Here is a 134,131-nt window from a genome sequence, read left to right on the forward strand (position 1 = left end):
AAACGAGAATAACACCTGTTTTATATCTTATCCCCTTTCTACATCATTTTGAAATAACTTTTTTTCTTGGAACTGTCACAGTGCATTAGTTTGTACCATAAGCATGTACGGTAATTATAAGGAGAACAATCGGGAGGTTCTGGGTTCGATTCCAGACCGGGTCATAGTAAGGTGGGTTTGTCATCCAAGAGCAATCTACGGATTTCCTATCTGAAATGACTTTCTAAATTGAAATGATCCGAATTTGAGTGAGAATGTTGAATTGAATACGAAAGTTGTAATTCATAAGCCCTTGAGGGCTTCTCCCATATTCGCGATCTCTCAAGTGTCGTAAAAAATATGAATAATGATAATGACGAACATTACTAGGTTTGCTCCAAATAATTTACATTAATTGTAATTATTCTCCGCCGAGTATCACAAAAGTGCCGTGACCCTCTATAAATTATGACCAAAAAAAGTCGGAAACTGAATTTTATGAGTAACATGTCAGCGTCTTGAAAATGAATCTATGATAGTCTAAATAGAAGTTGATTACAGTACATGAGCAACTATTATGCAGTTTTATCCAACGAGTGCATACTTGTGTTTTCTAATTATCAACAACCTTTTCTCCGTAATATGTTAATATACCTTCCTTAATGGGTTATGGATAATTAATCTTCACGCCCTATAGGCTGTAATTGTCTTGATATATGACCGACTTCCATGGCGTCGGCTTGAATTTTCAGAGTTCATCAAGTTTGGATGAGTTAGTACGATGTATACTGACACATCAACATAATAATTTTGATATGTCACAGATAACTGATTTCCAGAGGGAAACTTTGGAGGAGGGGAAGGGGAGGGGAGGGGATGGGGGCGTGACATAAATCTAGTTGTCAAGATGGAGCGAAAACATAATTATAGAACTTTTCTTTTCTTTGGCTCCTATATATTCCGTAAAAAGGAATCTTCCTATGCTTAAACGGAGGGGGACATCACTCAACAGTCTCGTATCCAGGATCAAAGTGTCCCACCTGCAAGCACTTAATTTCCCTTAGAGAAACACCGTTAGAATAGTGAAATATTCATGTAGGCCTAATGGTCGGCATTTGTATAATTTATCAAATGTGATGCATTTCGGCATCCGTAAGATTTGGACACTCCGTGTGACAATTCAACATGAAGATATTTGCTGAAAATGTTCAGCAAAATCATCGATCTTTTAAATGATGAAAATGTGTCCGCCAGGGTTTACAAAAAGTCAAAAGAGGTTACTAAGAAGACAAAGTCCGACCCCAGATTAGTGGCCGATGGGACCTAGTCATATGCATATATTTCATTACGTTTAGGCCTACTACGTCAAGGCAACTTAGCTAAACTTTAGTTGATGTATTTTCCCCGGACTTCAGAAAAAGGAAAGACCGTAAAAGAAGTATTTGTCCAAATTTTCGCCACATTGGTGTGGTGTTGCTGTTATGAGAATATGAGTGTTAAATGGAAAAGAGAAGTTGATCCAACAAACTTAGATTGTTGAATTTATCCCATAAATGATGGTTTAGTTATAATGAAACACATTAAATTTAAATTAATACATATGTAATATATATAATATTAATGCATTACATATTTTAGTCATGGTATTCCACACAATAAAAACACACAGACATATAGCTATGGTTATATTATTACCACACATACTTTTAGGCATATCCTCATAACCTCATTTATGATATGGGGAGGTTGGTACTTTAAGAAGTGACAATAAGTCACAGAAAGTTTGATGTCGAAAACACTATTCGGGTGACTTCTGTGAAGCTTCCTTGATGCTTGCATTGTTTTTAAATTAAATTCAGCCTTGAGTATACAATAGACTATTGCAGGATTGTTGTGACCTTATGACATGAACACTTTCTGTTTCTTCACAGAGACTTATTCAAATACAAACAACTACAGTTTTGTTTTTAACTGACTGCAAATATAAAGATCTGCTTAAAAAGACTGTGGTAGTTTGAAGTTAAGAAAGTGACCATACTAAGTTATGTGTACTTGTATATCAGCATGCAAGATATGAAAATTTCATGAAGATACAGCCTGTTTACCAGTTTACATTCATAACGCATTGAATAAATGAAGACAAAATATACAGACATCATGAACAATGTTGTCCAAATGGCTTTGTGGTAGAACCTTCACATGTATCTTTGAAAATGTTCTTATTTATAATTTAAAAGAACATTCAACAAGCTTGATCTGTGCATGTGTTCTTACACTTTGCATGTTTACATGTATATAAGTGATGTCTGAATTTAATTTTTTAAAAGATTTAAAAGTAGTTGGTCCAACTCCTGTCTTCATATAGGCTAGCTTGCTCCCATGCTATGATAAAAAAAGAGATTGAAATTAATTCATTTATGTTGGAAAAGTATCTTGCACAATAAAATGGGATGTCTCACATGAACAGCATATTATAATGTCTTTGTGCAATAGGGACCTATCACATTTGTCATCAGTGTTTTGTGTTGATTAATTGGTTCTTCACCATAGCTGATCAGCATATAGCAATATGCTTTCGTACAATTGTTTACGTTCCAAGGTATTATAAGTAATCCAACTTCAAACGAAATTTAAACAAATGTTGACGTAGGCCCTGTATGACATAACACATATGATCGCACATTATGCAATTTCAGAATTTTGTGTCTCAATAATGGACGAAGATATGAACATAGAAGTTAGACCAATGTGTGTCAATTTACATGCTCTGTGTTATACACTTTTCAAATTAATGATTTATTTATATTAATAATTATGATGATGATATATATATATAATAATGATCATAATTCATAAAGTTAATGCTGCTTTGCATATTTAATTTGGCAGAGTGGCATATCTTAGAGAAGTTCTGGTCAGAGAGGGCCTGGTGCTCCTGACCAGAGATAATTGATTGCTCGGAAGAAGATGCTACAGGGAGCTGCTGAACGTCCAGTAAATAATTACGTTGCATTGATGACATGTACACACAGCAGCAGCAACAAATTATGTTCACATATAACTTCCCATGGAGTTAGTTATGATCATCATAATCTCTTCGGTCAAGACTGACATTTAGCACATGTCATGTGGGCCATGACGCTTCAGTTAGCTTCAATTGTGCGGCAAAGTCAAACTTGAATGAATTTGACATATTGGCAAATAACTGGCATACGACAACAATATGATTGGATATTAGTCATTAATATAGTCAATGGAGGGAGGCACTAGGTAGCATAATTATATGGGAATGAATGTACAATGTAGGGATGACTGGAATGAATATGAGAATGGTGGGCACTAGGTAGCATAATTATATGGGGATGAATGTACAATGTGTATTGGGATGACTGGAATGAATATGAGGATGGTGGGCACTAGGTAGCATAATTAAATGGGGATGAATGTACAATGTATGGATGACTGGCATGGATATTGGGATGATGCCGATGGGGCGTATGGGAGTGGTAGATATAGAAATGGTGGATATTACTAATTGTAGGGTTCCCAAAAGTCCTTAAGGGTGTAGGGCAAGAGGGAAATGAGGGATGGTTAAGAAGAGGGAAGGATGAGGGTGTAAAGAAAAGGTAAGAGGACAATTAGGGTATAGGTTGGAGAAATGGTGGGAGATGGGTGGTGCGACACGATCCATAAGGGTTGGGACATGATGGGGGAACGGACAGGGAAATGAGGAGTTTGGAAGAGTGGGATGGGAAGAGAAGGGAAATGGTGGGGAAATGATGGATGGGAGAGTTTAGGGGATGGTGGGTGAAGGGTGGACGAAGGGTGAGGAAGGATCGGAAATGGCAACTTTTACAATATCATACTTGCCATGTGGATGAACCATAATTTGTATAAAAAGCCTTTAATGTGTTGGTGGACATCAATGGTCAGCAGAGGTCATATGTAAAACCCTCAAACAAGTTATAACTCAAGCAGGGAAACTTGGACAGTTCTCACTCTTAGCATATGTATGTTCCAACATATAGTATAAGATGTATTATTTTTGGTGGTGGCCACTGAAGGCCAATGGAGTTAAGCATTCAAAAATCTTCTAAGCTAAAAGTACTCTGTAAGAAGGACATGTAGGAATCTCACAATTAGTATATAGGTACTCCTTATATAGAAACCAACATAGGTATAGATATATTCAAATGGTCTTCATTTTATGTCATCAAATTTAATTATATTAAATTAAACAAAATTGTGCCTGAAAGGAAAACATCAAATCCTTTTCAGCTGACAGCTCATATTCTGGTGAAAATGGGAAAAAGAAAGTTATTATTATTATTTTATATTTTTTTCTGTCTTTATTAGTCATCTTATGTTCAGTCATTCAATTTGCATTGCATTATGATTTACAAAGGATATGTTGCTAAACCTGCTGAATTTCTGAACTATAGTACATATTGCAGTAGTTTGTTCCCTATGTTGAAAACGACAAAAGGGTAATGGATGGGGGTGGGGGTGTACACTTTCATGTTAAAATTTTCATCCATTATTGTGAATACACAAATTGCCCGCCCTTGTAGAAATTGTCTGTATTGTGAATATAAGACCATTCAGAGCAGGTTGGCTTTCTACAAGGAACGTAGAAGCCAAACCGTTGACCCCAAGACACTTCCTCGTTTGACTAAGTATTGCAAACAGTGTACAGTGTAGCCCAACCTATTTCTTATTCCTATCAATGTAGCCTACCCTTTTAACGATTGTTCATCCTTTTTTTACTTGCCTTTTAAGAGGTAAACTGGTCCAAACTTAAGCTAAAATTTGATTAAAGTTTTCAAGTTCATTCCTAAACCGAGATTCTGACCTTTGCGCTATGTACTGACTGACATTAACATGTTCGCCAATAGCATTACTGTACATTCTAGCATATGTGGGGACAGCTATGGCCTTTTCTACAGCTGGACGTTAACATTTCTGAAATATAAATCAGTTTAATTACAACCCGATGGAGAGTAAAAAGTCAAAATGATATGATCGTTTCTTCAAGGAAGTTAATATTAAATATGTATAATAGAACAGAAATGTGCCGTAATATAGCAAAAATATTATAATTTCTAGTTTAAAATTCAAGATATGTATTAAAGGAAGATAAGTTTCTCTTCATTTAGGAAAAGAATTTACATGTTGGTCGTTTGGGTGTTTAACAAATATTTGTATTCCATTATGACGCAACACTGGATGGAATAATACTTAAATCATCCCTTGCCGAGGTTTATAACTGACAACTTCATGTTATTGCTAACATTCAACAAACTGAACTTACTTTTCATTCTATCCGGTGTTTTTCTTGTTGCTTTTCACTCAGATAAAAATTTTCTTTTTTCAACTGTCTATAAACTATGATTTGTCATTTTTCCGCATATATTTTTTTCTTACTTCAATAGGTTAACGGCGGTGTTCTAGTGTTTCAATTTCCCCTATACGACCAACTGTTTAACAAGGTATAATTAATCAGATTAAGACACTTTCAGATAGATTAGTTGGGATCAAATTACAATAAAATTCGTCATAATGAGAATATTTGATCCCCAGTATTTCATTACTATGAATATTTTTATGGTTTTATAGTATTAATCATCCGCTTAGTCGCTTAATTAGTTTAAAGAAAACTAAACTGCTAAAATGTAAGTAATTATTTGTAAGGTACACGCCATCATGGCTATCTCATGTTTATTTCGCTTGTTTCTTACTTTAATACACTTTTTTCGCTCCTTTTCGGTTATCTCGTTCTTATTTCTTTCCCTCTATTTTCACCTTTCTTTATTCGTTTGTATATATTAGTGTTGTTCGTATGTTTCATTTATTTGAATTTTTTTATTTATTTATTTTTTTGCTTCTTAATGGTCACCATCTTTGTTAACATTATTTCTGTTTTCTATATAGTGTCCTCCTTAATTTTAAATTTTAGTTTTGTATGTTATTTAATCTTTCTGTTCAACAACATAATATTAAATAAATACGAACTGAATGTATATATATACAAGTATAAGCAGGAAAGTTTGACTTTTACTCCATCATTTGAACTAAGTTTATTTATAAATCACAAGAGAAAGCAGATTTAAAAAGCCATTTAGGTATACGTATACCCTTAATGTATATCCACTTCTATTAGCAAGTCCCCAAAATAAGGGATAAAAATGTTATCACCAGTGATAAAATCAACGATACGAACTTTATTGCTACCTGGCATCTAAATTGAGTCATACCATGGGGTATACAAAACCATAAATTTAAGTTTGAGATAATACATTGATTCAAGTCAAACACTATCGCATTAACGAGTTGTACAGGTGTACTGGAGTGTGATATAATGATGCAGGCTGGTAAATATTGAAAGAGTTTGCAAGATCGTAAATAATTTAAATTACATTAGTTGGCTGCTTTTTGGTCATTGTTCTAATTATTCCGGTGGTATAAGAAAAATAAGAAAGTTATTTGAAAGACAAAACTAATCCACATTACTAAGTAGACCCGCCTTAATATACTTTTACTCATAGGCGTATAGGAGGCTGGAGGGGGCGGGGGGGGGGGCTTCTGTGATTGTATGTAATTGGCATGCGATGTAAAACGGTGCATGCCTATATGATATGTACATTAACATGTTGAACGCGCGCGGAGCTCGCCAAAAAGTTTGGTTATATTTTCGGGCAAGTCGTTACAGCCCCCCCCCCCCCCTCCCCAATCAAATTGGGCTCCTACGCCAATGCTTTTACTAGATGTGGTTGTGTGATGGTGAATTTTGGAAAATGGATATTTGAAGTGACCATTTACCATGGTGATGTCATTTACTCAATTGTTGCCAGATGGGCCTACATTAATAATTCATAACACTTAATAATTTTGTTTTAAAATGAGTCATATATTCACGGTTTAATGTGCTACAATAATGTGATTTCTTTACCTCCTACAATTCCAAAAAGTTAAAAGCACGCAGTTGGCGATCAACACATGAACATTTCAAATAAATTCCTAATTCTGTTACCATAGAGTTCATTTACATTTGTACTTCATCTAAGTTTCCCCCAACATTGATACATTTGTGTTTTTATCGCTCACAGCTTTCCGTGATTCGTGACAAATCCTTCGTATGTCTAATGTATTATTACTGACTTATATGTTAATGTTAATATAAAAGAGGCGTCCAAGCCCGGTAGATTTAATTAACAAAGAATAAACAAGATTTTCTCCCTGGGGATTTATTAAAGCAATTGTGTGATGTCTCTGCTCTCCAGCAACATATAAACATGATTTAAAACTAAAATGAAACTGCTTATTTATCCTTACAACTGGTATACCTTACAGCTAGAACCGATTTATCAAATCAAATCAACAATTATAGCATGTTCTTACAGCAAAGGATATGTATGGGTTATCAAAGGCCAAATAAATATATTGGTAAGAAGCAAACGGGCGAGAGAAAATCAAAATATCTAGAGCAATTATAGCTTTAACAATGTCACGGTGGGCCGAAAGGGTGTCCAAGATTACGGCCTTAACAGCCCGCAGTACCTGATTATTGCAATATTGTGGACTGGTATATGTTTGACTGGCCGGATTGAAATCTCCTCGCGCCCGGCTTTGGCCCACCTCTGGCATAGGCGATGTACGTAGCCCTACAATGTGCGTTTGCTCTTGAAACTATGGGCGAAGATTGTGAATTGTCGACAAAACTGATAAATCCACCTACGTACGCTTTCTTTGCCTCCTGTTACGAGGAGAACTCAGTCAACAGAGGTCGTTTGGAATTATAAGCTAAGATATTTAAATTGAACCGCTACTTTAAACGTCATTCATCAAGTCATACGCAACTGAACGACTGCTTTAATTTGAAAGTTAAATTCGAGATTATCACGGGCTTTTGTTCTCTCTGATCTCATTTTATTGACAAACGAATGCATGATCGTTAATCAACTTTCAGTGATTGATTACCCAAATCCAGGTTCTCATTTTTATTTCTATTCCGGAGGAGGCTGGAAGTTTTTTCTCTGTTCTGGATTTCTGGAACTCATTTCAATTTCAAATATTTATTTATATATATATATATATATATATATATATATATATATATATATATACCGTATATACTGTATATACCGTATATATATATATATATACCGTATATATATAAACACATATTAATTAAAAATGCAGTACAACGGAGACTTAATGAACTATTTACACCGGGACAGACCAAACAAGCTGCCTAGTAAGCCAGCTCTTCCAGTAGTACATTAGGTCACTTCTCCTTAATCTGAAGTAATTTTCGCTTTAGATACAACAGTAGATTACATTCATTTGATGCAGATTTAACCTTAACTAGTAACATCCGTTTACATCTAATAAATTATATGAACTATGTTCGGTATCTTAATGTTTGTTATTGCAAAGAAAAAAAACAACACTTGGTTCAAAGTTGTGGAATTGCCGTGATAATACCAAAGTATCTAGTAAAACGGTAAATATGTACCGTATTTATTGATATCCGTTGGATATGTAACAATGAGCTTCAACGGCTTTATGTACGCTGCATAATGATTGGAAAGTTAATCTAGAACAATATAGATTAATGCCAAGTGTGCGTATATTGCACCATATATTGGTTGTTGAAGAACTCGCATGTGACGGATTTGCGACGGACACAAAAAAAAGATTTATACATATGCACAAATAATACGAAGGGAAGCGATTGAATAGATACTGACAGTTATTTATTGATCAATGTTTTGTTTTGCTCTAATTCATTATCGTTAAATTATCTATAAATGCATTAGAGCATGGCATAAAACAAGCAAAATATACCTCATCCTGATTGAATAGTTTCTTGTTATTTCTTTTTTTCTCCAAAATAAGCAAGATTTGTATGATAGTTTGGCTACGATTTCACACCTTGCGATGGACAACACGAGCACAGCGTAAAATCAGTCATTTAAAGTAGCACACACGTCATTACTGTGAAAAGGATATTCCGGTCCAATAATTTGCTGAAGACAATTGTTGGAAAGTTTCTACATCTTTGAGTCAAGACTCAAACATAGACTCATCATAAACCTTTGTCTGACGAAGAAATGAACTTTTCAAAGTTTTGTGATATTTTGTAAATGCAACTACAGGTAGACTCGCAAGTTGATAAACAACGGAGTCAATGATACCATCATATCAATTGAACTAATTTTCCCCCATTCCCTTTTATAATATTTATATAATTCATCCTTAGAAGACAATGGCATATTTTTAAGAACAACTTGTAAATCTTGATGAAATTTCTAAATGCAGAGAACATTGACATCCATTCCAAATGAATCACATTCTCAAGGACAAGTTAACAAGAAAAGATGATAATAGGAAAGGAAAGCGTTTGAAAGCATCTGCTTTCGTAACATGATTCTAACATCAGAAACGACAAACCGTGATCTTACTTCTCGCAGAGTAAGGGAGGGCTAAGTCATTCAAAATAGATAACATGCAATCAATCTTAATTCTAATTGTAACATTGTCAAACAGCAGAATGTGACCTTCTCATGAAGCTGAAATTTTTGAACACTTTGAAGATGCCATAATGTATGTTACCTAAGCCGGTTACGCTCTGTTTGAATCAAATATGTAAAGCATGTTCAAATATGGGCGACATTAATTTCCTGACATTAATTGGATAGATGGTTCCAGTAGTAGGAAGGGTACTTACTTTGTAGATGTTGTGCAAGATTGCTTTTTACATCAACATGTTACTTTCCCTACTAGGGGAGGGGGGACAACATCCTAGATCTTGTTTTGAGTTCTGATCCAAGCAATGTTTTTGATTTGACGGGTCTAGGAAAAGTAGGAACTAGTGATCATGATAACTAGCTTTTGATGTTGTTTGCAAAGTCGTAAATTCTGTTAGCAAGGAAAAAGTCCCTGATTTTTCGAGATTAGATACAGAGGCAATTGATAGTTTACTAAGGGGTACAGATTGGATTAATTTGTTTAGAGATATGAGTGCTTCTTAGTCTTGGATTTGTTTAGCTGATAAATTAAAGGTCATTATGGAAAATCATATTCCGTGGAAGAATCGTCGTCGTAAAAGCAGTATGCCTCACTGGATGAATAAGAAAATTAGATGTGCAATTAGGCAAAAACGCAGAATGTGGAAGTTGTTTAGGAGGACTAAATCTGAATCTCTTTTGGCCAAGTTTAAAATTCATCAGCTGAAGGTAGATTGCTTAGTCTCTGATGCAAAATTGAATTTCGAGAATAACATTGCCTTAAAAATTAAGGATAACCCAAAGGCCTTCCTTTCTTTGTCAGGTCAAAGCAGAAAGTTAAAGATGAAATTGTGTCTCTTAGGGCACCACAGGCTGATAATATAGTTACTGATAGTCAGGATCTTGCAGATCTTTATAACAACTATTTTGTGTCGGTTTTTACAAGGTAAGATATGAGTAGTATTCTAGATTTTCAGGGGGGGGGGGGGGCAGTGACAGGCCTAAACTGGATACGGTCTTATTTTCGGATGAGGTTGTCTTAAAGAGGCTGCTTCGTCTAAATGTTTTTAAAGCTTCTGGACCGGATGCAATCCGTATTTGTTGAAGACATTTGCACACCATTTCTGCGTTCCACTCTCATTGGTTTTTAGTAAATTTATGAGTGAAGGTTATGTTCCTAAGGACTGGAGATGTGCTAATATTACCCCAATTTTCAAGAAGGATGATATGTCTAAGCCCTGTAATTATTGGCCCGTTAGTCTCGATAGTGTTTTTGTAAGGTCATGGAGTCTTTTGTTAAAAAGTCGATGGTCTGTCACTTCAGCAGTCAGTCTTTGATCAGAGAGTCTCAACATGGCTTTTGTCAAAAAAGGTCTTGACTCACTAATATACATGAGTTTATGGAAGATGTAACAAGCTCACTAAATAGGCAGAAGTCTGTAGATGTTGTGTTCCTGGATTTCCAGAAGGCCTCTGATAAAGTTCCCCACCAGTGTCTTTTACTTAGGCTGAAGAGTATGGGTGTCAATGGAAATTTACTGCCTTGGATAGAGAATTGGCTTGGTAATAGGAAACAGAGGGTGGTAATTAAAGGCTGTGCTTCTTCTTGGCAGGACGTTACTAGTGGGGTTCAACAAGGGTCTGTTTTGGGTCCCTTGTTGTTTGTTGCCTATATAAATGACATCGACGGAGATATTTTGTGTAGAGCTAAGAAGTTTGCTGATGAACCAAATTGTATTCTGAGGTCTCTTCCAAAAGTGATTCTGAGAACTTTCAAACGGATTTGGATAAGGTTCTATCCTGGTCTTAGGGGTGGCAAATGCTTTTTAATATTGATAAATGCAAGGTAATGCACATTGGTAGTAGTAACCAAAAGTTTACACACAATCTTAATGGTGTGGAGTTACAGGAGGACTCTGTTGAAAGAGACATAGGTATCTACATTGACTCATCTCTGCAACCTTCGAAACATTGTCTTGAAGCTGATAAAAGAGGTCATAGGGTTTTAGGTATGATCAAGAGGAACTTCAGTTTCTGAAAGAGGACATCGTAGTTAGGCTTAATAAGCAGTTGGTTAGGCCTCATCTGGAGTATGCTGTGCAGGCTTGGAACCCATAATTTGCTAAGGATAAAGAAGTACTTGAAAAGGTCCAGAGGAGGGCTACTAGGATGATTAGTTCCTTAAAGAGTGTTCCTTATTATAGGCGGTTACAACTGTTGTATCTCACCAACACTGGAGCTAAGGAGGTTACGTGGGTACTTGATTCAGGTTTTCAAGATTGTGTATGGTTTTGACAACTTATCCTTTAACGACGTTTTCATGTTTGCTAACAGTAGTTGTCATAAACTCCAAAAGCCACACAGTAGGATTAATATTCGGCATAACTTTTTTTTTCTAATAGGGTTGTGAATGAGTCGAACGGTTTGCCTGAGAATTTTTTACTTGCAAGTAGTGTCAATGGGTTTAAGAATGATTTGGACAAGCACTTTAAGCATTGTAATCGGGTCTGAGTGTTTGTGTCTTCAGTTTTTCCCTCTCTCTATAGGGTCCTTGGTGGGGACTTAAGTGTCCCTCCTGTTCCTTTTCCCTACTAAACTAATCTAAACCTGTACATTGCTCAATGTAAAGGTATAGGCTTTCGCATCCTACCAGCCTACCCTGTACATTACTCAATTATATGTATAGGCTTTAGCATTCTAACAGCCTACCCTGTACATTGCTCAATGTATCGGTATAGGCTTTAGTATTCTAATAGCCTACCCTGTACATTGATCAATATATAGGTATAGGCTTTCGCATCTAACCAGCCTACCTTGTACATTGCTTAATGTATAGGTAGGCTATATATAGTAAGAGTCTGATTCTCACTCTCTGTGCTAATCATGGGCGTCAATCCAGGGGGGGGGGACGGGGGGACACGTCCCCCCCCCCACATTTCGATGGATGGGGTAAACAATATCAAATGTCCCCCCCACACATTTGGAAAAAGAGTAGTGTCGTGGCTCTATTTGGTTACGGCTTACACATCTTAAGATTCGTATCATCGAATATCACTCAATGTTGGTGAATGGAGAATTCCACCCAGATCTCGTGAGTTGGTACCCTGAGCTCTCCAAAAATCTTAAGCTTAGTCTGCCTTTCTTTCGAGGCCAGTTCCATTCGTCGTCGGTTGAAGGGTATAGACAAATATTCATGTCGATGAATCCAGCGGTACGGGCTATGTTTGGTGAAATCGAAGCTAGATTGCGGTTGCTCCTCGTCTCCTCCGCCAGTTCGACTGAAGCCGAGAGATCTTTTGGTGCTCTGAGGCGTTTGAAGACAAGGCTACGGAGCACCATGACTCAACAGAGGCTGATACATGTGATCTGTTCCATACTCACCGCGCAGGGACGTCGTTAGAGGGGGTGTGGGGGTGTCTAACCCCCAAGCCATGGTAAAACTGACGCTAGTTGGAAAATTGGAGTGCGACAGTCGGAATTTCCGACTGTCGCACTCTAGTTTATCTAGGCCTATTCATTTATCCCGGTGATTGTGCATGACCTAAACAATTTTTAAAAATTTCTGTCAAAATTGACCTTTAACCTGTCATATTTACCACGTCACTCCTTGCCACTTTGGGAAATTGTATCTCGCGATTCTTATACTCCACCGTACAAAACTTCGTATGATTTTGAATACTACAAAATAATGCCTAATAGAACTACCGTCATAGGCGTAGGAGCCCAATTTTATTTGTGTGTGTGGGGGGGGGAGGGGGGTTGTAACGACTTGCCCGAAAATATAACCAAAATTTTTCGCGCGCTACGCGCGCATTCCACATAATAATGTGTATATCATATATGCATGCATCGGTTGTTACATCGCATGTAAATAGCATACAATAATTTTCCGTCATATTACCCTTCCGTATATTGGTGAGAATTGTTGGGTAATAATAATATCAGTTTAACCACTGAAAAACACATGCAAATTATCTTTCTTTCAGTAGGTGCCCAAAAGCTATCAGCATATTGCCCGAATTTCACAAAAATATTTGGTTGGGGTAGGGGGGGGGGGCAATAAGTTTGTGAAATGAGTGCCAGTGGGTACAAATGTATCGCAACAAGTTCGTAACATAAGTGCAGTCGCGAATGATTGGGTTTTCTGACTGACACTGACCGTATCGTTGACGAGTAGCGCGAGGGTGGGGGGTACAAAGCAGCAGTCGGAATTTTCCGGCTTCAAAACCGATTTTCAGCCACTACACCACCCCCCCCCTAATCATCAGGCCTTAGCTACGTCCCTGGGTACATGGTGGTTACATAGTACGCTCCGACCAGATTTCACCCGATAACCAGATGCAGATCCACCTAGCAACCGAGGTAACTTGCTTGAGGACTCCAACGAACAACCACTGATTTAGTTTCATGCCTTCATCACTTTAGTCACCACTCACATGGGACCTATTCTAAGTCTGACGATACATGCGCATGTGTGAGGTCCTGAAAACATAACAAGAGTGGTTTGTCTTGCTATCCTTGTTTTCAAATTTCATATAAATGTATTCTCGTAGACCTAGCAACCTGGTTTAACATGCTGGCGTTTGACGAGATTTGGCCAAATTTGCGCTAAGCTCGCTATACGAACTCGGATCTGGGCTGTGCCTTATTAGTTAGTTAATTAAATTATTAATAATGGCGTATGAGGAAATGCACCATTTTGTGGTATGACTCCCAGGACGGCAAGTCGAGAAACTCACATGCAGTCGCGGCGGATAGCTTCCTTCGCCTATATTTCCGGGGAAATTCTGGGACATCGTTCCTATAGACCAGGGGTGGCAACCTGCGGGCCACATGCGGCCCACCATTGACTTTTTTTGCCGCCCGTGTGATGTCTCAGGAAAAAAAATCAATCTATTTTGCATCATCACCAAAAACGAGCTAGCTGCGTAGAATTTATCTGCACTAATGATCATAGGCGTACGAGGCGGGGGGGGGGGGCAGGGGGGCAGACTGCCCCCCCAAATTTCCAGAGGACAAGAAATTCGGGCAAAAGTCCTGAAAAATTCGGGCACCCTAAGAGGAGAAAAAGATATATATATATATATATTTTTTTTTTTTTTCTTTTCTCCTCTTAGGCTGCCCGAATTTTCAGGACTTTTGCCCGAATTTCTTGTCCTCTGGAAATATATATATAAATATGCAGTAGCTTGCCCGAATCTTTTTCAAGTTTTTGCCCGACAATTCCATGATTTTCTTTATTTAGCATCATGATGCCCGAATATTTCTGTGTAACACCACCGTAAGCGCAGTTCATCTGGGCTACCACGCTTTTTGCACGATCAATTTTTTTTTATAACTATTTAATTGTATACCTGGGCCAAGGGCGGCGGAACCGGGGGGAGGGGGCACAGGAGGCACGTGCCCTCCCCCCACTTTTCCTCAGGTTAAAATTGTGCCTTTTTTCTACATAAAAATTGAGGTACCTCAAGTTAGCAAGAGGCCAGGAAACCAGAATGAACACTCGGGAAGGGCCGTTTCCGGCCATCTGAGGGGTTTGTAAAACCAAAAATTTTCTAGTGCGCTCCGCGCCAACCGATGGTGGCGCTCCGCTCAGATAGTCGTGCATACAACTTTGCAAATCTTGGCTAAGCCCGTGACTTTTAATGAATTTCTGTGGGTCAAACTCAAAGCTATTTCGAATGGAAAAAATTGTTAAGATATTAACAAGAAAAAAACTCTAATTCGGAAGATTCCTACATTAGCATGATTTCACCTCATTTTGTCTCAAAAGAAAACTTGTTCCTTGTTTCCCAATTTGCGTATTGGATATTGCAGTGCTAGTATGCATATTTTCCTTTAGGGGCGGAGGGGCGTTGATGGAGTGATGTGTATACACAAATAAGATAATACAATAAGAGTTATAAAGGGTACTAAATGTAAGGCTGCATCAGTCCAATTGAATTTCTGCAAAGTGCCCTTTGATGTCGGTGCCCCCCCCCCCAAATTAAGAGTGCTTCCGCCGCCCTTGACCTGGACATCCCCAACATGAGTGTATATAAGAAACATTTTCTTTTTCATGGATGGAGGGGGGAGTGCCTACAAGCCTAGAAGTACAGGTTTATCATATTCTTTGTTATATTTTACACTTTTTTGTGAGACAAATTGCAGTCTCACCCGACACAGCGACATTATCCCGCCTACGTGTCGTTGAACAATGTATGTTTTTCTGGAGGTAGCTGAGTACTGTGTTAAAATAATAAATACGGTAACTAAATAGGAGCTTAAAAAATATACTGTCCCATTTTTCCCCTTCAAAGTGATGTTACCATTTTTTCTTCTTCTAATTTACCAAATTTTTGGGGAAGTGTAAATTTCTAAAACGTGAGATTATAAAATAAAGAATGTTTAGATGCAACTTGCAAGGCCTCAGAAGTGCCGTTTCCGGCAATCTGAGAGGCATTGTGTGCCAAAAATTTTCTTGTACGCTACGCGCCAACCGATGGTGGCGCTCCGCTTAGATAGTGTCACGGGAACTTTCGGGCACAAAAAGTTCTGCCCCCCAAACTGAAATGGTCCCGTACGCCTATGCTAATGATGCTGTCAGGTTGGTCTGTTATCACCATTAATTATCAACTGGACTGTATTGACATTATGTTTTCGTCAATACAGATTAAGTACACACACCTATTGCTTTAACGTCCTCGTAAGCAACGGTTTGAAATCAACAGCAGGTCGTTGGTTAGGTGCGGCCCTGTCAATCTTTCACTAGGCCTATATATGAGGCCCTTGGGTCAGTGGCGTCGTGCCCAATGGGGCCCGGGTGGCACAGGCCCCCCCCCTCAAAAAAAAATGTCAAAAGTGTCAACCATTACCTTTGAATATGTTTGTCCTAAGCTCGCGTTTGATACAGTCTCAATTAACCTGGAAAATAATCACTTCGTTATCGCGCGTTTTACCTTAGGTTTCGCTACTTTCACTTTTTCTGCCCATGTTTTCAAACGGCATAGCTTTTTATTCACCAAGTCACCACTTCTCACGGGCATGGACGGTGATCATGGATCAGCCAACACAAAAATGTTTCGATGTCTTAAATTTTGAGCGCTTCTGTGAGACGAGGAATTGGTAAACTGAGGAATAAATGGCGATTACTTCCTTCGAGAATATTTCCCAAAATAAAAAATTGCCGGAAATTGTTATCAATTTTAGGGGTGTTGCTAACTGCCATAATGCACGGGAAGTGCCGTTTCCTGCAATCTGAGGGGTCTGCCAGAAGAAAAATTTTCTTGTACGCTGCGCGCCAACCGATGGTGGCGCTCCGCTTAGATAGTACTTACGGCCGGAATACTGGAATCGATTACGTCCCCCCCACGTTTCAAATCGGATTGACGCCCCTGGTGCTAATCAATGCTTCTCTTTGACTCTTGCGCATTGAATGTCTTGCTGTTGTTAACATCATTTTCACGACCGTGATAATTTGAAGCCGGGAAGTCGTCAATAGAGCCATATCCTGGCAACTGGTGCATGGTAAATGTTGGTCCATCGTATAACTACATGAGCCATATTCCTGTCAGCTGGTGCGTGGTTAATATGGGTCCATCGTGTGACTACTGACTACAACGCATTCATCTTTGCATGAATGCCAGTATTCCGCGACCACTCTTATGTTAATTGCCAGTCGTCTGCTAGGTTACCATGCTCCATTGTCATTTACCCATATACTTACACACTAAATCGTCAAACTAACGTGATCTCTATATCCTTACTTCTCACTAGCATATAGACCGATTGTTTTTCACTGGATAGCTGACACTAAGGCCATTCATATGACACTTTCCCTGTATTATAACCATAGCTATGAGAGCCGCGAGATTACTTTACTTAATTGTGAACAAATCCCTTCACTCGCCAGTAAACATTTGTTTACGTTGCTCTTTGAAGGCATATTGTCTAGAAGTTATAGTACCAAGAAGTATACCCAGATGTAATTTCGTTCATGACGTTCAACAAACAAGCCACAAAACAACACAAATCGTATATGAAAAGAAATATCTCACAAACGGAGAAAGAGTTTTCTTAGTTGATTGGGGAGTGTTCTTCTCAGAGATAGCTGTCATATATAAGTTCCTTATTTGGTATCGATAACGTTATTTGTGGTGTAATAAATATGTCACGAAAACGTTTTCAGGCTATTATTTAAAAACATTTTTTTCGTTAAAACATAAATATAACATTAATATCTCGTTAAAAACGTTATGCCGAAATTTTTATAACACCACATTTAATGTTATAAAAACACATTTTACAGGCTCTTTTTAAAATGTTATGATAACGTTTTGTGTTTGCTGGGTATACTAAAGACGATAATTGGTGTGTCCCCTTTAAAGATGAAACTTTTTCTCCTTTTTAATAAATTATCAAGTTTATCTATTATGAGGTCACGTCAAATCATTTTTTAGTTTTGGTTTACGTCTATATCTACGTTGCTAGGAGACGGTCTTGTCACTATATACTATCTTTACGGTTGAATGGGTATACAACTAAAATAGTTGGCGTCATCATATCCAATTTCTATCCTATTTTATTGGATCTGTTGGACAGTTTTAACCCCTCTTTTGATTGACTTTGAAATTGATAGAGTTTATGTACAGCAAAGTCTATCGATTATAACATTAAAATCTCAATTGACGGTTCTCTCTTTCTAAGTCATGAAAACAGGTAAGATAACAATTTTATAATATAAAGTAAATTTGTCATTTTTAAGCCAGATGATACATACTTGCAATATAAACTTCGATGAAAACCTGAACTTTTCACAAGTTGTTTACTACCCTGTATCTTGCATTTTACCAAATATGGTCATGAAATCTATATTGACGTTAATCTCTTTTGAAAGTGATGAAAGCAGGTCAGTTAACGATTGCGTAAAGTAAATTTGTCATTTTAAGGAACCAGATAGAATATACAATAAACAAAAGTGAAAACATGTCGCATCGACTCAAACCTGAACTTTTCACAAACTATTTACTATCATGTATCTTGCGATTTCTGCTTAAAGATGTATTCCAAACTTGGTCAACAATATTCTACACCAAGTCTGCCAAGATGAGATATTGTGTCTACACCAACAAAATTGTAATCACCCTGTCGATGAGCATCGGTTTGTGGCGGTTTACATGACAATACAAGCACGATGATACTTGTAAGCGTGTGATAATTAATATGTGGAATAATCAAATAACAACGAATATAGTAGTCTGAGTCGTTCAATGAAATTATGACCGTACTGGAATATGGATATCTGGTCATGAACCCCTCATGGGCAATAATCAGGTTACAATTCATCAAACCAACACACCCTTCTAGATTCGGTCACCATTTTAGGTCAAGATACAAATACCGTCGATAGATTCGGTTTCAGTTCAAATCCAACAATTGGTTCGTTTGGGCACTTTACATTGTAGGCATAATAGTAATTTACGTGAATATTTGGAATTTGTGTCATTTCTAACGGCTCTTCACTATTTTGAAATGAGACTTGAATGTGCAAGTTAATGTCGCACATTTTTACAAAGGCGTAGGAACTGGGGGGCTGGGGGGCGCCAGTGAAAAATGTGGAGGGGCGGAAGTATCATTCCGCCCCCCCCCCCCGCTTCGCAAGTCAGAAAACCCCTTTTTCATTTCCAAGTGAAAAAAACCTCATTTGGAGCACCATATTGCATCTAAGGCTAGGTGAAAATACAAAATTAAGTTTACAAAATGGAGTGGGTGTTGAAGTGTGCTATATTGCACCAAATCGCATCTGAGGCCACCTGGAAATGCAAAAAAAATCCAAAGGGGAGGGGGACACCTCCTCCCTTTAGACCCCTCCCCCAGGTCGGCCATCAGTCTTCAGTCCCCCCACTCAAAAGTACCTTCCTACGCCACTGCATTTTCATGTTATTGTATGTCGAGTAGCATCGTAATAAATTATCAAAAACAACACAGAAAGATGTTTTCATATAAAAACGTCCAATTTTGAGCGATTTATATATATATATGTTTTTACACACCTATATTACTAGCTATAGGGAAGTTTGGACCATTGACCTGGAAAAGTGCATAAAGTTGAAAATTGGGCACTTTAATTATTGAAGTGTCAAATTTGAAGTTCAATATCAAAGAATTCAAACTAAGAGACAATATCATACAGTAAAATATAGTAGACTTGTTCCATTATGATACTTTTAGCTCCTTTAAGTTTCTCGATGCAACTCTGAACATATTCAATCTTCACATCCCTGGGAGTTCTTTTAGCGGGATTCGTTTTTATCTCACTCCGCTGTAACGTTGTCATGTTTTATATCCAAACATTAAAAGTATAGTGAATATGACAGGACACAGGTAAAACTTTTCGAGAAGAATAAAGAATTAAATTTTAAAAAGTACTCTTGCAACTCATGGCGTTCGGAAACATGATTATAACACGATTGAGGTCGATCACTACTTCACCTTATATGGTTTCTGGATCCATGTAAATCGAATCTATTTGAGGCACTGACATAATACAGTCTATCATAAACTTTGAACAAAATGGAATCTTGGAAAACATAAAATGTTACGCCAAGTTGTAAGTACCATACACAGGTTTCTGTCTGTGTTTACAACAAGAATTTTATGAACCATTTTCCCGTCAGAGAGGAGCCAATGAATTTTTGTAGGGGTCTATATCTTCCTAAGCCCATAAACGGAAAGTTTTATTAAGACTTTTTGATAAAAGAATTAGTGTTTTTTATGTGTATAAATATATAATGTTATAGGCCACTTTCATTCTGTTTCTTAAGCAAAAAAGCAAGAGGCGATGATACCCAAAAGGTCAGTCACACGAAGATGATTAACATTTGCATAAATAGTTGCAACGATTGATGCTTTATTAGAGGTCATCTGATCTGTATACAAATATGCAATCAATTTAGAAATATTTTACTGCAACCCAACCGTACCATAGTTTGTTTTCCACTTTGAGACATTTCATTATCTACTTTCTCTCTCTTGAATGTCTGTGAGAAAGTAGAAGAATCAAAACATCCGAGGAAAATACTTTTGAAAACTAAAATTTGGGGTCAATAGGCCTACAATTATGACCTGTAACGTGTTACCTCTTTACAGCTTTAACGTTATAGAATTTCGTTACAGTCACTTCTAGACCATGCATTCAACACTGATGACTTTTAACGTGTTACCTCTATACAGCTTTAACGTTATGGAACTACGTTGCAGGCACTTCTAAACCATGCATTCAATACATCATCTGTAACGTACGTGTTACCTCTACAAATTACGTTGCATGCATTTCTAAACCATGCATCCAATATTGATGACCTGTAACGTGTTACCTCTATTTTCATTCACAACATGGCGATAACGATATTTGTTTTTAAGGTGCACACACGTCAAGTTTGAGCTTTCCTTTTCCTGGAGTTTTTTTATCTCTAGGTTTGCTGTGTTTTGCTTAAGTTGTCTCCAGTGTTGGTTGGTCTTAGTAGTTATTGTCTTGTGGTGTTTTTGTGGTTATTTGTTTCGTGGATTGTTGTGATTTTTGTGGATTTCGTTTGTCTTTTGGGTGTCTGGAGCTGGTGGCTCCTCTTTTGTTTAGGATAGGGTGTAGGCCTGACTTAGGTTCTTTTGTTGACACTGTTCATAGTGCTTGTATAGGGTAGTCTAGGTGTTGGGTGACCCTTCAGTTACTGTTAGGGTGGTGTGTAGGTCTTTGTTTGTGTTGTTGCATGGGTGTTGGTTGGCCCTTCCATGTACTGGTACTGTTAGGGTGGAGTGTAGGTCTTTGCTCTTGTTGTTGCTTGGGTGTCTTTCTATATAGGCTAGTCCCTGTATTTGCAATTGGTGTCTGACATTTACAGAACACATACATCATGCATTGCAGGATTGCACTGGGCCTACTGCTGTTTGGGATGGGTCTGCTGCTATATTTTACTGTTCATACTGTGGGAATCAGGGAGGCTGCTACTGGTAGAGATATGTCATCTTGTTATATTCCAAGCTCAAGGTCAGTCAGTATTTTTTCTTTTCTTATCTCAAACATAGGTAAAAAGGGTAGATATGTTACAGTCCACAGTAGTTTGTACACCGGACCCATTACCTCGCGTCGCAAACTGTTGTATTTATCCTTGTTAATTGTGCTGGCAGGGGACATTGAATTAAATCCTGGTGCAGGTTTTTATTGTGGTATTTGCTGTAAACTAGTCAAAAGGAATGACAAGGCTGTTCAGTGCGATGAGTGTGACAAGTGGGTTCACATTCGTTGCGGTAACATCACAAAAGAGGGTTATAGGGAGTTGCAATCGTCCGACTTTGTTTGGATTTGTCCAAACTGTAGCAACCCCAATTTGTCAGCCGCTTTAGGGGTTTCTGCTTCCCAAAATGAATTTAATCTAAGCAATAGCTTTAGTGCCCTGGATTCGCTTCCTAGTAATGATCCCCCCAGTGAGTTGCCCCATGGCCGGGGCCCCAAAACCAAAGTGCCTAGCAAAAGGCAAACTGTGAACAAGATCGTCCTTGCTTCAATTAATATCAATGGTGTCAGAAGTAAAAAACTAGAGCTCCAAGCCTTTCTGAATACTCATAGTCCCGATGTGGTAGCGCTCCAAGAAACCAAAATTGACAGTTCTGTTGGTTCACAAGAACTCCTGCCTGCTACTTTGGGGTACGTCACTTTTAGAAATGACCGTACCATGGGAGGTGGGGGTACAATGTTGCTGATTAAGAAGCAGTTGCAACCGGTAGCGGCTCCTTTCCTCACAAATGGCTCTGAATCTGTTTGGGCGAAGTTCACTGTAAATGGTAGTTGCCACTATGTTGCTTCCTGGTACAAGGATCCTGATGCTCATTCTGATCATATCAACTTACTCAGAGAGCAACTGAACATGATCACAGCAAAATACCAAGCTGGTAGACAACCATGTTTTCATGTCCTAGGAGACTTTAACTTCAGTAAAATTGACTGGTTTACTAGACTGAACAAGGAAAGTCAAAACTGTTTAACTCAAAGTTGTGGCAAACCATTGTTAGATATCATCGATGATTTTGCTGCGGACCAGCTAGTCAGTTTTCCCACTAGAGGTGAAAACACCTTGGACCTCGTTATCACTAACACGCCTAGTCAGTACGAGGAAGTTAAGTCTTCATCCCCTATGAGTGACCATGACACGGTCCTTTGTACACTGAAGTGTTTTCGGCCCTATGATAGGCAGCCACGTAGACGTATCTTACTTTACTCTAAAGGCAATTATGATGCCATGCGTCATGAAACCAGAGCTTTCACTCAAAATTACTTCAATGGGTTACAGAACAAACGGGATATTGAATCAAACTGGAAACTCATAAAGTCATTCTTAGACAGTACTGTCAAAAGAAACATACCTTCAAAGATGTCTTCAGGTAGGAAGTCATTACCATGGGTGTCCACCCACATTCAGAGACTCATCAGAAGGCGCGACAGACTGCATAGTCTGTACAAAAGAACTAGAAAGACCAATATCTATGACAAATGGGTGGAGATGCGCTCAAGAATAAAGAAAGAAATTAGAGCTTCACACACAAATTTTGTAAATGGCATCCTGGGGGATGTCAAAACTGACTGTAAGCCCTTTTGGAAATACATAAATGGTAAACGTAAGGATAAACATTGCATCCCTCCACTGCAGACTAAGGACAAAATAGTGTTCAGTGACATAGATAAAGCTGAAGCTTTCAATGAGCAGTTCTCCAGTGTGTTTACTAGGAATACCCCAGATGAAATCCCATTACAAAGTCCTTTGTGTGTGAGGATGGATGACATTCATGTCTCCACCTTTGGAGTGGAGAAGCTGCTGCGGGGTTTGAAAACTTCAAAGGCTGTGGGGCCAGATAACATTCATCCTTGGGTACTTAAGGAATTGGCTACTGATATTGCTCCAACTATCAGCCATATTTTCCAGCAATCAATCACTGATGGGAGCCTACCTAGGGATTGGAGAACTGCTAACATCTGCCCCATATATAAGAAGAATGATGTATCCTCGCCATGTAATTATCGCCCTGTTTCCCTTACTAGTATCTGCTGCAAGCTCTTGGAGCACATAATCAGTTCTAATATCATGGAGCATTTCCAGAATAATAACATCTTGTCTGCCAATCAGCATGCATTCAGGAAATACCATAGCTGCGAGACCCAGCTCGTTTCTGTCATCAATGAATGGGCCTCCTCCCTTGACCAAAGAAAGCAAGTGGATGTCTTCATCCTTGATTTTGAGAAGGCTTTTGACACTGTTCCTCACGATTTATTGAAATCTAAACTGTACACTATGGGTGTTTCACATCAGGTTCTCTGCTGGGTGGATGCTTTTCTGAGTGATAGAGAGCAGTCGGTTGTTGTCAATGGGTCTAGGTCTAATCCTTCTAAGGTTACTTCCGGTGTTCCGCAAGGGTCAGTTCTGGGACCCATTCTCTTCCTGGCCTACATAAATGATATTGGTAATGCTGTTTCTTCTGGTGTCCGACTGTTCGCTGATGACTGTGTCTGTTATCGGGTTATCGATGATGTCAGTGATGGTCATCAACTTCAGGAAGATATAAATATACTAGGGCAATGGGCTAAAGATTGGGGCATGAGTTTCCAGCCGGTGAAATGTAACATTATGACCATTACTAGAAAGAGGAAACCTGTAATTTTCAATTACATGCTCAATGGGGTTCACTTGGTTAAGGTTGATTGTGTTAAATATCTGGGTATTCATATCACTTCAGATCTCTGTTATACCCTGGATTAATGGAGGATTATCCTGATTCCTAGCGATATAACAAGAAGACAAATGCTAAGTGTTTACAGCACATGCGGCCATATTGAACTGTTTATTTTCATCAGGTCACATGCAGGTCACAACAACTTTACCAAAATAGATGGCGTGATACTGATATATAACACTCCTTCCTACCAGATGATGAAACAATCAAATATTTTTCTTCATTAAACAACTCAACTTTTATTAAATCAATCAATCTTTTATCAAATCAAACAAACAAATATAACAACTTGAGGGTATAATTAAATCTCTAACCTCTTGGGTGGTCTGACAACTCTGCCTGACCTGGTTACTGTAGCTGATGGTGCAGGTGACTCTGCTACCACAACTGGGGTTTGACCTGTGTGGACAGGACTACCAGATACTACTGGGGATGTGGTGGAAGATCCTGGCTGATCCAAGTTAGAGCTCTGCCCTAATTCCCTAGTTGTCTGAGGTACATTAACTGGAACTGGCACAACATCAGCATCCATAGGTGAGTTGATGTTTGGTTTTCCAGCCATAGCATTTGCACCAGTATCGTCAGGGATAAGATGATCTGAGTGTACAAACCTACGATTATTGCCAGGGATCCTAACAATATATGTACGAGGCCCCTTGACTTTCACTATGGTACCAGGAATCCATCGATCCTTCCCCCCTCTAATATTTCGCACCCTCACTGGTTGATAAAGGTCAAACTGCCGCACTGATGAACTGCGGTCCCTTTGCTGTTTTGCAGCATCCTGTCTCTTTTCCACCTTCCTCTGCAGGCTAGGTTTCACTAAAGAGAGCCTAGTCCTTGGGGATCTCTTAAGAAATAACTCTGATGGAGTTTTCCCGGTAGTTGTGTTCGGGGTATTTCTAAGAGTAAATAAAACATTAGCTACCTTGTGACCCAATGTCTCCCCACTTGACTTAGTAAAAGCATTCTTGAAAGTTTGAACATTGCGTTCTGCAAGCCCATTCGTAGCTGGATGGTATGGAGGAGTGAGAGTATGGTCCACACCATTGGACTTCAGAAAGTTCTGAAATTCCTCAGATCTAAACTGAGGACCATTATCACTTACTAGCTGAATGGGTAACCCATAACGTGCAAAAAGTGTTCTCAACACATTAATCGTGGCAGTACTTGTTGTGGTATTCATTGGTAATACCTCCAACCACTTTGAATGGCTATCCACCACTAGCAAGAAATTCTGACCTTTGACCTCTGCATAGTCTATGTGAACCCGCTGCCACGGCTGTGTGGCCCATGGCCATAACAGCAATGGTTCAGGGTTAGGCGCCTTCTGCACTTGTATACATTGCGTGCACAGCCTAACTTTATCCTCAATATCCTTGTCTAAACCTGGCCACCATACATAACACCTAGCAAGTGCCTTCATCCGACTCATGCCCGGATGACATTCATGAAGTTCACTCAGGATAAGCTCATGCAATTTGGATGGAATAATTACTCTACGCCCCCAAATAAGGCATCCATCCTCCAGGGATAGCTCATCTCTGCGTGTGAAGTATGGTTGTATGGCAGGGTCAACACAATGATTTGGCCAGCCAGATAGAGTAAACTCTAAAACTTTGGCTAAAACTGGGTCCTTGTCTGTATGTTTTGAAATTTCAGTCGCAGTAATAGGGGTTTCCATTAGGACTGTCTCAAAAACAAAATACTCCTCTGGGTCACCACTAGAGGCTTCCCCAACTGGGAGTCTGCTGAGCAAATCTGCATTTGCATTCTTTGCAGAAGAGCGGTACTCAATATTGTACTGATATGCGGACAATAACACTGCCCATCTCTGCATCCGAGCTGCCGCCAAAGCCGGGATACCATGTTTTGGTCCGAAGATCTTAGTCAACGGTTGGTGATCTGTGATAAGTGTGAAATTAGTGCCATACAAATACAAGTGGAATTTCTTGATCCCAAAAATAATGGCAAGAGCCTCTTTTTCGATTTGGGCATAATTCTTTTCGGTCTGACTCAATGTCCTAGAGGCATATGCTATGGGGCGATCTGAACCATCTGGATATCGATGGCCCAAAACAGCTCCAAGTCCACATGGACTAGCATCCACACTCAACACTAGAGGTTTATTTGGATCAAAATGGGTGAGCACCTGATTACTAGCTAAAGCATTCTTTGCATTAACAAAAGCTTGCTCACAGTCATCACTCCAGACCCAATTAATGTTGTGTTGCAGTAGGGCATACAATGGTTGCATCTGAGAAGAGAGATTCCTTACAAATTTGCCATAATAGTTCACCATGCCCAGAAAGGACTTCAATTCAGATACATTGGTTGGTCGAGGTGCCTTTTGTATGGCCTCGATTTTGTCCTGCAAAGGGCTCACACCTTCACTGGTGAGCTCATGACCAAGATACCTGATCTTTGATTTCATGAATTGACATTTTGTGCCATTCAGCCGAACATTGTGCATGTTTAACCTCGCAAACACTGCTTCGAGGGCCTTAAGGTGACTATTCTCATTCTCAGTTGCAATCAAGATATCATCTATGTAACAAAATACATTGTCTAATCCAGATAATATTTTGTCCATCGTTTCCTGGAAAATAGCTGGTGCAGTTTTCACCCCATAACACAAACGTTTTGGTGACAGTAACCCCTTATGTGTATTCATTACTAGGAGCCTAGCTGATTCGTCATCAAGAAACAGCTGATTGAAGGCACCAGATAAATCAAGCACTGAAAATACCTTAGGGTGTGTACTTCCCTGTGCCAGTTTTGCAAATAAATCATTAGTATTTGGTAATTTGTATCCCTCATCTTCAATACAATCATTCAAAGCTTTGTAGTCTCCACATACTCTTATTTCACCGTTTCCCTTCTGTACATGCACAACTGGTGAGGCCCATTCACTATAGTTGACTTGGGTAACTATATCATTCTTGATAAGTTTCTCATATTCATTTTCCACCTTTGACAACAATGAGTAAGGCACTGGCCTACTCTTTTGGTATTTGGGTCTACTTTTTGCTTTCACCCTCAACCTAGCAGAGAATCCCTTAATACCCATTTCACTTGATGAGAATATTTTCTGATTTTGACTCAACAAATTTTCCAAGGTTGGTGACACAGGATTCCCCAAATTTTGGATTCCAACCTTTGCTGGTTTTGGCTCAGATACCACAAAAATATTCTCCCAGTCCAGTTTGATTTTACTCAAGTGGTCTCTGCCGAAAAGGGATGGACGGCTTCCCTTGACAACCAATAAATCCATCCTACAACTAGTACCTCCATACTTTGCCGTGACTACAATACTCCCTATCACAGGCACCTTTTCACCTGAATAGCCACGTAGGGTTATATTGGTATCCTTTATGGGGTAATGGGCCAAACTGGACTTGTACACATGCTCCGAAATGGTGGAACGAGCCGCACCGGTGTCAATTTCCATGGTTATTGGAACATTAGTGTCCCCTACCACTAACGTAATCAAATACGGCTTATTGGTCTTTACACCTGATAATGTATGATATAAACCATAATGTAAATCACTTTCATCAGTATTAACACTATCTACATACTGTTCATTAGTGTCCTTATTACTAGAACTAACGTTAGGCTCACCATCCTCCATAGGCCTATAGCTAGTTGAGACGGAGTGGTTGCGGTGACCCCCTGTCCTCGTCTGATTCTGCGAACTTTTCTGGCTTTGAGGTCCCTTAGCCCCAGATCGGCAAGCTCTTTGAATATGACCCTTCTTCCCGCACGAATGACAGTTTACCTCGCGAAACCTGCAATCATCGGGCTTGTGGTTGCTTCCCCCGCAGCGATAGCATGATTGTGCACTGTTAGCTTGCCAGGGTTGCTGATTAGGCCTATTGTGCTTGTCGTTGTTTCTATTAGTCCCCTGACCCCTTCGTCCTTGACCTTGAGGGCTCCGCCAATTCAATCTGTTTGTACTCACAGAACTTCCTGCATCGATATGTTCCCTTGTTGCTATGCCAGCCATTTCGTCTGCAAGACACTTGGTTTTAGCTTTGTCAAACGTCAGATCAGCGGTTGAGAGTAGCTGCGTTTGAGTTTTCACAAATCTTGTGTGCAGCCCCGAGACCAGTCTGTCTCGCAGTGCCTCCAGTAGAAATGCGTTGAAATCGCAATGGGTTGCTAAGTTCTTCAAGCGAACAATAAAGTCTGCAACTGACTCGGTTTCAGACTGTGAAGCAGCCCAAAATTTAAAACGTTCAGCGATCACGATCGGTTTCGGTGAAAAATGTCCTTTCAGGATGGTTTTCAGATGCGCGTACGTCTGTGTACACGGCTTGTCTGGGCTACATACCGTTTTCAAGAGCTTGAAAGTCTCAGCGCCCACCATAGCGAGAAAAAAATTAGCCTGTCTCGCCTCGGCAATATCGTTTGCCACTATAAAGGCATCGCAGCGATCTGCGTAATCTTCGAAGCTTTCGACTGTGTTGTCAAACGGCCCGATATTCCCGTAAACTGCCATGTTTACAATACAGAAATATTCTGGGTTATATTATAGGTTCTTCCTTAGTTCGTCGCCAGTTTGTTATACCCTGGATTAATGGAGGATTATCCTGATTCCTAGCGATATAACAAGAAGACAAATGCTAAGTGTTTACAGCACATGCGGCCATATTGAACTGTTTATTTTCATCAGGTCACATGCAGGTCACAACAACTTTACCAAAATAGATGGCGTGATACTGATATATAACAATCTCAACTGGGGAAAGCATATTCAAAATGTGTGTAACAAAGGAAATAGGATATTGGGAGTTCTTCGTAGAAACTTATCCCCCTGTTCGAAGGATGCAAAATTGGCTGCCTATAAAGGTCTCCTCCTGCCAGTATTGGAATATGCCAGTTCTGTCTGGGATCCCCACCAAGCTTTCTTGCAGCACAACCTCGAAAACATTCAGAGGCGTGCAGCCCGTTTCATCGCTTCAGATTATTCAAGAGAGCCTGGCTCTGTCTCATCTCTGTTACGGGACCTAAACCTGGTGCCCTTGGCAGAGAGGCGCAGACAAAGTAGAATCATCTTATTTGCTAAGGGCATCTATGGTCAGGCTCAGATCCCTATTGACTGCCTAAGAAAGCCTCTGCGTAGGAGTCGGAACATGCATGATATGCATTTCTGCCAGCTGTATGCCAGTACAAATTGCTATAAGTATAGTTTTTTTCCAAATACAATTAGGGATTGGAATAGTCTGCCTTCAGACCTCATTAGTAGTTCCAGTGGTTCTGTGAATCCTGTCACTTATATCAGTACTCGGGTCAGATCTAATTAATTACTCTCTTGACGTGTGTGTGGTGAGATATTGTCCCTTTTTGCGGATGTGTCACCGTATCGAAGACGAAGACGAAGACGAAGAAACATATGTAGAATTGTTGCAAAATCTACCTACCTGCCCGTTTTACTTAATAACACGTCATTAGAAACAGAGATGTACACAAACATCTCCCACAGGCGACCACAAGACCTAGGCCTACTCTAATGTTAAGGTTGTGGCCTATCCTACTATAATGTAGGGTAGGCGTACACTAATATAATGTAGGGTATAGGCCTATCCTACTATAACGTAGGGTGTAGGCCTATATCCTACTATAATGTAGGGTATATGCCTATCCTACTGTATATGCGGTGTAATGTATAAGTGTGACAGTGTTTCCTACGACTTAAAAATCGTGTTACTCATGTGCCGACCTATAGGCCTACTCTTGATTATGTCATGTTTGTGCTCTACCAGAGGAGCACTTCTTTCTCCAAGGGCAGGAGACTTCTCCCCTTTATCACTTCCCCAGGTCGCACATTCCACCTTCAACATTTTGTCCCCGATTCCTGCTTACAAAATATGGTCACCTAGTATACACTGCATAGAGTCATCAGGGTATACCAATTCAACAGATTTGATATATCAATATATTATAATAACTGTAAGGTTTATGACGGTGAAATTATAATTGAGAAAAGTTTTAGGTGTGGAATGAGACTCAGTGCATATTCCAACTGCGTTAATCAGACTGGTTTACTGCCTACTGGATTATAAATATAAAATCATGGACCTTCTGACAATTGGAGGATTAACACATGCTGTGACACTAATTAATATACCAATAATAATAATAAGATATTTGTACTCGATTCTGCAGGTGATGGGAAATGCTACTCAGTCCAATTTCTAAAAAAAAAGAAAGAGAAAAGGGTGGTATCAGAAGTTTAAAGATTGATTTCTCATATTTTATTTTCAGTTTACCCTTGAATCGAGCTAAATCGTACATTTTCACAAGTACTAGAAAGAATTTTGTATTTCGTCAAATACGAAAGAACACGTAATTGCTTCAAAGTAATTAATAACCATCAATAAAGTTACTCATGACATATATTATCGGCAATTAATTAATATCCCTACCCAGTATGGAGTCATCCATTACATTAATCCACTGATTTGAATCTATCAAGACAGGATAATAAAACTTTTATCGCAGTTGTAATAAATTATGATTTATTGGGTATTCACAGGCAATGTCAATATTGTGTCTTATAACTAGCCAACTATAGGACTTAAAATAGCTGTCGCTATAATATTTCATTTCTTGACAGATCCATTCTTATGTTGTACAGTATGATCTGTTCGAAGTTCATAAAGATGTATCATTTGTTTAGTCTAAAAAGTCTAAACTCTCCTGGTGCTAGTTTTTTTTTTCTTCAATTGACTACAATATTATATGCAAAGAAGGATAGGCTTGGTTCTTCGCCTAACAAAGTATGGCAGGCTAGGTCTCTAGGCTATGTTGGTGTTTGGTTTCAAAAGCAACAGGTTTCTCATGATTTAAACATGTTAAAATAGTAATGCAACAGACTACAGCAAACCATACTCAACACGTGGCAAAGCATAGGCCTACCTTACAAATTTATTGATTTACCAAGTGTGCCTCATGCATGTGTTTGGAGCTGAGGATCTTCTGGAAAACAGTTCAAAACATTAACTTTTAGTTTTGTATACTTCAATTGGAATAAATTGAAGAGCACAAACCGATGGCATGGTGTTCGTAAGCTGTGCAGAATTATATGTTTGTCTTGTCTTTCCCCGTACCGTGTACTGTTTATTCTTAATCATCACAAATGGTGGTATCACTTCAGTGAACCATCTTAACTTGCAACTATAGGCAACCGATCAGCCAATCATGGTTAGTCTATATAGAGCTATAGTATTGTCTAAAGTAATGTTGGCTTCACTAATTTTCTAAAAAAACTCTAATCCTAATACTATATATATTTATTTCTCCAACTATAGCTGTACGGAAATATCTTCAATCATTCATAATTTGGAAAAAGGTTCAGCGGCTGGGACTGACGGTATAACTGTCAATATACTTCGTTCTTTCAGAAATCTTCTTGAACCGCTCACCTATATGTGCAACCCTTCTCTCTCTAGTGGTATTGTTCCTTGCAGTATGAAAGTTGCTAGAATAACGCCTGTTTTCAAAACTGGTGATCCCTCGGTACTTTCAAACTACCGACCAATCCCGTTTAGTTTAATAGATGTATATTCATGAGATATACTGTCTGTTTATTCTAGTATGTTACTGATAGGGCATTTTGATATATAACCCCATCGTATTCCCCATAAAGATTGGCAGCAATTTCCTAAAAAGTTTGTCCTTTTTTTTAATATGGAAGCAAATCACACACTACCGGTGAGTTGTCACCTATCAGTGTGAAGTGCATGAGTTAAGGATGGTTGTCTGTCTAAAGTAAACTCAACCAGTCTAGCCTTCGGCGGGGAAAAGACAATTAATGTAGCCTGGACGACAGTATCATGTATGCGATACCATAGGGGTGACTAATCTTTATAGAAATCGCAAGAGTTTATTGAAGTTCCAATGAAAGGGAAGTTTAGTCTCAAATGATCCAGAATTTATCTGAATCCGTCAAGATACTTTCCCGCAGACATTCATAATGTGTTATGTACATGGAGGACGTTCGGGTGGGGTAAGGTTGGGTGGGTTGGAATTGGGTGCAGGTTGAGGGGTAGACCTTTTTCAGAAACGGTTCGATCGAAGTACTACCACTAGCTGTGAAAACGTTTAGGCTACAATGATCATTAAAATATTCTCCAAGTATTATGTGTGTACCATGCCGAGGGGTGGGGGTGGGTGGGATGGGGGTAGGGAGCAGGTACAAACAGTCGGGGAAGGAGATCCATCGATCGTTGATGCACCTTGGGTCATCAGAAGAGAGATCAAGAACAAAACAATCTTGCTGTAAGGGTACTTTTACACTTTTGTGGCGATTTGCCGTGAAGGATTGTCTTTTTGTTTTGTTTACAGTTATGGTCAACTGAATTACTCACGTACTCTAATGTTAAATGATAGGACCAAAATATCAATTTTATATATATTGTTAGGACATATCGTGAAAATTATGATATTATCCTGATGGCTTTACCAAGGCTAGATTTGGATATCATAGAGGAAAATGGAAGAATTTGTAACAATGACAAGAGAATTCAAGATATGAAGAATATCATACTATGTATTTCATATGACCTTTGCCATTCTGTTCGGTCACATTCGTTTTATACATATGTAAACGAGTGTCCAACATAATTATTAAAGGTGATCAGTATGGCCTTAATTATTCTAGAAAAAGTCAAATTATGGTCGCTCAGTTTCAAGACTTCTTCAATATAGCTTTGTACTGACACAATGAAAGCATGTACCCTAACTGTGTCATCGACTTGTCTAGTGTATCCCTTCTCTGTGTACTTTGTGGAAAATCGGTAAAACTTTACCATTTTAAATTTGGAGGTACTAATGGAGGTCTTTTGACCGAGGCTTCTTGATTTTTATATCAGAATGTCGGAAGAATGATAAAATCTGCATTGTTTATTAAAGTAATATCAAGGTTATAAAACTTAGATTAATTTGTTTTGTTTGTAAAATTCATTCATTTTAATGAAAATTAAAAAGAGGGTAAATACTTAAAGTGGCTCTTGCTACAGTTTTGCAGTGAATTTGTAACTCTATCCAACTTATACATGATTGTTCGAACAACTTTGACATACTTGTTGACTGTCCAGTTGAGGATAAAACCTTATACAAGAGAAACCTCTTAACGATGATGTAATGGAGGCCGCCCATATGGGTAGGTGAAACATCCGCTTACTCTTTTATCTCGAAATCAAGTGAAGAAATGTCATTTGCGTAAGGAAACTTCCAAAGAGATAAAGCACCTTATTGCTGCCCCTTTGACACTCCTATTAACGATAATTGTGCGCAGCTTGCGTCAAGAGAGGAAGGGAAAGGATATCCAGTACGGTAAGCCTTTTCCGATCTAACTCATCAAATATTCACAACAACTCCGTTTCTTGCTAATTCCAGGTGAAATCACTTTGTTTTTTCAACAAGATCTGATACTCATTCAGGAAAATAAATCAATCCTAAACTTAAACAAATCCCCAAAACAGTAGAAATATTTGTCTATAAATTTTCAAAGCAATTTCAACAACTCGCAGAAGTAGCTCTCAGGGAAAGGATTGTGAACAAAGTTTCAACCAATTCTGCATATTTTCTCTTCCCCCTCCCCCCCCTCAAAAAAAAAAATTGCTAAAGTGGAGCAAAGCAATAACAATACACTGCTCACTTGTTCTGAATAGAATTATTTTCCACTTTGTGCAATTTTTGAACTTCAAAGACGGTTCTAAGATTATAACAGACAATCTCCAATTTCATGGCAAGTGTTTTCTTTTACATATAAATTCCCTTTGTGTCTTTGAGTCGACCGAAGTATTTCCCAAAAGAAGGTTTTCTCTTCCATCAAACCAAGACGTCATGGTTTTCCTATTCTTCAATTTTTTTCCTTCACCAAAATGAAGACTAATGAGCGAAATGACTAATTAATGATTTCGTGCAGATTGTCATAAATGTCAATGCCCAGACACTTCTTCATCTTAGCGCCATAATTGCGAATAATCTTAAACCAAATCAGAAAGATTTACCTCCTCTTCTTCATAGTTGGAAGTGAAAGTTCTCTAATTTGTGTCTGCACGGTTATTATGTACGGTGGCTCTGAAGGGACAAACTAGAGGCAGATTGACTGTGCCATGATAACATCGCATCTCAACAATTTTATCCTTTTTGTCATGATGTCATTTTTAGTGTTACTTTGACAAGACTAAACAATACCATGTTTAGATGTGTTGTAAAGTTTAGTATATAACAAAGCATCTTGACCACTAAACAATTATTGTTCAAATGTTAGTAGTTCTAGGTTAACAAGTCAACAGATATTTTAAATGTTTTGGCATATTATCAGTTTGACCATATCTTAATTCCCTGAGATAATGCAGCAACTTCATAATTGGGCAAAGTTAATCCAGATATGTAAATAAACAATGTGATATATAAATATATTATGTAAAGGTCAGCAACTTGAAATAAATATACAAACTTGTTGTTATACTTACACGGTAATTCTACTACCTGAATGTCCCTTCAGGACCACCGTAGTTATGAGATAAGGTGTTTATATAGCGCATGATATATCAAATTATTCAAACTCAACATATGAGCCAGCTCAAACTGAAACTACACAACTGCCTCTTCAAAACGACAATACAACAATATTTCCCTCTTAGTCTTGTTTTTTTCTTTTTGGCAAAAACTCAATAAAAGTTAGTAATTTGATATTGAGCTGTATAATCATGGAACAGGATGATTGGATATAAGGAAAGAACGATTCAATCCCGTCCTTTATACAGTTTCAAAAAAATAGTGAAAACTCATACTAATTATCAAGCTGCCAGCATGATCATAAATTTCAGTTTAATGTTTAACTCATCAAGTTAGATACTCAATACTAAGATATACTGCTGAAGTACCTAGAGGAAGCTAGAAACAGACCAAGGACTGGTTTTGGCAAAATGCAATCCAGTTACACTCAATTATTTTAAGAAAGCAATGACATTTTTTCAATAACTTTCAACAGTTGTCTCTCTATATTAATTAGCAATCTATGGTGCTGGAAGTTATATTAGACAACTGTACAGAAGTCCCCTCATCCCCCTCTTCCACCCCCCCCCCCCGTGTGCCCTTCACAAACTGGTTTGAAGGTGTTCTTAATCTACCAAAACGAAACAGCAACAGAGAATTCACTAATGGGCATCGAAATATCAAATGCAAGTTTGAACTGAACTTATTGTTACACAAACTTCAGTTTGACCACTGATAACCTTTCAACTCAAAAAACTAAAATAAAATAATAATTGGCAAATAAGAGCTCAACGAAAGGTATCTGTATTGGAAGGAGTCCAGGAGACTCACCAAAGCTAAGCATATTGAATTGGTTTGCTTTACAAGGTTTTCAGAATTTGATCATGACCTTTGGCCTCCACCAAATCATGAACCAACAAGAATTCATCAAAGATGTAGGTATCTATACATACCACATACTGTATAAGATTCTCTGAAATTGGACTCACTGACTGAATCAGTTATAAAGCTTTCATAGATCTTGCCTTCTGTTGAAGATTTCAAATGACCATTGACCTCCTACAAAACTTCCTACTTATTATTAAGGGGCACCTGAGGTATCACCGACTACTGTAAGACATTCATCAAAGCTACAGTTATTGAGTAAACTTTTCAATGAGTAAAGTCTTCACACGTTGGCCCCTGGTGACCCCAAAGTGAACTTCCCCAATATCAATGAGAAGAGATGAGAAAGTATTAAATTTAACTAGTTAGGAATAGAATAATGAAATAATCAAAATGCCGCAAAAGCTTATTCTTCAATTGTAGAAAAAATTACATCCTGATAATAATAGCATTCATTAATGCCAGGATATGAATTATCAAAATGAATAAATGATCTCATATTCTGCCCTCATTTCAATTATCATAAGCATTTCATCTCCGGGAGAAAATGAAATTGTTACAATATATTCGCCTCATGTTCTAACGTATGTGAGGGTTATATCTGGCAAAAATTATAACCAAACCGAAACTTCCATGCATCTTAAGAGACCTATGTTTTCATGTAGAAGTGTCAGAATATGTTCTTTTCCAATATATTTGTCACTTAAAGGACGACTTTCGGTATAAAAATTAAATTTGATATGTTGTGACCATTAATGCATACTGCTATCAGTCCAGGTTGGATTTCTATAACAATGTTAATTTTTGAAGGAATGCTGCTTTAAACAAGTGATGTTCATCAGTTAAAGTGACTGGACCATTTAGTCTATTCATAAACCTTAAGGTCACTTCCTCAGGGTTCAACACAACTCCTCGGGTAAACTAACGACTTTAATGGCCTCTTTTGTATCTATAGAATTCATTACAAATTATTCAAGGACAATTGGTACTTAATATCATTTAAGGATGCTGTGTTGTTTATATCAAGTTAAAAGGAACATGTATAGGTTGAGGTATCAAAATTTATTTTAAAAAAATGGATTAACATGAACATTTAGGTCTGCAACTGAGGTCATCAGCTCTGAAACCTTAAAGGAGCATTCCAGACTTAAAGGTGATTATATTGAAAACCTTGATAGCTATAGAAACATCAGGGCTCACTCAAAAGTTTTCTCTTTGCTTCGGCAATAACATATCAAGAATAAACTTCTGATTAACGTCAACTTTTAATTTGCAAGCAGGCAAATCAGATGCATTCCTCTTCATGTTTGCAACAAAGTAAGAGATCACAGAATGAGTGTCACCAAGATGAAACAAGTTGATTCTATAGCACAAGCATGGCTGCTCGTAGTTTGACAGCAATGCTATCGCAGACAGTACAGTAGATGAATGTATAAAACGATATTCAAACAATCCAACGAGCATGTTCTGAACAATACATCTGTAATTTTCTGAGAAATGCACAACGTTGGGATGATTCACAAAACAAAAAGATGCAGATGATAATATTATTTGTGAAAATGACACCTGTCCATTTTTCTGGGAAAGATTTCCCATAAACCTGCAATCCTTTTGTTGTAATTCTAAAGGCTTTTATTATGGTCCACATAGTACGATGTATCCTACTATAACAAGGGACTCAAGTTTCTCCACTGTAGAGGATCCAAATAGAGGACAGAACTTCTACTTTCCACTGTCAGAATTAAAAAATCGTTGGCTAGCTTGGCCAGGGTCAAGACGTCGGCATGGTTCCTTTTAAATACCAGTAGGGGGTCTTGTTGACACACATACTCTGCAAGAGAGAACCAAAAAAACAGTGATATTGATTAATTGTATGGTAAGTTTTTTGTGTCCCACAAATTTAAGGTACAATGATGTTTGTATATTTGGTCATTTGCAAACAATAGTGTTACACTTGCAGAAAATAGGAAATGTGAAGCTGTTACAACTCAAAGTGTTAACACTAGGCCTAACATTAGTATTAAACTTTGCTTCGAGGGAGGATTGTAATTGCTATTGTAGCAACCATGCCTGCTCCCATGACCACAACATGACAGCCTCTTCCCCCACCCCTCCCCCCCCCCCCTCAGACAGAGTACCTCAGCATCGACAACTTTTTAAATACAGATGGAGCTGAAGGCATTCAAGGTGACCATTGTAAAAACAGAACCAACCTCCCCCTCCCCTCCACCCTCCAGTTCCCGATTTGCAAAACCAGAAATTCCATATCTTCAGGACTCCGTTCAACTCATCTCCAAAGCAGCATTTTTTTATTCGACCAAGAAAATCTGGTTTCTGGTGACCAATGTTTTGAGTTGGGAAAATGTATGGTTTTGGTGTAGACAATCTATTAAACCACTGCATCATCTTTGGACTATGTAACTAGGTAAAATAGCCAGAGATCCTATTCATTGTAATGTGACCTGTACTACTGCTTTCAAGTATAACATGAAGGTCCTGTATGGAGTGTCTTAGAGTGGTTGTGGTGAGGACAATCTATTAAACCACTGCATGATCTTTGGACTATGTAACTAGGTAAAATAGCCAGAGATCCTATTCATTGTAATGTGACCTGTACTACTGCTTTCAAGTATAACATGAAGGTCCTGTATGGAGTGTCTTAGAGTGGTTGTGGTGAGGACAATCTATTAAACCACTGCATGATCTTTGGACTATGTAACTAGGTAAAATAGCCAGAGATCCTATTCATTGTAATGTGACCTGTACTACTGCTTTCAAGTATAACATGAAGGTCCTGTATGGAGTGTCTTAGAGTGGTTTTGGTGTAGACAATCTATTAAACCACTGCATCATCTTTGGACTATGTAACTAGGTAAAATAGCCAGAGATCCTATTCATTGTAATGTGACCTGTACTACTGCTTTCAAGTATAACATGAAGGTCCTGTATGGAGTGTCTTAGAGTGGTTGTGGTGAGGACAATCTATTAAACCACTGCATGATCTTTGGACTATGTAACTAGGTAAAATAGCCAGAGATCCTATTCATAGAGTAATGTGACCTGTACTTTATTGTCACTCTCCTCAGAAACCTCCTAATTGAGACAACATATTTATTGCCAATTGGCTCAGAGTTACTGCTTTCAAGTGCTACATGAGGGTACTGTATAGAATTTTACCAGCATTAGAATATTGCCCTTGCTGGCTGTTTAAATTGACCTTGTGATTTGTATGCTTATTTCAAGGTAATGCCAATATTTGCACATGAAAGATATCTATTAGATTATCAAATATTTCAAATTGAATGTGTACTTCATTGATTTGATTTTCATTTCTACCGATATTGTCATCTGTGCAAACAGTTGACTACAGATTAAACAAAAAAGCTTTCTTGCACCGACCAGCAGATGATCAATTGAAATATTAAATATTTGATTTGTGGAGGTTACAGCATAATTCACATAAATTAAGATGAAAAAAAAGGTAAAGTTGACAGTACTTTGTGGGTAAAGTACTTTTGGACAACTCTGCTATTTCTGCTTGAATTGATAATTTACCAAAATTATTTCGTCAATCTAGTCAGCCCAGATTCAGAAAGACTTATTTAACTAACTAAAGACAAGCTTTTAGCTCAACATGTACTACAGTTTGACTGAACTCAACTGAGCTAAATGAAAATACATTAATTTTCAATCAATAAATCAATCATCTTTTAAACGGTCCATGATAATAACATATCCAGGGCTGTAGTTTCAGTCTAGTAGATCTGCACGGTTTGAGTCTACTTCAGTCTCCAGCCAACCCGAGTCCTAGGCTAGTATGAGTCCAAAGTAGGCTGAGTCTGAGACAAGCCAAGTCCTGGTCACCAAGTCCGGGTCTGAGACAACCAGGGTCCGAGACAACCAAGGTGCAAGATCACCCAGAGTCAGAGAGCCGAGTCCTGGTCACCCAAAGTCTGAGGCAACCAGGGTCTGAGGCAACCCAGATGAGACAACCAGGCACCGAGACAAGCAGGGTCCAAAATCACCCAGAGTCCAAGACAACCTGGGGGTCTGAAACAACCAGAGTCCAAGAAAACCCGGGTCCGATAAACCCGGGTCGGAGGCAACCCAGGTCGGAGACAACCCAGGTCGGAGACAACCCGGGTCGGAGACAACTCTGGTCCAACACCACCCGGGTCCAACACCACCCGGGTCCAACACCACCCGGGTCCAACACCACCCGGGTCCAACACCACCCGGGTCCAACACCACCCGGGTCCAACACCACCCGGGTCCAACACCACCCGGGTCCAACACCACCCGGGTTGGATCCATGTATAAAAACACAGAAACAGGACTGGAGTACTACTGTCCTAGTCTATTGACTTCTAAAAGGTCAAATACGGTGAATATCTCCTTCAATCAGCCGCCCTTGTTATTTCAAGCCAGCAAATATCATACATCACCAGCAAAATGTCAATTTCCATCTTTCCTTCTGATTGCTAATATTTCATAATCTTCTTCAGTTATAAAGGGTTTTTATTGCGCCAAATTTTTAGTTTGTAGCCTCCTTTATCAAACGCTTTATTTTATTCTCTTTAAAATGAAGCATATATATCATTCATACAGTCAACTGATGCTAAATTGCAATTTTTTCAATATTATTTATCAATATTACTGAATATATAACCTTGAAAATACATTCTGATGCAGCAGAAGTATATTACGTTGAGCAGCAATTTATGAATTATGATATTAATGTAACTTGGCAACCTGCGATATTTCTGTGCTTTGCTATAAAATTCCATTTCTTTTTTAAAGCATTTGTCATAAATGATAACATCCTGTCTGCATATTTTTAATGTAATTATGAAAAGAATGAGAAATGTCAAGAATCAGTCAATGTTCTCTGACACTCAAAGAAAGTCATCCATTGCCAGAGAAGCCATTAACTTGTCAGCTCAAGAGTTCTTAAAACTTTCTTCAGGTTCTAATGACTTCATATAAATGAAAGACAATTTTTGTTTAGTAATAAAAGCTTTTTTATTCAAATATTAGTTTAAATTTTGGAAAAACAGTTCCAGAATATTTTTGTGATTGCAGAGATACTTATACTCAACAACTCAAAAAAGACTTTGAGAGAATTTGTTTTTGTCTCAGACCTCTAGATTGTGTTTGAAATGTTCATATGAGACTGAATGCTTGAAAAAGAGACCAATATTTAAGATGCTAATTTATGAAGGGAACGCATGTTCAATGTCGTACACCTGAAGAGAACAGTTTTACCCCCCTCAATTGTTGAATTTGGATTGTTTGTTCTGTCACTTTCTGGCCGATAGCTGGCTGAAATTATATTCAACCTAAACTGACAAACTACTGTAGATGACCCCAGAAATGATAGTTAAAACCCAGGAAATCTCACGGATGGAGTTTGGGTTTCCTGGGAAACATATATGTTAAGTAGCTGACTCCAAAAAGCAATTTTGAATGATTGAAATGGCAAACACAACTCTCTTTCAATAGCTTAGGACTGTCTTACTTTGACTATCTATATTCAAACTTTGTGATATGATTTCCGGTCAGAGGTCAAAGACGTGCTTAGATGACACTACAGTACCCAGTGCAGAATACATTTTTTTCCGTTCCGATGGTCCTTAGGGACCATAAGGGGGTGGAGGGGATTGGGGGAGGGTGCAGGCAACTGATACAAACAAAGTAAAAGCAACACTTGTAACACAAAAGAAAAGGTTTAACACAGCATTAATGGTTCACTGCAAAAACAAAAACAAAACGGAATATGATTGACTGAGGTTTGGACAAAAAAAGTTGTGATCATGAATATTAGAGATTTTAAATGCTCTTGAAACCTTGCTTGACACATTTTACCGGCCACTTGTTCATTCTGGACTCCCAGGACACCTGTCAATTTTGTCAAATGAAACATACCATCTATAGGGCCTATCTATTACAGGTACTGTACTGTATATTACTCTTCATATACTGTACCATGATACTTGAATAATAACTTGCTCCACACAACAGATGCCATGTCCTTTGTTAAGTATTCAGTGACTCTGGTAATAATAACCTTGATAATCTTTGTTCCTATGTCAAGCAAATGAGTTTCCTTTGTTTCATAATTAGTAAAAAGATCTCTTATCGTTTCCCTTGATGTATCGACGTCCATAGCTGACAGTATAAAAGGAAAGCAGGACAATATTGATACATTGTGGTCCACTGCCCTCTATATCTCTCAGTAGTAGCAAGTAACTGAGGCTAGCATATCAAATTACAATACTGCAATTACTATTTTGTAACTACCAAATCATATAACACTTTTTTTTTAAGTTTTAATATGTTTGTTGACGGAGCGCTCTGTATGCTTCTGTACAAATCAGCATCCAGTTTAAGATATGGCCGTACTTTATTTTAAGTTCCACTTAGTCACTGAGTCATACATACCCTGACTGTAGCAGTATACATAGTTGTCAGGGTTACGTACAGTTAGTACATACAGTACAATGATGAATATATATTCATCTTTTGGAATCCATGAAGTTATAATTTATGCGAGAGACAATTGATTTATTTTCTCTAACAAAGGTTACTATAACCATGGAAGGATTAACCAAATGAGCGGGTTATCCTTCCATGCTGCAATCCAAATCTAGTGATTATTATTGAAATATGTATCAACAAACACGATTCTTTTCTTTTTATAATATTTAATTTTGTTGTTTCCTTTCACCAATTTCTCTCCAGTATATGTTTATATTTATTATATTCAAAATGGGAAACATTCTATAAGCATTGCATTTCTTTTTTCTCCTTTTCTATGCATTTGTATAGCTTAAATATTGTATATAAATTATCATGATGAATGTTTTTTTTTTTCGTACCTGTACCTGTCTCTCTAGATTGTATTGTATATCAAAATATTCGTTTATACTTTGTTAAACATTCATGTACTGTACCATATTGCTGGAAATAAATTGTTGTCATTGTCATACTCTTTACTTTATGAAAACACACAGATGCATATCAACAAGTTGTGTATCATGTAAAAGAAAATCCATATAAGATGATTAGTGACATTAATAATTAATATTCATTATAAATTAATAATCTTGTAATATTAAGTTTATTATTATGGGACATACATATCATGTATGTAAACCTACATTAGTTACGAGAATTTGTTTTCTTTCTATTTTCAAGTTTCAATATTACAAACAGCTATAAAGTCAGCTGTATGAATGGATATTAACTTTCAATTCCACATGTAGCGATTAGAAACCACAAAAAAGACCTTGACAGCTCTAAAATATACCGCAGAAAATGTCAAGTTAACAACAAATGTTAATAGAAAGCAGTCTGACTAACCATAAATTGATTTCTAATCATCTTCATTATTATTGCTGGAAAACATTTCAATCTCTCTCCATCATAAATAACATCCAGGCAATGATGTACCAGCCAGTTAAATGACAATTTGTTGAAACCTCATCAACTAATTTGTCTTCTACTGAGCCTCCCACAGCTCCTGCAGTCATTATTGACACAGCTACTTGCATCTGGGTTTTATGAGGCAGTGATAGGTAGGTCTTTTACTTCGTCAAAAATGAAATATTGATCTTCTTTATGACACCAATCGAGTGTGTTTGCTCTATTCTCATCAGATGTACATGTTAAAGTCACTATATTCTTCCACAAACCTAGCAATACATTTTGTTTCCTTCCCTCTACTTTTCATGAACATTGCAAGTTTCAGGTAACTTATTTAGAATCCCAATCAATCTCAGAGGACTGCCATAAGACTTAATGCTTTGAATGCAATCAAATGCGTCAGAAATTGATGACAAAACCCAGAGAGACATTAAATCGATAGATGTAAAAGATTATCATCTTAGCCAGATGTTTGCACAAAACAAATCAGAAACAAGATAAGGGGGAAAAAACCCGAATGATGAACTTTTACTTACGCCAACAATCTCAGGCTTAACTTTATGCCATCATGTTTGCGTAATAAACAAGTTGGAAGAATCAATCAAAGTACATGTTATGGATGTCCAAACATGCTCTGCATTGGCGTGAAAGAAGAGAATAAACACATCCCTAATGCAACCTGAGACAGTCGCACATTCATCAAACGGTTTCCATTAGTTTGAAGTATTCTAGTTGCAAAACTGAGGTATGACACGGAAATTCTTGGTAGGGTATCAGTGCTTATGAAAGGAGGATCAATCAGTTTGTTTGTATCAATTTGCAGCCTATGAATTGATTTATTGGAAAGATAGGCACGGAGGGAAACTCTTTTTCAAACAGTAATGAAAGAGGTATCGTAATGCAAGCATCCTGGTGTAATTCCTGCTTAGTGTTTAAGAATAGAGATTAAACAAAATTAAGTGACTTTCAAGAAAACAGTTGTAATGTCATCACAGCAAGTTTATTTTATGGTATTTCTTTTAAATTTATGCCCAACGTTCTGCTTCAAAAGTTGGATGTTTTGTAATATGAGGAAACTACAGACATTGGTTTATTGTTAACGTCATATCTTTTTGGTTTTTGGTACAGTTGACAGCATAAATCCATTTCAAGGTAAAAACGGTAACTTAGTGAAAAAATAAAGCCCAAGAAAAAAGCAAAAAATTGTTATCAGAGTGCATTTATATATATATTTATATTTTATTTCAGTTTATTTTCTGGTGCAGTGCCTTCACACAAGGAAAGCAAATTACCCAAGACGCTGGTTCCGTGTTTATCAACCTTATCCTCAAAGCCAGTTTGCGGTCAATTAGCTTGCCATGTGAGTTCAGAACCCTCCAATTAAAATCTGTACCATTTTAATCCATGTCCTTGGATGCAAGTTATAAGTCTTCATCAGTGATGCACCAAGTTTAAGCTCGCTAAAAAAAACATTTCAAGCTTGCTAAAAAACATTTCAAGCTCGCTAGAAACTCAACAGAAAGTTTCCAACGTTTAATACCAGAGGCAGTGTTTACCCCCAAAAATGTTAAGTTTAGAAACTAATTGTCTCCCAAGGAAACTAATCGCTGGAATCGGGCTATAAGACAATAGCTCAGGTTGACTGCAACTGATTACTTTATTCTATAATTTAGAAGCAAACGACAAAGAGAACCATCAGCTTGGACTGTATCTAGCTTAACATCAGATTCATATATAATCCCAGCCGCAGCACGTTTTCCAGGAACATGAGAGCAAAACAGCACTCACCTTGACGATTTTATCTCGTTCATGTTTTGTGAGAGGCTCTTCTTCTAGGGTCTTTATCTGGTCTATCAGGAGTGTTCTCTTATGTCTGAAACCTTCTGTGAATAATCTTAACAACTCTGCACGGTACTGTAAATGAATAGACACATGGCAACGTCGTCGGCAAAATATTGATATAAATATAAATTAAAACCGACAAAATATTGAATTTGAGAAATGCAGGGATGCGTCAGATCTTAGTGTGAAAACCAAATCCATTTCATTTTCAGCCAAATTAATAAAAATCAAAATGGGGCTGGTGTCAAATACTGAGAGATGCACTTGAAAGATTGTTTTGAAAGTCAAATTTGTAACTGACGAGAAATGCAAGACATTAAACTGATGTACAATGAGCTCACATTACTGTGATAACTACTTGCAAAGGGAGTGTGAAACCTTTTCCTTTGCAATGATTCATGACTCCAGTTACTGAATATCCAAAGAAAGTAAATCAAATAATTTTGTTCTGTTTTAATTTTTCTCAATATAGATAATACAGTGAATTGAGTAAAGGACTGTATCAGTCATTCTACTGGGACTCTTAGTACAGGCATTGTACAAATTTATACTAAAAATACTCAAATGTTGAGCAGTTCATAAAATTCATTTCAAAATAAAAGTACAACATTAATGATGAAAGCTCAGTAATTATCTAGAACCTGATAAATAAGTTGATACTCCACTATATTTGTCAAATTTATATCACAGTCATTCAGGGATGTGCTCAGGAATATTTGAGTGCCGGGCAGATTGTGCGATCCACACCCTGGGAGAGGGATCTAATGGGTGGGGTACCCCCTCCCCACTGGACAAATTTTGCACATGAAGTATGCTTAGGTGGTGCTATTTTTCCTATTCTGTGCCATGTATTCTCCCAGATTTTGGTTATGGTAAAATTTGTTAAATTATCATCAAAAAAGTGCCGGGCAGAAATGTTTAAAATACTGTTTGTGCTGGGCGGCATTCAGAATTGCTGGGCGCAGCCGCCTGGTGCCGACCAGTGTGAGCACATCCCTGGTCATTCAAGACTGTCTTATATGCAACTTTTGAACCTGAATTACAGTAGAGCACCCAGTTGTGAGAATTTGTCTATACTGTACTCATTTCATGCTTCCAAAGCACTCATATTGAGAGCATGAGCAGTGTGAATATCAGGTTTCTATCAGATACTGGTTAGGAACTGCTTATACTGTCAGTATGAGTGCTTTGAAGCATGATATGGAAGGACAGTATAGAGTGATATTAACACTGGGGGGATGGATGGATGGATGGGTAGGTGGTTGTTTGAATGGGTGAGTGGGACGGACGGACGGATGGATGAGAAACAAGTAATCAAGTAACAATGTAATCTTATTATCAAATTTAACACTTCTAGAAAAGAACATGTGCTTTTAGGTGACCTTTTGAATCTTTCAATGCTTTTAATCTTGCTGATAAGGATAGACAGGTAGGTTCCAACCTTCTGTCCACAAGAGGGGATGGTACTAGAGATACAGGAAACAGGCAGACAAACTGATAATGAACACACGAAGGGAGGGCGCCAGACAAATAAAGCAACACAAGGAAAGGAAAGGTAAACACCAATAAACAGATAGATGGGTAGATAAATGAAATGTCTAATAAACACATGAAGACTTGGGTAGATAAATGAAATGTCTAATAAACACATGAAGACTAGCACAATTGTCGAAGGGAAAATAGATGTCAAAGCTTAGTGGAACCTAAACTAAAGAAGAGCTTTCATTTTACTTCTAAATCGCAAATGCTCTTATTAAAGCGGTTTTGCAACCTTTCTATTTATCATTCAGACCAACCTTTGAGATGATATTACTGGAAATTATAAAACACATTCCTTCATTTTTTTGGTATTCTTTTCTAACATTTTATTAGTGAGTCAAAAGCCTCTACAGAACATCTCTGTTTAGAAAGCAAAAATGACTAATTATCATGGATATCCACGTCCCAGACGGAGATGAGATAAAGCCAAAGGTGGGAATATTATCGGCAGCAGCTAAAAATCTACTGGCACGGTTAAGAACTTCTGTTCTGGGAGTTGGTTTGGTATGGTTTCTAGACCAAGTGTGACAGCGTGAACCGCATCAACCGTGAGAAAAAGTAAAAGACTACAAAATCTAATTTATTATTCTGAAGAAAGTTTATCATCTTTATTCAGCCTTCAGGATGATTAGAATTGAAAATAGTTTCCACTTTCCTGAAGTGACAATTTTTGCGGTATCTTTGCAGACAAGGCAACAGATATTCTCTGTAATGTAACAGACTATTTAAAGTGTCTTGATTTTGCAATTAGTGTCACGTAACATGTTTCATGTCTAAAAATAAAATTGAAATTAGCACTCCACAGGTCTTGGAAGCTCTCATAATGCATATATGTTATCATTTGTAATAGCTGGTTGGTCTTTCCTTGCAAATACACATTTGGATAATTAAACACACCATTTTTTTGAAATGAGAAATAAATGTCATAGCATTCTATGCATAAGATAACAGACACTGGATCCCCATGAACAGTGGAACAGCCTTATGGAATCTTGAATGATGCAGTCCTAACTGTACACTTAAACAATTGCTATATTGTACCTTCTAATGCAGTATTTTATGACTCCAGATATGATTACTTTACAATCATTTACATGGCCAGTGGTATTAGCAGCAAGTCAACATCTTACTCCAATTCCACCACAGAGCTCTTTAGTCGGTGAGCTTTAGTACAGTGTGTGCCAAATCCAACAACCAAAGTCAAGGAACTTATAAATGATTAAGTCAAGACTTACTCTCATGAGATGGATCGTTCTTGGGTTTTTTGTTTTTACACCATGCTTGGAATTGTGATCAACTTTCCTGACACTACTTGAATTTACTCTGACTCATCCCGTCACATACCTTGCTGTATATATCTTTTCCTTCCGTTAAGGCAAACAATTTTTTCTTCTCACAGGAATTATCAGGTGGCCACTGAAACAGTAAAAAAAAAAAAAAAAAAAAATTAAAGGAACTTAACTGATGCCAAAGTTAACACATCTTGGTGAGATATCTGAATAATAAAGTTTGACCATTTCTACGACCCTTCACAGCAAGAAGTGAGCGAATGTTGAAACACGAATATAGTATACAGTGTGATATGATAAGAATGACTAAAACCATACCATGGTTCAAATATATCCGGACATGTTGAAGTCACTGCAGTAAAAACTGGACCAAAAAGTAGTGTACATTTCACCAGTCGATACTTACGGGAAGATCCAATACTCTGGCTCCAATGTCTAACGCAGCCTCCTCAAATACCCGATCAGTAATCCCCATACTGAGGAAACTCTTGTGCGGTAATTCCATCAACTTGACCGAGAATACCCTCCTCAAGTCGGACACACCCATCACAAAATGTTCATCGAATTGTTCCCTTATCACTGTCCTTAAGAGTTTCTTCAACTCTTCCGTCTGAGAGTCAAATTCCTGATGGTTGGCCGAGATGCCATTTCCATCTTTATTAGTTTCTTGAGCAGTCTGAACATGGTTTGAGGAATTGAGGCTATCATCCTGCTGGGAGGCATCTGGGATGTTATCTGCGCTTAACCTTGGATTTCTCTCCATTTCTTCAGATTTGTCCTGAGATTTGGCTTGGTTAGGTTTGGTCGGAGAATGACAGATGCTGCGGGATCTCTTACGAGCCGCTTTCACTCTCTCGGGACCTGTGACCACTTCCACTGGAACAGCAGAGATAAAGTTAATACATGGACTTGTTTAACACATGTAATTACACTGGCAGGTTTAACTCTCTGGTGAATACATGGACTTGTTTAACACTTGTAATTAGACTGGCAGGTCTCTGGTGAAACATGGACTTGTTTAACACTTGTAATTAACCGAAGAGAATAGATAATGTAGAATGGAGAAGGGAAGGTTTGAAAGTCCTTAACAGCTGAAAATCTAGTCAACAATTACAGCTTACAGACCTTACAGAAATGTTCACTTTTCAATGAACTGTGACATCTTTGCATATATTCATTTTGCAAGGCTAATGAAACAGGTCCCGTTTGACTTTCCCCATTTAATATTTTTCTGTTTGTCGATTTTCCTTTAGTGTAATTTTATGAATACACAGAAAGTAATATACTATTAATGTTGGCTACAGAGCTCCAAAATACTTATAGCTGTTGGATATGAGAGAGACTGAAATTGACCAGTATGAGTATTTCAATGCTGACTGTTTCATCTTTAGTTGGCTTTGATATTATATCAGAAAGCAGCATGTAGACCTTAAAGTGTAGCAACCTTTACAATCCCAGCCAAAAAAGATAAAAAAGATAGAATCGCTACCTATTTCTGGTCCATCCTTCTTCTTGCTTCTTTTCTTTTCTTCTGGTATTTTCAAAACTTTTGATAACCTGATGAGAAAAGGTAAATAACCTGCTAAAGAGGAATATTGTAGTACTAGAGGGCAGTATGTCAGTAAAGACATGTATAGTACATGTAGTATACATGTAGAATACATGTAGTATGCATGTAGGATACATGTAGTATACATGTAGGATACATGTAGAATACATGTAGAATACATGGAAGTATACATGTAGTAAACATGTAGAATACATGTAGTATACATGTAGGATACATGTAGTACACATGTAGAATACATGTAGTATACATGTAGTACACATGTAGAATACATGTAGTATACATGTAGAATACATGTAGGATACATGCTGTATACATGTAGTATACATGTAGGATACATGTAGAATACATGTAGAATACATGGAAGTATACATGTAGTAAACATGTAGAATACATGTAGTATACATGTAGGATACATGTAGTAAACATGTAGAATACATGTAGTATACATGTAGGATACATGTAGTACACATGTAGAATACATGTAGTATACATGTAGGATACATGTAGTACACATGTACAGTAGAATTCATGTAGGATACATGTAGTACACATGTACAGTAGAATTCATGTAGGATACATGTAGGATACATGCACACTCACACTCACTGCTGGTACAAAGTATAACACACATCCATACTCACTACTAGATCAGAATATAACACACATTCAGACTCACTGCTTGTACAAAGCATAACACACATCAAGACTCGCTGTTGGTAGTGATGATGATATCCTTATCTCAGAATAGAAATACACATCCATACTCACTGTTGGTAGTGAGCTTATCACATGATATCCTTACCTCAGAATATAAATCAGGGATGTAAGTGCAGCCAAAAAAAAAAAACGGAAAAATATTCGGAGACCCCAGGTGAATGCCGTCCTAACACATCCTACTCCTTGCTCTGACTACTTACACACTATCGTTACTGTATGTTAGGCTAGCTTAGAAGTATTAGCGCTAACACATCCTACCCCTAGTTCTTACTACTTACACACTATCGTTATGTTAGGCTAGCTCAAAGTTACGAATACGTCACAGCGAACTACGGAATAAAAAACAGTCTCACATTCGAATGCGATCACAAATATCGACTTTCATATGCGTATCCCGTAGATTTCCGCCGCTCACAAATATCACAAGCGTTAATTCCAAAACTTATATCGAGCACCAGCAGTTACGAAGATATTAATTAGCAGTCCAATCAACATGAATTAGGCAAGGTTTTTCAACAACAGAAATGAGCTATAGCGATTTGAAGTTCGCACATACGCAACGATATTCACATGGCACAATGTTGTACAGTGCAATGCGATGATGCGAAACTGGAAATGGTATTTTGAGTGATCGATGAGTGAAAATTGAAGTTAGCTTGCTGCAACGGGCCAGGCATTTTTGCCGCGTTGTGTCTTTGATATTCGAACAATTTTGTGGAACTTTATTGGAATTAAAAAAAACACGGATTTCCGTAAAAATACGGAAGACTTATTGGAATTAAAAAAAAAACCGGATTTCCGTACAAATACGGAAGACTTACATCCCTGATAAATACACATCTATACTCACTGAGCATATCACATGATATCCTTAGCTCAGAATAGAAATACACATCTATACTCACTCTTGGTATAGAGCATTCCAAAAGAATTCTTGTCTTTGAACAATCTCTGGATACCGTTTCACAAACGCGTGATCATACTCTTCCCTGAATTCCCAACCCTGATTGACCTTTGGCCTTGCCATCTGTTCAAGAATTTCTTTCACATCTTCTGATAAAAGCTGAAAAAAAGACAATAATATCACAGGCAAAGCAATGTAAGTTTCTATCTACAATGAACACACAACCTTCTCACTTGAAATGGTCCACAAATATGAGATATATGTCAAATTTGATTTTAAAAATAGAGCATAACATCTATGATTTATTTTCCCCTTTCTTTTTCCTTCTTTGAGGGGTGGGTGGGGGGGGGGGGGAGAACAGGTTTGAGTATATATGCTTCTTCTAAAGTTGAAACACAAAGAAGAAATGGGAATGATTAACCAGAATAGCTAATTATCAACTAAATCCATGTTCTTTTCTTAAATATTTGTGTTACCTTAACAGTCGATGCTATTTCCTTTCTGACCACACATCTGTTTTGGTTAAATTTCCACATCTGTTGGAGAAAAACAGAATAAGGAAAAGTTTCTTCCTTTTGCACAAATTGAGAAAACTCATTGTACAGTTTCATATCTCAAAACATTATATTTTACTTTCCATATGGCATTTTGGCAAATGCAAGATCGAGGTCCATAATTAATTTGTTAAATCTGATAAATCAACTCAAATGTGACCTTATGAACTACAAAAAATGTTTAACCTTGGAGCAAAACTTGTTCATCCTTTGAGAGCAATTAAAATTCAACTTATTTTCTAACAGTGGGTTTCAGCGTTAACATTTCTGGGAAACTAAGCCTTCATACCTTCATTTAACAACGTCCCTAATTTGAATCAAACTCATCCAAATGTCTCTCTCATTCTTTCTTTTTCATCTTTTTTCTACTTTTTCCTTGAAAATGCAAATCTTGTTTCTTCCCCACACACATAAGTCCTCTTAAAATCACTTACCAAACTGTGTTTCCATAAAAAGTTTTTACTTTCTACCTCTTTCAAAGGTTTTTTTTTCCCCTTTGAAACAGCAAACCCAACCACAACGATGTTAGAAATATTACATTATATATATTGATTTGAGCCTCTTCTTCTTAAAGGGTGTGAAGACTCGCGCAAAAAGAAACATCTAATGCCGGTAATCTGACCTACTTTCGAATGAGGTGTAACAGAAGTGTTAGCCACTACCATTGATCCCAGAAAATACACACACGGCTTGCTACCGTCGGTAATTAGACACTAATGTACAGTCAGTACATACAGCTGGGGTCAATACCCACAGCACAGTGTATAAATGATACAGCGATGGACATCTCAGGTCCAGCTAAAGATAACAAGGTATCACGTATCAATACTGTCTGCATTTTGTAGCCACACGAACAAAACGTCACTTGCAAGCAATAGAAAGTTAACTTTTTCAGATAACCGCACATAATTTGGGCGAGTCTTCAATGCCTTTAAGGCCCTTACCAGGTAGTCCCTACCCCTGCAGAGTATTTCTGCAGGTACACCAGTGTTTGGACTTGAGGTGTCTTTAGGGTACAAAACCTCACTGTAAGGAGAAAAAACAACAAATGGGAGCCAGTTAAAACATACAATTCAAATCTAATTGTGATAGACAGATCTATTTAAAATAAAACACAGTCATCTAATAAACTCCCCACCCTAATTAGTAATATATTTATATTTGAATAAGACTAGTCCTGTTTGGTTTAAATTTCTCGAAACTGGATGTCACACACTCCATGCTGCTTTTAATGTAGAGGAATTAACTCTGACAAAGGCTTCACATAAGTTTAGTAATATTTTATGAGATTATCAAATCCAATTTAGCTGCCTCTCCATCTATCTCTTGTAATTGTCTCCTCACTCTGTTTTCAGCCCCAATTAGCCTCTGACGAAGATCCAAATAGAATCTCAATGTCAGGCCCTGTAACTTTAATATACTTTTACAATTATTGCAGTAGATATTAAGCAGATTTTTAATAGTTATTCCTCTCTCTAATATTATGTTATATAACTTAACAACTTTAATATCAAGAAAACAGACTGGGCTATCCACGTAAAATATACAAAACTGTGATAATATCAGCTGCTAAAGTGTACTACAGGGTAATTCCGCCTCAAATCAACCAATTTTCTGAAAAGTTCCCAGGTGACCCCCTCAGAATTAGATGAAATTTCATCAGAATAATTGAGTATGTCCCAAATGAACACATACAAAAAATTAAAATCATACTCCATGTCGTTTTCGAGATATGGCCCGTTGAAATTTGGTCGTTGCGGCCATTTTGCTCGTTTGCGATTCGCAAAAAGTGACTTTTGTGATATTTTCCGACTTTGAAAGCTCATAATTCAGCCTTTGTACCAGGTAGAGAGCTCAAATTTGGTATTCTATCTTACTTCTTGCCAAAATTTATGAATCTGCACTCAATTTAACTGTATCTCCTTTATTTTTCTGGTTATGATCACCCAAAGTAGGCACTTTATTCTGTCAAAAATGTTTTTTGTGATTTTTAAGGTCACCCTGTATCCACATGAGAGGTCACATGAATCCTATATTCCTTGGGTATTATCTATGGTTGCATGTCTATACCCATAAGCAAATTATAAACCCACCAATGCATTAATTAAGAAATGGCATGGGGCCAAAGTTGGCTCCAGCCAGAAAAAGGTCAAAAAGACCCCGCCCTTCTTGACCCCGGTTGACCCCGCGATCAATTGAAACATTGATTGAAATTTACACCAGTTAAATATATATATTATATCTACTTGTACATCAAATTTCAGCTTTGGCACTCAACTCCTTCATGGTATGGTGGCAATTTGAATATTAGACGTTTTTCGCACATTTTTTAACAACTCCGTACACTAAGTTAATATCATACAGTGTATTTCAAGTTTGAAGCTTGTGTAATGTATTTTTTGCAGTTAGAAAAAAGATTGTTTTTATTATTGTTTTTAGAAATGGGTTGATTATGCATGTATTCCACTGCAATACATGATCACTTCAGTTAACCCTCCAATTGGCTGGTCCCTCATACCTGTAGTGCCTTAAAATCTCCCATAACACACAACACAATTTGGAGCCTTATATACAGTAGTATACAGTACTTTTGTAGAGTTTTTTTTCAACTTTTATGCCACCATTTGAAGTAAGATTTGAATAGATAAGCTAGTTATGTATGTCATTATGGCATCGAGGAATCAGTGAGGTTGAAAAAAAACATAGAAAAGGATGCAAAATGCTGCTTTAACCTAACCCAGTCCCCTTTTTTTCCCCCTCATGCTATACAAACACTGGTAACTCATTTGTATAAACCTTTTGAACAATATTACCTGTGTGTCACATGTAGACACTACATTCTAGAACAATACTGCCAGTGTGTCACGTGCAGACACCATAAACTATAGCAGGAATAAGATCTCATCATATTTTTGTACCCATTGATGTTGGAAAGATTGAGAAGCTGCGACTCTCCAATGACCAACCACTGCAAAATTGTGCCCATTAGAGACCATGCAGAGGAGAGAGAATCCATTTCTGCTAATATTCAACCTCAGGCTGACACGAAAGAGTACCAACCAAGCGTTACATCGCTGGAATGTACGACAATGAGTGGTACATTGGTTATAGTGGAAATTTCAGAGGAAGAAAATGATGTCTTTGTGAAGTTAATGAAACGAACCAAGAACTCCAATGCACTTCCTTGGCCACAAAACACCCACAATAATTGTTGGATACCATTCTGAGCTACTATTTGTGTCATCAGTGCTCCAGAGTTACAGGGACATGGAAGCAGCCAGTACACTCTTCCTCATGAATACTTAAAAGACCATTCCAACCAAACTGCAAGCATTCATCAACTAAACAAATTACAGTAAAGTGTGCTAACTTGTATATTAAGCCACACTGCAAGCATTCATCAAGTAAAAGAAATTAAAGTGTGCTAAACTTGTTTTACTTGTATATGGACATGCATGTGTGGTAAGAAAACTGTAAGGACATTGAAGCATTGAGAGTTGTGACAGAACCAGTAATTTACATGTGCGTGAATCGTTAATGATGTGATTAAATGTCATTAATTTGACCTAAAACAATTTGTTATGTTACATTTTGATTCAGCTGACTGAAACAAGGATACAATGATCATATCACTCAATATTATACTATGATTACATGACAAATATATAAGCATTAAAAAATGTGCGAAAAACGTCTAATATTCAAATTGCCACCATACCATGAAGGAGTTGAGTGCCAAAGCTGAAATTTGATGTACAAGTAGATATAATATATATATTTAACTGGTGTAAATTTCAGTCAATGTTTCAATTGATCGCGGGGTCAACCGGGGTCAAGAAGGGCGGGGTCTTTTTGACCTTTTTCTGGCTGGAGCCAACTTTGGCCCCATGCCATTTCTTAATTAATGCATTGGTGGGCTTATAATTGCTTATGGGTATAGACATGCAACCATAGATTATATCCAAGGAATATACAATTCATGTGACCTCTCATGTGGGCACAGGGTGACCTTAAAAATCACAAAAAACATTTTTGACAGAATAAAGTGCCTACTTTGGGTGATCATAACCAGAAAAATAAAGGAGATACAGTTAAATTGAGTGCAGATTCATAAATTTTGGCAAGAAGTAAGATAGAATACCAAATTTGAGCTCTCTACCTGGTACAAAGACTGAATTATGAGCTTTCAAAGTCGGAAAATATCACAAAAGTCACTTTTTGCAAATCGCAAACGAGCAAAATGGCCGCAACGACCAAATTTCAACGGGCCATATCTCGAAAACGATATGGAGTATGATTTTAATTTTTTGTATGTGTTCATTTGGGACATACTCAATCATTCTGATGAAGTTTCATCTAAATCTGAGAGGGTCACCTGGGGACCACTGGTTGATTTGACATGGAATGACCCTACAATCTTTTCATTAGCTAAGTGATATTTAGAAACACATCGTGGATAGAATCTGCACCTAGGAACACCTCATACAAAGAATCTGCATGAAAACACTTTTGACTAGAAATTGTTGTCAACAATGTTGAGCCTCAAGTTCAGGATAATGTTCATATTTTGTGTATCAAGTTTAATGGTTAATGGGTTTCTCATAAAATGTTGTAAATATTATGCTTCAGTTTACATGAACTGTCACAACTTAGCCAACTCTCCAAACCCCATTGGATATGCCATACCATCCCTTATCTCTGGTGGGGGGGGGCTCCATTTCCACATTCTGCAACATAAATATATATCTTCAAATATTACATGCTGTGAAATCAATTTAGAGCTTCAAAACAGTGATAAATATCTACAGTACCTTTTAACAACCCAGCATCCTTGTACCAAGTAAGCAACTTGCTGAAGGGGTTTGAGAACATTATTTGCATCAAATGAACTGGACAAGTATTGCAATAACTGAGAAAACTTCATGACTTTAGCTGTGAAGAAAATAAAAACAATGAGAATATTAGCAAACCCTGGCAGCTGGGTTGAATCTGTGCAAAAAGTCTCTGGCCATAAGACTACATTGGAACTGTAAATGTATCATTTCTTTTGATGTATTAATGTGAGAATGTGTCATATTCTCTCACTAAACAGCAGCAAATAGCCTTGGACTAAGCCTCTTCCATAGTAGATATATGTAGCACACCGCACTTGTGGGACAACTTTCTAATGCTAGTACCACTGTATACTGCACACATGTGTCATGCTTCAAAGCAATCCTTCTGACAGTATGAACAGTTCCAAATCTTTATCTAATAGAAACATGATATTCATACTGTCAGTAGCTGTGCTTCAAAGCAGTTGCACTTACAGTATAAACAGTTCCAAGCCTTTCACTTATAGAGTAACATGATATTCATACTGTCAGTACATGTGCTTCAAAGCAGTTGTACTTACAGTATAACCAGTTTCAAGCCTTTCCCTTATAGAGTTACATGATATTCATACTGTCAGTATCTGTGCTACAAAGCAGTTGAAATTACAGTATACTGTAAACAGTTGCAAGCCTTTCCCTTATAGAGAAACATGATATTCATACTGTCAGTACATGTGCTTCAAAGCAATGTTACCCACAGTATGAACAGCATTGAACTTTAAATATCTGAGAGAAACAGGATATTGTTACTGCTCATACTGTCAAGATGTGTGCTTTCCAGCATAACATCAAGGTACAGGTTTACCGAAAGTTATCCCAACCAACTTATCTAGAGGTTCTAGACCTAGCCTTCTCAGAACAGAAGAGATGAGGCCAATCATCATCATGAACTGCTAAGTGATAATGCAAAGTACTTTGTTTGGTTAAAAAGTTCTGTTCCAAAAATGTTCTTGCACTACTTTGCATTAATCACAGGACACAATCTAATTATGAAATTTTGATAAATGTTTTCAGTAATATTGTAAACTATACTAAAAGGATACCAGACGATATCACTGCAAAAATATCTTCAAATATCTCCACGTCATATTTGAATGTTTGTTCCCATCATATTGTGGGAATGAAAAATAAATGACAATTTTCACTTTGGTAGAGAAAACTGCATTTTTGTCACCAAAAATATCAATCTGTAACCAAGCATTTTAGAGAGATGATATTGTGATATTGCATGGAGGATAATGATGATGTAAGTCACAATAAACTTGTTTAATCTTCAGAGCATTGTTGCTATGAGATGGGATTGATCACAAATGTGTATTTACCGTTAGTGAGTAACGCCCGGACTTGGTTCGCTAAAGGCATACTCTGTAGTTGTGTGATGGACAACACATTGTTAGGCATCTGAGCTTTAGCAGAATCATCAGCCTTGGACTCTGGAATCAATTTCGTCAGATAGTCTCTGGAATGGAACCGAATATACAGAAATTAACAACGAATCTCTCTATAAAGTACAAACTAACTGTAAACAGTAGTCTTTAGAAGAAATAGTAACTGACGGAAATATTGAAAATTTTCAAAGATTTTAATCTGGTTTATAAGTCCTTATGTTTGATTCAATGTATATTGATCAACCCTGTATAGACTTATTAATCCTTAGTAATGATGTTGATGTCACAAGAAAAGATTGGCATATTCTACATCGGTAAGTAAAATGAAAAATTCATTGTAATAATATCAATTTCAAAAGAGGTAAATTGACTCAAGTTTGTAGTGGAATTAAGTTTGTAGTGGAATTAAGTTTGTAGTGAATACGTTTGTAGTGAATAAGTTTGTAGTGGAATTAAATGTTTTGCAAAAACTTCACATTCTCCATGAATTGTGAATAAATGGATGGATTTGCTATGAGTCATGCTATGGGGGAAAACAATGTCAAAGGATTTTTAACAATGCTTTAGTAAAACATTATGAGAATTGCAACAGGATTTGAGGTTTCTGAGTTGGGGCTTTTTCCCATATGGACCTTGATGGGAACAATTTGTCCCTCATAATCTTCCTTTAAAATCTGAACTGCACTGAATAAGACTGAACTAACCTAGCTTAACAAAACATAAACATAACATAAAATAACATTGACAGGGGACTCACTTTGGGAGCATGGAGAGCTGAGAAATTTCATGATCGACAGCGGTACAGAGGAGGCCTTCTTTCTCTTTGGAAGATCTTGGATCCTGGATTAAGAATCAAACAGGTGATAACATTTTATTTTACCAGATCAGACATGAGATGAGTCATACAGTATCCAGATGATTGATACCACTGATATAGTCGAGTGGATATTACAAGCAATGAAACCTAACATCTGGGAGGTCGTGGGTTCATTCCCAGGCCGGCCAAAGTGAGGAAGGACATCCATGTATTTTCATCATCTCAAATGATCTTCAAGTTGCAAAAAAGAAAAAAAAACCTAAATCACCCGACGATCTTAAACTGTATATTGGCTAGCCTCCCAATGTGAAGGGTAAGTAATAAGCCATGCTACCTCTCATACATGCAAATGTGGCATCTTAGGGTCTTAAACTAACTGCCATCTAGGCAGAATTCACAAAACACTCTTACATCAGAGATAACATGACTTGACAGCATAGAATATTGCATAAACCATTAGAGTACTTAAATAGTGAGGCTAAAACCTAATACTTGAGCTCTTTATGTTAGCTTAGCAGGGATTTGCCCACGCTGGGCGGCACTGGGCGGCCCCGCCCAGCACTAAAAATTACCGCCCAGCACTGTCTTAAAAATAGTGAATCCTGCCCAGCACTATTTTCATCTTAAATCCCGACATTCCTAACAATATATTCAACATAAATTGGGCCTAGAGCCTATGCCAAAATCATACAGACTAATAATGCATCAGTTACGCATGCGAGAAACATTATTACGGCTCTCAATCGGTCCCTTGTAAAATCTCTTTGAAACATACTAATAACTTTTACCAGGTACGTACTATATTTCGCTAAAAAAAAATTAAAAAATGCAAATTGTTAGCAAAACTAGTACTTGTGTATGTTCTTAAAAAGTTACACAAGTGCCTGCATTTGGCATCTGAGCACCTTCAAAAATCCCCCTTAGACCCCTCCCCAAGGACGGCGATCAGTATACCCAGCACTCAGGATATCCTGGACACATCCCTGCTTAGTTATCCTTCGCTGTGGTTTGAACAATGCATGTCGTTCCGTGCAATGTCAGATTCTTTTAATCCAGTTATGTAACAAACAAGGAAACACATGCTTACATCGATATCAATGTAACAACCAGGTACCCAAGCCTCTTGTTCAAGTTTCTGCACGTGGAAGGCATAGGAGGCCTCGCGTCTCGCCTTGGCGATGTCGCTCTCCTGACGAACAAACTGAACTTTAATTGTCTTCTGCTCTTCCTCTTTCTCCATCTCATCCTGAGAGGCATCTCCTATACGTTGGAGAAACAAAAGAAGATACAGTGAGAGTATGTAGCGTAATGATAATATGCAAGCAACCAGTAGCTTCCATGTCAGTATACTCTCGTAAAGTATATGAACATTTGTTTCTAGGATACAGACCCAGTTCTTGCGGGAAAGGGGTGGGAAGGTGTTATTCCCCCAGCATTCCACCCCCTCCCACCCCCCTCTTCCAATTCCAACAACAGTGCAGAGGGTCAAGCTAACTGCTAATGGAATCCAAAGCCATTTATGTCTTGCAATAAAGAGTTAATATAAAAGTCAAATGCACCATCTACTGCTAGTACAAATTGGACAGGTTCAAAGGTCATGACATTTGAATCCAAGCTATATCTTCCTCAAAGGCAAAATCAAAACAAGAACAGATAAAGGACACATGTCCTTAATTTGTCAGTATCTCAGTACATCAGTCCCTTTAATAATCTGCTTTCGTTAGCCTTTGACCACAGAACACGAGGCCTTTTAACCGATACATTTACCTACACAGAATGTTTGCAGAACTTAGATAATAGTTTGTTGATAGTTCTCTCTCTCTAAGTACAAAACAGCTCACTGCTATACATCAGTCATTACACCAAGTTGTAGTTGCTGCATCATAATACACTTATCTTGACAAAATACCCCATTCCTCATTCAACTGCACACACACACTACAATATATGCACCATGCATCACCCTTCACTGAGTTAGGCAACATTGCTCACTGCACCATTACTAATGCACCATTGCTGCTCACTACACCATGTGCTGCTCACTACACCATGTTCCTATACTGCTTTACCTTCTCCATTCTCCTTGTCAGTCTTTTTCTTCATCTTGGCATCTGCTTGATCCAGATAGTTGAAACTGGGCCTGAATTGAACGATGTTGCTGACAGGTGTCAAATGGAGCTCACCTGTGTACAAGGACAGTGGGAAAATTTAGGTAACGCATTTAATTACTAAACTTACATAATGAAGCTAGAGCACGACCCACTACCAAATCCAGTGTCTCCACTCAAATAACTAGTACACAACTCCACAAAAGCAAACACCTTGAAAGAAGCATTTCCTAGTGTCTAATCACTTATTAAATGTTAGACTTAACATTTATCTACTCTGAGGGGGATTTAGGTCTAGATATTTGATGTTATTCCTTAAAAAGACTTTCATTAATTTTTAAGAATTTCATATATCATCTGTGAAACTAACTGTAATAAAACTAAAACTGAACTATTTTTCTCATCTATTTCTACAGGAGATGTTTATGTCACGAACACAGTCAGACAGCTGTTTTAATATTCAGAATGTACACCAGTGGATGACATCAGCTTGCCCTAACTATATACGAGAAATACAAAATGCACTCAAGCATATTCAAAAATGGATTAAGCATTTTACAGTCATATTCAAAGCACTGACCACAAACCTTTCATTGTCAGGAGGGGTGGGAGTGGGGGGGGGGTTCAGTAACCACAGGACAGGACTTTTATCAAATTAGTTACTACTTAGTTCTATCTAACTATTAGTTAAGGTTGACCAAATAAGTTTTTCGAACTCAATATAACTTAAATGTTAGCAAACTGGAACTGAGAGTAACATTGATGACCTGTGAACTGCGAAGAGGGATGCTGGAATGGACACTCTGCCAAAGAAATTTATCGGACATTACATGGCTCTCCTCTGCAACTTTCCAGCGGTGTTTCTTACCTTCACATACTCTTAATTTGATGTTGTCAATGTCATTGTGTGTGCCTGTTTGCTTTCATTCTTGAAATTAAAACAGACTTTTACATAATCTAAAACTTCATGACACCAACAGCATACCTAGAGGCAGGCGCGTAGCATATTTTTATGATATCGCTAGTAATTTCAAAATAGAAAATGCTTAGATGCAACTTACAAGGCCTGGGAAGTGCCATTTCCAGCGATATGGGAGGCATTTTTGGCCAATTTTTTTCGGTCTGCTTAGATAGTTTGCCTACAAGCTTCGCCCCTCCCTTGGCAAATTCCTCGCTACACGCCTGCCTAGAGGTAGACTTTTACATAATCCCAAACCTACCTTCCTTCATGACACCAACAGCATACCTAGAGGTAGACTTTTACGTAATCCCAAACCTACCTTCCTTCATGACACCAACAGCATACCTAGAAGTAGACTTTTACGTAATCCCAAACTTACCTTCCTTCATGACACCAACAGCATACCTAGAGGTAGACTTTTATGTAATCCCAAACTTACCTTCCTTCATGACACCAACAGCATACCTAGAGGTTACAGGGGTTGCATCTGTTGATGACAGTGTTTGCTTGTCCATAAGATTACTGGAAAAATGGCAAAGAGAGGAAAAGTGGATGGAAAAAGGTGATCATGAAATTTGATGAAAGGAATAAGATTTGGTCTTTTCGGGTTCTAAGGACCTGGATGGGCTTGGGCCATCATCAAATATGTTTTTTTTTAAGTTTTATTGTAAAAACAGATTATCAAAAATTGCTTTTCAAAACAATAAAGTTACATTTAGTTGTAGCAGATGTATAGTACCTAGCCTATATTACATACTGTAGAAGAGAGGCTGCAGTTGTTATGACTATGACTATGGTGAAACATCTTATAACTGACATGCTTATGTTTATATGTTAAGCCTCAGTAATCAATCTTAAGGCTGAAATGTTAAGATTGACATGTTACCCCTAAGCCTAATTAATCATTCTGAAACCTGACATTTCAGCCTAATTAATGTCAGTGTTAAGCCTCATTAATCAATGTTATCCAAACGAATTAATCAATGCTAATGCTAATTTTTTTAAATATTGTCATGTTCAGCCTTCTTAGTCATTGATTAGATTGGGTTGTTCTGGCTAATTATCAGCTTAAGTCTGCAGTATTTTGCCATTTATTAGAATTTGTGGTCTTCAATATTTCTTGTCATTTCTGGATAATTCGATTCAATTCCAGTTCAATCTGGTATTGCCTTTGCTTGGCTAATTCTTTGAAGCTAACAACAATTATAGATTATACTAATGCCTCAAGCAATAACTTAAACTGCACCGCATCGCAAACTGTTAAGCATGTCCAAAATGGTCATACTGCGATGCAAATGGTGAAACTGCTATAAAAGTGCAAAGAATAGATGCATTGCAGTGTTTGGATGCAGGAATCATTGTAATTTATACGACACGAAATTCAGAACCTTCACAACCATTAGACAAGATCTGAACACTAAATTATTCCCCGTGTCCAGAATTACTGAATACTGTAAAACCTTGATTATGCATATACCTTGGAAAGTTATTGATGTGGAAAATTATATATTGATAAACCTATTTGTCCCCATGAAATAAAATTGGTTATTTTCATAAACTTTACATACTGTAAGTACAATGTGTTTCATAACATATTGTACGATACTGCAGTGTGTGTAAGCATTTACTTTTCTCTGTCTTTGTGCCATAACTGGATAATATAGGACGCCGGTGATAGCATAGACAGTGCCAATAATCAAAGTTTTTCTGTAATATTTGACAGAAATGATAAAACTCTCACCTTTTAAAGAGGGGTTCATCGTCGTTTTCAGTTCCATCTACGTTCAACGCAATCTGTTCACCTTTACTATGAGCATAGCATGAGGTGTTGGTATCAACTGCTATATCCAGCTCGAACTATGAAAAACAGAAACGGTTTTAACACTGGAACATATTTGACAAGATATTGGTGGAGAGGGATTTTGAATAATTATATTTATGATTTATGACTTTGCTTGAGTCTAAACAGAGCTCGATCCTGGTGGATGTTTACAAACCATGATACATACCTGTCCCCACACAATGCACATATAAATGCACTCCAATCTACGTAGCCTACACAATTACTCACAGTTTAACTTTGCCCACTATGACTTAATCACAGACCAGTGCACACTTTCCCATTCCACTGGATCAACCATCTCTACAACTCTCTCAAACTATACAAGCCAACACTCTAGTAAAAGAATAACAATCGGTATGTTAGTTCTCTCAGACGTCTGCACATGCTCGGTTAGAATAACAGAACTTAATGGAGCAGTTACAAACCTTCTTCTGTTTTGGTTTTATCCTTGATGAAAGATGGCGATAGTTGGTGTAAGGCTTATTGGCAGGCCTCATTGGATGCTGCGAAAAGAAAAGAATACACTGTAAATTGTTTGAATATGTCAAGATTTGAATAAAAAAAAAGAAATAATTCCTACCGCTTGAAGTTTCCTTATAAAACTGTTCACTGAAATCCTACTAGAGGTGGAGAGGGCAACAACTGAAGAATTCCTTCAATTCTCTTACAATTTAAAAAAAAAAACTCATTCATTCTGCAATGAGAACTCAAAGTACATGATACATACTGTACTGTAGTTGGTGGACTTACAATTAAAGTTACTGTAATTTAATGAACTAATGCTGTGGAATAGTTTCTTCAATGTCTGATTTAAACCTAGATACAATATGTGAAAGGTTGTGAGGTGATGTGCAAAAACACAATGCATTTAATTAGTTAGTTGTATTGTAATATTCAAATGATTCCTGAATATGTGAGGTTACTATCAGAACAATATGAGACCTTGCTGCTCAATATTTTAACTTGTTCCAAATGTTTATCAGTTTTATACTCTCATTCTAATATCCAAGTCCAATTGACTCCTCACTTTCCCAATTCAGTTGTTCCTTACCAAGCTTTTTGATTATTTTTGAATTCTAATCAACAGATCTCACCTGGAACAAATAGAGGTTTTCCATCAGTTCTTTGGACAGGAACACATCAACCTACAAAAGAAGGGAAAGGCATAATTATCATTGAGCTAAAACTACAATTTGGCTCAATGTGCACATTGAATGTCCTCTGACCAGCCTTGATTATACTAGAATGTAAAGCATTTTATTAATTACAAACTACACATGTATACATACCTGTACTGTACATAAATCCACATGAGTCACTGAACTTACTGAGCAAAGATACCTAGGATGTGTGAATCACTGAACACAATCACCCTCAAACTCTGTCAAAACCTGTTGAGGTTTATAAGGCAGTAATAAATACAAGGAGCAATCACAAAGGTGGTTGGGTTTGCAAGACACTGTCCAGTGCGACACAAACACATCTCAAAGATCGAATTGTTACAGTATCACACAGTATGATTCATACTGTGTTGCATAAGTGTCACAAATTACAGTACGTATACATGTGTCTACTAAATCACAAATATCTACCTGCTTCCCAAAACACTAGAAAATGACTAATTAGACTAGGGATACCATTTAACATGTTTAAAAGGAACTTTAATACTGCATCATGTTTGGGGTAAAACAAATATTACATACTGTTAAATGATCATGATGAATGAAAACTGATACTGTACTCACCTCATCCACCACTGGGTCATCCTCTTCATCCATAATGTCTTATGCAGCTTTAAATCCAAATGAATGGAACTAAATATTGTAAGGAAAGAGAAAAAGTTTTCAAAGGTCTTTCCAAATCGAATGGACTAGGAGCTGTGCTCTCTTTCAACCCTAGGACTAGTACTCTTGCACCATATGTAAAGGCCATAGAGACAACATTTCATTCCAGTAGATCATCTTCATATCATTTTGATGGGGTTAAGCCTACTGCAAGCTTCAGTAACTCTTGAGCAGGACTCAGTGTGAATGCTCTTCATAGCAATCAGAATATGATGGAAATAATGAACCTATTGTTGCATCTACTGGTAGCCAAAGCCAAGGAACTGTTAGCCTAAGTAGCCTGCACTGCCTACAGAAGCGGATTAATTACACAGAGTACCAGTTAAGTACTGTAATAACATTTGGGGTAAAACTCACAGCAAATCAGAAAGAAATTCAAACAATACAGATCCTTGAAGTAAAATAATAAAGATGAGTCTGCTTAAAGCACATAAAATTTTGATCAAAATCTGACATATGTTGAACAAACAGAGCTTGAATGAAGTTCTTGTCTGTACAAAAATAGAATACACTGCCAACTTGAAACCTCATCTCTACTCCAGAGATGCAGTTTTGGTCATCAAACAAACTGGAGGAAGCTTAGTGGACTTCCAACTTTCTTAAGTGCATAGTCCACATAACGCTATCAATAAAGGTTCCATCCCCCACTGCGACTCTGCCTTAGAGAATGGATGCTCAGTGGGCAATGTTTTCATGAAACAATATCTGTTCATGCAGCAAGCACTCAGTTACCAACATATGTTCGATCCCCAACTTTTAACTGACACTTCACTCAACTGCGACTGAGCCTTCACACCAGAATGAAGGTTCAGTGGACATAAATATTTTTATGAAATAATCTATGTTTATGCAGCCAACATTAAGTAACCAACATAGGTTCGATCTCTCCCCCCCCCCCCCCACCGTCTGCACCTATCCTCAAAAAATGTGGACTTTCGTATAGTAACTAAATTGTGTTACATAACATTGCATCGCTCTCAAAATAAAGCCAAAGATTGACTGTTTTACTGCAACTGTGTTTTTTGTTGTTATCAAATAGGTACTTTCAAACAGTGATAGGGTATTTCATAGACTAGACTTGTTAGTTCTTGTTGCCAACCACAGAAATAATTCTGTAGGACTTTGACACATGGTGAGATTATTGGAAATGCCCATTTATGCAAATTGGAAGGCAACTGTACTGACTGTGAGGAAAATACACCTAGAGGCAATGGGTAAATTCAGCCTATCCTTGTCAATTCTGTACTATGCTGTATAGGGCCTAGTCCTAGGCCGAAATACTACCAGCTTAGACCAAAGTACACAGGCTACTACTTGGTGTAGTATGGTTAGGCTTGTGTTGGTGGCAGCATATTAACAATAAATAATGGGATAGAACTAGTTACTTATGCCAAGTGTTTGGTAATGTTGGATACAATACTGAGGTCGGCCCAATGGTATGTCAGACATGAACGTAGGACTAGCTTATGCTTAGGCCTACACTATGTTACAGTGTCAGTAGCCTATGCTTACTATGTTATGCCAGGTTACATTTACAAGGACCTAAGTTCTCGCCATTAAGTTATAACGCTAAAACGACTAACATTTATCCAGAATCACCCGTACTCTCGAGATGAGCACCGTTCACTGTAATGGTAGCAATAACTGAAACGCTGAGAGTTCATGTCATCCCTCTGAAGCATTTGCACGTTTCCATTGCGATACCACAGCGGCTGCGACAGAAACACGGTTGACAATGAATCTAGCAAAAATTTGCGCTGAGTAATGGTCAAATGAATTCATTTGTAAATCTTGGACGAAAAAATTCTGGGCAAATCATGGCTGCAGCTGACTTCAGTGGTCTAATGAAGATCACGGATCTTGACGACTTCATAACACCATCTCAGGTTCAACGTTTTGTCAATTGGGTTTTCATCTATAGAATAGGAATAAAGTTTGGAAAGAAATTATCACTTTATTAGTTACTGTTGACGTTGTAGGCTACTTCCTTTGACTTAGGGGTAGTTCCGCGAACTTCATTTTACTATCTTGCACCATTGTGCACTAATGTACATAGGGCCTACGTAATATTAATTACGAGTGCTTATGAAAGTAAAGATAATGTGAAGTTCCAGCTGTGTACTTACAGTAACAATAATTATTTGGTCCTATAGGCCATATGTAGAATTACATCATTACATTTGCCTGTATGGTTCAGGCCTCCAGTGATTTATAACATGTATAATCATACAAGTTATAGCAAAGGTCCAAGAACTACTGTGTGGATAAAAATTTGCAGCACAGTAAACAATTTCATTTCTGAACATTTTGCTCTGTGGTCTGGTAAGATGTTGTTATTTCTTAAATTTCTAGTCTAGACACTAGTCTAGACAAGGATCATAACTGTTAAATATTATTAGTTTTAGTTTCTTTCTTGTTACGGCATCCTGATGAACTCTGTTCAGTTAGCATTTAGTGATGGAAAATCAAATTGAGTTACATTTGGAAGTTACTGTAACCTGAGATATTTAATTATATCCTTTCTTATCTTTTCACATTATAAAATGATTATGTATGAGAACTGTGTATACTGAATGCTATAAAATGGCAGGATTAATTTTGTCAGCAATTGACTATACAGAATAACACAATCACTAAATAATACAATTTTGGTGACATTTTTTCAACTGTAATTAGAAATATATATAGCAACCAAAAGGAATAAGTCACAATGTAATAATTTGTTAATGATCAATTATAAGGTTGCTGCTCATTAAGATGATTTAAGTGCAGATAGAGTTAACTTTAATGTACTGCTATGTTATAAACACATATTATAATCATTTTTAATTTCTTTGTGTGTGGGTGTGTGATGTACATGTGACAGTATATCTTTGTATATTTTTCTCTTTATAAGGAATGCATCAAACCTGTTAAAATTGAAAAGAAGGAAGGAAAGAGAGGAGCAATCAAGATAGAAGATGATGGAAGTTACTCCCAAATTATGGAGGTTAATGTTTCATTCCATTGTCGACACCCTTGTCAATATTTCCTTCTTCAGTTGAGGACAGAATGTTTGACAAAATTATTTTAGCACAGTTCTTAGATTAAATCAAATGGAGTAGAATCTTCTCGGACAATTGCAGTTCGTTCTTTCAGTGATTCAGTTAAATTTATTGGTTGAATGGATTTTATGTTAAGCTGGGTTCTCTGATATGATACGGCTACATGTATGAATAGGACTTTGAAAACCCTCTTGCAGGCAGTAGAAAGTTTGTTGACCTGCATTCTTTTCACCTCTTTTACATCTTTTCTAATCATTCTTCACCAGTGCCTTTGTTTATAACCTTTCCAATCACTTTGACTAGTTTACAATTATACTGATAGGGAATTTGAAGCTGTTTTCAAGCATCATTTGTAGTCTGTAGCCAATATTGAGCATTAAACAACCAAATTTACCATTATAAACACAGGATGGAGAAGAAGTGAAATTAAAGAAAGCAAGGATTACGTTGAATGACTGCTTAGCATGCAGTGGTTGTATCACATCAGCAGAGAGTGTTCTCATCACACAACAAAGCCAGGAGGAACTCTACAGGGTTTTGGCAGCAAATAAGGTAAAATGTACCTAGGAATACTCTACTATCTCATAACCTTACCTAATGCCAGATAATGCAGCTGCTATGTAAGGTAACATGAACCTAGGAATACTTTACTATCTAATTGTCTTACCTTATGCCAGATAATGCAGCTGCTATGGTAGGTAACATATTACCTACAGTAGGAATACTGTACTATCTAATTACAGTACTTTACCTCATGCCAGATAATGCAGCTGCTATGTAAGGTAACATGTACCTAGGAATACTTTACTATCTAATTGTCTTACCTTATGCCAGATAATGCAGCTGCTATGTTAGGTAACATATTACCTAGGAATACTGTACTATCTAATTACAGTACTTTACCTCATGCCAGATAATGCAGCTGCTATGTAAGGTAACATGTACCTAGGAATACTTTACTATCTAATTGTCTTACCTTATGCCAGATAATGCAGCTGCTATGTTAGGTAACATATTACCTAGGAATACTGTACTATCTAATTACAGTACTTTACCTCATGCCAGATAATGCAGCTGCTATGTAAGGTAACATGTACCTAGGAATACTTTACTATCTAATTGTCTTACCTTATGCCAGATAATGCAGCTGCTATGTTAGGTAACATATTACCTAGGAATACTGTACTATCTAATTACAGTACTTTACCTCATGCCAGATAATGCAGCTGCTATGTAAGGTAACATGAACCTAGGAATACTTTACTATCTAATTGTCTTACCTTATGCCAGATAATGCAGCTGCTATGTTAGGTAACATATTACCTAGGAATACTATACTATCTAATTACAGTACTTTACCTCATGCCAGATAATGCAGCTGCTATGTAAGGTAACATGTACCTAGGAATACTTTACTATCTAATTGTCTTACCTTATGCCAGATAATGCAGCTACTATGTTAGGTAACATATTACCTAGGAATACTGTACTATCTAATTACAGTACTTTACCTCATGCCAGATTATGCAGCTGCTATGTAAGGGAACTTGTACCTAGGAATACTCTACTATCTCATAACCTTACCTAATGCCAGATAATGCAGCTGCTATGTTTGGTAACATGTACCTTGGAATACTGTACTATCTAATTACAGTACTTTACCTTATGTCAGATAAAGCAGTTGTTATGTCAGGTAACATGTACTGTACCTAGGAATACTCTACTATCTAGTTACCTTACCTCATTCCAGTTAATGCAGTTGCTATGTAAGGTATCATATACCTAGGAATACTTAGTACTATATAGTTACAGTACCTTACCTAATGCCAGATAATGCAGATGCTATGTAAGGTAGCATAAAGCTAATTGCTCAGAATCCCTAAGCATGACTTACTCTCAGATTGTTAATGACAATAGTTGACAGATTAATAGGGCCTAGACACACATAATATTGATGCTAATAAGAAGGTAAGAAACCCTGGCTATACTTAAATTTGCCTTACCTATTTTTTGATAACAGAAGAAGGTAATATTGAAAGATACACCTATGTATGTTAATGTGAAAGTTAGACACAAGAACTTAGTAAAGATGACATAAACCTTACCATACTCTGGTATGCAGTACCTTATGTAAGACATAAGAATCTGAAGTTATTAATCTTTATCTCTTGCCAGAAGCATTGCAGAAATACAGTTATGGTAAAACATTTAGAATTCCTTGCTACATGATATTCATGTCTTAACTTGTTTCCTTGGGACATGTATTGAAAACTGGTAGTTATGTAAAACAAATCTTATAATTTATCAATTTTCAGTACCTATTTTGTTCTTAAAAGTATATTTGAATGGCTTTAGATATTGCTGTACAGCTGCATCTAGGACTGTGAATGGTGTGGAATTGATTTCATGAGTTTATTGGAATGTTAATTGAGTTTAATCACCACTTAAATGCTCTTCTTTACGTTACAGATGCAGTTGCCAGAAAAACAGATGTGTGTCGTGGTATCTATTTCTCCTCAGTCTAAAGCATCCTTAGGGGCAAAGTTCAATCTTTCCATGCTGGAAACAGCTAAAAAACTAACAGGGTTCTTCAAAGACTTAGGTTAGTTTAATGACATGACATGAATGACATGAAGAGAATACTCTTTGCCTCCAATGAAGCAGTTTGGATTCCACTTTATTAAAGTACTATATTTCACCAACTTCAATTTCTCCCTGAATTCATTCCAATAGCTATGAACTATTTCTTTTAACTCAAAGTTGGTTGTACATTTGCTGGTAATCTACCTCAATACAGCTTAATTACAATATGACATCTTTCTTGTTGTTATTGGCAAATAGGCGAGGCCTAGTTTAATATACAGTATCTGATGTGAAAGTGTTGTAGGCCAAGGTTGAATGTGGATATTGTTTTGATATAAGATAAAAGACATTCTCATTAAATAATAATAATGAATGTTTGTATTGCTCCCCTATCTATTTGTTTCTTAAATCTAGTTATTTAACATTAATATAACCTTTAATATTAATCAACGAAGCGTACAACTGTTACAACATCCATAATATAAAACACAGATTTTGCTCAGAATGATTCAGTCCAAACCTGATATTCTGACAAGGTATTCACTTCATTAATACCAAAACTGATTAGACTGTAACAATTTCCGGCAGTTGCAATCAACATTAATACCACATGCATCACTTTATTTCTGTATAATTCTTCAGTTTTGCATGATCTCAAGTATTAATGAACTTTTTTAATTTTTTTAAACTTGATGTAATACCAAAGCCAGACATTCATTTAGTTTTAATTTTGCTCCTTTGTCTTTCTCAGGGGTTCATCATGTCTTAGACACAACATTTTCCAGAAATTTCAGCTTAGTCGAAAGTGGAGAAGAATTTCTGAGACGTTATAAAGAGAAGTCCGCTAAAGGGTCTTTGCCTATGCTTGCCTCAGCTTGTCCAGGTAGACTATTATCTCTGAGAAAAATAACAACATGACAAAATTAAAGCACTTGGACAGAATGAAATATTTACTCTTGTTGACCAGGAGATGGGTAGATAAGTATATAGGCCTACTAGAACAGCCATAGCTCTCTTCATACTGTACTTTTAATATCTCTGTAGTGCTTCATATATGTGTAACCTCAGCAGGGCATCAAATATTAAATTCATCCAAAAATGTCACCATTTGTTTACTGTCTTCTCACAGTACACTTATACTTTCATTCCTTGCTGAAACATTCTTTGTTGAGAAATATTTCAGTTTTTTTTTTTAAATGCAATGATGCCACAAAGATACCTTACAAATCATATTAAGTGCCATACCATACTCCATTCTCCTGACCCATGTCCACCCCATATATTATCTCCTCTGTTTTCAACCCCATCACCCCCCCCCTTCCCCATCTTAACATACTGTTAAGACAGTGGGAAAGCACTTCTTAGAGACACTTGTTAGGGTTGAACATCCAATCCTGGGTTAGATTCCTGCCTCTGTTTCTGTTTATAAGCAATTGGTTTTGTTTTACTAACATCACATGACCACATCACAGCAGATTCACCCCTAGCTACTGGTGCAGTGTTCAAATATGATACACAACTAACTGTTATTTAACTAATACCATTGAATTAATATAACAGTTTCTGTGCCCAATTGTTTTATGCCAAGTAGGCTAGTTTTAGCTTTATCCACGTTGTACATTCTTTGAATTACAAAATATCTGTAAAAGCAACAGTTTCATATCCTCTCTTGTATCTTGTGTGACAAAAGTTGTTTTTATTCATAAATGATGTTTTGTACTGTAAGAGTATGACCTTTGACCAGACCGACTACTTTCTTCTGATCCCCTGGTGAAATATCTGAGCTTATATCTGATATATTTCCGTTTACAAGGATGGATTTGCTATGCAGAGAAAACCCACGGTAACTTTATACTACCGTACATCAGCACCACTAAGTCTCCTCAACAAGTGATGGGCTCCCTCGTCAAATCGTACCTAGCGGATCAGAACGGGATCAAACCGGATCAAATATACCATGTGACTGTCATGCCGTGTTTCGACAAGAAACTTGAAGCATCCAGACAGGACTTTTACGATGACCTCTACAGTACACGGGATGTGGATTGTGTCATCACATCTGGTGAGTTCTTGGAACTCCTGAAAATAGTTTAGTCAAAATTATTTTGAAGTTGTTTAACGAAAGGTCACATGTTTTCATGTGCTGAATAGCTCTGCTCCCCTGTTTCATTTAACAATTCCAAGGTCCAAGGATTCAAACTAATTGCCAATGGATATGCCTCCAATAGATTTGTTATTCTTAGCTTGCCTAATGCTAGGATCCTTCCTGGTGACATTTAACTGACTTTAGAGGCTATTTCATGAATTCAGAAGTAATAATACGCATTGCTCTTAATGTGTTTTTCTTTCCTCTTTGTTTCTTCGTTCTGAAAGGCAAAAGAACTATACATTTTGATGGCATGTGTATTCATGTATGTATGTCTGTATGCATGTTTGTGCACTTAGGGTGCTTTGGGTATGTAAACACCATTACACAAACATTTCCAAGGTGGATGAATTGCATACTTGGTATTTAGATCCGGAAGACATTGAACACGTATTTATCAAAAGTAAAATGACTTACTTAAGTTTGTTTCTGTTTATTTAATCTTTCTCCTTCTTTATTTAATTTCTTTTTATTGCTCAGGGGAAGTAGAGATCATGTTACAGAAGGAAGGGTATCATTTGAGTGACATCGCAGACCAGGAACTAGACTCCTTGTAAGTATTTTACCATTATTCAGTCTGTCTGTTATTTCGTCTGTCGGTTATTCAGTCTGTCCGTTGTTTCAGTTTAATGGCTTTGTTACAAGGCAAACCATCTTGTAAGTTTGTAGATTACTCTATTGTTGCTTTCTGTATAGAGATGACCTGAAGTTGGGACGCTGAAAACTTAAAATGCTTCATGGACACTCTCAGCTTGAATGTTCACTGAAGTGAAGTGTTAGGAGTGTTAGCTCAGTGGTTCATGCTGGTGCCTTCCAATCATAAGGTCCCCACTTCGTGTCACTCCAAGATTAATGTATGTTGTCCAGTTACAGAGTTGTTGACAATTCAAAATCGCGGATGTTAAATATGAATCTAAGGGACTGACTTGGTCAGCTTGCGGCTTTGATAAGCCAATGAGGCTTCTTCGCAAGTTCCTGCTTGCAGGAGGATCTAAAATGCATACATACATATAAACACACATACATACACACATACATGCAAGTGCTCAAAATCAAAAGATCTGAATTCTAACAAGAATACTTCAATTTGATAATTTTCACCTGTCATCATATTTAAAGTAACATTTGATGCATGTACTGTATATTTTGCTTTATAATAGTAGGATTACACTTAACACATATATAAAGCTGGTAAAATTAACTTCATCGCAAAAATATGTTTTTAACGAATTTGTGAAATTAATTCCTAATTGGAAGATGTAAACTCTTGTAATTCAAAAGTTATTATTGGACAATCGTTGAGTGTGTAAATTATGTTCATAATGCTTCTTTATAATGCAACTACCCAAAATCACCCAAACGTTGGACTATTTTATTAGCCTTCTTTCTCTTCATTATCCTAACCGGTTAAAACCTCTAAAAGAAGAAGTACAAGACAGAATTATCACAAATATGATCATGTATTAAAGAACAATTTGTTGTTGTTTAAGAGAGAAAACTTAGTTTAAGTATAAATTTATAGTACTGCAGCTGTTTAACTTTCCATAGTTGTAGTTTTACACCCTATTCATAATCTTTCATTTTCATTACAGAAATTATGCTATTAATTTTTCACTTTCATTATCGATTGGCATTTTTATGAGTTTTTGAATTGCGTTAATTCAAACATAAATTACTTTAAACTCCGTTTAGCAATTTATCAGACTGCAGTGTTTTCGAAGGGAAGTCACACTTAGTCCCTGTATAAATATTCCCATACATTGATCATTGCATCTGACCACAGAAATTTTAACTTCATTGGTTTTACATTAACAGTGCAGGTTGGCTGTGTCCTCAGATTATTCCTCAGAGGAGGAAAATGCTTCCAGGGGTGGAGTAAAATATGTTTGATGATTAGTGACATTTACTTGACTCACCAACATATTGAGAGCAAGGGGGATTACTGACAAATGGAAGTTTTTACTGCCTACATAACTACAAAAGCCTTAAAGGGAAAATATGTTATTAAATATCTATGGACTTAAGATATGCTAAACCAAATAAATTAAACTATCTGGTTATTTCTGGCCTCTCTTTTCCATGTTAGTTTCCCCTCACACGACGACAACTCTCTCTTCAGTCACGACGGAGGTGGATCAGGCGGTTACGCAGAGTACGTCCTTAAATATTCAGCCAGAAAACTATTCAATGTGAAACTGGAGAGCTTAGAATATAAAGTATTAAAGTGAGTTTGCCTTTATCATCTTTCTCATATACAGGTATGTAAAGCTTGAAAGGTAATTGGGTACATTTCATGGAGGTTAATGTGGTAAAAGCTTTCTCAAGTCCTGTCCTGGGGATTCTAATTTATATCTCCAAAGTACACTCAGACATTGAGATTTGCTCAACTTAGGCAATGAAATGTCTCGTTTCTATAGCAGTTTATTCTTCACTATTATACAAAATTTTGAGCAAACCTAAACAAACTTGCCTCATGATTATTATCTGCTTAAACATTCACATCTCCCAGTGTTTTTGCTCCTTTTGTTTAATTCTTTGTAAAGTCAATGAATAATGAATAATGTTGTAATCATTGTTTGTGGTAAGTGGATTTCAGGTGAAACGATGAATAGGATCAATATTAGTACAAGTTAATTGCGTATTGTCAGGTATCATTTTGAATGTTTCGGAATTTTCAATTGTTACAGTCAGATTCCACTGTCAAATTTCTCTTAGATAGTTTGTTGTTTTTAATAGTTTAATAACACTTGTGTATAACTTCAGCTTACAGTCATATTTTGCAATGTAGTGACAGGTCCTCAGCAATTAATTCTACACTATTATGCAAAATTTTGACCTTAAAAAAATTGCCTCATGATTTCATCTGCTCAAACATGCACATCTCCCAGTGTTTTTGTTTGTGATAGTTTTTATTGGGCAATTTGAGTATTGTCTGTTTTGTTTCCTTTTGTTTTTTCTTTGTAAAGATGATGAAGGTTAATATGGAAAGAAGTAATGTTCACATTGGAATCAAAACAAAGTTGCTAGCCAACTAAAATCTTATTCACAGCTCACGTAACACCGTCTCTATGAGGCTGAATTTTTCAAAGTTTGAAGGTTTCGAAATATCGTTATCACTTGCTTGCTTGATCAGCTGAGCTATAATGCTGAACCTCACAATGTTACAACATTATAGCTAATATAAAGTTTACTATGCTGCTTTAAGAGCTAAGGGTGTGGTTGGTGGATGTGTGTCGGTTTCGGGTTTCCATCCATGCAGTGATTGGAAACAAAGTGACAGAAGTTTATCTCAGGATGCATTTCAGGGTGTTGGCATATTTGAGTTTAATTCCTTTCTTTTCTGTCCTATAATCAGGAAAAACAACAAACAATTTCACAAATAATTTCTTTTCTCTTTGAAATCAGAAATAAAGATTTTAAGGAAGTTACTCTTAGTGTGGAGGGAGTGACAGTATTGAAGTTTGCCCTGGCCTACGGTTTCAGAAATATACAGAATCTGGTGCAGAAAATGAAGAGAAAGAAATGCACTTATGATTTTGTTGAGGTCATGGCTTGTCCCTCTGGTAAGAGAAATTAATATTTTACACATTTATCTCAGATATTTTCCTCCCTCTGTTATTCATAGGGGCTTAATTTGTTGCTGAGGGAAAGAAATCGATTGGAATTAAAATGTTCATTAATAAGACCAGTCGACATGATAACCTAAGAATAATCTTCAATATACATAGCTTGAAAGTAGGTTGATGTATTTCAAGTAAAATTGATGATAAGGTATCTTTGTTAAACATCAGCATCATCAATATTAATGAGAGTGAATGAATATGTATATGTTTTTGATGTTGGTTTATGTGTCTTTGAAGAGAAGAAGAGGATACGAGAATTGTATTTTGATTCTTCAATTAGTGTTTGCCTCCCGTGGTCAATGCTCACGTAACTGGTATACCACTGGCTCTGTATTAGTTATAAACTCTCTTAACAAAGAAAAATAAATATTTTATGTGGTTCATGTTTCGAGCCCAATAGGTTACATTCATACGTAGCTGTGTCTATAATTGGTGAGTGAATATAAAGGGAGGGTTTTTCTCTCTTTAAATAAGGAATCTGATGCAGTTGTTTCAGGATTAATTTGATATAATGTTACATTATAGCAGCTGGCTGCATCTGTCCCCTTATAAATGCACATGAGCAAATATAGTATCATTGGTTTGCCACGTTAATGTCACTTAAAGTCCTCAATATGTCACACTTGAAAACAAACTTCAGAACATTATTTTTCGTACTGTTGGACCAACAACACTGTCATAGCAAACCTCTGTGGATATATTTAGATATATTTCAAGTTAATCATAAGGAGCATCTAACGATTACGGTACAACTTGAAATGAATTTGGTAGGAAGTCAGATCCAGCAAGCTGGAATTTGAATCGAATGCCACCAACTGATGTGTGACCTCTTTGTTTGAGTGGTTAGGCTGATAAGATCAAGAACTGTGAAAGACATGACTGATTTTATCAATATTTGATGCAAGGTAAATCTATCAGTTAACTATAGGACTGTTAGATTTTCATTGCATAGTAGCAGAGCTTTTAATAACTCCACAATATTTGCTGCTGTGTTTTGTTTCACTGATTATAGTTTATTATTTTTGCTATTTGATTGATAGGTTGTCTGAATGGCGGAGGTCAGATCAAACCAACTGATGGAGAAAACCCTAAGCAACTTCAAGTGAAGCTGAACGAACTTTACAATTCATTAACCGCACAAGAACCAGAAGAAAACAAAGATGTAGAAAAGTTATATGAAGAATGGCTAGGAGGTAAAGACTCTGAGAAAGCAAGGACTCTACTACACACTCAGTACCATGAAGTAGAGAAAATGACTAATGCATTAGTCATGAAATGGTAGTCAGGACTCTACTACACACTCAGGACCATGAAGTAGAGAAAATGACTAATGCATTAGTCATGAAATGGTAGTCAGGACTGTACTACACACTCAGTACCATGAAGTAGAGAAAATGACTAATGCATTAGTTATGAAATGGTAGTCAGGACTCTACTACACACTCAGTACCATGAAGTAGAGAAAATGACTAATGCATTAGTCATGAAATGGTAGTCAGGACTGTACTACACACTCAGTACCATGAAGTAGAGAAAATGACTAATGCATTAGTCATGAAATGGTAGTCAGGACTGTACTACACACTCAGTACCATAAAGTGAGGTAAATGACTAATATGTTAGTCAGGACTTAACTCTACACTCAGCTCCATGAAGGTTAGAAACTGACTTATATGTTAGTCATGAAATCGCAGTTATGGACACACAGAATGGTTGGGTAGTAAATAGAACAGACCATTCGTGAGTTGTGGAGTGCTGTAATGCATTGCTGGTTACCACGGTGATGCATTTGTGTGCTGTTCAGTACAAAATTGAGTATATCTGTTTCCCTGATTTATATTCCAAAGGTGAAAGTTCAACATGCTGAAATGAATGTTTACAAAATGCTGAACGATCCTGCTAACAGTCGTCAGTTGTGTAAGAATAAACTTGGGTGTCCAGGGACCAAGGCTCAATCAGCAGAGCTATAATGCTGTACCTCACAATGTTATAACATTATAGCTAATATAAACATTTACTATGCTGCTTTAAGAGCTAAGGGTGTTATGATAGTGTTTAATTGGGCAATTTGATTTATTGTCTGTTACTCGGGGGGGGGGGGGGGAGGGGAGGGTATGCCTCCCAATGATCAAGGACAAGATATGGTGACTAAAGCTGAATTATAATGCTGTACCTCGCAATGTTATAACATTATTGCTAATGTTCGCATTGTATAATAATAATGCTAATGATATAATAATATTGCTAATGTTCGCAATGTTATAACACTATTGCTAATATAAATGAACTTGGGGGTCCAGGGACCAAGGTTTGATCAGCTGAGTAATAATGCTGTACCTCAAAATGTTATAATACTATAGCTAATATAAAAGTTTTTACTGTGCTGCTTTAATAGCTAAGGGTGTGGTGATAATATTTATTGGACAATTTGATTTATTGTCTGTTACTCTTGGGTATGCCTTCCAATGATCAAGAATAAGATGGGTTCCCTTAATGCAACCAAAGCCAGCAATTGGGAGAACACTGAGTAAGGTTTATGTCACCTAACAACCTGGCACCCTGACATTATGCCTCTGATAGTTATTGATTCACTGATAAAATATGACATGAAATTCACTGAATTTAATCTTGGCAAGTATAAAACTTATGCAACTGATGTTATAGATTTGAGTTTTGCAGCAGCTCAGGATCCATCTGTGACATACCATATCCAGATACTGGTAAGATATCAGCATTACCTACGACTTTGGATTGAAGGAATGCTTACAACACTGGCAGGGGTTTGTACATAGTTATCCAAAAAGCCATGTGTCCTTCAATAGAAATGTTTGTACATAGTCTTCCAGAATGACCATGTGTCCTTCAATAGAAAGTGTAATGTCCCTTGAACCTTAATGTTTGAACTATCTGATAAGTTAAGAAGACCTGGTATGTTTAATCAACTTAATTCACGGGTAAAGATGTGTGAATGTTATATAATGCATGTAACAAAGTAATGTATGTAACAAAGTAATGTATGTAACAAAGTGTATCAAGAATTGGGATTTTGAGTGTCAAAGCAACTTTTTCTAATCTTCATGTTGCATCAGAAACTTTGGTATATTCTATAGTGGTATAGAAGTATGGAACACATATTTTGGTGAGAGAATATTCTTTTTTAAATCCACTGTAAGACTTGATTGTTGGTTTGTTTATTTTCAGTTTGACCTGTTGCACCAAACTACGCTAAAGAGATGAAAACAGATAAAACCTAATTCACTGGTACCTTAAGGGTATCGTTGTTTATTGAAACAGCTGGTTATTGAGGTGGGGGTGTGGGTGGGGGTGGGGGAATATAACCTTTAAGGTCAACAATCATCTCTCGTCTCTTATTGTTAGACTAGCCTACCTGAGTGGGGGAAGGTGAGGGGGAGGTGGTGAATGTGTGGAGGGGCTGAGAAGTGAAAATACTTAACATGGGAGTTGAGATGGAAAAGCAGATAGAGGGTTTGGTAAGAAAGTGGAGGAGTTGGTCGTGTGATATTAGAGTTTGGTATGGGACAGGTAAGGGGTGAGCATATGTTGGTTGAACAGTCAGCCTTATTTTCTGCTTAAGTGGACATTATTTTAAGTTAAACCTATTGCTTGAAAAGGTGGCATGGTTATTGCAATAGTAGTGTCATACTATACCAGCAAATATCACAGGATTGTTGGTGAGTCAATGTCATAAAGTCTGTGGAAGCCTTCCATTGATGTACTGATATCAAATGATGAAGATGTCACAGGCTTTTCCTTCTGGCCTTACACCCTTTTGTTTTCCGGGAAGAAGTTAATTGAAGAGCATGTAGACGTATGTTTCCCCTCCACCCCCTTACCCTCTTCATTGGATTACCCCGCTCTCTCTATATATATCTCTCTTTTAAAATGTTACCGTTGATGTCAAAATATTTAGGGAGCATCAGTTTCTGATCATGGCATCATTTCAACAAGGCAACTTTATAACAGTTGCCGTTCTGCCGTAATAATAATAATAATTAAAACAACAGCAATCTTAGTTTAAAGTCTACCTAAACTGCCTTTCTTTAACTTGTAAGTACAGTTTTCACCATTTCATTGTAACTCAAGAATACTTCAATTATGAATGGAACAAATCAGCCATTAATTTGGATTATCATTTTTACATCCTCGTGTTTTTATGATGCTAATATTTGCCATAGCAAAGATTGTAATAATAAAAACAGTGATTTGTAAATAACAAAAAACATTCTCATTTTGTGTTTCGTTTTTACTTGGTACTCTCAAATTGTGTTCTGAAACCCACATTAATTATTATGAATGTTTCGTGCATACACTGTAGTACATTTATGCGTAGGATCAGGGACATATCAGGGATTTTAAGATGGAGGGTGGGGGCGGGGGAGTTGTCAGCCATAAGGTCGCTGAAGCCGGTTCCAATGTATGGGGGTCAGGCGGTCCTCCTCACGGAACAATTAAAATTCCTTAGGTCAAGGACCCCAGTTAGTGTGTTACAAAAGGCCCTGATTAGTTCTCAACAGCTAACATTGGCACACAGATGTATCTGGAAAGATAGTACAAATCTCTCTAAAGTTTTGGGAAAGTTTTTGAACCAGGCCCAGAGAGAACCGAAATACCACCGTACCAAAATTGAACAAGGCGAACCGATAGGGTGTTCGCCCCTAGGGCTGGAGGGCCCGAATACACGATTTGTAAAATATTGTGGGCCGATTTTTCTCGAGCTGCCGATGAAGGATCTGTGTTCTATAATATTGCAATACATAATTTGTTTAAAAAATCCCGTTAAATTAATAGAATGAATATCTGAACCGACCGTTTCGCATCTCTATGACATAACAGATTGGACAACACAGACGGACGGACAGACAAACGATCTAACATGGGGTTGGACATGACGCAACTCGGTAAGGAAACAACATGTTGACAACGATTATCACCAAGTCAACGTAATGTTAAACTTGACAAATGTTGAACATGTTTACTATAACCACAATATTTAGTTTCAGCCAAGAATATCTTCTCAGATTCGGGTGAATAGACCTTCCGATCCAATGGTGCTGATTAGATACCACCCAGATATAGAACGGATAGCAAGGGGGACTGGGGTTGAGAGCGGATCAGTCAGTTCGTTGTTTGGTTTCTCGTGCCCAAGGTTCTTTCCATGGTGACTTTACCTAAAAAGTACTCTTAGCTGGCTTGTCATGGAAGTTTTTGCTAGACATTCTCACCAGAGACTGTTGAGTCTACAATATCAATGAATTTATTATGAACAATATTAACACAATTATTGTTATGAATAGACGGATGACGTATCAAAAGATTCCACTCATCGGATAACATTGTTCAAATTATCAAAAGCGTAGGAACCGGGGGGCTGGGGGGCGCCAGCCCCCCCCCGTGAAAAATATGGGGGCGGAAGTAAAATTCCGCCCCCCGCTCCGCGAGTCAGAAAACCCCTTTTTCATTTCCAAATGAGAAAAAAATCTCATTTGGAGCACCAAATTGCATCTATAATGCCAGGTGAAAATGCAAAATTATTTACAAAATGGATTGGGTGTTGAAGTGTGCTATATTGCACCAAATTGCATCTGAGGCCACCTGGAAATGCAAAAAAATTCCAAAGGGGAGGGGGACCCCTCCCCTTAGACCCCTCTCCCAGACCGGCCATCGGTCTTCAGCCCCCCCACTCAAAAGTACCTTCCTACGCCACTGCAAATTATAAATATTTGTAAAATTTAATAAGAAGTCTATCTAATTGGGTATTTTCTGAACCCATCAATTATACAAAAACTAGGCAGATGAAGTTCTTTATAGGATCGCTCAGTACAAGGATTATTATCAGAATCAGTGAATAGATCATTAAGTTGACAATCTGTAAGATCATTAAAAGGGTAAAGTGCACAGTCATCGGACAAAAACTCCATTCAAGAAAGAGAGAACGTGGAAGATACAGGAAAGAAGCAGGTAAAGCCTGAATGGCAATGAGAAACAAACATTGAACGATGAGCACAATATATACACTTATAGGAACCATTTGGATAAAAATGTATTAAGATATTTACAGATTGATGTACCACAGAATAAAATCTGTCCATGGACCCTACTGATGGGAACCCAGAGAAAGGTTTGAGATGGACGGGGAAACAGGAGTCAGACCAACCCCCCCCCCCTTCACCCACACCGAAGGCTTAACATGGACAAAATAATCATCAGAACAATCAAATCTAATCCCAGAGCCATATGTTTTCTCCGTGCCCCTCCTCTCTCCCCCACCCGCACCCTCCCATTTTGTAACAGCACAGACTTATAGCCTATGTGAAGACAAGGAAATGCTACTTCCCTGGTGAAGACAAATATCTTAATAATGTTTTAAAACAATGCATACTGTAGGTTTGGTACAAGCCTAAGTTTGATTTTGATTTTAACTGTCTATTTCCCCAAAGTAGATACCCCTTCACAACCCGATAAGGCTGCCTAGATGCCTAGATGGTATAGTTCCCACTCGGTTGGTTAGCGATAGGGGGTACCCACATTCAAGTAGTAATAATCAGTATTAAACTTGTCATATCACGGAAGATCATTGTATATATTGCTTCCTCTGTCATATCCTGGAAGTGTGAAGTTATAATCTGATGACGTAAGCATGTAGAAGCATGCCAGGTTGTGTTTCTGTCAGTATGGGTTCACACCACAGTTTACATAACGTGTATTTATTATCTGGAATTAATATATATGCGAAGGTGTGTTGCTATGGTTAGTGTATAACCTAAACAATACTTACTCTATTTCATTTCTCAGTTAATGATAAAGTGATAGTGAATCATGTGTATAAGCCAAAGGCTGTGACATTGTATTTTCAGAGATAACTTGTGTTGGTCGGACAAGGTTGTTATTCTCGATTACCTAAATATCTTGTCACTGCATATCTTTAATCTTGAAAACTTGCTATATTAATCACCCCACCCCCTCCCCTTTCCTACTCTTAGAGGAGATTTTTCTTCACTAACGTAAATGACTTTCCTGACCACATGGGGATAGACAAAGGTCGGCCCTTGAGCCAATTGTCTGCTACCCGCTAGAAGGATTTCAATAGCCCTTTAATGTGTCGGCTGCGGAACCATTCAGCAAAGGAAAACAGGAAATAGCCTTATTTATTTTGAGTGCTTGTATAGCTCGTGCTTGTGATATTTCAACATACCATATGTGAAAATGAGCATGCAACATAGTTTTAGTTCCCATAGAATGTAATGGACCATTGCTTGTAGGTATACATGATTAAATATTGTGGCCCGTGAATTGGGCATAAAGAGTCACTGTGACTCGCCAGATTAATAGCATATCGTTCTTACCCATGATCCTGACCATTTCTGAAAATTGAGAATTGCTAAAATTCATCCCAACATCGAAGAAACGTTGAAGTACCTTCAAAATTCTTTCCGTCAAGCGAACAATAAAGGGACAAAAAACCGGCGTTGGTAAGTTAATAGCAACCATGTTTACTTCAAAATGACCTAGCACTTAATTTTACAATTTGTTCGTGTGCCGACAACTTTGAAGATTACTTCGTTATAGTAAGTTGACATGTTCCATTTAGACAAACTGATCTTGCGAGAAATCATACATGGGTAGATCTTGTTACAGGGGCAGAGCCAAGATTATAAAAAGGAGGGATCTGGCCCTGGGGTTGTCGAAGCCGATTGCCATGGGGTCTGGGTCTGGGGGATATTCAATTTACTGTGGTAAAGTTAGGCTATCAATTAACATGTAGGTCTATACACGCGCCTAAATTACATAGGCCGTCTAGATAGTAATACTGATATGTGATGGATTAATCGTCAGTTTCTTGTTACGTAATCCTCTCTGTTATATGCAATAGATAACATCTAAAGTTAGTATAAGCATGGAGCTATTATAGCTCCATGGTATAAGTAAATTATATAAAAGTATAAAGCTGTTAGAATAAACCTTGGGGACAATATAAATAAACCCCATGCACCTCCACCTCCACCCAACCCCACTATCAACCCCACCATCAACCCCAACCCTATTCCCCAAAAAAGATTAAAATTAGCTATATCATAACTGGCTTGTCGGCTGTATAATCAACCTAATTTATAACCTAGATATGCATCGTAATGCATCGTTCTTTCACCATGAATATCTTCTGGGCAACGACCCTATATGTTAACTTAAACGACCCCTTCGCAGTACTGTCTCCTTGTTTTAACATTCTGCATCCCCTGTTGTTTATAAGCATTCTTTTCTATAACATTTCCAATAAAATACGGTTACAATAGTAACGACAACCATGTTATGAACCATTTATGATGCAGGGGCCAGATCATGGACCAGTTTGAAGGCACAGAAGAAACAGATGGGGTGGGGGTGGGGTGGGGGTGAGCGACAAAATGCGGGTTGACCATGAGGTAGTGTATTCTCCCTTTCATAATAAAAATGAATAGTACAACTTAGTACAACTCTCACCACCCATAACCAGTCGAGGGGGGGGGGGTCAATATGGGGTTCTTTTACATTCATCCGAGGAAGAATTACCACTGCCCACCCCCCCCCCCCCTCCCCAACCCTCAATCTCGTATTCAACCCAATAAAAATATCAACGGTACTTAATTAGCACAACCTTGTGGTTAGAGCAAATTATAAACCTGCTTTAGCATATAGTCTGAATATATGCATCAATATGCAACATTCGATGCCTAAACTTGTACTTTTCTCTGTGAAAGGAACTTCGGCACCCCCCTACATGTGAGTCGGCGTAAACGATCCAAGGCTACGCCGACCTCCTTTTAAAGCCTTGACCCGCCCATGGCCCTCCCAGAAGGATTCACGCCCCTACCTAAATCAGGCGAGAATTTCCCGTTTCCCCCACCCCCTGTACCCCACCCCCTGTCCCCCACCCCTTTTCCGCCTTTGAAATCCTGTGCACGCCACTGTCCCAGTATGGCTCTCAACGCCTCTGCGTATACCTTCTATGAAATTGTCATGTCAGTGGCCACCCTTAACAAGTGTGCATGTCTATATGGCAATACTGATTAACCGTAAAGCCACTTTTTACAATCAATACTTTATAGGTGTAGTTGATCATCGAATCCAAAAACAATCTCTACCTGGGTCATTAAGAGCTCAAACAAACTACTTAAATAAGTTTAAATTTTAATGAATACAATTCAGAAACAGTCAAAACATATTCATTCTATATCCAGGATCATGATATTGGGGTGTTATTTGGCAATTTAAGTAAAAATGAGATTACTGTAGGCTATACCGTAAGCTCTATGTAGCAGTGGCAGAGCTAGGGGTATTGGTCAGAGGGGGCGAGAATGGTCTGTAGGGGCGCTTTCGACACTATCTAAGCGGAGCGCCACCACAGGTTGGCGCGGAGCGTACAGCATTTTTTTGAGTGAAGATACTCCCTAGATCGCCGGAAATGACCCTTTCCGGGCCGCGAAATTATTTTTCCCACTTCGACGCGGCCACATTAGCATAATGGGCGTGGACTATCGGTCGTTGTTACGGCTTATTGGTCCACGTCACAGCCTAAGCAGTGATATCTCTCGGGTGTTAGTTTGGGTGCTGAAAGTTCTCAATTAAGTTACATGTCAGGGATTCTAGTACACGTACCAGTATAATAAATAGTATAGTACAGAGGGACATTGCTATTTAGGCATAGTTATAGCAGGGAGCTGCAACTCCAACAGTAACAGCTCCCTGGTTATAGTTAATACATACGCAAGTGACAACTGTTTAATAAAATGGGTAGAATATTTCAAGTCCGTAACAATACCCAGTAGCGTACGTAAACTAATGATGAAAGCACGTAGGCTCCTTACTGCCGTTTAAAAGGGGGTTCATTGATAAATGAACAAATAATTTAGAATGATGGATAAAACAATATGGGGCACAATACAATACATGTATCTTTGTAGATTTTTAGCATTGAAAGGTCAGTGGGCCTACCTGGTGTAATATGAAGTGTAATAATCAATACCACGGGAGGTTCATTTATAACTTTTCCAGACCCTGCTGTCACGGGAGGTTCTTTTCCAAACTTTTCCAGACACGGGAGGTTCATAACACATCTAATAAACAAACACAGTTTGATTTTGTGATGGAATTTACCTCAAGAGCTCCATAAGACCCGATTGACTGGGAGGAGCAGTCGCACATCATCATGGATCTCATGAAGTCATGTCTTAGGCCTGAGTATATTAGGCCTGAGTATATTAGTTGAGTATATTATTAAAGAGCTATACGTAAGAGCTCGAAGTCGAAGTCACAAACTTGCCGGCCTGTGACGTATTTCATAAGCCACGCCCATGTGGCCGCGTCGAAGTGGGAAAAATAATTTCGCTTCCGGGCCTTGCTAATTTGCAGATAAACGAAGAATAAATAGCCGTTAGAGCTTTTTTTCCAGAAAATTACACCCAAAAAAATGTGACAAATGTCAATAGGTAGATGAGAGCGCAGTAAAAATGTCAATAATCGCCAATAAGTAAAAGTGGTAAAAAGCTGAAAAGGGCGCCAGCAGTCCATTCGAGTCCGTCGGGGGGGGGGGGGGGATCCGCCCCCTGACTGTATGGACGCTCCGCCACTGCTATGCAGGGGGTTGTTATTGTAACAACTCCCTGTTCTATGTAGTTTGGAATGGACCCCAATAAGACTGTAATCGTTATAATATGACCGCCAAGGCTTCGTCTAGTTTATGAGTTTATTTACAAATGATTATCTTTACTTCTGGCATTTCTTTTCCACAATCCGGACGTTTTTTTTTCATCAAAGTCAACGCGACGAGGTAGCGAATTGATTTTAGAACCATGCCATGCATGTTGTACAACCTTTCGTGAACTGACCTGCCCGAGTTAACACACCCCTTTAAAATCCCTGTTTGTTATGTTAACGGCATATACTGGCTTGATTGTTTTAGCATGTTTCCTTGGTGATGATCTTTGTGGAACAACTTCGGAATAGCTTCCTTAAAATAAAGAACGGATTACTTTTTTTAAAGGTCAAAATTGTTTTCGGGCTGTGTCATGAACTTTTGTTATAACCATCCATTTACGTCATTACCAGCTACCAGTGTTTACGGCTATAGTCTTGTCATGATTTGTTGCTCAAGTTTTGTCTTCGATCATCATCATCATCAGAATTATGTCTGCGGTTTTACGTGTCAAGATTCGCTCACACAATTTTCATATTGCGGATATAGCTTAACACGTCATCGATTGGCAAGGAGTACTTAAAGTTCCGACTTGGAATTGAGAAGACAGATTTGATTTCGAAATCTGACAGATTAACAGGTCCTCGCCTGCATGCTTGAGTAAGTCTACTATCGATTGCAACTCCACAACTTTGCTTTTGTGAAGAGACAGATTGAATAGTTTTGTTGCGATGGTATAGTAGCAAAAGTTGTAGCCTACAGTAACTACGAGTAGTGGAAGAATTGAACATTGTTTCTTAGATCGCTCTTCTCATATCTCAAATTGGAAGAGCTTTAACTGATTCGCTTCACTAGTAGTGTTTCAGTTGTTCAGTGTGCTTAGCCTCGCAACTGGACAAATTCACGCTATTCAGGATTTGTCTCTGGAAGCACTAATTAAAGCAGGTCTGAATTTCGTATTGAATCTCAGTGTGCATTGTTATTGTGGAAAGGTTTGTCATTTTGCTGTATACAGCTAATAGTTCTTTTGTATACTCAAATCGTGTGCCGTTTAATATGTCAAAGATTAACCAGTAAGACTAGGCCTATATACTGTACTGTACAGTAGCATATACTGTACGTTGGAATCGCAGAACCCGATTTCAATCAACAGAGTGAGAACTCACACGCGATTACTTCTCTTTCTTCCTTTCCAATAGATCAGTCTCAAAACTATACCTAGAAGGCTAGTTTAACTGTATTTCCAGTAAGAAATAATACATTGGAAAGAACACTGATATATCATGGCTGAATTGCCGGGTCCCTTTCGTCTGCCAGTCATCGGAAATTTACATCAACTGAAGAATCCCACATGTCTGACCTTTGCAAAGTTTGGAAACATACATGGTGATGTTTATCAACTTCAACTCGGATCAACGAAAACAGTTATTTTAAATAGTGCCGAAGCTTTGAGACAAGCATTTGATAAGCAAGGAGAAGTGTTTTCTTTTCGAGATGAAAATTTTACAAGTTTTAAACTTTACAACGAGGTCCGAGGAGATGAAAATGCCGGTGTGACCGTGCGCAACGCAAACACAGACGTGTGGTACGTACAGCACATGTTAGTTGGAAGGGCTATGAAATACTATATGTTCGAGGCTGATGATAATCGCTTTGAAAAATCGATTAGATCAGACGTTTCCAAACTGATAAGTACGTGGATCAGTATAGACCAGGAAGAAGGTTTCCTTATCGATCCGGTTGCGTCATGTCAAGAGTTAATTGGACACTTGAAGGCCGACTTCATTCTCGGAGATGTGTGCGATGATATTGAGGATTTTGACAAGAAGCTAGAAGCTTATAGCAATGCTTCTGTCGAGATGTTAGCTATGATGAGAGGTGGGTTTGTTAATGACTTCCTGCCATTTCTAGGTTTCTTAACAAAGTCAAAACAGAGTCGAATGCGAGAGATTCTGTCGGTCGGTGCTCAGTTTTTCGAAGACATCTACAAAGCGCATGCAGTCAGTTATCAATGTGGATCAAAAGAAACCATCATGGACTGTGTCGCCACTTTCCAAGATGAGATGGAGAAGGAACATCCAGATCGGACCCGTGTGCCCCGGAAAACAGTATTTGGAGTCATTGCAGAACTTTTCGAAGGAGTGGCGAACGCCAGTGCTGCTCTCCTGCAAATTATGATGTACATGATTGAGTTCCCAGAGGTGCAAGAGAAGGTAAGAGAGGAGTTAAGAGAGGTAGTCGGAGCATCATCATCGTCATATCCTTCTTTAGAGCATCGTGAGAAACTTGCATTCACGGAGGCAGTCATGTATGAGGTATGGCGCCATAGTAGTGTTATCAAAGGCACGGTTCCACATACCTGCAACGAAGACGTCTTGCTAGGTGGTTCCTACAACTTTTTAATTCCGAAAGGTGCTACTGTCATTGGCAATTTATATTCGGTGCATAAAGATCCAAAGATTTGGGATCAGCCGAGCGAATTCAATCCCATGAGATTCCTCAAGCAGGAAGATGGCTCTTTGGACGAGGAGAAAGTGACAAATTGTATGGTCTTTTCGATAGGAAAAAGAAGTTGCATCGCCGAGCTGCTTACGAAAAGGGAATTACTTTTAGTCTACAGTACCTTGATACATCTATGCAAATTTGAAAATGTGGGATCGAGTCTAACAATGCAAGAGGTTGGGGGGTTCGAGGTGCCTCGTGATGGAAGCTTGAAAATCAAAATAACAAGAACAGGTGTTGATGTTAGTTCGAATGTATAGGCAGAACTTATCAAACAGTGGGAAACGTCGCCAAAGTGGACGACAAACGTTTTTTGTTTGTGTGTTTTTAACTTTTTTTTTTATAAAACTTTCTACATTATATTGATACTTTTATGTGTGAAATTCATGCTTATTGCGTATTTGTATAGTGTGCAAAACTAGGCTAGTTTCCGCATGTAAATCTGCATTGGTGATGTATGTAGTAGAAAGAGGACACTTCAGCTTTACTTGAATTGAAATGGAACTAAATCTTCATTATTATTATCTTATATACTATACATCGTATTGGCGACGGGATCACCCTGTAGCAAACTGTCAGTTTGGTACCAAACGTGCCTTGTCGGATGGGTATATCGAGGCCTTGTACACAAAACGTGTTGGTGACTAGGTTCTCTTTCTCAGAGTTTACAAAGGTCAAAACAAATCCAGAAAATCAGTTGACGCCATTCGGCAAATGAGAATGAACAATTAAAGTCCAGCTAAGGGACTTTCTAATCTTTGTACTTAACAACAAGATAACGGTGGAAAAGGACGTAGCTGTTAATATCATCAAAATTAAAGTATATGTATCAGTTAGTTAATTATCTCGACGGTAACGTATGCATTATTAAATTCGTTTATAGCAATGCTATCGAGATGAGTGTGGTAACCTGGAGTGCATCGTTTTGTAGGCTAATGAAGAAGTGAAAGACCATATGTCAGCTTTATTCTGTGTACGGATTTGAAGAGAACTACTTTACAACTCACATGCTATAGGCAGGATGATATAGAAAGCTTCACTTAATATTTCCTATGTAGTCATTAATATTTCCGTTTTACTGAGCTGTGACGATAAGCAAAATCCATGATCCAAATGATCAGTCACTTTTACTTGTATATTTTCCTTGTAAGTTGTACTGTGTCTAGTTTATCCCACTTTAAAAAGGCAAAATAGTATATTCAATCATCTTTGGCACTAAGTGGAGTCTGCAGAATAGACCAGAGAAGTTATCAAAACAGTCGAAGGTTTATGTGTATAATGCCCTTTTTGGCGTCAACCAGAAATCCCTAGTTTCCGACTGCTTTATGAGGATCTTTCTTTCTATGTCATTGTGTAACTTTTTATTGCGCTTATTAGTTTTAGTCTTGGATATCGTCATGATGGGGTAATGTATATCTGTGTTCTTCATTTAGTTATCTAACTTTTGTAGTATTTAGTATTTACTCAAACTTCCAAGACCTGCAGTATTCATCGTAAAGCAAAGCAATGACTTAAATGCATAGTTTCAGATATTCATAATTGTACTATATTTCTTTTAAGGTTTGTCAGCATGCATGCTAAGACCAGCAGTGACTGTCGCCGTATTGATCGGCGGTGTTGCATGGAAAATAAATTATGGTTAACTGTTATACTTGAGTTTTGAATAAAAAAAACAAGCTAATTCGAACAGATACCAACTGACCTCTTGAAATATCAATTTACGATTTATCAAACTATACAGCGAGTGGCACACTAGGGAGCTGTTATTATGACCCAACAACAACTATCACGTCGCACACGCAGATGGTACACCACTGAATTCAATTCGTAATTTAAACCACTATGCGAGGATTTATTCTCATTTTCCCATCACTTAACACATTATGTGACTGTATATGCAGTCGTGTTTTGTTATGGTGATACGTGCGTGCCTGTGTATGTGATACATGCTTGTAAACACATTAGCTCATTCACGGTAGATTTACTTCATATTTGGCACATGTGTCTATCTTATTTTGTGTAAGAAACCTATTCTTTTCCGTGAAGGTCATTTGAGGTCAACAGAGGTCAAAGTCTGGAAACTTTTGTAAACAAGATAACTTAAAACGTAAACCTTTATTGAACTTCATACTTGGTATGTTTATCCAACTTTGTGACGACAACCCTTATTCAAATTGGTAAAGGTCAAAAGGTCACATGAGGTCAACAGGTGTCAGAGTCTGAAATCCTTGCAAGCATGATAACTTCATGTGTGCTAGAACTAATCTGTGAGTTCTCCAATTCTATAAAAAAAAATGGTGAACATAGTCAGGTTACCCTTCAGTTGAGTTGAGTTGAGTTTTTGAAGGGGCTCAATATACCACAATAATTGTAAACTAAAAGGGTGTGAAGACTTGCGCAAAAAGAAAAGTCTAATGCCGGTAATCTGACCTAGTTTCAAATGAGGTGTAGCAGAAGTGTTAGACACCACCATCGATCCCAGATAATACACACACAGCTTGCTACCGTCGGTAATTAGACACTAGTGTACAGTCAATACATGCAGCTGCGGTCAAAACCCACAGCACAGTGTATAAACGATACAGCGATGGACATCTCAGGTCCAGCTAAAGATAACAAGGTATCACGTTTCATTACTGTCTGCATTTTGTAGCGACAAGAGAAAAACTTCACTTGCAAGCAACGTAAAGTTAACTTTATAAAGATGGCGGCACACTGTTTGGGGCGAGTCTTCAATGCCTTTAAACAATACATAAGTCACCCAAGAAATGACATCTGCTTCAAAGAATTGATATTTTTGTGTTGGGTAGTTTAAACATACCCAAGTGCCCTTATCAGTTTTTATGAGTTTCCCAGGGGTCAACAGGTTATCTCAAATATTTAGTTTATTTTGTACCTTAAATCATCATTTAAGATCTTAACATAACGAACAGCTTCATAGTGTATTCCATTTTAAATCATACTTAGTACCTTTATTTAGATTCCAGGGTACCCCGAATATGAGTAAGAATTCATGACTGTGGGTACGGCGATTATAGATTACTATGCTGGAATACCGGAGTACGAGTATACTGACTAACTATAGACTGTTATAGAAACAGTAATTTAACGGTACGAGTACAGAAGTCTATAATCTAGAATAAATAGAAACACTCAGCAATTAAACGGTACGAGTACAGATGACTATATGCTAGAATATATATAAACACTCAGCAATTAAACGGTCCGAGTACAGATGACTATTCTACAATAGTAACACTCAGTAATTTTCCGAGTCAAATCCGTTAGCAAAAACGATGAAACGTAATCCGATGAGACTACTGGGTGTGGTTACAATTACAGAACTTAACGACGTTTGTGTCTAGTTTGCGATTGATTTTAGGAAGTACTTATTGCCTATAAACTGTACATGAACTCTCACTTCAAATTTGTCTGTAATGGAGCTCAATTATTCAATTAGGGAAGCCTATAACCATTGAGTGATTAACTTAATATACCGGATTGAGCGCTACTGTCCTAGGTTCATCAACGCAATCATACTGTTAGCAGGTCGATAACATTTATCTCACCTCTAGGCGATCACAGAAGAAGCAAATGCAAAATGTCTACAACGTCATGTTCTCGTCACTCTTCATGGGCTACATGTACAAACATATGACCATTGTAACCATCACAGATTAATTGTGACCAGATTAGAAATATAACATTTCGAAAGGCGTGATTGGGGGCACATAATATCCTACTTAGGCCGGGTGGTTGGAGGTCTTAAAGCAGCATTTTGCGTCCTTTTCTATGATTTTCTCAACCTCACTGACTCCACTATGCCATAACGACATACATAACTAGCTTATCTATTTAAATCTTACTTCAAATGGTGATATAAAATTCGAAAAATTTGCAACTTTCAACTTTGTTTTTCTCCAAGATATTTTCCGTTGGGATCCCAATAAACCTCGCCCATAATATGAATATTTAGACACTACGAACGTCATTGACCAATACGTAATATAACACCGTGCTTGATTTTTATTCTTTTCTCCTGAAGTAATCCACAGTTTTTTTATAATAAGAAAATAAATTATAATATTTTCACTAATATCCTTAACCTTCTTCTTGAGACTGCAAGGATGATCCTCTTTGTTGATCCCGCATTCTTAATCCCCTTTCGGAGAGGTTCCTGACCCCGCAAGGGCGACCAAGAGTGAAGGTTGGTGTGAACTCTCTGGTGTTTATTGGACCTACGATTTCCTGTCACTGCATAAACGCAGACCGTTTCACCGTACCGTATAGTACAATAACTAGCTGAATGATTTGTCAAGAATCACTGTGAAATGTGTGCGCTTGCGTAATGCTTTTTCGTTGATCCACCATGCACGCCTTCTCAACTGTGAACGCAACATTACTACACAACCCACTTACGATCCAAATTGTGAAGAAAAGCTCTAAATGAAATTTGAGGACAATATTTTGGATCGACGTAACTTTTGAATCATAGTCGAAAACAAAAATCAATATCATTATTAATACCATATGCTGCACAGTAATAACAATATGGGAGCTCACCAGTACTGCTGACAATGTGAACACTAACCATTATTGCTCTGTAATAATGGCAATAAGGAAGCACATTAGCAGTACATCCGTTAGAGCTATATATGGAAACATATCAGCATAGCACCAGTAATGGCAATATGGGAGCACATCAGCATTGCACCAGTAATGGGCTATATATAGGGAAACGTACAAGTGTTGCACTACTCTTTGCGGTATGGAAGAGTACCGTATTGCACCAATAATGACAATATGAACACTAACCAGTACTGCATCAGTAATGACAACAGGGAACACACACCAGCATTGCACCAGTAATGGCTATCTATGGCAACACACCGGTATTGCACCATTAATGGCGGTATGGAAGCGTATCATTATCGCACCAATAATTGCAACCTCGGCTAAAATAAAATGCCGCTTTATACCATCAACTTTATTATTTCAACTTTAATCCGATTCATCTGAACAATATGTATTGACAAACAAGGGCCTATTCGTGGAAAATATCACAACATCTCAAATTCTCCTGCCCCCCCCCTTCCAATTTTTGTTTTTTATATTAATGCATTAATGACGTTAAGTTACCAGATAATACACAGCAGTTGAGTCCATTACGGTATATGATGTGGTGCATAACATATACGATTAATCATTAACCTACTTTTCTTTCCTTTTATCTTATTGCTTGTTATTATTCTTTTCCAGCATAAATATAAAGGTCTTGCCAGTGCTCAATCCTTGCCGTGTTGTAACTTACACTATCCATTCACATGCAAATAGAATGAATCGAATGACATGACACGCATGCGTGTGTGATTGAATTTGAATGCAGGAATATTTACGCTTATACATTGTAGAATATCATCAACAGCAAGAAAGATTGCGACATGCTGAAAGTAAAATCAATCAATCAATCAAACAAAAACAAAAAAAGATAAATAATATTCTATCAAATGATGATTTACAATTTAAACTCAATTGAGAAGCATAAGGCTTTCATGGCCTCAATGAACATGTTAACAATGTACGTACATATAGTACAGATTTGCCAATTAAAATTGTCATCGGGAGGGTGTGAAGTTAAAAAGAAACTTGGTTTTGTTGAGTTATTAAGAATTTATAGAAGAAAAAAGGGTGTGGATTAACATGTACATTTAAGCCATCAATGAGGAGCAGACATCATCATCAATTTAGCCTTATAGGAGCAATCCAAGGTTATAGCATAGTTTGATGGAGGCCTATATAGAGGTCATCATTACCTCGCAGTTTTAGTTGGCTAAGACAATGTTAAAATACTTTCCTGTACGGGGAAGGAGAGTGGGGATAATCTGTCCCTCCAAATTAGAGTCATACATTGAAGAGTTTAGGGGAAGGGGGGGGGGGACATGTCCTCCAATATTTTAGGTGGGGGAATATAGTATCTAATATCCCCCCCCCCAAAAAAAAAAAAAAACAATTTGGTGGCATTGTCTTTTTTTGTGGCTAAAAATAGAAAATAATGCGTGAGATTATTTATCCAAATCATATTTGGCGGTGGCTAAAACTTCATCCAACACATGCTGCATGAGGTAAATGACACTTCGTGGTCGTTTCTGTGACCTGTGACCGTAAGCAAGTTGATAATTATCATGATAATTATCATAATGTCTGTACATCTCTTGTGTATGAATGTAAGTACGTACAATCATATATATATATGAGCCACATCGATATGGGTTCACTGGGTTTCCATTTGGCCTGTTTCCTACAAGATTTCTAACCGTAGGTGCGAGGCCAAGGGGGGGGGGGGCGAAGGGGCGACCGCCCCCACCCCCACCCCCCTTGAGCATATTTTTCTATGATATCGCTAGTAAAATAGATAATGCCTAGATGCAACTTACAAGGCAAGGGAAGTGCCATTTCCAGCGATCTGGGAGACATTTTCGGCAAACTTTTCTTTTATTTTCTTATTAGTCAATTCTTGTAGAGGACTTATATACAGCAGCCCTTGGATTGTCTGTTCATCGCATGATCATTGTGTGTATATGTCTTCCAATGTTCCCATCTGTTGGATTTAACAGTTATAGTACTGTTCTCCCGTACACTGAAGTTACAGTGATATATTGATATATGTTTAAAGTGATATGTAGCATATCTGCTATTGCTATTCATGATAGTTACTCTTGATTATTCCAACTTTTTGTCAACCGAAGTTGATTGTTTCTATTATTATTTTTTAATTTTCTTTCAGGAAATTTCCTCTTATTCCGAATTTCCCACCTGTGAATAAATATGCATCCAAAACATAATTAGTCACTCTTTTACTTATGCTCTGTGTCAGTTTGTAACGTTACATGTATAACTACACTGACAATGATTCGCATGTCTATGTGAATGCTATACACTATTACAACGTACCAGCTTATTTGTCTTTAGATTTTTATCACATGAATGTAATCATATTATCAGCTGTGTTTAAACATCAAGGCAGAATAAGTGAAGTTAACCTTAAATTGTTTCCTGTTAGTTCCGATCCCTTTCCTCAATGACATAGTCAGTGAGCCAGAAAGCCAGTTGGCTTTATGATTCATTGCCATACAATGTGCTCAAACTTCCAAATAACTATCTAACTAATGTATAGCAAGTGATCGAGGTAAGTTTGTCCAAGAATTCAGTGAGAACTATAGAAAAGATCAGAGATTTCCAGCTCTTATCTGTAGCACTCCCTTAAGGGCACAGCAACCGTTAAATTCACTGGTAAGGATTTTACAATACAGAAAAATTTTATTCCAAAATGATTCAATATCCAGATAGAACAGTATTCCTATGTGAAATTTAGAGCAATAGATGTATGTATAAAATGACATTTTCTATTACCAATTTGAACTAGCAAATCAGCAACAATCCATTTAATAATTGTTATTAATGAATGAGAGTTACATGGCATAGTTTATACACTGTGATATACTTTCACAGCCTACTGCCAAACCAAAAGTCATCTAGTGTAAATCACAGAGAAAATGGCCAATTTTGAGACCATTTGAGATAAACTGTTGATCCATTTAGCCAATTTATATCTCAGCATTTCACGTAAGCTGTTGACTCCTTGTAACTCAGAGGGTGAAAACTGATAAGAGCAGTTTGAGTGCACGTTTAATGCAAGACTCGACTCTCTGAAGCAGATTTCATTTTCTGGATTACAATGTATGTTTTGTTGAAGACATACAGAGCCCATTGACAAGACTAAACTGAACTGAATTTGACCAAACTATGTTCATCAAAAGAAAATCATAGCATTTTGAATTCGAAGATTAAGTGTATCGTTAATTTTGCAGTTACCATGTTTAAAAGGATTTCAGACTTCGGCACCTGTTGACCTCATGTGACTTTTGACCTTTACAAATTACAATAGAGTTCTTGCACTCACCAAACTGGATCTACATACTACGTATGAAATAATTCAAGAAAAATTTTTTCTTGAGTTATCGTGTTTACAAGATTTTCAGACTTTGACTTCACTATTGACCGCAAATGACCTTTGAACTCCACCAATAGGATTCTTGTACTCACCAAGCTGGAATTGCATATAATGTATGAAGTTCAACAACGATGAACTGTTTGAGTTATTGTGCGTTCAGACTTTGACCCTTTTGACTTTGTCTCTGTTGTGACCATTGAACTTCACAGACAAAATAGGGCTCTTGCACTCAATCAGACTGATCAGCATACCAAGCATGAAGTTAATCCACTGTGAAATTTGTTGAGTTACGGTATTAACAAACAAGAGTCGCATACACACGTCATCACCATAGCATATATTCTCTCTACCTCCGGCAAGGAATCAACAATAGGGTTCCTGTGCTCATTATAGAGAAGCCATAGCCATAAAAGCCAGCTACTGCAGTTATCTATCTAGAAATATCGTATTTACATATTGTTCAAGGATTGACACCTGGAAACTTTAAATAAATGCTGACCTACATCTAATTGTTCACAAACTATACAATACACAAGGCTATCATACTATGCATATATGAGCTCTATTAATGTTCTGGTTCTGCAGATATAACACTTTGATATATTCACATTTTGCCATCTGCTGGCCCAAAATGATTTTGACCAACGTAACAAACAATAGAATACGCTGAACTAATTACAAGAAATCTACATGCCAAATATAAGAACTGCTTTGGCTTCATTCCTTATAATGTTTACAAGATGTTCACACGTTTTACCTCTGTTGACCTCAAATGACCTTTATCATTCATGAAAAACAGATAGTCTAGTCACCAACGGCAAGCTACACAACAAGCTTGAACTTCCTGTAACTCCCGCTTCTTGAAATATTGTGCGAACAATGTTTTCAGACTGTGACCCCTGTAGACCTCAAATAACCTTTAACCTATACCAACAACAACTTACATACCAACAAACCTTCATACCAAATATGAAGTATACCCCTGTTATCCTTCTGAAGTTAGAGTGTTTACGAGCAAGTCTCACATACACAAACATACATAAACACGCCATCACCATTGCATAGCTTCTTGGAAAACCCCGCCCACTCATTGATATTCATGAGAAGGAAAATAGGAACAATAGACCCCATCTACATATCGTAGGTCATCTACCTACCAAGCATGACATTGATTCAACTTGTGTTTAAGGAGAGATCGAGTTTACAAACTGTTTTTGAATATTTTCCATTAAGCCCCATCCACTTATGAATGTATATAGTAATGAGGTATAATTGTTGTTGCGAAGAACATATACTCACTATGTAGTTACATTACCAGACCAAGTATGAACTTAATCGGACATACCGATGAAGAGATATTGACATTTAAAAAAAATTACGTTAAGCCACACCCAATCATTATATATGCATGACAGCCTTACCAAAAACAATAAGGCTCACCTACTGACCCCTGACAAACATATATACCAAGTATGACATAAATCACTTAAATTTCCTTCTTGAGATACTGTACCTTGTTTTCAAGCTAGGGTGTCACACACACAGATATACATACTAACACCCATACATATATTCCAACTTGACTGAACGGGTTCCGATGGATGCAAAGCATCGGAACAAAAAAGGGGGCATTTAAATTGTTAACAAAAATGATGAACATTACCGTAATATATTGAAGCGTTTGCCAAGGTTTAATTATTTTCCTGGCTTTAAATCCATGGATTTCATATGATCCTTATAATTTGTCTCCATTCACTAATTTCCCACAAGCCAAACACCATTCTCCCTCCTACACCCTGTGTATGCTCAGGTAAAGACTAGTCATACAAAAATATGATTTTCCTTCAAGAACCATGTTTTTTTTTTTTTTTTGTATCCTTAAGCGAATATGTCACATTGTTCTAAGTGTATTGTCAGTGGTGCAACACTCTGGCATGTTAAACCACCCTTCGATGCTCAGGCAAAGACTAGTCCTAACAATGTCATATTCTTTCAGAAAACTTGTACATCGTTATGGGTCTATTGGCAGTGTTCTGTTATTTCTTGCACGCCCACCAAGTATATCACACTCTGGAATGTGGAACCGCGATTTCATCCGTTTATGGACGTTAATAACAGTTGACAAGATCAAAGGTGCCACCACAAATCTTTGTCACATCACCATAACAACTCCCTGATATCACACTGCGGATCAGTTCAAGACTGATTGATATAGTGATCTAGCCTATCGAGGTATAAACTGAGAGCGTATGGGACATACGAGCTGCTCTTTCTAACCCCTTGCAGGGGGGAATAATTATGTGATCTTACGCCCTGTACATGTTTTGTCAGCTTGTTATAAGAGAAATTGTGTCTATACGTAGATTGCTATACACCCATCTTTACCCGCAGTTAATGTACACTCCATTCACAAGACAAGCTATTGTAGTTTGAGAAATCGTTCTGACAAAATTGACATAATTCATCGCTACTTTGTAAGTCCTAACGTTAAAACATAAGAAGTCACTTTACTATTAGGGTAGGAATCGGAACCTATGCATTCAAGTCGGCATTCAGTTGTATGGGTGTATGTGTGTGTGTTTGTTTGTGAATGTGTGTGCGAGCACGCGCGCGTAATTGTGTTTATGTGACGCCCGGCCTTTTAAGCAGGATAATTAACAATAACGTGGCTTAAAGGGTATGAAGACTCGCGCAATAAGAAACGTCTAATGCCGGTAATCTGACCTAGTTTCGAATGAGGTGTTACAGAAGTGTTAGACACCACCATCGATCCCAGAAAATACACACACAGCTTGCTGCCGTCGGTAATTAGTAACTAGTGTACAGTCAATACATGCAGCTGCGGTCAATACCCACAGCACAGTGTATAAATGATACAGCGATGGACATCTCAGGTCCAGCTAAAGATAACAAGGTATCACGTATCATTACTGTCTGCATTTTGTAGCCACACGAACAAAACGTCACTTGCAACAGAAAGTTAACTTTTCAGATGGCCGCACGCGGTTTGGAGCGAGTCTTCAATGCCTTTAACTTCATAATTATGATGGGGATATATCTTTGTGAGTAGCGACTTGGTAAGCGACCAGTTTTAAGGCACAGACTAAGGTCATGAACATGTTCGACTAAGTAATTGTCGGATAAAAGAGGGCGCTTCAGTTTAAAGGGTAGGATCGGAGGGTGGGGGAGGACTGACCCAGTAGTATGACCAATTATTATAACTCTGCTACGCAAAGGTAAGTGTCTGCATTTCTTTTTGTTAACAACATATTGAACGGATTAGTAAAAAACTGGTACGGAGTTGTTTTTGTAATTTAGAAATCAATTGACTTCGACGGTAAAACAATTGTTCGATAATATAATTATCACCAAATGAGACCACGTACGAAATGAGGTCAAATAAACAGATCAACGATAGACATTTGTAAAGTGACCCATTCAGCAGTAGCGTTCTGATAGGCAGGGTCATTTTAGCATGTATCTGCAGCAGAACGCTGCAGCAAGAGATATCTCTATGCAATTTTCGACAAACGCCTATTATGTAAAATATTGCTATATTGGTGCTGAATAAGTCATTAACTGGTCTGGCTCCACAGTAGCTTTTTACCATTTGTTAAGGACTACATTAAGATACAACTTCCCTCCAGACAATATATATTATGCAACACAGAACAAATAAGTAAGGCAGAGTAGATAGCATAGCTGAAAGGTAACCAGTGGCGGAGCGTCTATACAGTCAGGGGGCGAATGCCCCCCCCCCCCCTGACGGACTCAAATGGACTGCTGGCGCCCTTTTCAGCTTTTTACCACTTTTTACTTATTCGCGAGTATTTAATTTTTTATTGCGCTCTCATCTACCTATTGACATTTGTCACATTTTGTTGGCGATGACACCTATTTATTTTTCGTTTATCTGCAAATTAGCAAGGCCAGGAAAGGGTCATTTCCGGCGATCTAGGAAGTATCTTTACCCAAAAATTTTATGTACGCTCCGCGCCAACCTGTGGTGGCGCTCCGCTTAGATAGTGTCGAAAGCGCCCCTACAGACCATTCTTGCCCCTCCTGACCAATACCCCTAGCTCCGCCCCCTGGAAAACCTAGTGCCCCCGAGTGCCCCCCATCTGAGATTTGGGTTGGTAAAAAAAATATATATATTTTGTTATATTCAACTCCCATCATCTGAGTTGGTTTTTCATAAGGACGAAGAAGCACAGTAATTCGTATTTTCTTCAAATGAGCTGCGAAAAAATGAAAAAGTTTATCCTTGACCGTCGGGTATCGAAGTCGTAACCCGCGCCATCACAACAGGTGAGCCATACTCAATGTGTGATCAAACTTTGGATTGCATGGTGAGATCCCTGATAGGAGCCAAAAACGATGCTGGAACCTGTTACATCTTAATAGATAATGGGAGAAAACGAGAAGGACAAGAAAGGAGTCGGGGTCATGCACACATTAATTCAACAAATGTAGGTTCTATTGATAGGGTTAGGCATAAAATCGACAGCATGTGGTTCATACCCTCTGCAAAATTCTGCGCGTTGTTAAAATCATTACCTCAAAAATAGCAATTTCTAGAGATATCTTCAGTTCGAATTTAGCATCAAATGTGGCACCATTTTGCATCTAGCCCATCCTCCGTATGCGAAAATTTCCAGGGGGCACCCCCTCCCCTTAGACCCCTCCCCCAGGACGGCGATCCGTATCCACCTAAGTGCCCCCATCAAATGCTGGTGCCCCCTGTGCCCCCAGACTGAAAAGTCTGGTGACGCCACTGGCTCCGCCACTGGTTCTAACATAGAGACGTCGGAACATAGAGATGTAACCGTTCTAATATACTTGGTTGACGCCCAACTTTATAATGCAATAATTTCACTAACAATTTCTACACTACTTCTCACATAAAACTTATTGTATACCAAATAATGTACCCTGGCAGGTATCTAGGGTCAAGGGGTTATCACTACTGGTATAATTGGCTACAGCTAAGGGGTAATGGTTTATATCAAGTTGACAGGGAGTGGTGTTATATGAGGGAGCTCTAGCTAATTATTCTCAATATAATCTCTATGCCATTTTTTGCTCTCGCCCTCTACATTTAGCGGTACTCCTTCAGCACAACTATGGAGACTTGAACAGCAATCATAGTGGACAGTGAATTTTGCGTTTTGGCGAGTAGATTTTTAGTCAGGGTCGCCAAAACAATAAACCCTTAGCAAGCTTTAACATGCTATAACTTAAGGGGAAATACTGCTGACCTTTAAGCGAGTTAGACCCTGGTAAGACAAGGTCATACGAGAAGAAAACAAACACACACACACACCATGTTTGTAAATATGTACGACCGACGGAAATCACACATCCGGAAGTAGAATCAAACACCAACAGGAAGTATGATCTCCTTGCTGTTAAAACTCAATCACTAAATGAGGTGTATAACCGATATTTAATAACATGAGTCGGTTAACAGTCTAGGGAAATCAGGGTGTTCCCACGAGTTGTCCAACTAAAATTATTTATTCAATTTACTTAAAAACTAAATTCGTCGGTTCTCAAACCTACTATTTTAACATGTAAAACTTTTTCACTGGCATATATCCGACCAACCACCTATAATAGCTGAGAAACACTTGTACAGTTTCATAATATCACCGATTAGATTTTGAGTTAAGAAGAAGCGTAAGGTTATCAGAATCACCACTAACTCTGCCGACAGCTCATTGTTTATCAACATATAATCATAATGAATGAGAAGGAGAAGGAGAAGGAGTGCATTTTTATGGGGGGGGGGGGAGGGGGGTGGCGGGGGTAAGAGGTTACCTTCGGTGGCGGAGCTAGGGGTATTGGTCAAGGGGGGGGGCGAGAATGGTCTGTAGGGGCGCTTTCGACACTATCTAAGCGGAGCGCCACCACAGGTTAGGCAGATACATGGTGCTATACGTAATTTCACATTAGAAATTTATGTTTATACTTATGAAATTTAAACTTTTTTCCACCAAAAGTAAGTGATAAACAGAGTAAAAGATGTCGCAGAATCATATATAAGCAGCTAGGCCTACTGTGGTGTCTCTAACAAGTAAAAACAAACATCTGCAAAAAATACCTTCAAAGATAGCGTGGCTTTTGTTACATTAGGGCTCCTCTAGTACTAGGCATAGTCTATACTACACAGCCACTCGTTATTTTCTCAATTATTTTTAACTTGTCTTTTAGCTGTAGATTGATGCACGAAAACTATAGTTAGTTCTCCATTACCAGGCGCGAATCCAGGGGGGCGTTGGGGGCGCGCGCCCGCCCCCCCCCCCCGGGTAAGAAAAAGAGGAGAGAAAAAAGAGAAGAAAAAGGGAAAAAAGAGGGGGCCATAGAGGAGGAGGAGAGGAAGGAAGGGAAAAGAAAAAGAAGAAAGAGAGAAAAAGGAGAAAAGGAGGGAGAAGAAGAAAACGCCAAGACACCGGGAAGAGAAAGAGGAACAGTGACATCATTACAGCGCTGATCCCTATTATATACACAGGGTAGCCAGTGACGGATAAAGGATTTCGGAATGGGAGTGTGCCTCACCCTATCCCTCCATTTTTTGACGTTTCCATTTTTCCTCTCTCACAAATGATCTATATGTATATACTATATATGGTATATCATACCGCGTGTGAGTGTATATACGCCTTAAAACAATTGTAGAATTGTGCTATGAAACCAATTGTGGCCTGGTCTCGAACCCGACCTTGTCGTCGGGGAACATGACGCATTTCGGGAAGGAGGCGACCACACCCCTCCCCCCTTCAGCATATTTCTTTATGATATCGCTAGTAATTTCAAAATAGAAAATGCTTAGATGCAACTTACAAGGCCTGGGAAGTGTCATTTCCAGCGATCTGGGAGGCATTTTCGGCCAAAATTTGCTTGTACGCTTCGCGCCAACAAATGGTCCTGGGTAGTGACATTTCCAGCGATAGGGGAGGCAATTTTCGGGCAATTTTTTGTGTACGTTTCGCGCCAACTCATGGTGGAGCTACGCTTATATAATTTGCCTACAGGCCCCTTGGCAAATTCCTCGCTACGCGCCTGTTCGAATTTGTAAAGCAAACAGCAGATATCACGTCATATCAGTGAGCAAGAAAATGGCGTTCCAGGATGAACAGCCTCAAAACTGACCGACTTGCCCGAATAAAATAACCAAAAATTTTCGCGCGCTCAGCGCGCGTTCAACATGTAAATGTCAATATCATATAAGCCAGCATCGGTTATTACATCGCATGCCATTGTGTACCGTACTGTTCGTGAAAGTTGCGCACTATACCGCGGGATGCTAATGTAAACAACGAAATGTCTTATGCAGATGGAGAAAAAGCATGGAGGTCCAATTATGTCAAAACTCTCTTTTACATTAGTTATGGCGAATTAGCAGCCCCCCCCCCCTCCTACGCCTAGTGTTCGGTTTCGGAAATATCTGCTATTTTTTCATTTCTTTGAACGAAGTTTTATAATAACCGTTATAAGAAGTTTTAATATGTGTACACCAATAAATTAACTGTATCTGAATTTTCGAAAATTTTCCTGACCAACATTCTTCATCATACTTCCCTCTACTCGTGCAATTTTGACCGGTCTGTTAGGGGTTGAAGGAGGTTTTTCTATATTGGTTGTCCACAGATGAATTTTTTTGCAACATTATGGGTATGTTTTGAAGTGAGTTTATTCACGAGAAATGTGAATTTTCAAATTCTGAACAAATGGGCTAAAAACCTTGAAAAGTGTGGCTGACGGGTATTGTGGGCCGCGACGTATAGAATCACCTACAAAAGCAATGATCCACAGGACATGCGACGAGGTCGAACCTGAATTGTGTCTGGTGACAATCTTCAAAAAGGTTAAGGATGGAAAAAAACTATTGGGAAATACTTGGTTCTCAGGCAGGTGTACATCTGGTTGGTCATTTTCAAGCCCGAGAAGTGCCATTTCCGGTGATCTAAGGGGGTTTCAAAACCAGAAATTTTCTTGTACGCTGCGCGCCAACCGATGGTGGCGCTCCGCTTATATAGTAATTCGCGCCCCCCCCCCCCCCAGGTTAGAAAATCCTGGATACGCCCCTGATTACATTTTCTAACTCAAAGCGATCTTTAACGCAATATCTATTTAAGGTTGAAAGAGCATCTATCTTCCACTTGTAACTGTAGGCGCGTAACAAGGAATTTGCCAACGGAGGGGCGAAGCTTGTAGGCAAACTATCTAAGTGCAGCGCCACCATATGTTGGCGCAAAGCGTGTAGAAAATGTTGGCCAAAATGCCACCCTTATCGCTGGAAATGGCACTTCCCAAGCCTTGCATTTTCTATTTTGAAACTACTAGCGATATCATAAAAAATACCAAGAAAATGCTCAAGGAAGAGGGGGTGGTCGCCCCCCTTCGCCAACCCCCCCCCCATTGGCTACGCGCCCGTGTAACTGGTGTTGAGTGAAAATCAGGGGACACATAATCCAAGAAGACTTTGTATACGATGGGTCTGGGGTCCTCTCCCAGAAAACAATTATAGACTGCCGCTAATGCGATTTCCGTCCTATATTTAAAAACTGTGGATTAATATAATAAAATGAGAACTGGACGTGAAGCTAGCTCAAATTGCCAACACACAGTGTGAGTTGTTAACGTTTGTTTTGTTCGCACAATTTACCAGTCTCGTGAATAGATTATGGGGAGAAGTCACGCATAACAGTGTCAATAATAATAATTCTCGTCTTTTATAGCATGTCATTTGCACAAAGATTCAGATAAAGATTCAGGACTTCAAGGAAAGTGCTCTATGCTATAAAAGCAGAGCCTAAATATATATATATATATATATATATATATATATATAGATATATATAGATATATATATATATATATAAATATATATATATAACTATAATTATATATATATATATACATATGTATATATATTTATATATATTACATATTTATTTATATATATCATGGAATCAGGATTTAAAAACGATGGGAGGATGTAGCCCTGGGGTCGTTGAAGGCGACCCTAAGGTAGATGGGAAGGGGTGTGCGGGTCCTCCAGCAGGCAAACGTTAATACTTTAGACGTGAAATGGCGCATTGTGAGGCATATGTAGGATTTATGTAAGCTCTATATTTAGGTCTGCACTCAAGATTGTGCTTATAACTATATTTTTGTTGCTTATAACTATATACTTTTATTTCTTGACCGGTGGAGTTAAAATGGTGATGGTGTTGACCCCCATTGACCCCCATCCATCCCCACCGAGGACACCCGAGCTTGTAATCAAAAGCAGAAACCTCCAAACGTTGGGATTACATACCATAATGGAAGATAGAGTAACGCTTTCACGAAAGGAACCTTTCCCGAACGGAGCGCAGATACAAGACGCACTATACAGATATATACATATATAGATATATACATGGGTTATATATAACCGCAATGAGAAGAGCATATGTAAAGGTTGAATTTCTTTTACAAAGTTATATAACAATTCAAATTGTAAGTTAACCATATATATATGATATCACATATCATTGCACTTATGATAGTCTTATAAAAAGTCTTATATCTCAGCAATGTATTAAAACTGGGATTTAATATTATTCGCTTCGTTTATTCCTTTCTTTTTGTGGTAACTTTCAGATTTATTTAATGCAAGGTGTTTATTTCACGAAAAAGATAATACTCTGTACAAGTCATTCATTTCTGACATGACTGATATATGTCAACAGAAGAATCTTATCCTCAATTCGACAACATCCAAAGAAATGGTATTTGAAAATATTAACATCAAGCATGCAGGTCTCATCCAAACTAAATCCGAAAAACTATTAATTGAGGACTCTGAAGTTGAACGTGTGTCTCATACCATGTATCTTGGTGTGCGTATACCAGATAACAAATTAACATTCACTGGTCATATTTCAAATATACTACGACGAGTCTACTACATTGTATCCACATTGACATATCTCGTTTCGTTCTTCTAATTAGACGTGAGGCATAAAGTATTTGTGACATCGATTCTGCCCCATATAATATATGCAGCTGTGCCTGTTTGGTATCATTTTCTACTTGCCTGTGATAAACAAAGAATCAGAGCATTCTTGAAGTATTGTGCTAAGATTTTCAGGTTGGATCATGAGAGTATGGTTGATCAGGTCAATGGTGGAGCTAGGCTTGAATTTATCAGACTAAGTAGGAATATTCAAAGAGAAGAAAATCACCCGCTTCATGCAGAACTGAAATCAACGTGTCGACACACTAGCTATAATCTTAGGAATCGTGCATTGACACCAAAATATAGAGTGCAAGTTTTCAGAAACTCGTTTGTATACAGAGCATCTATTTTTATTCAACATGACACTTTAAATGACTTGATTTGATGTAATCTGTATAGTTTCCACAACTTTTATTCCCTAATTGGGTTACTGCGTTCCTAACGTTTATACATTTTATGAATGCACATAACAATTTTATTTATTTTATTCATTATACTCGCCAATTTCGTATTTATGAACTGTATTTTGTGCAAGTTATACTGGAATAAACGAAAAGAAGCGTGTATTCTCGTCTTTCAACAACCGCAGATCCATGGCCTTTGTAACGTTAACATGTTAGTTAGAAACAAAGTAATCACACCGATATATATATATATATATATATATATATATATATATATATATATATATATATATATATATATATGACTTGCAGAAAAGAGAAGCCACGAGATTAATCCATTATTTCACAACAATTGGCTTCATAAAATATAAATTTAGATGAGTGTTTGGTATAATGTCGATATTGGTCAACCGAATCAATATTGTCGTAAAGCCTCAATAACGTTATTTTTTAATGAAAGAAAGTAAGGTTATAAAGATCATGGTAAGATTTTATTCACTACCCTCAAAGTTAATAACCTCTGATATGAATGCAATATATATATATATATATATATATATATATATATATATATATATATATATATATATATATATATATATATATATATATATATATATATATATATACGACTTGCAAAAAGGGAAGTCACAATATTAATTCATTATTTACAACAATCAACTTCATAAAATCTAGATTTAGATGAGGGTTTTGCAGTGTCGGGATTGTCAGCTGAATAGGTGTCTTGTCTGAATAACGTTGTTATAATAAAAGAAGGGTATATAAGGGTTATTACAGTATACATGTTACTACGATTGCAGATGGTTTTCAGTTGTTTCCAGCCAGTGTGAAAGTTGATTGATATCTGAATATGGCAACTCAGTCGCGAAGTTTCCGTTTTGGTGCCATTTTGACGACTGTGATATATCTTTGCAGCATTGTAGAATCAATGGGTAAGTTTAATCACCTACCAGAATCTCATAACAAAATTCCATTTGTTCGATGTTCGCAGATAAAAGATTTATCAAAAATCGTATATAACGTCTAAAGTTTCCGTAAACTATATGGGACTATTTTAGTTAATGGCGGAATGTTGAACGTGTCACCTGTTATCCTTATAGTCAATTAATAGTTGTTTTTTAGTAAACAGTGTAAACAGAAAAAAGGAACGTGCAAAATGGCAAGATAGATATGAACAATGTTAATGTGCTAACACATCTGCAGATAAAGATATCCATTATACCTTTGACATCGCGAAAGAAAATGGACGTAACGGAAACTACTATATTGCAAATGTAATAATGTCCTTTATATGTGAAAACCAAATCTTCTCAAGAAATAAACTAGTTGGCATGGCTTCCTGATTAAAGACAATAGAATTTTACACAATTAATTATTCTCCCAAAAATTCACTCGAAAGCCAAGGATTTATATGAATAAACAACATTTGATTTCTAAAGTGACTGCCGTTCTACAAGGTACAGAAAACTAAGTCATCACATTTTGGACAAACACAGAATGATGAAGTCATATTGTAACATACTTGAATAGGAGCATATGTATTGCTATGCACCCTCAACAGCTGAACGTTAAATAAACCTCGTTTTGCTAATCCGCTATCTTGTGTGTAGGACCTCTTATTTTCAGACCCAATATATTACACAGGCGCGTATCCAGGATTTTCTAACCCGGGGGGCGCGAATTACTATCTAAGCGGAGCGCCACCATCGGTTGGCGCGCAGCGTACAAGAAATTTTCTGGTTTTAATACCACCCAGATCACCGGATATGGCACTTCTCGGGCTTGAAAATGACCAACCAGATGTACACTTTTTGCCTGCGAACCAAGTATTTCCCAATAGTTTTTTTCCATCCATAACCTTTTTGAAGTTTGTCACCAGTCACACATCATGTTCGACCTCATCGCATGTCCTATGGATCATTGCTTTTGTAGGTGATTCTACGTCGCGGCCCACAATATCCGTCAGCCCCACTTTTCAAGGTTTTAAGCCCATTATTTGTTCAGAATTTGAAAATTCACGTTTCTCGTGATTAAACTCAATTCAAAACATACCCATAATGTTGCACAAAATTTCATCTATGGACAACCAATATAGAAAAACCCAAGGGCGGCAGAAGCACTTTTAATCTGGGGGGGGGGGGGCACCGACATCAAAGGGCACTTTGCAGATATTCGATTGGACTGATGCAGCCTTATATTTAGTACCATTTATAACTCTTATTGTATTTATCTTATTTGCGTATACACATCACTCCATCAACGCCCCCCCGGCCCCCTCAAGGAAAATATGCATACTAGCACTGCAATATCCAATGTGCAAATTAGGAAACATGGAACAAGTTTTCTTTTGAGACAAAATGAGGTGAAATTATGCTAGTTGCTAATGTAGGAATCTTCCGAGTTAGAATTTATTTCTTGTTAATATCTTAACAATTTTTTTTTCCATTCGAAATAGCTTTGAGTTTGACCCACAGAAATTCATTAGAAAGTCAGAGGCGTAGCCAGGATTTGCAAAGTTGTATGCACGACTATCTGAGCGGAGCGCCACCATCGGTTGGCGCGAAACGTGCAATAATTTTTGGGGTTTTACAAACCCCTCAGATGGCCGGAAACGGCCCTTCCCGAGTGTTCATTCTGGCCTCTTGCTAACTTGAGACACCTAAATTTTTATGTAGAAAAAGGGCACATTTTTAACCTGAGGAAAAGTGAGGGGGCACGTGCCCCCTGTGCCCCCCGGTTCCGCCGCCCTCCTTGAACCCCTAACAGACCGGTCAATATTGCACGAGTAGAGGGACGTGTGATGAAGAATGTGGGTCAGAAATTTTCAAAAATTCAGACACAGTTAATTTCTTGGTGTACAAATATTAAAACCTCTTATAACGGCTATTATAAAACTTGGTTGAAGGAAATGAAAATATAGTAGATATTTCCGAAACCGAACAATACACACATAGGCGTAGGAGGCGGGGGGGGGTGGGGACTGCAGCCCCCAATTCGCCATTACTAATGTAAAAGAGAGTTTTAACATAATTGGACCTCTATGATTTTCTCCATCTACATAAGACATTTCGTTGTTTACATTAGCATCCCGCGGTATACTGAGCAACTTTCACGGACCGTAAGGTACACGATGGCATCTGATGTAATAACCGATGCTTGCTTATATGATATTGACATTAACATGTTCGAATTTTTGGTTATTTTTATCGGGCAAGTCGGACAATTTTGAGGCTGTTCATCCTGGAACGCCATTTTCATGCTCACTGATATGATGTGATATCTGCTGTTTGCTTTACAAATTCGAACCGGCGCGTAGCAAGAAATTTGCCAAGGAAAGGGCGAAGCCTGTAAGCAAATTATCTAAGCGTAGCTCCTCCATTAATTGGCGCGAAGCGTATAAGAAAGTTTTGGCCGAAAATGCCTCCCAGATCGCTGGAAATGGCACTACCCAGGACCATTTGTTGGCGCGAAGCGTACAAGCAAATTTTGTCCGAAAATGCCTCCCAGATCGCTGGAAATGACACTTCCCAGGCCTTGTAAGTTGCATCTAAGCATTTCTATTTAATAATTACTAGCGATATCATAAAAAAAAATATGCTCAAGGGGGGGGGGGCGGTCGCCCCCTTCCCGAAATGTTCCCTGACGACACGGTCGAATTCGAGACCAGCCACAGTTGGTTTCATAGCACAATTCTACAATTAAGGCGTATATACACACACACGCGTTATGATAGACCATATATAGTATATATATATATATAGATACATTAGTGAGAGAGGAAAAATGGAAACGTCAAAAATGGAGTTGTCGGAGTAAGGGGTAGGGTGAGGCGCACGCCCCTTCCGAAATTCCTGTGTATACCCTGTGTATATAATATGGATCAGCGCTGTAATGATGTCACTGTTCCTTTCTGTTCCCGGTGTCTTGGTGTTTTTCTTTTACTCCCTCCTTTTTTCCTTTTTCTCTCTTCCTTCTTTTCTTTTCCCTTCCTTCCTCTCCTCCTCCTCTTTTTTCCCCCTCTTTTTCTCCTCTTTTTTTCTCTCCTCTTTTTCTTACCCGGGGGGCGCGCCCCCAACGCCCCCCTGGATACGCGCCTGGAAACTGTAGGCAAACTATGAGAGCCGTAGATACGGCATTGCAACTATCTAAGCGTTGCGCCACTATGAGTTGGCGCGAAGCGTACAATAACATTTTGGCTGAAAATGCCTCCCAGATCGCTGGAAATGGCACTTCACAAGCCTTGTAAGTTGCGTCTTAGCATTTTCTGTTTTGATATTACTAACGATATCATAAAAACATTAAAAAAACATGCTCAAGGGGAGAGGGGTGCGGCTTCCGCCTTCGCCCATCCCCCCCCCCCCCCTTGGATACGCGTCTGAGGCTCCTCTGGCTTTTGACATAATATCTTTCATTTTAGACTTATGTACTTTCGAAGAAGTATCTAATTGCAAGATGGCAGAAAACTGTTCTTTCGGAAACTATGCGGCGGAAGAAACCGTTGAGACAAGTAAGTATACGGAGAAGTAGGAAACATTTTCACGAAATGAGTAGCTTATTTTATGGCTGGCAAACTTCCATTCTGATTGACATTCAAGTAAACATCTTATCGTCTCCAAGTCGATAAACCTTGGAAGGAAATTCGGTCATCATTTCACTTGAGACTCAGTATACATTATCAATATTCAACTTTACGAAAGGGCATAAAAATATGCCATTGTTCTCTTCGGTGTAAATGATTTTTATTTTGCACGGTAATAAAGTATAGACAATTCTGGTATGCAATATATGTTCAATGAAGTGAATATTTCAAAATTGAAAGGCGATTCAGATGATGGCATAAAACATTTGATAGTAGACTGGAAGATAGATAGATAGATAGATAGATAGATAGATAGATAGATAGATAGATAGATAGATAGATAGATAGATAGATAGATAGATAGATAGATAGATAGATAGATAGATAGATAGATAGATAGATAGATAGATAGATAGATAGATAGATAGATAGATAGATAGATAGATAGATAGATAGATAGATAGATAGATAGATAGATAGATAGATAGATAGATAGATAGATAGATAGATAGATAGATAGATAGATAGATAGATAGATAGATAGATAGATAGATAGATAGATAGATAGATAGATAGATAGATAGATAGATAGATAGATAGATAGATAGATAGATAGATAGATAGATAGATAGATAGATAGATAGATAGATAGATAGATAGATAGATAGATAGATAGATAGATAGATAGATAGATAGATAGATAGATAGATAGATAGATAGATAGATAGATAGATAGATAGATAGATAGATAGATAGATAGATAGATAGATAGATAGATAGATAGATAGATAGATAGATAGATAGATAGATAGATAGATAGATAGATAGATAGATAGATAGATAGATAGATAGATAGATAGATAGATAGATAGATAGATAGATAGATAGATAGATAGATAGATAGATAGATAGATAGATAGATAGATAGATAGATAGATAGATAGATAGATAGATAGATAGATAGATAGATAGATAGATAGATAGATAGATAGATAGATAGATAGATAGATAGATAGATAGATAGATAGATAGATAGATAGATAGATAGATAGATAGATAGATAGATAGATAGATAGATAGATAGATAGATAGATAGATAGATAGATAGATAGATAGATAGATAGATAGATAGATAGATAGATAGATAGATAGATAGATAGATAGATAGATAGATAGATAGATAGATAGATAGATAGATAGATAGATAGATAGATAGATAGATAGATAGATAGATAGATAGATAGATAGATAGATAGATAGATAGATAGATAGATAGATAGATAGATAGATAGATAGATAGATAGATAGATAGATAGATAGATAGATAGATAGATAGATAGATAGATAGATAGATAGATAGATAGATAGATAGATAGATAGATAGATAGATAGATAGATAGATAGATAGATAGATAGATAGATAGATAGATAGATAGATAGATAGATAGATAGATAGATAGATAGATAGATAGATAGATAGATAGATAGATAGATAGATAGATAGATAGATAGATAGATAGATAGATAGATAGATAGATAGATAGATAGATAGATAGATAGATAGATAGATAGATAGATAGATAGATAGATAGATAGATAGATAGATAGATAGATAGATAGATAGATAGATAGATAGATAGATAGATAGATAGATAGATAGATAGATAGATAGATAGATAGATAGATAGATAGATAGATAGATAGATAGATAGATTTATGACTTGCAGAAAAGAGAAGCCACTATATTAATTAATTTTTTCACAATTAACAATCGGCTTCATAAAATATAGATTGAGATGAGGGTTTCATAATGTCGGTATTGTTCGACCGAATCAATATTGTCCGGCCTCAATAGCGTTATTTTTTCAATAAAAAAAGTAAAGTTATAAAGATCACTTCCAATTTCTTGCAAATGTTGCCCAGAGGTACGTTTCATGGAGTTGAATGTTTATAATGTTTATAGATATGTTTAGCTTATTGTGTTGGTTTACGTATTGGAGAAGGCAACTATTATTAGCCTTAACCCCCGCCCCCCCCCCCCCTCCTACTCCTCCTCCAGTCTGTATGCCTTCTAGGAACAATATATCAGTGGATACATTCGACTTAGGGCTTCGCTAAAAATGTGACAGAAAACGTCCTTAAAGGCATTGAAGACTCGCCCCAAACCACGTGCCGCCCTCTGGTAAAAAAAAGATTATTTTTCCGTTGCTTGCAAGTGAACTTTTCTTCTTGTCGCTACAAAATGCAGACAGTAGTGAAACGTGATACCTTGTTATCTTTTATCTGGACCCGAGATCAGGCAATTCCATAACAACTCCCTGCTGAGATGTCCCTCGCTGCTATGTACACTGTGTTGTGGGAATTGACCGAAGCTGCATTTAATGACTGTATACACTAGTGTCTAATTACCGACAGTAGCATGCTGTGTGTGTATTTTCTGGGATCAATGGTGGTGTCTAACACTTCTGTTACACCTCATTCGAAACTAGATTAGATTACCGGCATCAGACGTTTCTTTGTGCGCGAGTCTTTACTCCCTTTAAAGGCATGATAGCAATCGGAGATAGCCATCACATTTCAGAACAGAAAAATATTAGCATTTGCCAATCATAGTAAGAATGACGTACCCAGATGTCCCCGGTATGTCAAGAAACACAACTTTTCTATAAAGCTGACCATTAACTTATAAATCTCGTCCATCTATTTCCCCTCAAATCTATACATTTCAGCACCATCTCAGGAAATCGCTCTTTCTACGCAAATTCAGTGTCCAATGAACATGGTGTTTGGAAACTGTAGCTGTCATGGAACTTGTTCAGACCCTTTCGGTTGCCATGGTAATTGTGAGGAACCTGAAACTTGCTTTTGCCCGCCAGATAACTTCTTGATGGACGGGGAGGACTGTGTCCCAATCGAGGAGTGTGAATGCTACATTCAAGATGTTGGATTCCTCCAAGTAAGCCAAATTTATTACAATAGTTAAGAAAAGACCATGTATCATAAGTCTATCATTTGTGTAGGAACACAATCATGCAAAATGTGTATACCGAGAAGTGACCATTCAGTAGCATAGCCGGGAACATAGTAAAATGTTGCAGTTATCAAAGGACTGATTCAAAAGTAGAAACAAAAAGAAGATGTTTAAGCGAACATATGTAGTAACGGGCGCAACATATATACAACTGACTTTCCAAATAACTCTTTTAAGACAAATAGTTTTGATACACAAAAGGTACTGTTTAATAAATAACCAAGTACTAAGTTGTTTCTTCGTAAAAACCTATTCAAAGAGCATAAGAATTTTTCTTTGCGTCTTGAAGCTGTATCTTCTGTTCTCCAAAGTAAAAGGAGACTGATATATTCAGGAATCAACATGAACTAATCACGCAGCACATTTGAAACAAATCATGTTCACCACGGATTATTCGTAGGCCCATTGCCAAAAGGGTACGTGTACTATCAAACAAAGCACACCTATTTTATGGTCTCCTTAGAACTTGTAAAGTTAAAAAAAAATGATTGCATATATTCTTTGTTTGGTGACAAGATTAATATATAGGAAGACGAAACCGTCGTCGAACAACACTGGCATAGAAAAAAATAGCCAAGAGATTTATGGAGAACCTTTGTGATCTTTGTTATTGACGGTCTCAAGACGCTAACGGTTGCATCCAATAATTATGAACTCACTTTTTGAGGAACGCTTCTTTAATAAAGCACCAAAAGGAAATTACTGTTTTCTTTCCCTTTTCAGCCAGGCAAATTCTTTGTAAACAACGACTGCACACAAAGATGTAACTGCACTCAGGGAAACTTGACATGTGATCACGAATATCGTTGTAGCAACTATGCATCATGTCAACCAGACAATGGCACCAATATATGTAGTTGCTATGATGGTTACTATGGCGATGGATTAACTTGCACATTGGCTCTCGATTGCGATGACTACCGTAATGCAGGATTCACCGAAAATGGTACTTACATCATCACACCGACCAACTGGACAAGCGGTTCATTTGAAGTTTACTGTGATATGGACACCTCGGGTGGCGGCTGGACGGTATGAAACGTTTTACATAACAGACTGTTGCTAATGAGGAAAATACAGAATATTGTATTCTTAATTTAATTCCGCGTTTATTTCGAAGGTTCTATTGATTTAACCTCAATCGAAATGATTAAAAGAATTCAAACTTAATCAACACTGTAAGCAAACTGCTTATCCACTAAAGAGACTGTGTAAGAGAATGTGTAAAATGTGCCTCCTTCAGCCTCGGAAGAAGATCCTGCTAGGATCGAAACGTCAGGCCCTCTTACTTTTAAAATAATTCAAAATTTTAAAAGAAAGACATAAAAAAAAAAAATCGACCATTGATGTAATTTGCCAGCTCTGTAAAATCAAACCAAATTTGCAAGAAAGTCATTAATCTGAACTTATCACTAAAGTTGAGTCGAAATGTTAAAATTTAAATCCCATAATGCTTATTGGTTTTTGTATTCTTCTTCTTTCCATTTTTAAGGTATTTCAGCGTCGAATCGACGGATCAGTCGACTTTTATCTTACTTGGACTGATTACAAAGAAGGTTTTGGAAACGTGGACCATGAACATTGGCTTGGGAATGACAAGTTACATTTATTGACCAATCAGCGAGATTACAATCTTCGTGTCGATATGATATCTTCATTAGATGGTCTTAATTACTACGCCGAGTATGAACTCTTCAGGATTGCGAATGAGGACAATTTGTACAGGCTGACGAATATCGATGGCTACTCTGGAAATACAGGTATGTAATTCCTTCTTAAAAGTAGTTATGTCAGTAGTTATGAAATGTTGAATGAGCCTTTTTTGTTATTTTCCAAATTTTGTAATGAAATCAGTTTTTATTACTTTCTGGATGGGGGAGCGGGTTCATTTTAGCTTTGGAGAGTTACTGTCTGCCTTCGCATATAGATACAGTATGTTTTTTTTTTATATTTTCAAACCTTGGTATTCTTTAAACCTTCAGCAAATCTATCCTGCTTTATGCAACCTGACGCTGTAAACCCTTCATCGCACAAATTTGCCATCTCACCTACTTTGAACATCGTGTAACTTTTGGTTTTGTACATCCATATATAGTTTGAAGTCTATCAGCCTACGGTCTAGCAGGAGTTCGTAGCAATTATTTCTTCTTTACACACGTACACACACCTACCCACACACACGCACGCGAACACACACACATGTTGGTTTTACATTCCAACCGAGGACCCCATTGTATTTTCCATTGTTCAAATCCACGTACCCTAACCTTAACAATACCCCGTACAATAGAAATTCTTCCGAGGACGTGGTGATTCTTTAGAAATCACAACCGAGGACCTGGAATTCATTTGTTCAAGTCCTCGGTCAGATAGAAAAACACACACACCCACCCACGCACACACTCATTACTTTTTTACCCCCACTGGTCAAAAGTTGTAGGTCCACCTTATATTATTGTGGCAGTCCATCGAGTTTCAGTGCAGAACCTCGGTGGGTGTGGGGTGGGTAGCAATGTTAGTGAGAAAAGAAAGCATGGTCGATAGAGTGCAACATCTCATACCCAATACAAGGCTATGGGCAGGGATAAGATATAAAACAAATGCTTTCAAAGGAGAACACGGACGAAAAGGCCCGTCACTAAAGTTGCACAGTTAGATTTTAGATAAGGAGCAAATCACATACAAAGGACAGTCCTTACCAAATCAACTACGGGTCCTAGCTTGCTCTCTCTTTCTCTTTCTCTGACTTTATGGAACTCCTTCGTATTTGGTACTAAAACTTAAATTATTTACTCCCGTCACTAACTTTTGGTGAGTAATTGAGAGTGTAAGAAAGGGTATTTTAACCCAAGTGCAGAATGACCGTCACAGTTGTGTGAAGCTCATTTTTTGGTATACGTTCCTTTTCACTATAGTGTGTCGTTCTGGGTTGGATCTAAATATGTGAAGGACACTTTTAATTATGTCCATTCTAGATGGAACATTGTTTAGTTCCAAAAGATGAAACGAAACACAAGCAACTGATGATCCTCACAAACAGCAGTGTGCTTTTCTTCACAAATCGTCATACCGATAAGCATCACATAGTTGTATTAAACAGTATCGATAGTTAAGATTGTGTGACTAGAGGGATCGCCAAAGAACATTTTTGATCGCTCAAGCATAAATTAAATATTCGCCGAACTTCTGACCGTCAGCACAAACTTATACATAACGCAAGGCATTACGGCAATGACATACTATTTAGACCCTGACATATATTTTATTAGACAAAACAAATAGATAAAAGCATCATGTTGTACATAGAAGTTCCCTACACTCTACGTAAGTAGGAAAAGTAGAAAAGTAGATAGGATATTAGATTTAAAACAATTGAAGCTACGACGTGGACCATTGTCTTTCTTTGGGGGGGGGGGGCTTAGTTCAAATCTTAGAAAATAGAAGAGGAATAGCGGTTGGCCAAACATATAATTTCTTTATGAAACACTGAAAATTGTTATATTTTAAATGTGTGTTTGCAATACCTTTTTGGGGGTCTATTTGTGTATTTTCTCTCTTTCAGGAGGAGATGCGATGGCATGGGACATACAATCAGCTTGGTCCACAAAGGATCGCGACAATGGTAAACACACGGACGTTCATGGTGAATGTGCAGTGGAGGGTCACGGAGCGTATTGGTATAGTGTTTGCGGCGACTTCAATCCTAATGGCTTATATAACGGATCCGGTTCTACTAGCCTCTTTTGGAGGGACATACCTGGAAGTAATTTCAACAATTTAAAGTTTCTAGAGATGAAGATAAGACCAGCGAGAAGTTAAGAAATGGAGTACTCATGCCTACGGTATCTCTTTTACAAGGGTAAATTCACGTACAATTAATGATTATGAACTACATGGAATATATAAAGACAAAACGATTTGATCATTGAATTATCAGTCGGTTTTCTCTCACGTATCGGCAGCATTTCATTCCATACAATGTAATATTTATATTGTTTTATGGTTGGCATTGAGTCTTACTTTAATATTTGATTGCTTGATTTGTGACCGAAAGAAGCAACTGTCATCAGCAAACGGTTTATACTTGAGGGTTATCTCCAAATCGTTTTTGAAACAACTCCATCATTTTCTCATCGGAGACTATCATACGCAAAAGGAGTGTGGAGCGTATCACGCAAAGGTGCAAGCGATATTATCGCGGCAGGCGGCAGGAGACACTACGTTTAATGGGAGAGAGTTTGTTCAGTCCATCTCAATATCATTTTCTTTACTCAAGACAGTGTTTTCTAAATGTAACTGTATATACTTCTTGACTCGATCAATGGTGTAGGTTGTCTGTAATGTCATCATGACCGATGTTCTTTTACGTTGAAACTTACTTTACTAGTGCAGTGTTCTTGATTGGACTGGTTTGCCGTTTGGTTGTTCTCATCAATATGTATGTCTGCAACTAATGTAATTTCCTCACTGGAAATATAATTTGTAAATTATGAAGAAAACAAAGACATGATTAAATCTCATCTCACTTGTCATGATGACATTGTTCACTCAGATATCGGTAGGTGTATTCATAACAATTCATCAAATTAAATAAATATGGGTACAACATATACCTACGACACAAAGTAATGCTAAGAATATAGCTGGTACCGAAAATTAAAAAAATCAATCCATTCCAGCATTTTTAGAAAACAATCCACTTTAGTAATCTTAATTTTCCATTATGTCAGCTATTTTTAACGTTCCTGTGTTCTCCAGTTGCATATTAATAATTGTTACAACACCATACATTGGTCATATTGGCTAAACACCAATAATTGTTTGATTATACTTACATTTGCACGTAATATCTAACGTCACTTTTCCATGTTTATTGTAGTGTTATAACTAATAGATTTTAAGCTATACGTGAAGAATTAAACATATGTTGAATCCCAAACGAACGGAGTTTTTGGAGGGTTTTAAGTTGTAACATCTGATATCCTCGTGCATATCCCTAATTTGTAGGTTTGATATGTATCATTGCAGTGCATGTTTGTATAACCATTTTTTAAATTAATGTGAGACTTGTCATAATTAAAGGAGATGTTTACCACAATTAAGCGTTGTCATCATTTAGTGATATATTTATTTAGATGCGAGGGCCCGTCATCATCGTCATCGTCATCGTCGTCGTCGTCATCGTCATCGTCATCGTCATCGTCATCGTCATCGTCATCGTCATCGTCATCGTCATCGTCATCGTCATCGTCATCGTCATCGTCATCGTCATCGTCATCGTCATCGTCATCATCATCATCATCATCATCATCATCATCATCATCATCATCATCATCATCATCATCATCATCATCATCATCATCATCATCATCATCATCATCATCATCATCATCATCATCATCATCATCATCATCATAAGTAATATTTATATAGCGCATAATCAGCAAAGCTGCTCAAAGCGCTTTACAAATGTAAAACCTAAAAACAAATAGTAACAAAAACCTAAATATTAAATTTATAGAACCAATAAGGCACAAAATAGAGAAGCTTAAAGCAACAACATAAAAAACACCCGTACTATACGATAATAAATGAAGCCCTAAACGCATATAGTCCAAATTTATTTGACGTAGTTAGGAGGGGGCAAAGTTTCGGGCACAAAATCGTGGGGTTTAGCGAATACTTGTTCGATCGTCTTCAAACTTCGTACGGAAGTAGCTGAGGTCAAGACCTTTTGATCCAGGTCGAGAAACCTTGACATCCGGGTCGAGGTCATAGGTCACCGGGAGGTCAAACATGAACTAGGTCGAAAATTTTCGAAATTTGGCTAGGGGCATTCTATGAGGTTGTACGAGTTGTGTGCAGGTCGATTTTTTGACCGGAAGTCACGTGGGACAAAACGGCGGCAAGGTCAAAGTTAACCCTCAAGTGAACTCTAGAGACGTGAAAATATTACACCCTGTAAAATACCTCCCAGATGTAGGATCGAGTTCATGTTCACGGTCGATGTACCTCTAGTATGCAGTAATTAGCCGAAGAATTTTAAGAGGATCATAAATTACTTCCGGGTTTTAAACCAACCCATAGTTAACCACAAGGGAAGCTGTAACTCATAGACAGTAGGTGCTATGGCCTGGTAATTCGGCACGTATGTGTTAGACGATAGGTCTACTATCGATCTGCCTCGGGAAGTTGCCATCTGATTCTTTCCGGAAGTGACGTCACATAGTGGGGGCATTTATGTTGAGGTTCATATCTTCTTTGTTCGTGTAAATATTTTTTTAATTCAAGGTGTCATATAATAGGGTATATAAACCTACGTACGCATAAGGAGTTTCGAGGTAATCGGTGGACCCAAGACAAAATGGCCGCCAAAACAAAAATGTTGTGAAAATTGCTTAATATATTCATAATATATCAAGACGAGGTCAAAGCTACCTCTAAATAGCTCAAAAAATGTTTAATTATGTGCTAATGCTTAATCTCGAAGTTCAAGTCATTTGGAAAATGTTGAATTTTGGGGACCTGGGGTCGCCCCCTCCCCAAGCTCAAAATTTATACATCATCCGATTTTTACCAAAACTGATATTCTGACGTAAAATGAACCGCTGAAGCCGATTAAACAATTTTCGAGATCTTATCTCTACCAATTATTGAGTTATTAATTAAAAACGACCAATTATGTACCTGCCGAATGTTTCCAACCCCCATAACTTTTTAACCGAACATCACAGGGAGTTGCAGTTAGTACCGTTGGAATTGTCTTGAGAGTAAGTATCAGAATTATCGACCAATTAATTTTTTAAGACGGTTAACCGACCTGGTAGGCCGGATATTCGTGATCTCGTGACCTTTGACCCGAGTAACCGGGGAAAAGTCGGATAGGTTGGAATACCGTCAATAAGTACGATTATTAATTTTTAGGACGATATTCGGTCGTTTGGTACCGGTAATCGAAAATTATCAGAAATTGGCCCTTTTTGCCTTTTTTGGTGCCACCATATCTCCGAAAGGGTAATAGATGCGGGATAACGGATTGCAGATTCGGATTTTGGGAGTCATTTTGAGTCGAGAAGAAGTCCAGTATGAGAGAAAATATTGAATAGATAGATCAAAATCAATATGAAAATCAATTTCTACATTGACTCTGTACAGGGGTCACAAGTATTAACGGACCTCGAGGGACTTTTTCGGGGACGGTATTTTGGACCTCTATAACTCCCTCGGGGAATAAGATAGGGCCACCAAACTTGCGTAGCTTGTCGAATGTACCATAAATATTGTACAGTTTTCACAAAGATTTAGGCAGGTCCAATTCTTGAGCAAGCGCATTAGAAATTAGATCGGGCCCAATTGATGTAGGCTATATACGGGATATACGGGGATGGATTTTTATAAAATAATTGACCCACTTGCCGTTAAAGGAAGGGCTAAAATTTATGCAGGGTATATTTAAAGGTCTGTTTTATCACCTTAATTAAAATCGCGGCGGTCCAATACCCCTACCGGTATTAACGGCCCATCAAAGGTAAAAACTTGAACAGAGAGGACGTGAACAAAATAGTGGTCCGAACGGCATCGGACTAAAACAAGTCACTCCAAGCCAGAGGGAGTTGACCTCGGACTTGAAATTCACTGTGCACATACCTTTGGGTGTCTACTAAACACCATATCATCGATAGGACGGGTAAACACCCCAGTGGAGGATGAGAAGCCATCAAAGGGAGGCATTGGTTATTCGACATTATAGACGATTCAGCCCAGCTATGGTGATTTTCAAGACTAACAGGCCTCGGGAGGGGGCTAGGACTTCTCATTCACAGGGGTAGCTCCCGGGCTCTAAAGATTAGGTTTCATGACAAAGTTAAGGTTTCGCATGACCCCTTCAAGAGATACGGCCCTACAAAGGTGACAGATCGTATGAAAATTGGTGGAAAGGGGCCCTGCCAGAAATCATATCCATCAGAGCCACAGGAAAGAGGCCTCGGAATTGACATTCAATATACCGGTACCTAAGGGTGTCCACTACTCATTCTGAAAACGGTAATCCCATACGAACACCCCAGTCTAGGGTGGGGAATAATCGACGGCGTACCATGCATTCATTGCATTGTCAGTGAATAGAGGGGACGTGGTCCTAACGGTGAAGGAGACAAATCGTGTGGACACGTGGTGAACAGTTTCTGTTTTGCCAAGTGAACGATACCCACATGACTTGACTTTCGTATAGTTTCGTATAGTCTCTGTATGGTTGCAGTTTCAGAGGCTAGCTGCGTTGACAGATTATCTGAGTCTGTCACGTTAATCACCAGCGTCCTTACTTTGTAGTTACCTACATGACTATACTCCCCGGTGTATTATCCGACAAAAAATAACACTATGAACAACAGAAGAGTTCTTCCTGATACTGCAAGCACTTCCCGCCTAGTAAAATACTGCATATTTGCAGCCAAATGCAGTTCTAATTATTTGTTGTTCTTATATTTCGTCTCAGCCTACTGAACTCTAGTCCGATGGCAAGCTATTCAAATATCTTACATCACTGCTCATTTACTAGCCGTGCGGCTGGGGTAGTTTTATTAACTTTTCTTAAAGGATGAGTAGGCTACATCATTTTCAAAAGGCCCAATAATGAGAAAAAAGAAGGAACAAAAGGCCTGTTTCTGGCTTTAACACCCCAGAGAAATACAACAACTGAAATACAATGACTCAAACTTTTCTTTGTTTTCTATATCAAAAGAAAATAATAGTATAAATGTACATGAACAGAAAACACTTAAAGTGTGTAATGATGAGGAAAGTTCAATCAATGCCTTGTGAAGTTATTAATTATACAAACTTGTAACCTAGTAATGCAAAGCCACACCTCTCATAAATATAGTTATCGATTTGTAGGCTACCAACCAATAACATAGTAACGTTTGACCATGTGACCTCATTAATATTCATTATGAGCTCCAAAATCAATAGGGTTTATCTAATTATGATGGACCACCCACCCACCTATCAAGACTGTTATTGATCAATCATTCCCTAGTCTAGTTATTGTGCATACCAACTTCGGTTACAAAAGTAAATATCATCCCGCCTCCTCATAAATATGCATGATATCAATTGCAAGACACATCAGCATGTTTAGTGTTCATGTTTGGTGTACCAATATCACCATACCAAGTGTAAAGAAACTCCAAGTTACATATATGATGAATCATAGCCAGAATATTACTCATTGTGGATTAAATCTCCACTTGTTGGAATTTGCATTGCATCTCACACATGTCCAAGGATTTGAGAAGACTTTATCTTGGAAGAATAGTCTTTTGTATCCTGTAAAAACTGCCTTTTTGCAGACAATGTTATGTTATACATGGCCAATCACAAATTTGCAACGATTATTATTACATGTAGCCTATGAAAATTCAATGAGATAACGATTACACAGGTGGAGTAGATTACATTTTAACATCTCAAAGTCAAACAGACCCCAAAGTTAGTCTTCAATCTAATTCTCAAAATATCTTGGTGAAATTTTAGCTGTAGGACAAAATAATATCCTCTCGCTTGAACAAAAATTGGAGAAGAAACATTATTTAGGTCTACCTGGAAAATCCAGACGAATCTTCAATACATAATCCTGCAGTTTCTCTTCCAGATAATTAGGACCTAACTTATTGTGCACGGTCTACGTACCTGGGTATGTGTATATCCAGGGAATGCTTGTGATTGGCTGAAACACTAAAGCTTTTATGAGATCAATCTTGATTGGTGCTAACATACAGCTGCGGTCGTTCACATCAAGTTATTCTTCTGAACTCACACGCCCTCAACTTCCCACCAAACCGAAATTGTTCGTTTCATTAAGTTCTGAATTAGTTGTCAGTTTTCTTCTTATCAGTAGACAAATAACTGATACAAAGATAAGAGAGACAGAAAGAGAGAGAATGACGATGACAATGGTTGGGAGAGTTGGCCTCGTGGAATCTCCATCTTCCGTTTCATCTGTATAGAGTGTCGTCATGTAATCAGCTGAAAATATTCATCAAATAAAGCAATCATATCACAAACAACGTATAAACAACAATTCATTATTTTATTAAATATTACGTGATCGTCCTCACCGAAAGATTTCATAAACCACAGTGAACGCGCTTGTACGAACATTGGTCGCGAACACTTTTCGTTAGGTCGTGGAGTGTTTTGCAGACGTCGAAATCTTTATCTACAGCTTTTCGACGAACATCTTGGTTATTTGACTTTACAAGATATCCTAGCACTCAAGCAAAGTATCATTCACTATCAAATTACGAGCACCCCTTTATTGCAATTCTGTGTCATTTATTCACGTACAACTGATTGATGTAGGAATATAGTGCACATTATACAAGACCATGTTTCTTACGCATGTGACCACCGTACACTATACGGTATTTCTATACTGTATAGTTTCTGTCTATGTGGGTGGTACACTTTCTGTAAGGTACAGTCATAGGCGTAGGAGGCGGGGGCTGAAAATTTGGGCAATGTGATGATAATTTTTCGAGCACCTAATGAAAGAAAAATAACTTGCAACGTGTTTTTCAATGATTAAACTTCTATTATTATGATCATTATTATTGTAACGACTTCCCCAATAATGATAACCAATATGGTAAGGTAATAACAAGGCAAATGTTTGTATGTTATTGGCATGCGATGTAATAACCGATGCATGCCTATATGATATGCACATTAACATGTTGAGCTCGCGAACAATTTTGGTTATATTTTTCGGGCAAGTCGGTACAGCCCCCCCCCCCCCAATCAAATTAGGCTCCTACACCTATGGGTACAGTCTATGAGTAACGGGTGTTTCAACTTACTCTGGGTAGGCCTATAGGAAGGACAACACTCTTCTGGTACATCTGTTCCTCCGTCACAGTTTTCTTTGGTGCAGTTGACGGTACCATTCAAACACATACATTCTGTACAATTATCAGGACGAATCACCGTTTTGTCATGGAAAGAAATTCCTTCGTAGGCACAGCCAATACCTGCACCTTCGATTCCTTGTTAAACAAACATAAAAATCATATCATTTGTTTAAATTTTTGTTTTCCCATAACTGTAGACGCGCTACCGTATACATGTTATAAAGAAAAAAGATGAGATCGTAAACGTATAGTCCATTACTTCATATTATAATACAGATCTGTGTACTGAATTTCCAACAAGCACACTAGGCTTTAGCGCTGATTCGCTTTGAGTTGCCTTACAACGATATGTCACTCAATAAACTTTTACACTGAAAACTTAAATTGGTTCACCGACTAACATAACGTTAGTCCATCTGGTGCCTCTCCCGACTAACATAGCCTTGGTCAGCTGCTATACCGACTAATTTATTCCTTAGTCAGTTGGATTTCTTAGTCGGTCATCTTAGTCCGTCAGCTTAGTCGATCAACAATTTCTTAGTCGGTAAATGTATATTAGTCAGTTACATTAGTTGGTGACATTAGTCGGTCTTTACCGACTAATTTATATGAGCCACCGACTAGTTTATAGCAGGTTTTACATTAGTCAGGATGGTGCCTCTCCCGACTAACCTTTCTTAGTCCGTATCGACTGACTAGTTGCACCGACTAGATTCACTGAAAGAATTAAACCCAACTAGTTTCACTGACTAGAACCACTGAAAGAAAAGAGAGCAGAAGAAACACAAATAATGTGTACGTTGGCAGTATTTATTTCTGATAAAACTTCTGATGTCTACAAAAGGCTGACTTTCGACAGATAGAGAAGAAATCACTGTAAATAAAATCTGAAAATCTGATTTTTTTCCCAACAAAGTTAAGACAAGTTAATGGATCAAACATGAATCGCAAAAGTATAGCACTGCACAATAATGCAAAGTTGAATCTTGGGCAAGGGTTCCTCATGACTTTCCTTTTAAAGTGGTACCCCAAATCGACACCAGTTAAGTCTTCACGAACAAAGAGTGTTTCTCTTAACTACAAATGGCCTCCCACTTGTCTTCAGGAAGCCAAAATCTGCACTATTATTGACCTGTGAACAGAAAATATGATATACGTGTAAGCACAGATACAGATATAGCACATGATAACTCACATTATCATAAACATACATTTACATTAAAATTTTATAACATATTGGGAGGTATACATTTAAATCTAGGTCCCTCAAATTATAAGCCAGGAATAGCAGCTTTACCAAATTATTATTAGCTTTGCACAGCATAACACCAAGTTATTTCTCAAAGCTTAATAATTATGTTAATCATGTTAATAATGATCCCAATAGACCGGGATCCCAGAGGGTTTGGTTAGCTGGGAAGGTAACCAATTGCCTTGTACATCACAATGTTCACAGTGCATTCCTGTATATGAAACCAGACGACTGGCAAACCGACTGTGGTGGGTGTGGCTGGGAGAGCAATTTTAAAGTCACCAGAGAGCTAGCCTAGATCAGTTTTCATGGTAACACATCAAAGTAAGTACAATGTGTCAGGTATGGCCCCAAGAGCAACAAATGGCCATTGCCAGTAATTATTGGTGGTGGGGTACCCCTGCCAGTGATCTATATTTGACCCCTCAAGGCTGACCTAGGTCAGCTCATGAGGTAACCACTTGAAACCTACTGGAAAATGTTGGTTAGGGCTTCAGATACAACTGATGGGCATTGCCAGTAATTTTTATTAGTGGGGTACCCCTGCCAGTAGACCCCCAAAATGCCCATCCCCCATTGACCTAGATTAGCTCATGAGGTAACCAGTTGAAAACTACTGTAAAATGATTGGCAGGACTCTATATATGTAAGGGATGGGCATTTCCAGTAATTTATATTAGTGGGGTACCCCTGCCAGTAGACCCCCAAAAAGCCCCCCCTCATTGATCTAGGTCAGCTCATGATTTAACCAGTTGAAAACTACTGGAAAATTATTAACAGGATTCTATATGTAAGGGATGGGCAGACTCTGGCAGTGGTGGCCCACCAATATAAAATACTGGAAATGCCCATCCTTACATATGAAGTGATACCTATCATTTTCCTGTAGGTTTCAACTGGTCAAATCATGAGCTCACCTAGGTCAATGAGGGGATGGGCATATTGGGGGTCTACTGGCAGGGGTACCCCACCAATAAAAATTACTGGCAATGCCCATCCCTTGTATCTGAAGTCCTAACCAACATTTTCCAGTAGGTTTCAAGTGGTTACCTCATGAGCTGACCTAGGTCAGCCGTGAGGGGTCAATTATAGATCACTGGCAGGGGTACCCCACCACCAATAATTACTGGCAATGGCCATTTGTTGCTCTTGGGGCCATACCTGACACATTGTTCTTACTTTGATGTGGTTACCATGAAAGCTGCTCTAGGTTAGCTATTAGGTGACTTTAAAATTGCTCTCCCAGCCACATCCACCACAGTCGGTTTGCCAGTCGTCAGGTTTCATATACAGGAATGCAATGTGAACATTGTGATGTACCAGGCAATTGGTTACCTTCCCAGCTAACCAAACCCTCTGGACTCCCGCTCTACAGATCAGTGAAAATTTGACCAAACTTTTGAAGCTTGCACGTAAATGATAAACTAGACTGTTTTTTTTTTTTAAAACAGGTTATGAAAAGTATCTTAAATATCATTAAACAGTTGGGTACAATAGTTAAACTCACTCTTCCATCTTTTTTCTCTATGGTACTTGTTCCTTTGCTTTTTGGACTCTTGGATAAACTCTTTTGTTCTGCGAAGGGTACCAATATATCATCTTAAAACATGTCTTTAAGCCATATATAACACAGTTCTCCTCTTCTGTTGTTGCCTCCACACTGGTGTCGTACATCACAGGAAAGCTCACCCTTGACTTAGATATTTGGCTTTTCAATTCCTGCTGGAAAAAAGAAACAGCAAAGTATTCATCATTTGAAAAAAAAATATAATAAAGTTGTCACCACAAAGTTATGTGAGATTTGCTTCCACTTTAGTCTCAAAAAAACAAACCCAAAGTTTGAAGCAGACTGTATAAAGCTGAAAATTTGAACGAGAGTGTCATCACCATTGCAACCAGAATCAAGTGCCCAGAATACAGAGATAATAAAACATGGGCTAAATCTTTGTTTGTTTTTATGATCTTTAAAAATATAAAATTTTAGAAACAGAAATGCACTGAGCCAACTTATTTATAGGCCTAATCGTTTTTAGTTGTTATTTTGCTTGCTCACATAACAAGCCTGTTTAGACCTAGGCTAGAGGAGAATCAGTACTTTGTTACACTAAGTTTGTCTACGGTCGTTTTGATTTAGTCTTACTAGTAGTACTAAAGTATATAATGGACCGGCGAAGACTAGAGAATACCCAGAGTTTTAGTAACTGCGTTAAACTGTATCATCTGATCTATTATTTACGCCAATGAGTTTCATTCAATCTAGGATCAAAAAGAGAAAACTAATTAATCTTAACCTTTAAACTTTGCTACTAAACAGATATGCTTGAATTACAAATAAATGTCAAAAAAACATCATAATCTAGGAATCGATGCATATACATACACATAAACAGAATAATTTGAATTCGCGCAAGTGAACCCTGCACTACATTGGACAGTAAAAAAACGTGCAATTAGACCAAACTAAACATACTAAATTTTCCGTTACTTCTACATAAAATATCAATACAAATACAACAACTTACTCTTTTGGCAGTATACTAAAAGCACATGTTATAATAACTTCAGACTATCAAGCTTTCCTGAGAAAAAAACGGTTAATACTTCTTACAGTAAGCAAGTCGACCGTGAAGGAATGTCGCAATTGTTTCCTGGGCGTGACCGGAAATTAAATACTAAAAAATGATAAATGAAAAGGTTAAATAGAACTGAAGCGTGCATCCTGACTGCTCGCAACATATAATACCGTTGACTAGCCAACATAATGTGTTCAGCCGACTGTGACTGTACGTTTGAAGGTCTAGCCTTGCTTATTCAATATCACAAAGCCTACCCATTTAGATTCACATGGGAAATTACAGGAAATCTTTACCAAATGAGTGTAGACTTCAAATAAACTATTGAGCATTATAGTTCCAGCATTTGTTTGGGAATAAATTAGAAGATTATGTGCCACTGTTCAATCTAGCCCAATACACACATAACACATTGTTAATTGGTGTTTAGAATGCACACTTTAGTGTTGAGAATGCACTGCAGTACCCAGTAGAAGCCTATAGGCTACTCACTGTCATTGCACTTGTGTATTGCGAAACGCCAACGTGACAACGGTAGCGTTACACTAACCATAATACAGTACTAGTGCCAGTGGCCTAACAATTAACTTTAATTTTACCTTCTAGTTAAAGGAATAACAGGTAGGCCGATGATCCAGTTAATACCTCCATTCTTCTAAAGACCTTCTTGGGTGATTTACGGTTGAAAGTTGCTTAGAGTGATCGTATGAAACTATGCCAAGCCCAGCAAGCTGCCGTTGCCTCTCGGTTTCCAAATTGAAGTGAATCGAATTGGGTTAAAATACATTGGTCCGTCGACACCGACTAAGCTACGATTATGGCGTAAATCGGGTGTCCGTATCGTTCTTAGTCCATGGGTTAAAATACCTTAGTCCGTCGCCACCGACTAAGCTGCGATTATATTTTCCTTAGTCAGTGTAAACTAACTAAGAAGCAGCGATGAAACGAAGATTTTTGCTAGTCCTGGTGCATTGACTAACGTTAAAGACTAATTTAACGTTAGTCCGTGGCAATATTGACTAGTTTATTTTTTCAGTGTAAAGTACGTTATTTCACACAGCGCATATACTATATATGTGTCTTCCGAAAGTGTTTTACATTTAGATATCTCTCAATTTAAGAAATAAATGTACCTGGTTACAGAAATTGTACACTTGAGTGAATTAGTAACATATAAGCCTTTCAATAAAATGAAATTCCACAAAGTTCACATGATATAGCTCTTCACTATTGTCGATGAAAACTTTTGAGAAAAAAATCTCCTGAAATTTGATCGTTCTTCATGCAAACAGCGATTTTGGTGAACATGCATAGTTCACATACATTACTTTTATTGAAGACATTTAGACGCTTTGTTTGGTTAAACCAGACAGTGGTAAATTGAATTCGGCAAAATGATGCTTCATAATATTCAAGAATCTTCTCAGCCGTCGCTATAATCTTGTTTTTACATTAAATGAAGCTGCTGGAAGCGACTTTACAAGATAACCAAGCACCCAAGCAAAATATCATTCACTATCAAATTAACGAGCATTCTCTTTATTGTACTTTTGTGTCATTTAATCACGTACTCTAAGTTTCAAACTGATTGATATAGAAATCGTGCACATTATACAAGAACATGTTTCTTAATGCATTATACTATACGGTACTTCTATACTGTATAGTTACTGTCTATGTGGGTGATACACGTTCAGTAACGTACAATCTATGAGTAACGGGTATTTCAACTTACTCTGGGTAGGCCTATAGGAAGGACAACACTCTTCTGGTACATCTGTTCCTCCGTCACAGTTTTCTTTGGTGCAGTTGACGGTACCATTCAAACACATACATTCTGTACAATTATCAGGACGAATCACCGTTTTGTCATGGAAAGAAATTCCTTCGTAGGCACAGCCAATACCTGCACCTTCGAATCCTTGTGAAATAAACATAAAAATCATTTCAATTCCTCTAAGTTTTGTTTTCCCATAACTGTAGAAGAGCTTTGTAATCAAGAAATAATATGAGACTTCACTGATGCTGTCCCAAATCTTTTATTCATTTTTTTTTTCAATTTCATTTGAGTTTGATTATTCTTATTATTTTAGTTTTACAGTCTTGTAAAGGGCCAGGGCCCTTTCACACGACTTTTACAACTTAACGCTGGTCATTGGTAACTTGTCACACCTACACACCAAAGTGTGCACAGTGCATCACAACCACGTGTCCCCAGGGGGACTTCCCATAATGTGCAGCCACAAACCGGCGCACGCAACTATATTTAGTTACCTCGCAAGTCCCCATTTATACACCTGGGTGAAGAGAGGCAATGGAGATAATAGCGCCTTGATGATCTTGCCAGGGCTGGAACCTGTAATCCTTAGATCACAAGTCCACTGCCTTAACCACTTGACCACAACGCTCTCCTGATGACAATTTTCTTAAAATTTAGTCATACCATCTAACAATCTCCACCACCATCAACCCCCACCCCCCCACCCACCCCATCCCGAAATTACGAAAAAGAAAACACAACAAAAATACTTGCATGCATGACGACATCTTAGGTGATTTAATATTATACCTTTAACCGCATTAAAACCATGAACAAAAGTAATTCACATGCAGTCAACAAGAGGTTACAAGCTAATTCCAATAATTATGTACTCACCTTCGCGTTTTGGAAGAGATACACAGTCAACTAATCTCTCCGTTTCGAATTTTACAGGTTTAAATTGAAAAGGTAGGTCATGAGATAACTTAAGGTCACCGGCCTGACCAAATTCAACACACATGAATTCGCATTGATCACACGGGCCTCCTCTCAATGTCATATTGTAATACAAGTTCCTCCATCTCCAAGGTGGATAGCGATGCTTTTTGAATTCCTTTCCTGCATGATGTACACTGAATATGTTATCATTCAAAGCATATTTCGTTCCATATCCATCCGCGTTGGTACTTATCCAGGCACTGAGTTTCCAAAGATTCTCGCCGACGACAGCATTACTAAGCGATGTTTTCACTGATATGTCCAGGGAAAATCGACTCTTCACGCTATCTCCAACAAAGTTGAAGGAAACGTCGAAGATATTTGTACTGTTCACGACCAATTCTATAGTTATAAGTAAACAAGTAAATACTATACGTTAAGCACAACCACATAGGTATAGATGTTCATACTAAATGTTAAACATATCCATATCGGTGTAGAGCTTAATACTATCATTTTAAACACACCCATGTTGTTATAGAGGTAAATATTATATGTTAAACATACCCATATGTAAAAAGTTTAATACCATACGTCAAACAAATACATATAGGAAAAGAGTTTAATAATATATGTTAAACATATTGCTTTATATTTAGAGTTTAATACCATACGTCAAAGACAAACAAAAAGTACAACAGGTAAAGTGTTGAGTACTACATGTAAAACACATAA

The 134,131-nt window shown here is 37.8% G+C and overlaps 5 protein-coding genes and 1 long non-coding RNA gene across 11 annotated transcripts in view; 3 read left to right on the forward strand and 3 right to left on the reverse strand.

The window, feature by feature from the left end:
- Positions 1-32,784: 32,784 nt before the first annotated feature.
- On the reverse strand, positions 32,785-67,042 carry LOC139959618 (DNA-directed RNA polymerase III subunit RPC5-like). Of its 2 annotated transcripts, XM_071957371.1 has the most exons (19): positions 66,904-67,042; positions 65,222-65,290; positions 64,571-64,621; positions 63,902-63,979; positions 63,375-63,490; positions 62,073-62,155; positions 60,634-60,747; positions 59,652-59,824; positions 58,505-58,587; positions 57,682-57,818; positions 56,297-56,417; positions 52,430-52,511; positions 51,408-51,467; positions 50,933-51,090; positions 49,230-49,297; positions 48,147-48,616; positions 47,796-47,867; positions 44,859-44,984; positions 32,785-37,476 (listed from the first exon to the last, which is right to left on the reverse strand). In XM_071957371.1, exons 2-19 carry the CDS (start codon positions 65,252-65,254, stop codon positions 37,417-37,419), a joined length of 2,085 nt encoding a protein of 694 aa, XP_071813472.1. In that variant the 5' UTR covers positions 65,255-65,290; positions 66,904-67,042; the 3' UTR covers positions 32,785-37,416. The 2 variants fall into 2 exon arrangements, with proteins under 2 accessions (XP_071813472.1, XP_071813473.1); XM_071957372.1 differs by lacking the exons at positions 62,073-62,155; positions 63,375-63,490; positions 63,902-63,979; ... (1 more) ...; positions 65,222-65,290; positions 66,904-67,042 and adding an exon at positions 61,893-62,041.
- A 20-nt stretch (positions 67,043-67,062) lies between these two features.
- On the forward strand, positions 67,063-80,965 carry LOC139959619 (cytosolic Fe-S cluster assembly factor narfl-like). The gene is made up of 10 exons (XM_071957373.1): positions 67,063-67,206; positions 68,217-68,309; positions 68,773-68,916; positions 70,834-70,966; positions 71,699-71,830; positions 72,761-73,009; positions 73,574-73,646; positions 75,180-75,317; positions 76,499-76,656; positions 77,757-80,965. The coding sequence occupies exons 1-10, from the start codon at positions 67,093-67,095 to the stop codon at positions 77,996-77,998; spliced, it is 1,476 nt and encodes a 491-aa protein (XP_071813474.1). The 5' UTR covers positions 67,063-67,092; the 3' UTR covers positions 77,999-80,965.
- A 2,623-nt stretch (positions 80,966-83,588) lies between these two features.
- On the forward strand, positions 83,589-121,316 carry LOC139960161 (fibrinogen-like protein A). Of its 5 annotated transcripts, none has more exons than XM_071958318.1 (7): positions 83,589-84,206; positions 109,154-109,285; positions 112,771-112,860; positions 115,662-115,888; positions 116,687-116,995; positions 117,456-117,723; positions 119,526-121,316. In XM_071958318.1, exons 2-7 carry the CDS (start codon positions 109,204-109,206, stop codon positions 119,780-119,782), a joined length of 1,233 nt encoding a protein of 410 aa, XP_071814419.1. In that variant the 5' UTR covers positions 83,589-84,206; positions 109,154-109,203; the 3' UTR covers positions 119,783-121,316. The 5 variants fall into 5 exon arrangements, with proteins under 5 accessions (XP_071814419.1, XP_071814422.1, XP_071814418.1 ...); XM_071958320.1 differs by lacking the exon at positions 83,589-84,206 and having other exon boundaries at positions 108,989-109,285; positions 119,526-119,672; positions 119,713-121,316; XM_071958321.1 differs by lacking the exon at positions 109,154-109,285.
- Positions 87,795-91,601, forward strand: LOC139960159 (cytochrome P450 1A1-like). Its single transcript, XM_071958315.1, has 2 exons — positions 87,795-88,066; positions 88,606-91,601. The coding sequence occupies exon 2, from the start codon at positions 88,690-88,692 to the stop codon at positions 90,166-90,168; it is 1,479 nt and encodes a 492-aa protein (XP_071814416.1). The 5' UTR covers positions 87,795-88,066; positions 88,606-88,689; the 3' UTR covers positions 90,169-91,601.
- A 3,347-nt stretch (positions 121,317-124,663) lies between the features above and the next one.
- Positions 124,664-134,131, reverse strand: part of LOC139960160 (kielin/chordin-like protein) — a 13,858-nt gene continuing 4,390 nt past the window's right edge. The window contains exons 3-6 of the mRNA XM_071958316.1: positions 133,355-133,798; positions 132,434-132,619; positions 126,823-127,008; positions 124,664-125,989 (exon numbers count right to left, since the gene is read on the reverse strand). Coding sequence (XP_071814417.1) covers positions 125,787-125,989; positions 126,823-127,008; positions 132,434-132,619; positions 133,355-133,798 — 1,019 coding nt within the window. The 3' untranslated portion in view covers positions 124,664-125,786. The remainder of the gene's footprint in view (positions 125,990-126,822; positions 127,009-132,433; positions 132,620-133,354; positions 133,799-134,131) is intronic.
- On the reverse strand, positions 127,274-131,291 carry LOC139960164 (uncharacterized). Its single transcript, XR_011790412.1, has 3 exons — positions 130,648-131,291; positions 129,633-129,847; positions 127,274-128,005 (listed from the first exon to the last, which is right to left on the reverse strand). It is a non-coding gene; the product is annotated as an uncharacterized lncRNA (long non-coding RNA).

This window comes from Apostichopus japonicus, chromosome 19 (assembly GCF_037975245.1).
Source record: "Apostichopus japonicus isolate 1M-3 chromosome 19, ASM3797524v1, whole genome shotgun sequence".
Lineage (NCBI taxonomy): Eukaryota > Metazoa > Echinodermata > Holothuroidea > Aspidochirotida > Stichopodidae > Apostichopus > Apostichopus japonicus.

Coding starts and splice junctions, on each gene's coding strand:
- LOC139959618 (XM_071957371.1), bottom strand. CDS start 65,254: ATGGATGAAGAGGATGACCCAGTGGTGGATGAG. Junction 60,748..62,072: donor TGTTGGTGTCATGAAGGAAG/GTAAGTTTGGGA, acceptor CCTTGTACACAG/GTGAGCTCCATTTGACACCT. Junction 58,588..59,651: donor GTTGTTACATTGATATCGAT/GTAAGCATGTGT, acceptor TTCTTAATCCAG/GATCCAAGATCTTCCAAAGA.
- LOC139959619 (XM_071957373.1), top strand. CDS start 67,093: ATGAATTCATTTGTAAATCTTGGACGAAAAAATTCTGGGCAAATCATG. Junction 73,010..73,573: donor GGATTGTGTCATCACATCTG/GTGAGTTCTTGG, acceptor TTTATTGCTCAG/GGGAAGTAGAGATCATGTTA. Junction 75,318..76,498: donor TTAGAATATAAAGTATTAAA/GTGAGTTTGCCT, acceptor CTTTGAAATCAG/AAATAAAGATTTTAAGGAAG.
- LOC139960159 (XM_071958315.1), top strand. CDS start 88,690: ATGGCTGAATTGCCGGGTCCCTTTCGTCTGCCAGTCATCGGAAATTTA.
- LOC139960161 (XM_071958318.1), top strand. CDS start 109,204: ATGGCAACTCAGTCGCGAAGTTTCCGTTTTGGTGCCATTTTGACGACT. Junction 112,861..115,661: donor GGAAGAAACCGTTGAGACAA/GTAAGTATACGG, acceptor TATACATTTCAG/CACCATCTCAGGAAATCGCT. Junction 116,996..117,455: donor CCTCGGGTGGCGGCTGGACG/GTATGAAACGTT, acceptor TCCATTTTTAAG/GTATTTCAGCGTCGAATCGA.